At 35.6% G+C, this 114,657-nt stretch overlaps 3 protein-coding genes, 1 long non-coding RNA gene and 1 pseudogene across 14 annotated transcripts; 1 reads left to right on the forward strand and 4 right to left on the reverse strand.

Moving 5' to 3' along the window:
* Positions 1-2,638: 2,638 nt before the first annotated feature.
* On the reverse strand, positions 2,639-21,873 carry LOC116419041 (zinc finger protein 184-like). Of its 5 annotated transcripts, none has more exons than XM_031954326.1 (6): positions 20,896-21,872; positions 19,110-19,424; positions 18,635-18,719; positions 13,376-13,502; positions 12,945-13,040; positions 2,639-5,212 (listed from the first exon to the last, which is right to left on the reverse strand). In XM_031954326.1, exons 3-6 carry the CDS (start codon positions 18,665-18,667, stop codon positions 3,366-3,368), a joined length of 2,103 nt encoding a protein of 700 aa, XP_031810186.1. In that variant the 5' UTR covers positions 18,668-18,719; positions 19,110-19,424; positions 20,896-21,872; the 3' UTR covers positions 2,639-3,365. The 5 variants fall into 5 exon arrangements, with proteins under 5 accessions (XP_031810186.1, XP_031810185.1, XP_031810187.1 ...); XM_031954325.1 differs by having other exon boundaries at positions 19,110-19,446; XM_031954327.1 differs by lacking the exon at positions 20,896-21,872 and adding an exon at positions 20,591-20,883.
* Positions 21,874-24,603: 2,730 nt separating this feature from the next.
* LOC116421744 lies at positions 24,604-34,296 on the reverse strand. The gene is made up of 2 exons (XR_004232247.1): positions 33,738-34,296; positions 24,604-24,656 (listed from the first exon to the last, which is right to left on the reverse strand). It is a non-coding gene; the product is annotated as an uncharacterized LOC116421744 (long non-coding RNA).
* Positions 34,297-40,576: 6,280 nt separating this feature from the next.
* On the reverse strand, positions 40,577-59,298 carry LOC100929697 (zinc finger protein 260-like). Of its 3 annotated transcripts, none has more exons than XM_031954349.1 (6): positions 58,800-59,298; positions 57,871-58,200; positions 56,941-57,029; positions 47,211-47,337; positions 46,759-46,854; positions 40,577-43,472 (listed from the first exon to the last, which is right to left on the reverse strand). In XM_031954349.1, exons 2-6 carry the CDS (start codon positions 57,884-57,886, stop codon positions 41,683-41,685), a joined length of 2,118 nt encoding a protein of 705 aa, XP_031810209.1. In that variant the 5' UTR covers positions 57,887-58,200; positions 58,800-59,298; the 3' UTR covers positions 40,577-41,682. The 3 variants fall into 3 exon arrangements, with proteins under 3 accessions (XP_031810209.1, XP_031810207.1, XP_031810208.1); XM_031954347.1 differs by having other exon boundaries at positions 57,871-58,203; XM_031954348.1 differs by having other exon boundaries at positions 57,871-58,203; positions 58,777-59,298.
* A 7,290-nt stretch (positions 59,299-66,588) lies between these two features.
* LOC105751146 (zinc finger protein 501) lies at positions 66,589-94,488 on the reverse strand. 5 transcript variants are annotated; one of them, XM_031954351.1, is made up of 7 exons: positions 93,795-94,488; positions 92,357-92,646; positions 91,638-91,694; positions 79,495-79,595; positions 71,793-71,919; positions 71,411-71,506; positions 66,589-68,799 (listed from the first exon to the last, which is right to left on the reverse strand). In XM_031954351.1, exons 4-7 carry the CDS (start codon positions 79,507-79,509, stop codon positions 67,571-67,573), a joined length of 1,467 nt encoding a protein of 488 aa, XP_031810211.1. In that variant the 5' UTR covers positions 79,510-79,595; positions 91,638-91,694; positions 92,357-92,646; positions 93,795-94,488; the 3' UTR covers positions 66,589-67,570. The 5 variants fall into 5 exon arrangements, with proteins under 5 accessions (XP_031810211.1, XP_031810210.1, XP_012409191.1 ...); XM_031954350.1 differs by lacking the exon at positions 79,495-79,595 and having other exon boundaries at positions 93,795-94,487; XM_012553737.3 differs by lacking the exon at positions 79,495-79,595 and having other exon boundaries at positions 91,638-91,711; positions 93,795-94,487.
* Positions 94,489-105,772: 11,284 nt separating this feature from the next.
* Positions 105,773-107,972, forward strand: LOC100928161 (annotated as a pseudogene).
* The last annotated feature ends 6,685 nt before the right edge of the window (positions 107,973-114,657 follow it).

Raw genomic sequence — 114,657 nt, forward strand, 5'->3', positions numbered from 1 at the left:
GATAATGCATAAAACATCTAAGTCAACTTGGGAAACATTGCCATTTCTATGTTATCAGATTGACTCAGTCGTGAGTAATTTTATCATTTAAGTCTCTTTGTCTTCATAAATGAATGTTCAGACACTTGGGGTTAAGTAACTTGCCTGGGGTACCACTGAGGCTGGATTTGGACTTGGGAACTCCTGACTCCAGGGCCGGTGCTATACTTTACCATCTAGCTTGTCCCCACTTAAAGAGTTTGATGTAATTATAAAGGCTATTTCTCCATCATTTTCCTTTGATTCATGGAAATGAATCAGAACTTTTTATATCTTGCTATTTTAGGAAAGTCATTTGCTAATTTTTTCTTAAGTTTTAAGGATAATCACATATTCAAATGGAAATATTTTCACTTTATTTCCAATGACAATTTTTCATGTCTTACTATTCTTGCTAAGATTTGTAAAATTGCTAATAGGAAAGCCAAAAATACAAAATCCTATTAGGAATCCTGCTAGAATCTCTTTGTATGTACTAGCTTATTTTTTCAAATACTTTTACAAATCATAATCTAAGCCCTTCTATTCCTTTATTTTCCCCATTAAAATAAGTCTTTAATCAAAAAAGTTTTCTATTCATTTAGTAATATAATCATAATTTTCACCACTTGTTGAGGAAGTGTTTCATAAAGATTTTTTTCTTGGCATCATTCCATCACAAAGTATTTTTAAATCTTATCTCTCCATCTCTGCATGGTATTTATAAATCTTTCATTCTAATAACTGTTTGTATTTCAAATATCTCCTATCTTCTTACATCATTTTGTAAATGTATTTTTCCAATTTTTTATCCTTTGTTCTCCTTGGCTTGTTGATTAAGAATTTTTTCATTTCTTGTAGCACATACATTAGCATTTCTATTGTTGTATTAACTATGAAGAGCTTCTAGCAGTGTTGAATTTGAGGTTTTTCCTTTTGAACTGATCAACTATTATTTTTTGAAAATATACTCGTTATGGGCCAGAACTCTGGTACTTAATCCACAAGAGTCACACCAATGATAATATAATTGTAAGAGAGCATATAACAACCAGTAGGGACTGAGAGCCAGATTCATTCACTTCATCTCACACCACCATGGTGGCTGGCCTCCTGCACTTCCCTTGCTGAGACCAAGGCCAGTCTGAAAGAATCTCCACAAAGATGGCCTGAGCCCCACACAAGGAAACTAGATTGATAAGGAGATAATAAGGATTTGGACTTTAACACGGGGTATTCTCCCAGTGATTACCCAGCTGAAAAGGCTACCCCAGAGACCTCCAGAAAACTAACAAGAACACTACAACCGCTTCCCACCCCCCCCAATAAAAAGTCCACTCAAGCATATTCTTTTTGTAGTTTGTAGATATTTCTAATTCTGTTTCATTGCTTCCTTTCACCAAATAAGGGGAAAATATTTTCACTAGTTCCCTGAAAGTGTCCAAATTCTCTTGTTCTAAATTTCCTTTTGTGTTTAGAATTCTGACTACAACCTTATGATTTATCCTATAATTCTATCACTTAAGTCTGTGTCTTTTCCAACAGTTCGAACAACTCAATGTGCATCTTTTTTGGGGAGAACTTGTATTTCCTGCTGCTCCACAACTATGTGCAATTCTATTTTTCAAAATATTGTGTGCTATTTCTTTGATTTTTGGGTCTTAGATTTTTTTTTTTTTTTTTTGTAATCTTTATTCTTGTTTTTCCATCTCTTCTAATTTTCTTGTGCAATGTATTAATATGATAGATATTACTTAACCTTAACTTTTTAAGCACTGCCATTTTCATCTGGTTGTGTCTTTTAACTGTGGGAATTGAGTGGTTCACACCAATTCCATTTTGCGACTCAATATTGTTATCCAGCAAAATTCCTGTTCTACTCAGTTATGTGTCTAGTCCAATTTCTGCCCTATAAGGGAAATTTATTACACTGTTTAAATCTAGCTCTGTGTATCTGAGAAGCTGGATCATCCCTACCTGTTGCTTAGAGATCTTTAATTATGGACCCTAGGTTATGCTGACCAGAAATCCAGTCAGATCCAAATTGTTGCACTTTTTTCACAATTATACATCTCAAGAAACCCATATGTCTTATTTGAAAACTGATCTTATATTGGTCAACCAGTTAGTGTTGCATTGTTCCTTTGACTGATACTTGTGGGGAGTGGAACACTGGTTTTTTCCTGATTTCAAGGAAATTGTTTACTCTCTTCCCAATTTGGAAAGTCCCTAATCTTTCCTTTAATTAGAAATCATATTAATCTTGTATCTTGGCTTACATTCTGACATTTTCTTCTAATGCACAAAAATCTGTGTCCTCCTATATTTGGGGTCCAATGCTAAGCTGAGGAGGTATAGTCTCATGTTTGATGTCATTGGCATGCATTGCTTAATAAATTCTTGAAAGCTTGAACTTTTGTTTCCTCAGTTATTTCAGACTTCACCTGTTACATATCCAATGAGAGAACAAATCTTTGTCTTTTTTATAACATCCTTTTCCATTTCTCATAGTTTCTGGTATTTTATCTGATTCAACTGACATTAAGTGTTTTCAATTGAATCAACAGTGTTACTTTGTTCATATCAATTTTTGGTTAGTTCCCTCTCCTACCACACTCCCCTCCCCCTTTTTTTTTTTCTTTTTCTATTTCTATGATGTTTCTATGTTCTTTTAGGGCCTAGAGAAAAGTGATGGAGGAAGCTAACTCCATTCAATCTTCTCAACCAAGACATCCAGGTTCAAATCCTAGCACTATCTGTGTGACTTTGGAATATCAAACAACATGGACTGGTTTTCTCATTAGTAAAAAGGAACTGGACAATATGGCTTCTAAGGTTCCTTGACATTTTAAATCTAGAACCCTTGACAAGCACATATCCCATCTCACATTTATTTACCTTCTTAAAAAAAAAATGGTTAACTCACTTAAAGCAAATTAAAGCTAATTATCAACTGCCTAACTAAATTTGTTATTCATGCCTATTAGTGTGGTAATACCAGAAATCATGCAAAAATTTCAGTAGGTGTTGAAAACTGTAAAACTGAGTAATTTTAAAGAATCTATACAACATAAAATCTTATTCATATTATAAGGAAACTGATGTTAGCTGAATTAATTATAAGCCATATCGATTATAAAGTGATATACTTTGAGGAAAATTGATGTGAAATCCCTTGTAGGCACTGAGGTGGATAGTAGAGCAGAAAGAAATATAGAAGGAGAGGAAGCATATTTTTCTCTAAGACATGACAAAATCAATTAGTGAGAAATTTTGACTTAATGACCAAAAATATTTGAGTATGGAATAAATATAACAGCAGTTTTCCATTCACTAAAATCCCATAATTACTCTCCACTATGAAGTCGCTGATGTCTGACTAGAGTTGAACTATGCCTAAAAGCATTTCCACACTGATTACATTTATAGGGTTTCTCTCCTGTATGTATTCTTTGATGCCGAGAGAGGTTTGCATGCAGTCTGAAGGCTTTCCCACATTCATTACATTCGTAAGCTTTCTCACCAGTATGAATACTTTTGTGTTCAGTAAGTTGTGTATGTAGTCTGAAGGTCTTTCCACACTCACTGCATGTGTAGGGTCTTTCTCCAGTATGAATTCTCTGATGTTGAGTACACTGTCTACTCTGACGGAAGGTTTTCCCACATTCATTACATTTGTAGGGCTTCTCTCCAGTATGAAGTGTCTGATGTCGTTTTAATTGTTTACTCTGACTGAAAGTTTCCCCACATTCTTGACATTCATAGGGTTTTTCTCCAGTATGGACTCTTTTATGTTGAGTAAGGTTTGCCCGACGACTAAAGGCTTTTCCACATTCATTACATTTATAGGGTTTCTCTCCAGTATGAACTCTCTGATGTCGCATAAGAAGTGCACCATCCCCAAATGCTTTTCCGCAATCAGTACATTTATATGGTTTTTCTCCAGTATGAATTCTCTTATGTTGAGTAAGTTTTCCACAAAGTCTGAAGGCTTTCCCACATTCATTACATTCATAAGGTTTCTCCCCAGGATGAATGCTCTGGTGTTTAGTAAGGTGTCCATGCAGTCTGAAGGCTTTCCCACATTCATTACATTCATAGGGTTTTTCTCCAGTATGAATTCTCTTGTGTTCTGTGAGACTTGAACTTCGACTGAAGGCTTTCCCACATTCATCACATTTGTAGGGCTTCTCTCCAGTATGGATTCTCTGATGTTGCTTAAGGATTGCACCTGTACTGAAAGCTTTTCCACATTCATTACATTCATAGGGTTTCTCTCCAGTATGAATGCTTTTATGTTGAGTAAGGCTTCCACGAAGTCTGAAGGCTTTCCCACATTCACTACATTCATAGGGTTTCTCCCCAGTATGGACTCCTTGATGTTGCTTAAGGAGGGCACTCATGCTGAAAGTTTTTCCACAATCATCACATTTATAAGGTCTTTCTGCTGTATGGACTCTCTGATGTTGTTTAAGGAGTGCACCTTTACTGAAAGCTTTTCCACATTCATTGCATTCATAGGGTTTTTCTCCAGGATGAATATTGAGGTGTTTAGTAAGGTGTCCATGCAATCTGAAGGCTTTCCCACATTCACTGCATTCATATGGTTTCTCTCCAGTATGAATTCTCATATGTTGAGTAAGATGTGCATGCAATCTGAAGGCTTTCCCACATTCATTACATTCATAGGGTTTCTCTCCAGTGTGAATGCTCTTATGTCCAGTAAGGCTCCCACGCAGGGTGAAAGCTTTTCCACATTCATTACATTTATAGGGTTTCTCTCCAGTATGAACTCTCTGATGCTGCCTTAGAAGTGCACCCTTACTAAAAGCTTTTCCACATTCATGACATTCGTAAGGTTTTTTCCATACACAAATTTTCTGATGTCTAATTAGGTGTGAACTAAATTGAAAAGTTCTTCCATATAGATCATCACATCCTTGGGATTTCTCTCTTACAGAAACTTTCTGTTCTGTAACAAGGACTGAATTCAGACTAATTTCATTACACTTAGGGGCTGTTTTTCCTGTGATAATTTTCTCCTGAGGAACTATCATTTGATCTCCAAACGGGTCAACATGTTTCCAGGTATCTCTTAATTCAGAGTACCAGATAACATTTTTTGGAAATCTTTCCACTGTCACTTGGGATAATTCCTCTTCAGAAGTGTTAATTTCATGCCTGATCATCCCACCTGAAAGAAAAACAAAAAAGAATAATATGACAGATTAAACAGAGAGGACTTGATTATAAACAAATATCAGAATTATGGAGGCAGAATTATGGGATCAGTCTCATTAATCCATGTCCAAATTATTGTTAATAGAGGCCCAACAGTTTCCTGGAATTCCACATCTTATCCTATATTAAGTGATCATGGACAAGATCACCAACAGAATCTTACATAAAAAACAATTTCATGTTTATAAGAACACTACTTCAGTCTTAACTCTTCTACAAAAATCAGAGCTTATTTGTAGTCATAGAAATTCTTGCTCCATCTAAACGACAACACTTCCTATACAAATCTGCTAGATCAGTTGACAAGGGCAATGTGTAACTAATATAAAGGGGCTGGAGGGCCAAATCACTGGTGACACATAAAACTATAATATTTTGTATTACATGAAAAGTACATTAAAAATTTATATATAGCGACAATAGAGAAAGTCTGATGGGGATGATTTGGAATGAAAATTCCTTGTGACAGGAATAATTTCATTCATTATATTTGTATATCTAATGCCTAGCACAAAACTTGGGACTAGATGTTTAATAAATATTTGTTGAATGATTAATGGATGGATGGATGCTACCAACAACAGAAATAAGTGAATGCTTAAAAGCTATTGTGACAATTAGCAATGAGAATAAAATTGAGGTTATGTAACCTAAATTTGCAGGATTAGGATTTGCTGGGTGATATTACAAAATAATAAAACGTTTGCTACATAAAGATATAGAATATACCATTATAAAATGGTGAGAGTTAGTGAGAAAAGTGAGAAAAATAGCAGTATGACATGACTAAGAATATTCCTAACCACAAAAACTGCTCAATAATTTATGTTTTGAGGATATAAATTACTCTAAGCTCAGGTCTAAGAAGGGGATAATAGGTTATATCTTGTTGATTTTTTCCAAGTAAAATTCTTAATTACTATAGAGAATGCCAAATATTAGAGGCTAAAAAGTGGAGAAGTACTAGCCAAACAATAAGTACAATACAAAGTTGTAGGAAACTGTATATTATAAAAAAAAGATTATCAATATTTTTGAACTGCAATAGTGTGTATTGTTAGGGAACAGAGAGAAATAAAGGTGGATAATAAGAGAGTACTTTAAATACTAAACAGAAGAATTAAAATATGATGCAGTAGATCATAAATTATTATATAGGAGCAGCTAGATGGTGCAGTGGATAGAGCACCAGCTCTGAAGTCAGGACGACCTGAGTTCAAATCTGGACTCAGATACTTAACACTTCCTAGCTGTGTGATTCTGGGCAAGTCACTTAACCTTAATTGCCTTAGCAAAACAAAACAAAACAAAACAAGTTATTTTATATATATATATATATATATATATATTTTTTTTTTTTTTTTTAATGCTCAGTAGTAAAAGGATGAATGTAGCATTTTAAGTGGTATTGTTGTTCTGTTATTTTTTTAATTCTGCAATTTTCTTGGCAGAGATACTGAAGTGATTTGCTTCTCCAGTTCATTTTACAGATGAGAAAACAGGCTGTGCCTAATATCTGAGGCCAAATTTGGACTCAGGAAGATAAGCCTTTCTAACTCATTGCCTGGTACTCTAGTACAATACATCATCTAGTTGCCAAGTGTTTTAGATAGTCTGATAATGAAACTAAATAATCGAGGAAGAGAGAATCTGCCAAAAAAGAAGAGGAATTTTATGTTGAAATAAGTAATGATTAATCACCTAAAAATTGTGGTAGTGGTGGAGAGTAAGAGCTGTATTCTATAGATACTTAAAAGAAAAAAAAAAACACACTAAAAACATACTTTAAATGTCTAAGATGTCAAAGAAGGTAAAGTTTAATATGAAAGTAGTTTTTAAAAAGTTCATGAAGGACGGGAACTTGGGTACACATTAATATATAAGTCAGATGCCAGAATTGCAGGAAAATACACAAAATATTTTACTAGTACTGGGAGAAAACAGGTTACAACTTGGTTTTGAGTGAAGTATCAAGAACAGAATTTTAAGGTTGTAAAGTACTTTGAAAACTTTAAAGTACTATATAAACATTAGTTACTTTTTTCAGATTTTCTCTTTTCTCCTCATTTCTTCCTTTTGTCTCTTTCCGAAGACTAATTATCCACATTTTGCTTGTATTTGTGTGTGGAGCCCAGGGTTCTTGGCCCTTTCCCCCACTTTTTCATCAACTCCCATAGATTCAATTTTCATGTCCATGATTCCCAAAACAACTATCTAGTCTTTTTTTTTTTTTTTAATTATAGCTTTTTTATTTACAAGATATATGCATGGGTAATTTTTCAGCATTGACAATTGCAAACCTTTTGTTCCAATTTTTCCTCTCCTTTCCCCCACCCCCGCCCTCAGATGGCAGGTAGACCAATATAGGTTATAATATGTTAAATAAAATATATGTATACATGTCCATAACTATCTAGAATTTAACTCTCTCAGAGCTTTAGTCATGAATTTCATCTAAAAATTGACATAAATAAATGAGAACTTATGTTTTCTTTAAAATTGATTCTTTCTTCTTTAATCTACCTAACTTCTTTCCATCAAGGACACTACCTTTCTTTCAGTTAGTAAGGTTTGCAACCTTATTCCTAATTCTTCTTCAATATCTCAGATGCAATTAGATACCTAACTTGATCAATTCTATCTCTATATCTCCCATCCACTGCTTTCTCTTCACTTGTATCATAACCAACCTACTTGCTGTTCTCATCACCTCTCACTAGAATACCATAATAGGCTCTTCAGAATTTTCTCCAAGAAAATTTCTTCCATAAAGCTGCCCAAGTGATATTCTCTTGCACAGGTGTAACCATTATACTCTCTTGCTCAAGAATCTTTAATGGTTTTCTAATTGCCTCTAGAAAAAAATATAAATCTCTTCGGCATTAAAAGCCTTTTATAATTAGGTTCCAACTCACATTCCCAGATTGATAACACATTACTCCCCTTTTTATATTCTATTCCAAAATGCCTTACTTGCTGTTCCTCATATAAAAAATTCTAGCTATTTCCATACCTTTACCCAGACTTCCCATCATGCCTTGGAATCCCTCAATGCCTTTCTGTAGTTCAACTCTTTATATGAATCCACTACTGATATTTCCAGCTTTTAGTATCCCAGAACTTAAGTGTTTAATCTATACACACACACTATCAAAAAAAGTTGTGTATACCTGTTGCTGCTTCTCTCTTAACCATTTGCAAAGAAACTGCTCTTTCCAAAAGTCCAAAGATCTTTGATTTACCATATTAAATGATAGTATATGATGTCATTTTCAATCTTTATCCTTTTTGACTGAAATTATTGACCATTTTCTTGTGTTTTATCCCACACAATCTTGCCTGGTTTTTCTATCTAATTACTGTGTTTCAGTATTCTTGGATGGTGCTACCATGAGCCCTTTTCTCTCTCTCTCCACATTTTCTTTCTTGGTAACCTCATTAGCTTCCATAGACTTGATTATTAGCTCTACATAAATGCATGCCAGATCTATATACAGTTAGTTTTTATCCAGAATAAATTTGTATTATATAAATTCAAGTTTATATAAAGAAAGCTGCATCCAAAAAAACCACATTTATTATATAGTATTGTGTTTTGTTTCTCTCTATTCTCCTGCCCCTTCATCCCCAAAACAAAACACACATAAAAAACTCCCCAAACTCTTCTAAGGGAAAGCAGAATGATTGACACATTGAAAAATCTCTACTGAGACTTACAGTGCCAAGAGAAAATTTTGTCTCACTCCACCTGTAGGAGTACCCATCTGTCTGTCTTGTCTGTGCATACTTAAAGACATTCCGTACATATACATACACACACACACACACCTGGCCCCGTGTGTCACCTACCCTTTCTTATCTGTATCCATATCTGCCTTTGGCAAGTTGTTTCTGTCTTCCAGGCAGGTGCCATACAGGTAGCCATGACTCTTGCTGTGTTCCTCTTTCTGCTCTCACTTATCTGTATTTGGCCTCTATATGTCTTTGAATCATGTGCCAGCCTCCTCCCACCACATTTGTGTGGTTCCCATCTTACCTTCCCCTTTCCCTCACATCTGTAAAAATAACTTTACACAGAAGTTCTAGAACAGTCCACTTATGTAAAATGAGAACTGTTTGCATACAGTCCCAGTTTTTCTCCTGAATTCTGGTTTCACATAATGAATTGTCTTGTAGATATTTCAAACTCAAGTGGTCCAAAAAAGAACTCATTGTCTTTACCCTTAAATCTAACTTTCTTCCTAAATGACATATTTCAGCCGAAAATACTTAGGAACTCAGCTTCACAGCCTGAGTCATCTTGAACCTTTTACTAACCCAAAACATTCAATCAAATACCAGGTATGGCCAATTCTTCATATCTCATGTACATCCCCTTATAGTTACTTATATTACAACTATCTTAGTTCAGGAACTTATTACCTCTTGCCTAGAGTACTCCAACAGTCTTCTAATTTGTTTTCCCATCTTTGGTGTCTCTCCTCTTCAACCTATCATCCCCTTAGCTGCCAAATTTATATTTCCAAAGCACAGATCAGATGATGACACTCCTTTGATCATAAAATTCTAGTGGCTCTCTATTGCCTCTAGGATAAAATATAAACTACTTTTTCTGGTTGCTTAAAGTCTACCACAATTGGGTTCTAATCTACAAGATTATATTTTATATGAACTGATTTTATATGAATCCCACACCTTGTCATGTTGGATACAATGCTGGACCTGCAGTCAGGAAGATCTGAGTTCAAATTTGGCTTCAGATATATACTAGCTATGTGACCTTGATTAAGTCATTTACCTTCTATTTGGCTCAGTTTCAACTGTAAAATAGAGACAATAGCACCTACTTCCAGAATTAGGGATCAAATGAGATAATATTTATAAAGTGTTTAGCACAGTGCCCGGCATATAATAGATACTGTATAAATGCTTATTTCCTCCTTTTCTCCCTTTTCCTCCCTCTCTCACACAGATCTTACATTCTCATCAACCTGAAACCATTAATAGATTTATTGGCTTCCATACTTGATCAGAAAATCATAGCTGAATATGTGTTTGGAATGAATAAGATATTTGTTCTTCTATACGCTGCCTTTTTTTTTTTTTTTTTTTTTTGCAACAGCTGGTTTGAATATCCTCTTTTGAAAACTAGCTCCTCTTCTGCAATTAGCTTGTTTATTTCATTATCTTTCTCCCACATATAGATATTCTGTGTATAGTCAGCTTCTACATTTTATTGTCTTTTATATATATTTTATTATTCAGTACTAATAAAACCTCTTATTTTATGTGTTTTTTTGGCTGTTGAGCATAAAGAAGTTAAGCTCATTTTTCCTACTAGATTAAAGATTATAGCTAGATAGAGGGCTAATATGGATTTAATAATTATAGATTGGGCTAATATGGATTTAATAGTTATAGACTGGGCAGTTCTTAGAGACTAACCAATCACTACTGCAACATGAACTCTAGAGTAGTTGATGTTGTATTCATGGACACTACAGCTGGACTATAAAAAAGAGGGTGGATATTAAAAGTGGAATACAAACAAATAAATCCTGGCCTTTGTCTTCAAAGGTATAGGGCTTTGCATCCAGTCTGGACAAAAATACTGTTGAGTTGCTCATGGAATTATGAAATCATCCAACCATTCTGGAAAATAATTTGGAATTATGTCTGTTCTTAACGTGTGACTTAGCAACCTCATTACTGAGCACATAGCCAAGAAAACCAAAGACAGAAAACAAAATATAACCTATACAATATACTCACATGCATTCTTTGTGATTGCAATAAAATTAGAGGCAAAGTAGTTGCCCATAAAATTGAAAAATGACTGAGGAAACCATGCATATTAATGTAACAGAATGTACTATAAGAACTGTCTAATAAGGAATTCAAAGAAGCGTGGCAAAATCACATGAAGTGATGTCATAAAGAAAGTAGAACCAAAAGAATAATATAGACAATGACTACAAATGTGTGTGTGTGTAATATATATTTTGTAGAAAAGTCAGAACATGAATATGGAATGCAGTAAACCCTGTCAGACTTGGTCTCTACTGGTTAGCTTTACTGAAATGTTTTACTTTTTCTAAGAAAGGGTTCACAGTTCTAATTGTTTAGTGAACAAGAGAGCCATCTACACCCAGAGAGAGGACTGTGAGAACTGAGTGTGGTTCACAATATAGCATTTTCACTCTTTTTATTGTTGTTTGCTTGCATTTTATTTTCTTTCTCATTTTTTTCTGATTTGATTTGATTTTTCTTGTGCAGCAAGATAATTGTATAAATATATCTGCATATATTGGATTTAACATATATTCTTTATATTTTTTATTAAATTAAATTATTTTTACTTACAAAACATATACATGGTTAATTTTTCAACACTGATGCTTGCAAAACTTTCTGTTCCAAATTATCTCCTTCTTTTCCCCGCCCCTTCCCCTAGATAGCAGGTAGTCTAATACATGTTAAATATGTTAAAATATATGGATTTAACATGTATTTCTACCATGTTTCATATATAATAGACTACTTGCCTTCTAGGGGAAGAAGTGTGTGTGGGGGAATTGGAACACAAGGTTTTGCAAAGGTTAATGTTGAAAAATTATCCATGCTTATGTTTTAAAAAATAAAAAAGTTTTAATAAAAAGAAAGAAAATAAAAAAAAAAAGAAAAGGTTCAGTGGATGTGTGGGAAGTGGTGATAAAATGTAGGGATTAGGAGAGAGGGAAGGAGAATTAGGGGAAACAACTATGACATAAAATAAAAAAGCAAAAGCGTTTATAAGCCTTTGGAATGAATAACAGTAATAATCAAGTCTGTGTAATGCTGAAATAAAATCAAGAATAATATTTGAGAGAATTCATGCTAAATGACCACAGTCTTTTCTACAAGTATAGGGTGCTTAAAGGAGAATCTTAACATCAGAAGTACTATAAAATATCTCTTGATTAAAGACAGCTTATAGCCTTGAAGATTTCCCTTGTATTGCAATAATGGATTAGTGTTGAGTAATAAAATTAGGGAAAAAAGTATACTTCGTTCCCCAAAGGCCAGCTAATCAGGTCTTTTTAAAAGTTGTGTCCATAAAATTAATATTCCCTTTTTGTTAAGTAAATATTACAAAAGCATAACTGAAAATAACGCCTTTTGTTGTTATGAAACATGACCTGGAAGTAGATTTAGAGAAAGTTCTTATCTATCATCTGGAGTATTGCAACAGTCTCCTAATTTGTCTTCCCATCCCTAGTCTCTCTCCTCTTCAATCAATCACTGACCTAGTAGTTAAATTCATATTTCCAAACCATAGGTCTGATCATGTTATTACTTTGATCAAAAAATTCTGGTGGCTCCCTTTGCCTCTAGGATAACATATCAATTCCTTTACTGGGCATTTAACATCTCCTATGATCAGATTACTGGGAATGTACCCAAGAAGTTATAAAAAGAAAACAAGATATAACATACTTCTCTGTTCATAAAAACACTTTATGATGAAAAATAAAAAGGTTGCCCATCAAATTAGTAGGGAAAATTGTTGATCAATCCCTCTACCTGCAACAGATTTTTAAGATAATAAAACATTTTCTAATACATTTTATCTAAATGCAGAGTGAAGCTTATTTTTTCACATCTACTACTTAGATAATGTTCATCTGCTTGGTTTTCTCACTCACCTGGAGAATTACCTCTTAGGATTTCTCTCCCTACCATCCAAGGCTCTTCTCCTTGTTCCAAATGGGAAATCACATCTGGCTTGGAAATATGATACCCTGCTCAAATGGAAAGAAATGACTTAGGTGGTTTTTCCTGAGGACTAAGAACTATCCCTCAAAGTTCCATGCCCTTGTGCCTCTGAACTTCTGAAAGATGAAAAATGCAGTAATCAATACAGCACAAAGAAAGTACCTATTTCTTATTCTACAAAGTATAAACCTTTCATCTGAAAATCAGGAACATCCTATTTCTCTGCCAGAAAGAGATTAGGAATCTGATCATTGAACCCCAAGTTTCTTCATGAATAAACATTTCAGCAACTCCACATCCTTTGAAAAAAAGATACTTTAATGGACAAACTGATTCTAAATCATGAGAAAACTATACTTACCTAATGAAACCAGATTCCTATAATTCTCTAGCATTACATCTCTGTATAGATATTTCTGACCAGGGTCTAGTTGCCCCCACTCCTCCTGGGTAAAGTACACAGCCACATCCTTGAATGTCAATGATTCCTGAAATGTCAAAAAATTCTTATTCAATATAATTCATTGACATGGCTTTGGGGGCAAATAGACAAGATTACCTGTCTTGATAATGTTCAAGGATTTGAATACAGAATCCGGTATCATAGAGTTGTTAAAATAGGTTCTTGTCCTATTTCTGATACTTAGTGACCCTAGGCAAGTTACTAAACCTCTCTAGATTTGTTTCCTCCTTTAAAAAAATGAGAGAAATTTTGATGACCTCTAAGATCTTTTCCATCTATAACCTATGATCCTACAAATGTTCCAAATTAAGTAAATTGTCATAATCCTTACTATGTACTTAGTAGTGATCTTGATCATGTAGGAGATACAACAGAAAAATGAGACTGTCAGTATTCTTAAAGAGTAAACATTATTTCTGCCCTGAAAGTAAAATACACATATGGCACAATTGAACATGTAAAACAATATTGGCTATGAATTGGTCCAACAATTCTGGAAAGCAATTTGAACTACATTAAAAAAAAAAATCACTAAACTGTGCATACCCTTTGATCAAAGAATATCTCTCCCAGCCAAAGATATCAAAGACCAAGGGAAAGGATATATTTAATATATATACATATTTATGTATATGTATGTATACATATACAAATATACACAAAATATTTATGACAGCATTTTTTTTGTTGTAGCAAAGAACTTGAAAAGAACTTATCAACTGTGAAATAGCTCAATAAATTACTGCTGATGAATGTAATAGAACTATACAATAAAAATGATAAAAGAAATACCCAAGAAGAAATACAATGACAATATTGTAAAGGAAAACAGTTTAAAAAGATTTATGAACTCTTATCAATGCAGTTAAGTTGATCACTGCAGAACACTGATGATGAGGCATATAGTCTACCTCTTAGCAAAGAGATGGTAGACTATAATTGCAAAATTAAACAATTTTTCAGACACAACCAAACTGAGAATTTGTTTTGCTTGACCATAATGATTTGTTATCAGGGAGGCTTTTTGTTATGGAATTTGAGGGTGTATGAAAAGAGTTTGAGAATATGGTGATGGTTGGTGATAAAGACTCAAAAAGGGCAAGAATTTGACTTGTGATTTCATGGGTTAGAGAGCTCCTAGGGATGAATTTCCTACACCAAGATAACTTAAGTGACTTGCTAGGCTGAATAGACATTAAATGTCAGAAGAACCCCAGTCTTTTTAGCTCCAAGGCTAGCTTTCTATTCACTATACCTCTCAGTAATGCAAAAAAATTGGCAAAAAAGAAAGTGTTAATGAAATATTTTCAAAATACATAGGAAAGAGATTAGAAGGTTGGAAAAAAAAAAAAAAAACCAAGCAGGGTAGTGTTGGTAGTACTGTGTTAAATTTAATGTAAACATTATAAAAAAGGAAATTGATAAGTTTTTTGTGTATGAGCTTTTCTATTACTCTTAATATATGGAAATGTTTATAATTGTCAAGCTTTTTTTTAAGTTTCCCCAAACAAAGAAAACACTGTAAGTATTATCTGTAATCTGCAAATGAAAATATGTGGTCAGATAACTAACTAGCAGGCTTTTTAAAAATTCAATGTCTTTTAAAATCACAATTAGTCTAATGCATACACTCCTGCTTTCCCAATCTGTTATGCTATCAGGCCTATCACTTGCCTTTTCAGTTACACTGACATAGGCTGGTTCTCCAATTTTGTTTTTTTTTTAATCAGATTGATTTTTTTTTTTTTTACTCAACTTCATTTATGTTGCTTATACAATTCTAAGTCTATTACATCATGATGTTTCAATATATTTGCTATCCAACTTAATTATCCTTTTGTGATTCTACCATTTGTTAATAATTCAGCTTACAGTTCCAAAAGAATTTCTATCCCTTAGATATTTTATGTTAAGAGAATTTCTTTACTGTATTATAATTTTTAAAATAAACTCTTTTTTCTGGAAGGATTAGGAAGGGAGAAAGTACTTGATCTACTAAGAGTGATGAAGGTACAAGCTACACCTGTTGCAGCAGGGTAGTCTCTAGTCAGGCCCAGGCTTTATAATAGAGCCTGGTTCTATAATTGGGTTCTTCCTGTAATTGAATTGGAAGAGCTATTTTTCTCCACTATGAGGAAAAGTATAGAATTCCATACTTTTAGTCCCTGCTAAGAGTATGAATGGGAGGAAGGTAGGTAATGAAGAAGCCATGGGCTAGGTGGACCTGACTACTGGGTTATAAGGGAGTAAGGAGTAAGGAAAGAACTGAGATGTAAAGTATCCCAACTGGTATGGATAGGAATGGAAGATATGAGAAATTTAGTATAAAATCTTAGTTGTTCTCAATAGGGATTCAAATAGATAAGGAATTCTAGGGAATCCCTGAACATAAGGAGTAAAGGCCTTCATGGGCTGTAATGGGACCAGATTCCTCAAGTTAAGGAACTCCCTCTCTGTGCCCTGCCAACTCATGGTAGCTTTAGGCTGAGAAATTTAGGCTTAGATATGGGTAAATAGAGATAGGGCTGCATACTTCAGCAGTGCCTTATTCCAGACATACAGGGGCACTGGAAGTGATACATGGTTCACATTTAGCATGCAAGCATTGGGATACAAGGGCAGGTCATGGACTAGTTCAGGGTTAAGTTCAGAACTAGAGGTGTCAAGTTCAGGGTAAGCTTTGGAACTTCAGAAAGTGAATAAAGTGCTGGACTTAGAGATAGAAAGACCTGAGGTTGAATCCTGTCTCAGTCATTTATTGGCCATGTCAATGGACAAATTGCTTAACATCTTTCAGTTTTAGTTTCCTCATCTGTAAAATAAGGTTAATAATAATATCTACCTCACAGGTTTGTGAGGATCAAATGAGGCAATATCCATAAAGCTCTCAGGAAAAAAAAAAACAATATAAAAGAGCTATATAAATGCTAATTATTATGAATAGAATCCAAATTTTTTTTTGTTTGTTTTTTTCTATGCTCCCCTCACCCTTTTTTCCCCTGGTATGAGAATGGTGTGTGATGCTTTCAAATCAGTGAGGAGATTTGTGAAGATCTACCTTCCCTGCTTCAAATTGCTTGCCACATTATAGGAAGTTTTTGTCTAGATCAGGCAGTGCTAACAAACCAAAATCTCTCAGAAAAATATACTAGACACTGGTTTTTCCACCAACTGCCTCATCTAGATGTGATCAGGCCTTTTAACGGAGATGCCATCTTCTAAGAGAATATTTATGATGGCCAATTAATTTTTTTTTCTGTGCCACCAGATCCTGATGTTAGCTTCACAGAAAAACTGTATTATCTGAAGGAAATGAATTAGGAAGATAGGTCCCTAGTATAGATCATATAATACTAGGGAATCACAATTTATTAACAGTTTGGAGGTTACTACAAGAGAGAAAAGGAGCTAGGCTCCTGCTTGATACATCCACAAATGTGTATATATATATATATATATATATATATATATATATACACATACATACATATATAAAAAACAACCAAGTTATCAAACATTTCCTCTAATGTTGTGCTATAGGCTATATGCACTTTATCCTTGGCATAACTTGCCAAGAAATTTGGTTAAGGAAAAATTAGTTTTATAAAAACTCACTATAGAGGCAGCTAGGTGGTACAGTGTATAGAACACCAACCCTTAAGTAAGGAGGACCTGAGTTCAAATCCAGCCTTAAACATTTAATATTTCCTAGCTGTGTGATCCTGGGCAAGTCACTTGACCCCAATTGCCTCAGCAAAAGTTAATTAATTAATTAAAAAACCTCACTATACAACTCATCTCTGATAGATGCCAAAAAATTAACTAAATTACCTGAAAATTGGAGTTCAGACAATTCATGAGGACTTTTTTAAAAGGAGTAGGGCAGGGGACTAATAGATGACAGAAAAACAAAGACTCTCTGGATCTAAGAAAAGGCCTTATGAAATGAATATAGAGAAGAATACACTTGTCTGAAATAAGCTGGATTACTAGAGAGATGTGAACAATTAAGGACTCTAAAATTGAGTGGCAGAAGCAGAGTCAGGAACTAAGAGCAGAGGCATATCCAGATTTTGTGAAAAAGTGCTGAATTGATCAAGACTGGAAATGAAATTAGTGTTGGTAATAGCTAGGGAAAAACCCAACCCAAACAAACAAAACCTATGCTATAAGAATGTAATGGAATTTTACTGTTTAGTAAGAAATATGAGGAATTTAGAAAAATATGAAAAGATTTATATGAAATAATTCTAAGCAAAATAAGCATAATTAAGAAAGCAAAGTATATGATTATATGCAGATCACTACAAGGAAGATGAAATCAAGAGTAATGGAAAAATCAGTGAGAGTCCTGTGAAAGAGGGAAAGAAAAATACTTCTTCCCTCACAATAAAGAAGTAGTAAACTAATAGAAAAGAATATTGTACACATTGTGACAAGGATTATGTTTCAAATGTTTTTCCTTTGCCACAAAAGTGAATTCAGCCTGGAAGGTGGGAGAGGAAATGACTATGATACAAAGACATAAAACAAAATTTAAAAACAATAAAGTATACCCTCCACTCCAACTAAGCTAAACTTCCAGTACTAGTTTCTACAAAGTACAGAATTATTCCAGGACTAAGCCTTTGCATACAATGTTCTCTCTACCAAGAATATTCTTTGTTATCCTCTATAATCATTTAACTCTCATTTAACAAAGGAAACAGTCTTTCCTCCCTCTGAATTTCTGGTATTTATTTTCTGGCTTATTCTTCTCAATTCTGATGCATACATTTGTATTATATATAAAGTTTTTTATTGTGTTAAAAAGTAATAATTAAAATAATTTTATGTATATGTCTTTTCTACCAGTGAGACTACAACAGTCTTTCAAGACAAGGATTATCTTCCATTTCTTTTGTTTGGGTTATTGGCTAGGACATGTTCACAGAATGTACTAATGCACAGTAGAACTGACATCCTGCTAAATGAGTTTGTGAATATTATAAGAAGAAAGGAATTCTATGAAATGGTGTTACTAAGCTATGAACAATCTTGTGTCTCTTGGGGTCAAAACAGATGAGTCTCAATTCCCAGATAGTACTTTCATGATGAAATAAAATATTTCTGCCTTATGATACCAGTTCTGGATTCTAAGAATAAAACCCAACTCACCTGGGATCTCATTGTTATGCAGCCAGAGTACATTACTTTCTATTCAGTGATCTGCTCAGGGAATGCTGATTCCAAGGAGGTTGAGCTGTGGAAGAGGGAAAAAAAACAACGAAGCTCTTCTTTTCTTGTGGTTCTCAAATTGTGATCAAATTGGAGCTCCTCACAGAAGAGTTTGGTGTGATACCACTTAAACATTTTTTACATCAACTTTATGTTGGAAAGAGGTAATACACATAGGCCTAGACCTCTGCCCTGCCACCAATATAGATGCACAAATTTAAACCAGTATCCAGATATGTGGATTTGGATTTCTGCTCAGATACTGACAGAGACATAGGCCTTTGCCATCACACATATACATACATATACTCTCAGAATTAATCCTTAACTTTAAAGGAAAAGGTCCCATTAAATGATTCAAGGCACAACCTTCTTATTAGGAAATCACATCATCTTCCCATTCTGTAATTCTCACCTCTCCTGAAACATTTGGGTCAGATTTTCTATGGTTACAGTGCTCACTCGTTTCTGGATAATCTGATGCCACTTCAATCCTGTATACTCAGGCAGGATAACAGAAACTGATTCAATATGAGTCTTCTAGGAATTTTCTTTCTTCAAACTCTGACCAAAGGTTCAGGCCAGTTGTGTCTCCCCTGGGATGATTTCCTGCTCTCCAGCACATGGGGAACTAGAGGCAAGATCACTTTAATCTGGGACCTTCACTCTGGGGCTGAGATATTTGTCTTCTCAATCCAGGACTCCTTCTCTGATGCTCCAGGCTTGATACCTATTAACTCAATACAGAACTGCTGTGAGCAGAGAGAAGATGGGATCAGAGAAGAGAACCTAGCTTTTACATCTTACACTCTATGGAAGAGAGAGTCAGCATTACAAATGGACATATGATGAATTTTCTTTATTAAACAAAACTAGAACTCAATTCTACAAATGTTTATTAAGCACCCACTATACGAAAAGCACAGAGCTAGCTCCTACAGATACAGGCTAAAAAACCTCAACAAAAACCCTAGAACAAAAAACAGTCCATACCCTTTAGGAGTTTACATTCTTCAGTGGCTTCCATTGCTATGATACACTACAAACGACTTACATTGAAAACTCCTCACAAAAGGCACCAGTTTGCCTGGCTTACTGTATATTACTACCTTTCTCATATTCTTCCTTGAACTTTGAATTCCATGCCCTGTCCCCGTGCCTTTTCAGAAGCTCTCTCCCATTCCTACAAGGCACTCCCTTTCCCCCTCAGTTTCCCTAGCTCACCTCATAGGTCACCTCCTATGTAATACCCTTATTGATCCCTTTTTTATTAGTGTTCTCCCCCTCCTCATCTTATTTTTATTTACTTCTGCACCCATTATATTCCATCGATAGAGTTTAAACTCCTCGAGGAAAGGAACTGGGTTCCTGCCACCCAATTAATACTTTCCATAAGCCCTTAAACGGTTGTTTAGGGATGGGGATTGCAACCTAAGGCAACCTCTTCATACACATGCGTGCCCCATTCTCTCGTTCCTTCAGCAGACCGTTCCCGGAATAATCTTTATTTAATCCTCTGTATCTCCCTACTTCCAGGTTCTTTCCTGGTTGCCTAATTAAAAGAAAAATAAAACAAAAGCAGAACCTAATTAACTTCCGGGATCTGTTTCCCTTCTCCTGGGCAAGGCCCCTGCTCCTGTTTGCCTCGGTTTCCTCATCTGGAAGATGAGCTGAGAAGGAAATGGCGCACCACTCCCGTGCCTCTGACAAGAAAACTCCACATGGGTATCACGAAGAGTCGGGCACGACCCTAACGATTTAACAAGTGCCTTAGCAGACTTCAGTTGGAGGGTAAGCTACTCGAGGGCACGGATTCGCTCTGGCATATTTCTCCAAGGCTTTAGCCAAGCGCTCGGAACAAGGTAGTCTTAGTAAATATTCATTCATTCACCATACCTGGCAGCCAATTGGTGTCTACTGTTTGCAGACAGAGTGACGAAAGGCGGAAGCAATCTAGGTCTCCAACTCTAGGAGCTTCAGCCGCAGCACTTCCCGCCGCAGACACGTGACACTTCAGTCAAAGCATCAGTGTAAAAGGAGCCACTCGTCCAAGCACTCGGACCTCAGGAAGCTGTTCTGCCCGCCCCGCCCCCCGCATCCTCCCGGCCTGAGACTAACCCGCCCACCTCCGGGCCCTCCCGGAACCGCATTCCCTAAGCAGAACGGGCGGCGGCGAGCAAGGGGGCCCGGCCATTAAATACCTGGAACTGGGTCCCGAGTCTGGACTGACATGATAAAGAGCTGGGTTCGAAGCTTAAGAACAAATTATGGCGTCGAGGCTGCGCGCGCATCCTCAGGGGGGAGTGCGCCTGCGCCGGGGACAAACTGCCGGACTACAATTCCCCAAATGAGGCGGTTTATGCAGTCTCTGCTCCAGCTATACGGACTCCTTTCCCAAAGATATTTTTGTTCTGCCTGATCAAGTTCTCGTTTTCCCTGGTCACTCAAAGACTTTTCTCCCGATGTCAAGTGCAGCTACCCTTGGTTCTATCTTGATAGCCCAGAAAGCACTAGGCTTCGCACCGGTTCCCCTAGCCCCGCCCCTCCTGTCACACACTTGTTGAAAGGCCGGAAACAGCCCTTTCTGGTTTTACAGCAGACTATTGGCTGGAGAGGTGATTTTTAAGGGAACCAAGGCAACCAATCCGTCTTGGGGCAGCCGTTGTATGAGAGGAATTTGAAAAACTGAACGGGGGAGTAGTTGGGAGAGTGAGAGGAGCTTCAGCTCAGATTAGGTTAGGAACTGTTTTGGAAAAAAATTTTTTAAAGTATCTATATGATTAATTTACTCTGTCTTTGAGGAAAGAAAAACTATGGGCAATTTCCATGTTCACACTGAAGTGCCAGTATTTTTGTGGATGTGCTTGCTCGCTTCAAAGATAAGAGATTGCAACCCATTGAAGCCTTCACATTTTGGGATTCTTGACTATATAAAAAAGACTTCCACATGGAGTTCACCCCATGGAGTTCACCCCATGTCCTTTTAGTCCTACTAGATTTTGATGCTCCATATGTAGTAGCGGGAATTTCTCCAGAAAAACCACCTCAGGCTCCTGGTACTGTTTTGTTGTTCGGTCATGTTGGACTCTCCGTGATTCCATTTGGGATTTTCTTGGGAGAGATGCTGGAGTATTTGGCCATTTCCTTCTCCAGATGATTTTACAGATGAGGAACCTCATAGAAGGCAGGGTTAAATGACTTATCTAGGGCCTCACAGATGGTAAGTATGTGAGGTCACATTTTAATTCAGAAAATCTTCTTGATTCCAAGCTCAGTGCTTTATCCAGTGCTGCCACCTGACAATACCAACTCAATATGTATATTTTTATTACCTAGGGGGAACATGAATTTAAAACAAAATTAATAAGCATTAAGTGACTCCTATGTGCTAGGCACTATGCTAAGAGCCTGAAATACAATTAATAAAAAGACAGTTCGGACGCTCAAAGAGATTGTAATCTAATGGGGAGACAACATGCAAACAAATATATACAAAGCAAGTTATATATAGCAGAGCTTCTTAAACTTTTTCCATTTGCAACTCCTTTTCATGTAAGAAATTTTACTCAGGATTTATAGTTATATAAGATAGGTATGCAAATCAAACTTTTACTGATAATTATAAAAAAATTTATGACAATTCTTCGGTATACATGTAATTTTACCACTTGTTAAAGACAAATGACACGCTAATAAGATGCATGTGCTTGTTTATTTTTACTTAAATCTTGGGAGTATATTTGATACTGCAGGACACAGAGCATCTTCAATTTTTTTCAAAGTTGATATTTTGATCTTATAATCAATGCTGAAGACTGCTCTGCATAAATATGTAGTACAAAATGGCAGACGTATGTATGTTATCATTTCAGAAATTGTTGGAAATTCTGTGCTAATCTGATTTAACAGTCTTTTAGGAGACTCAATTTTTAAACCTGTGTCACTTAAAAATTTGGCAAATTTCTGTGACTGGCCACTTTCTTAAAGTGTTAGGGGAGTTTCTATAGCCTAATACCATACCCCTTCTCTATTATTCCTATATGTCCTTTCTTCTCTACACAAAATTAGCTTTTGGGATATTTCTGTGCTATTTGAGGTTACCTGACCCTAAGCACTTTGCTGTCACTTATCCAGGAATCCAAAATTCTATTGCCTCCTTTTTTTTTCTGTGTTCCCTAGTCCCTCCAGTAATGCCCTACTCCCACTAGGTCTATCCAATAAAATTGTTTTGTAACAAGTCAAAAACAAAAAACAAAACTTGGCAAATTCTTCTTGAACTTGTAATGGCAGATGACTAGTGTTTTTGATTTCAACTGAGTATAGTTTGTTAATCCTACTTAGTTTTTTAGAATTAAAATTTGAAGGAAAGTATTCCTGAAACTGTGTCTCTTGGCACTTCAATGATCAATTATAATTCTTACAATTAAATCTTTGGGAAGGTCATTTTCAATTATAAAATCATTTATAGTTGCAATGAAGCATTTTCCACCCTATTCTTCCATATGTTAACTTTTTAAGTAAAACTTTCAATTTTATCTTTTAACATAAATATATTACATTTTCCCCTTGAAGCAGCATGTTTAAATCATTTTTTTCAAAATTATATGAAGAATAAGTTTTGAAAACCATGTCATTATGAAAAAAATTAACAAGATCAGATTTTTGCTCAGTCAAAAATATAACAATTTCATTTTAAAAATTTCAATAGTCTGTTGAAATTTTGTCTTCTTGAGAGCTACTTTACCTCTGCATGTAATAAATTTTTGTAATCAGAGTTCATGTTTTTGAAGAGGTTTGAAAACAAATAACTATTAAAAGCATGACTTTTAATAAAATTAATGATAGTAATTGGTGATATATATTACCATATATATAATGATATAAACTGGTGATTTTTTTTTTTTTTTTAGCTATGAATGCCTCCTGATGGATCATGTAGTGAATAAAAGTGATATATTCGTTGCCAACAGCTTTAATTTTTACTACATATCCAGCATTCTCATTCATTATTGATCTAGCATGGTCTGTACAGACTCCAAAGCAATTTTTCTATTCTTAATCTTTATTTATGAAAATTTTATTGACTTTAATATACATATATCTTCTCTTGTGTGCCCTTCCAAAGGGAGACAAAACAATAATGTATGCTTCCTTCATATGTAAACATATCTTACATAAAGTAATACCTGTGCCATGTTAGAAATATCAGTTGTTTCATCTAACTAAATTGCAAACTTTGGGCTTTTCTTAAGCCTGGTAATAATCTGGTGGAATTGATTGTTATTGATTTCAGAAAATCTTTCGGAAACAGTTATCATCATCCCCATACTTTTTCTCATGAACTATTTCTGACATTTTAATAGTAGCAGGGAACATGAGATCTATTGCATAGAACTTTTTAGTTTTTCTAAATTAAATAAGGAGTTTCAAATAATAAAAGTAAATATTCTTTGTTAACTGTAATAAATTTCTCAAAACATTGTTTCTCTTTGAAGATTTTAAAAGTTGTTCAAAGTATTTCTTTGATTTGTTCAAGCACACTGCTTGCTTGGTATTAAGATGCTATTTTGGTTTGGCTAGTTTCATACAAAACTTCCTTATAAACTAAGCAAAGAGATTTTTCCATGCCATCTTCATCATTAGACATAAACTCATATCGCAAAAATGATTGAACATGCTTTTTTTCCTTCTCAGTTTGGGTGTACTATAGTTGTTGGCAAAGATTCTGCTTCATTGTCATCAGTATTTTTATCTTTTTGTCTAAATTTCACCACTTAACACCAAAAAATATTTTCTTCCCAAGATATAAATGTTGCTAATAATTTCTCAAATAAATACAAGCTTTACTTTATGAAATTACATTTGTTTGTGCTTAATTTAAAAAATTAATATTCACATTTATATATACATACAACCGGGATGGTGGAGGAATATTTCTCTTGCTGCAATTAAACACTTATTTCTGTAAAAGAAGGAGAAAACAGAATGTAAAAAATCAAACATTCTAATATAATACTATCCAAAGATATACTAATTTGATTCTTAAATGATGGTAGGAAAATATTGTTTTTGTTTTCCATAATTACTGTGTTTCTCTAAGAGCAGAAAATTTTGTATGTACAAACAGTAAAAAACCACTAATTCATAACAAAATAGTCTTGAATCTGAGTCAAGATGTTTCTGGAAGCATCCATTGGCAATGTGTGTAATGATGGTATGCGCAGTACAAAGTGTGCATGTTATATGTTCAGAACCAAGGCTACATACAGTGAGGTCATACAATGCAATACAGGCAAGTTCTGCCAAACACCTTGGCTTCATTAAATGTTTGGCTTTGAATTAATTTTTGGTCATTCAGAAACTTTTTAGTATGCCAAATGTTTTATGACCCCCACATTCAGTTACATGGCCCGCAAAATAAACAGAGGGAAGGGACTAGAGGGGTTGGGAACAACTTCTATAAGAGATAGGATTTATTTGGGGTTTTAAGGAAGCCAAATAAGTAAGTAGCAGAGTGGAGGAAGAACAACATTCCAGGCATGGAGGACAGTCAAAGAAAATGTCTTGAGCCCAAAGAAGATTGTTTTATTTGAAGAACAGGAAAAAGGCTAGTATTGTTGGCTGGAAATAGCAGAGAATAAGGTGTAAGAAAATCAAAGGTAGGACTTTGAATAAGTAAAGGACTTTGAATGATAAACAGAACATTTTTTATTTTATCTTAAAGGTCATAGGGAGTCTCTGGAGTTTATTATGTGGTGTGTGTGTGTGTGTGTGTGTGTGTGTGTGTGTATGTGTGTGTATGGTAACTTGGGAACTGATGAGGTTGTGAAGGAAAGTGAAAAGAAGGAAGAGAAAAAGGCTCAGGATAAGGTCCTGTGGAATACCTATAGTTAGGGGGCATGACCCATATGAGGTTCCAGCAAAAGATTAAATTTGATCAAAAAATATAGCCAATAATGTTACCAAAAAATGCCCTCCCACTTGAAAACAAGGGCTTCACCCTTCCATAGGTTACATCACCAGTGAGGAAGAGCACATATGTATAATATACATATAGCACATGCCTAAGAAATACGTACATAAGAATTCAAATGATCTAGGAAGATTGTATTAGGGCACCTATCAGGAACTGATCTGACCAGGGCTCATATATGGATTTAACAAATCAAAAAGAACTCGTGTGGCCAGGGACACATATAGTAGTTATATACAGAGACACATATGGCCAGGGTGGCATGGATGGGGGCAACTCATATTTTCAGTACTACTGAGTTGCCAGTGTGCTCTGAAGATGTACTACTTTGTCTTCTCTATTTTCTGTCTCATAATCTCTTGTGGGTCTCAGTAGTCTTGTGGTCATCAAGTAGTTCTTTGTTATCTGTTGAGTTTAAGTATTTTAGAGCTACGCATTGATCTTTATGTAGTACAGTAATTAGAAATTCCTTGAGAAAGGCAAATAGATACTTTCATTATATAGCTGTAATTGAGTTATCATAATCAACCAGAGATCTATCAAAATCCAGCAGAAGGAAATAGACTTAAAAGTTGTGTTTTGGATATACTAAGTTAGAGGTGCTTTTGGAGCATACAAGTAGAAATGTCTGCTAAGTAGATAATGATGTTGGACTGGAGCCTAGAAGAGAGATGATGGTTGAGATGAGGAAGGAAGGCAGGTTTAAAAATCATTTGTATAGAGTTTTATATAGAGTTTGTTAAATTCCAGAGCAGCTAAATGGTGTACTAGATAGAGCAATTGGCATGGAGTTAGGAAGAATCAACTTCCTGGATTCAAATCTGGCCTCAGATACTTACTAGCTATGTGACTCTGGGCATCATTTAAATCCATTTGTTTCAGTTTCCTAATCTTTAAAATGAGTTGGAGAAGGAAATGGCAAACCATTTTCTTGTGAAATTGGTTTTTTGCCAAGAAATTCAAAATGGAGTCACAAAAAGTCAGACATGACTGAAAATGACTGAACAACTATAAAATACATATGAAGTCATTTTCAGATTGGTTATGATCTGGAAAAAAAGGCAAGAAAAATTAAGAAAGGAAAAAAAATCTCCATAGGTTCCATATCCATAAGTTCCCCTCTCAAGTTCTTTGGAATTCTATTTTCCATCATGGCTGGACATTCACAGATCCAGTCAACAGTGGATTAGTGAACTTGCTTTATTTATTTATTTTTCCCACTCCAACATTTGCTTTTTACCTCTTTTTACTTCTCTAGATTACACTTCAGACTTTTTCTATCATGCTTCAGAAACCTCTTAATCCTAGAAACATCTTCATTCTTCACTGAAGTCCTGGAATTTACACACTTAAAATACCTTCTAATCTGCCGCCTTCCACTCTCCCCCCTCAATAGTAAAGAACTTCCATTTAAGGCACCTGATGTAGTCTCATTTTTTTTTTTTTTTTTGCCAATTAATAACACAAATCTTTTCTATTTAGCTGTGTGAGGTGTGAGGTACAACCTCAAAGTTGGAGTTAATTTGCATTTCTCTATTATAGCATTTTTTATATGAGATTCCCCTATCCATATATCTGAAATGTGATTTTTTTCTTATTCCTCTAATTTGTTTATGATATAACTTTTTATATATAAGCCATATACACCATATATGTATTTGGAGCTTTTCTTAGTATATGATGTAAGATGTTGCTTTAAACCTAATTTCTGCCAAATTTTCATTGAAGTTTTCCAATGGTTTTTGTTAAATAGTGAATCTTTCCCCTGATAACTTCAATATTTGGGTTTGCTAGACACTATATTATTGTGTTTTTTATTCTTCTGTATTTTGTATATTAAATCTGTTCCACTAACTGACCCCTCTCCTTTTCTTAAGCAGTACTCATTTTTTTTTAAACAGTTGCTATTTAGTAGTCATTTTGATATTTGGTATTGATACCTCCTCTCCCCATTCTTTCCCATTCCCCTCCCCCATTTTTTTTCCTTTTAAGATTCTTGATCTCATATTCCTTATAAGAATTACATTTTTTCCTAGCTCTATAAAATACCCTTTTAAGAGTTTGGCAGAACACTGAATAAATATATTAATTTAGTTACTATTGTCAATTCTATTATATTGGCTTGACCTACCAATGAGCATTAATGTTTCTACAATTAGCCGACTTGCTAAGATTTTAAAATTTTGCATCAACATTATATGTACCAATTTATTTTTTTCCTCTGCTTTATCTCTCCCAGATTTAAATGTCAAAAACATCTTTATAAATCTAAGAAAAAGATTGAAAATGCCTTCTTATATTATTGTAAACAATTTCTATACTGCTGGAATAGTTTTTTGAATGTTTGATAGAATTCTTTTGTGAATGCTTATGATCCTAGAGTTTTTTTTCTTTGTAAGTTCATTTATGGATTGTTCAATTTTTTTCTGATATTAGGGTTCTTTAGACATTTTATTTTCTCTTTTGTTAATTTAGGGTTTTTTTATTTTATAGTCATTTATTTCCTCTAAGTTATCAATTTTCCTGGCAAATAGTTGGGCAAAACTACTTCTTATAATTTCTTTTATTTTCTCATCAATTGGTGTCATTTCTCTTTCTTCCATTTTTGATATCAAAAACCAATATGTTGCTCACAAGAAACACTTGAAACACAGATTCACACAGCTAAAATAAGGGGCTATAATAAAATTTATGCTTCAGCTGAATTCAGAAAACAATAGTAGCAATCATGATTTCAGATAAGGTTACTCTAAATATAAAAGAGAAAAAGCTAAAAGCAGCATAGATATATCATTATCAATATGTATATATTCTAGGTATCTAATAACACAGGGATTTGTGTTATTATTTATATATTATTATCTGTGTTATTATCTAATAATAATAAGTATTAGGTGTCTGACAGATTTGAACTCAGGTTCCCTTGGCTTCAGAGCTGATGCTCTATCCACTGCATTATCCAGCTGCCCCTACTCTGTCTTTTAAAAACAGGCTGTTTATCTATTTCTTTAGTTTTTTTTTTTTTTAACCAGCTCCCTAGTTTTATCTATCAATTCAATGATGTTTTTGCTTCATTTTATTAATCACGTCCTTATTTTCCAGGATTTCTACTTTGTTATTTATTTGGAGATTTTTGATTTATTATTTAAAGTTTTTAAGTTGAATTATAAATTTATCAGTTTGTTCTTTTTTTTTATCTTTTGTGGATGAAAACATTTAGAAATATAACTTTCCTTTTGTAGACATGCTTTAGCTGAATCCCCTTAGTTTTGGCATTATTTGCTTTGAGGACATTTTCTATTGATTCTACAATTTTTTTCTTTGACACACAAATTCTCTGGAACTCTTGAATTTCCCATTGCTTTTAAATTCTTATATTAAGTGTTCTTTATTAAACATTATATTTATTTAATTATAATCAGTAATTAATATTTAATATTTCTGATTTTCTATATTGTTTTGGTGAAGTCTTTATGTCACATGGCCATTTTTTGAAGTGCAAAATAGTGAAGAGGTATGCAAAATTCTTTCTGCTCTCATCCTGGAATTGCTAGGCTTAAATTGCCCCTTTTAACTTTTCTAAAGTTCTATTTAAGTTTACTTTTTTCTTCTTTTTAAAAAAATTAATTTGCCTATGTTTGAAAGGGGTATGTTGAGGTCACAATTATAGTTTTCCTATTTTCCCCTCTAATTCAATTAGATTTTCATTTAAATACTTAGATATTATGTTATTAGATGCCTAGAAAACATCCACATTGATAATGATTTAACCATGCTGCTTTTAGCTTCTTATCATGTGTACTTAACATAGACTTATCTAAGATCATGATTGCTATCATTGCTTTTTTGAATTCAGCCAAAGCATAGATTTTATTATAGCCCTTTATTTTAGCTGTGTGAATCTTTGTGTTTCAAGTTTTTCTTGTGAACAACATGTTGTTGGTTTCTGTAATCCATATCCTCTTTTACGGGTGAGTTCATCCCATTCACATTTATGACTTAATTGTGTTATTCCCTTCTTTTCTGTGTTCTTGTGCTTATTTATTACCTCTCTTTACATTCTTTATTCTATAAAGAGGGTGGTAGAAGAGAGGAAGCTTAGCTGACATGCAATGTCATAATGACACAACTTCCTCTTATAGATCGTTTCTCCTTACTCCTTACTCCACTTCTGATCCAAGGTTCTTATTCTGTCTTCCTTTCTTTGTAATCTTCCCTTCACATTCCTCCTTCCAACATTTGAGATTACATTAAGTTATGACTGTCATTTTACCTATTCTATCTCTCCCCACTTGTTAGACCCTTCTATGTCCCTCCCTTGTCCATTTCCTACTTTACTTTTGAGTTTAATCATTTAATGCATTTCTATATCAATCTCTGTGTATGTGTGTGTGTGTGTGTGTGTATTCAATTTTTATCTAATTCAGATAAAATGAGTTCATGGCATACCTGTTCATCCCTGTTCTCTCATCTATATACTTGTAGTGTGTACTAATAATTTCTTTTTGTCCTCCTTTTCTCCTCAGTTCCCTGTCTCTTCTGTTTTTTCTTTTAAGACAAAACCAAAATTATTCTCAGAGCCTCAGTCATTTTAACTTTTACCTCTGATCTTTAAAGATATTAAGCTTCTGTGGCTTAATTTACCAGATCTAAAACTGTTAGAATCCTTACAAAGTGATAAGTCAATTGCCTAATTTAGCATGGTACTTAGCAAATTCTCTAGCTCACTAATGTATTTAAGTACTCATTGGAGTTCACACTTTTGGGAGATTCACAAGTCATTATTTAGTAGGAGATTCACAAGTCAGAAACCCGCAATCCCACTCTCTCAGAGGAGGAGTCAACCTTTGTGTTCACACCTTTAAGAGATCATATATAAGAAGCTCTTGGAGCTTCAGTCAGTTAGTTAGTTCGGAAGATTGACAGAGAGGAGAGCACTCTGGGAGATACAGAAGCCCACTCTAAGAGGCAAAGTCAGATTCATTACATTTTCCACCTTTGTGCTGGCTGGAGGCTGAAGGACAAACCTTTGGATTTGGAGACATTTGGAGGGAGCTCTTAGAACCAAGGACAGAGAGATAGGCCTCTAAGAAAGCTACGTGGGCCCAAGGAAAGAGATAAGACTTGGAAGGAGAAAATAAACGTTTGGATTTTATTAGCTGGCTATATTTGAAGTGATTATTACTTGGAACTGAAACTAAGGCTGCCTCCAGAAAACCTTCCTAAGAAACCTGCTCACAGAGAACCATTATATATTATAAAAAAGAAGAGAACACCACATAAAACTATATTATAAAGTAGTGATCATCAAAACCATTTGGTATAGGCTAAGAAATAGACTAGTTGATCAGTGGTATAGGTAAGGTTCACAGGACAAAATAGTTACTAACTATAGCAATCTAGTGTTTGACAAACTCAAAGACTTCAGCCTTTGGGATAAGAATTCACTATTTGACAAAAACTGCTGGGAAAATTGGAAACTAGTATGGCAGAAACTAGCCATTGGTCCACACTTAACAGTGTATACCAAGATAAGGTCAAAATGGGTTCATGATCTAGGCATAAAGAATGATATTATAAATAAATTAGAGGAACATAGGATAGTATATCTCTCAGACCTGTGGAGAAGGAAGGAATTTGTAAACAAAGAAGAATTGTAGATCGTTATTGATCACAAAATAGATAATTTTGATTTTATTACGTTAAAAAGTTTTTGTACAAACAAAACTAATACAGATAAGATAGAAGGGAAGCAATAAACTGGGAAAACATTTTTACATTCAAAGGTTCTGATAAAGGTCTCATTTCCAAAATATATAGAGAACTAACTCAAATTTATAAGAAATCAAGCCATTCTCCAGTTGATAAATGGTCAAAGGATATGAACAGACAATTCAGACAAAGAAATTGAAACTATTTCTAGTCATATGAAAAGGTGCTCCAAATCACTATTGTTCAGAGAAAAGCGAATTAAGATGACTCTGAGATACCACTACACACCTCTCAGGTTGGTTAAGATGACAGGAAAAGATAATGATGAATATTGGAAGGGATGTGAGAAAACTGGGACGCTGATACATTGTTGGTAGAGTTGTAAATGGAGGTAAGGTTACAAAACAGGCTGCTGGCTTTTCCTTATGATTATGTTTATGGGGTTTCTATTTGATATAAATTATTTTGGCTGTCAATTTTTATAATAATGGAGAGTCCTTGTATTTGTTATATTTGTAACAATATTTTTATACATTTATATATACATATATATTTGTGTATATATAGATATACAAATATAATTTATACAATTATTGTAACAATAATTATCTTCAGTATGAATTCTCTTAAGTTGATCAAGGATCCCTGAGTAGTCTGAAGGCCTTTCCACATTCATTACATTACAGAATTTCTTTTTAATATGGACTATCAATTTTGCTTGAATGCATATTTACTATAAGCCTTCCTACATTAACTGTATTCATAGTGTTTCTTCTCTACACAGACTTTTGGATACCCAATTAAGTTACATATCATATTCATAGCATCTTTTGTTCAAACTTCGTGTTCTGTAATAAGCATTGGGTTCAAACTAAATTCATTTTGCCCAGGCATCTTTTAAGATAATGAAAAACTATTATCAGTCTCAGACATGTTTTTCTTGATATTTTGCTGTCACTCAAACTAGTCATCACATTTTCAGACTAAACTTAGTGTATCAACTATCTCCCTTTTGAATCTTTCCATTATTGCTTTCTGTGATGATTTTTCTTTAGAAATATGTTGCTTCAGATTTAACCTTTTGGTTTTAACACCTGGCCTTCCAATCTGAAAGAAAAAAAACCCCAGGCAACTCTGTCCTGTTGCTTGTGTTACAAATAAGAAAATTACTCAATCTAGAAAAAAAAAAAGTAAAAATGATAATGGGTATAACACCAAGGTGGTTTTGGAAACTTTTAAATATGACCTTGAGATTTAGGAAATGAAAATCTGAGAAATGGAAAGAGAGATAAGGAGCAGTGAGAAGGGAACACAAATAGTTTAATAGAAGCTGATATAATATGCAAAGTAAGCACAGAAATGGAGACAAGCCCATCCAGGAGAATCTGAAAGTGAGAATTGACTGTTGGATAGACAAAAAAGAAATTATGTAACTTAAGGAAAATAACAGGAATGTGAGAAACAGCCTGGGACCAGAATTCAGGGTTTTATCACCTCATGTTTCAATTACTGTAATAGGACTTAACTAATCTCTTGGGTTCTTTGTTTTATTGCTTCCAAGTAATGCTATATACTGATATCAAATGAATTCTTTATAACATTTTTTGTTTCTATAAAAATACCCTACAAATCATAATCAGAGTCTTTCTATAACTACACTGAATCTATCTCTATTATGTTATGTACTCCCTGTATCTCTATTCATATAAGACCAGAATTGTCCATATTCAGTAGAAATTCTAAAGGAACTAGGGGAAAAAATTGGTTTCCCATGATTAATATTTATTACTATGTTCTTGAGCACTGGCATTTCTTTTGTTCTCCTGAAATTACTGGATTGTGGGCACTACAGATTAATTTGTCTATACCCTGATAGGAGACTTTACAATTCTTAGATCTTAAGAAAGTCTCAGATTTTTGCTAAATGTAGAGGCCCCAAACTCTGGTATCCTGGTGTTGCTCTCCCAGTAAAGTCCTGAGCCTCCTCTGATCAATACTGACTCTTTCCACTTATGTCCCCATGTGACAATATTTCCTTACTGAAAATCAGAAGATACTTTCCTACTGCCTACAAAATCCTCTAAAATCTATCCCTGTGATTTTCTTATTCAATATTACTCCATCAACAGGCATGCTCCATGTTAGTGGTTGGTTTCCTAGACTAAAGGAGGGCAGTGAAGAGATGGGAGTTATTGGGCAGGTCATGAATGATGATTCAGCAAAGGAAACTGAGGAACAGGCAGGCAGGAAAAAAACCAATACAGGGTAGTGTCTTAAAACCTGAGAAAAGAGAGATAGTTATCAAAAGATGATCATGTGTCAACTGCTTAAAAAAAAAGTTGTTTTCTTCTTACTCACTTGGACAAGTACCTCTTGGGATTTGTCTTTTTACTATTCAAAACTTTCTTCTTTGTTCCAACTGGGATAACACATCTGGATTGGAAATTAAATATCCTGTTCATATGAAAAGAAAAAGGACTTGGGTTTCTGTGCTGGGGACAAAGACCCATCCTTGAAATCCCCAAATCCTTATTTTTCAGGATCTTAGAAGGAGGAACTACATATTACATCAAAGGTTGGACAAGTCCCAATTTCATTTTTTTACAGAATGCAGAACTTTCATCTATAAACAAGAGCAAAAGAACCTTATTTCTGTGTCCCAAAGGGATTAGGAATATATGAAAATTGAACTTCAAGTTCCTATGCAAAAGAGACACCAGAAGTTCCATAATTTTTAATGACTAAGGAAATGAAACACATTCCAAAAATTGGATGGATGCTAAGCACACAAGAATGCCACACTTACCCAATAAGACCAGATTCCTAGAATTCATCAGGATTATTTTCCTGAGTGGATTTCTTTGACAAAGAGAAGATCTAACTCAGTTTCAATTGATCAACAATGGACACAAGCAGCTACACCCAAAGAAAGAACACTGGGAAATGAATGTAAACTGCTTGCATTTTCGTTTTTCTTCCCGGGTTATTTTTACCTTCTGAATCCAATTCTTCCTGTGCAACAAGAGAACTGTTCAGTTCTGCACACATATATTGTATCTAGGATATACTATGACATATTTAACATGTATGGGACTGCTTGCCATCTGGGGGAGGGGGTGGAGGGAGGGAGGGGAAAAGTCGGAACAGAAGTGAGTGCAAGGGATAATGTTGTAAAAAAATTAGCCGGGCATGGGCTCTGCCAAAAAAAAAAAAAAAAAAAAAAAAAAGCGGCTTATTTTCCTGTACAGGTATATTTCATTTCAAGATACAGCTGGCCCATTCTCTCCTGAGTGAAATCTGTAGCTACAATCTTGAATTTCAGTGATTTCTGAAATGCCAAACATATTCATACTCAACTTTGGACCATCTATTGATATGTCTTTAGTGAAAGTTAGCAGCATCAAAAGGTATATGGTTTGATAATATTCAGGGACCTGGGTGTGTCAAGTAAAGTAAATTTTAATTTTCTATTCTATTCTGTTATGTCATCTCTGTTTCTGATTATATGAGCCAAAAATAAATATGAATCATAGTAAATGTTCTTGAAGGACACACATTTTTGCCTGGAAAACATGCCCCTTAGAGAAACAAGATATTATCTAGTAAAGTGCCACATTGTGTAGTAAGATATTAAGTACACATGAATTTTGGTGGCAGATAAGAACTTGACAAGAATTATAGAACCTTAAAGTTGGAAGGGACTTTGAAGGTAATCTACAGCAATATTTATGTCAAAGAAGGAATATTTTCGATATTTTTCCCTAAGTAATAGTATATCCATTCAACCTCTCCTTAGACATTTCCAGTGAAGTAACTCCTTTATGAAGCAGTCCAAGTCATTTTTATGCCTCTCAAAATGTAAAAAGTTCTATTATTGAGTTGCAATTGTCCTTTCTGTAACTTCCATCCATCATTTCTAGTTTTCTTTTCTGCAATTACAAAGCATAAGTAAAACTCATTTTTTGTAAAACAGCTCTTTAGATATTTGAGAAAAATTTATATATTTTTGCCTAAATCTCCTTTTCCTAGTTTAAACATTCCAATTCTTTCAACCATTTCATGATCTATTTTTCATGACAGTCACCTTCTTATTAGATACATCTTTATGTATCAATTGAAATATGGCAAGCAGAACTGAATGTGACATTCTAGATATAACTTAACCAATGAACAATACACTGGGCCTTCTATCTCTCTTACTCTGGACACAATGGTTAACTATTAATAACACTTGATATTACATTATTGAAATTTATGGTAATCATAATCTGTGTATTGTTCATTGGTTAAGTTATATCTAGACTGTCACGTTCATAATACCTCCTAAGAAACTTGTATTTGAATAACTTATAAAAGATAGGGTAGCCACTCAGGACAACTAATCCTGTTAATATCCACCTTGTTCACAGAAGGTGTGATATTTAGATCACTTATAGTACAAATCTCTCCAGAAACTCATACTAGCAGTACTTGCTTTACTAAGAATCCTTATTGATTAAAATGAATACCAGTAATTTTGAGGTAATCTTCATTTAGGAGTGTCTCTAAGTGATCCCTCTTGTACCCAAGTATGACTACCTTGCTGACTTGCTATCAATGCATTAAAACAAACAGGAATAGTAGGAATTGTAGGAATACAAATAAGACCATTTAAAAGAATTCTTTGTCTAGACCTTGTGGTCTAGATTACCAAGGTCACATTTTTCTTCAGGCCCAAGGCAGCAAGGTTAGCTGTGCTTTGTACTGAGGCTAATTATAGACACTGTTGTTTGCATCTGCTATGAACTTCTGATTTTACCTTTTTGGGGGAGAAAGTTTAGGAATCGAAATCTCTACTAAGTTGGGTTTAGGAGTGAGGTGTATGACAAATTCTATTAAGCCCACAAACAAGCAGAAGACAGCAGTATGTTATGGGAATTTGAGTGCTAAGAAATGCAATTGGCCACACACCAGTATTATTTTACCATTTTAAGAATAAATTACTGGCAACTATATTTGATTCTTTCATAGAAGCTTACTTTGATAATATGATCATCTTTTCTCACTAAAAGCAAGTGAAATGATACAGGAAGTAACTCATTACATAGCACTTGATAGTTGGAAAGCATTTTTCTTACCACAATCTTGTAGTAGGGTTGGTATTGAGTAGTAGTATTTGAATTCTACAAATCAAGAAATAGACTCAGAACTTACATTATTAAGTGGTGGAGGTAATTGTATTATTACTATTTTTTTCATAAATTATAGTTTTTGAGGAACTTTATATCTAATCTACTGCATTTTCCCCCACTGCCCAGTTTTACAAACGAGAGCCAGAGAGGTGAGTTGAATGATTCGAGGGCCCACAAGCATAAATGAGAGAACTGGAATTCAGAACCTTAATTCTTTGATACAAAATTCAATGCTTTTTCCATTGTACCACGTTGCTTACTACAGTTCCATCCTGGGATACATAAACTACCAAATTAATCTAATTGACATCAAGGTAAATCAGGATTGGATCTCACTAGTCAAAGAATATTAGTGATTCATAGGCACTGCTAATTTCTATCTAAGGATATTTCTAACTTACTGGAGAGGCATACCAACCATTGGGCTTTACATAGAAAAGGCCTTTTAAGAGGGCTTTTAAAATTCTATTTGAGACCTCTTTTCACTCAAAAAAATTTTATGTGATTCTGGGTATACAGGTATGAAATAGGCATACAAATCAAACATCTGCTAATAAATCATAATTTTGCAACCTTCATATTCAGTTGAGATCCCAAACGGAATAGGAACTATAGTTTAAGAAGCTGGGTTCTAAGTTGTGAAAAATGAAGTTCCATAGGCTTGAAGTAGAGAAAACCTGGATTGGCATCTGACCTCTGATAAATACTGGCTATGTGGTTCTGAGAAAATTGCTTATACATTCAGTGCTCTAAGAAACTCTCTAAAACCATAAGTTTCAGAGAACATAAAGACCGAATTTGTAAAAGTTTACTTAACAGTATTACTTTATAACAATGAAACCATAAGTTCTATCCCTAATTTTTTTTTTTTTTTTATGATTTGTAGGTTCTCAGTTATAGGTAACTAACATCTACCTAATACTTTTCTCAAAGGTAATTTTACATTTGCTAAGAATATAGCTGAAAATCTCTGTCATAAAATTACATGGGATTACAAAAGATATAAACTATACACACACACACACACACACACACACACAGCATACACTATTGTGCTTTTTCACATATCTCATTAACTAGATAACAATCAGTCTTTTCCTCTGAAGCCAACTCCTTTTCACTTTGGCTTTTGTGGAGCCAAGTTACATCTCTCTCTAAAGAAGAAAATAAAATGAAACTACTTTTGATTTTGTGGCTCCTAAGATACTATCTATGTCATTGTTCTCTTATCTTTTACTCTTGATCCCTTTAAATAAGTGGTCTCCAGCAATTTCTTTCAACAGTTTCTTCTTGATTTGCTGTAATCTGCCCCCAATGTTCAATGCAAACAAATCTCTAGGTCATTGTCTTCTATGGAAAGCTCTTTTTGCAATATTCACTCTCAATACTTTGTGCTATTCTTTTTTTGTTCCTGTGAAACAATTATTCTTTTTTCCATTATTCATTAACCATTTTTCTTCTGCTTATTCCATCTTTTCTTCACCTGTAGTGGTCTTTAAAATTATTTCCAGGGAATAGCACAATTACATCCTTAGATCATAAACAGACTTAGTGATACCTATGCCTAGTCAAGAAGTGATGTTATAATCTTTGGAATGATGAATGTCATATTTGTTCCAATGATACGTCCTATTTTGTGACAAAGCCATCTTCCACATACACTTGTATACATGTATACAGCTTGTGATTATATATATGCATAGTTATACATATTCATGTACATTCTGTTTTATAATTTTTTATTTTTATTTTTGAGAGGTAATTGGGGTTAAATGAATTGCCCTGGATCACACAACTGGAAAGTGTTAAGTGTCTGAGGCCAGATTTGAACACAGGTCCTGACTCTAAAGCCAATGTTCTATCCATTGCACCATCCAGCTGCCCCTATATTTAACTTTTAAGTCTCATTATATTCATAAATAATTTGCAGTTACATGTCGTTTAGGTAGTTGACTTCCATACTTCATTGACACAAATGTATATATTTGCCTGATATTTTTATTCCTCTGCTGTTCAGTATTAATATGACCTATTAACTTATGTATGTGCCTATTTTTCTAAAACACAGAGGGCAGGGGTCCTCAAACTTTTTAAATAGGGGGCCAGTTCATTGTCCCTCAGACTGTTGGAGGGCCAGACTATAGTAAAACAAAAACTTTGTTTTGTGGGCCTTTAAATAAACTTCTTAGCCCTGGGTGAAGGGGGTAAATGTCCTCAGCTGCTGCATCTGGCTTGTGGGCTGTAGTTTGAGAACCCCTGCACAGAGGGAAAGAAGTTTCCTCTTAATGACAAGACTATTAGCATGGGCTTTGCAGTTCAGGCTGGAGGTTTTATGGAGCTTAACCAATTATCCCTGCAACAAATACTAGTTGTCTTATAATGGGTTATGCAACAAATTGGGATGAGGGTAGAGGTGAGATGGCCAGTTTTGCTCGTCAGCCTAAAAGCTGCATCATTCTTTTCCTTCACCATAAGCCCTTCCCCAGTTGGACAGGCATGATATGTGCAGCTTGCTGGAATTTCTTGACACTTGGGTGGCTATGTGGCTTAAGGGAACTCAAATCTCTGTGTATCCTTTCTCTTTCATTTCTGAGAAATGATTCATTCTTTGTAGTGAGTGTGCTAAATAGATCCTTTCCAAAGATCTTGAAAAAAATCTAGTCTCTTGGATCAATACATTATTCATTTCAGTTTATTGACTTCCAGAGAAGGTAGTTACTTTCTACAATTACAAGAGTATCTGTTTCAATCTTCAACTCTAATTACAAGAGTATCTGTTTTAATCTTCAACTCTACCCCAACCCTATCATCACTATCGTAAGAGTTATCAATATCCATGCTGATGACTTCTAAGACCACAGACTTTCAGGTTCTGGACCTTCTCTTATTTTTGCCTGCCTTCCTTTCACTTCACTTCAGTCACCCTCCAACTTGGGCATGACTTAAACTTCATCATCAGAAATATCACATCTCTAACATGATTACTTCTGAAATTTCCTTTAGGTCTCCTAAAATCTCTTTTATAAAATACCTCTCTTTATCATGATCTCTAGTTCTTGTACCTATTCTTCAAGTTCATTGATCTGTCATATATACCCATAAGAAATTAGAGGTAAGCATAACTAATGCAAGTAATTATAGCAAACACAGAACTTTAATGTGGACTTCCCTGATTTTGGTGCCTATTGTTTATAGGCAATGACTCTGAACAAAATGAATATCTCTATGCACTGAAATGATACATGGGAAGGACAGCCAGGACAAATCATTGAAGGAATTCCAGCTATCCCACTGTTCCACCTCAAACTTCTCAGTCTAATGTCCTGGACTCATTTCATTGGCTCTTACTACCAAATATGTGATCCAAAATAAAGTAGTCCTTTTCCCTTTAATGTATAATTACAAGAGTGTCCTAAAAGCTTAATTCAAGCTAATCTTAATTTTGGGAAGGAGGGTGGAACAATACTTCTGGCATAGCAAGAGTAAAGAGGTATATAGATCAGTTATTGCTTAACAGCAATGCTTTTCTGTCCAATATCCTCTGTACTTCCTTTCATGTATTCTTGGGGGCTGAATGATACTCTAATCATTCTGAATTCTGTTCAGAGTTTTGTCAACAAGGATAATTTGCCAGCCTTGTTCTCTCTTGGGTTTCTAAACCCCAGGACAAAGTTTAAATTCAATGATTTTTCTCCCAGGAATTTTTTTTCTTCAATGGGCAGGGTCTCTTGGTTATACCTGTCATCAGTTAAGAGGATTTTAGTCAACTCCACCCCATTATAAGCTTTCCATTAGGTCATGGCACCTTATTATTCCTATTATTATGTAGCCTTAAACTAGGGCTCTGCTGCTATAGAAACATAATGGAAGGAGGTTCAGACCTACTTTATTGAATCCAATGTGGGGGAGGTGCATGGCTTTGGTCTTCTATTGAAATGTGTATGTGTACATGATATAGTAGTACTAATCTAGAAAATATTGCTGTGAAAGGTCCAATATATTTGTATTCTGGGGAGCCGAGTTCTCCTGATTAGCTCCCACTACTTTAGTTTCCATTGCCTTCTGCCTTTTCAAATATTCCCTTTTTTTATTCATACCCAGATTTAGCTGTATTATGGGTCAAACCTGGGCTCCTCATCTAAAGCACAGATCATGGATATCTGGTATCGCCAACTTTGGTAATTCAATTAAATTCAACAAATATTTATTAAGCACCTACTATCTGCAAGGTACTGTGCTGAGTTTTGAGAATATAAAGGAGCTCTCAAGAAGCTTACAATATATAACAGAGGGAAAAATAACAAAGAAATATGATACCAGGTAAAATGTAATAAAAGTATAAATGTGATTCCTGAAAAAAGGTGTCTGAAAATTTTGAAGATTGAGGGGCAACTTTGTAGAGATTGGAGAAGAAAGGCTTTGAGGAAAACTTTTCTTATAAAAGTGGCTTCAGAGTTGAAGATTTAAAAGAAAAGTGGGGTTTCGAAAAGTAGAGATGAGGTGGGAATATATTTGCGGTATGAAGGATGGAATGCATAAATGTAAAGAGGTGGAAGAGTACAACTAATAGTTTGGAAATGATGTGGTCAGAACACATTATTTGGCCTCTATGATCAGACCAATGGATTAGAAATATTATTTTCACAGTTATATCTTATAGAAGAGAGAAACAGGTAGGGAGACCACAGAATTTTGATGTTGAAAGGAGAACTTTCAGGTCAGCTGGGTCAATCCAGATTTGATAGTGACCTCTATCACTCCCATTACCAAATGGCCATAAAGCCTTCACTAGAAGATTTTTACTGAACAATTTCTAATGAGCTCTGCTAAGCTAGCTAATTATGCTTTTAGATAGCTTTAATTATTTGGAAATGTTTCCTTACTGCCAGCAAAAATTCTGCTTCTGTAACTTTCAACCACTTCTCTTAGTCTTGCTTTCAGGAGCGAAGTATAACAAGCCAATTCCTCTTCCACATGAAATACAATGAGTGAACAATGTAAAAGGAAGCATGTCTCAAGAAAACAAACCAAACAAAATTATAGCTGCTGACAATAGTAACTTGATGGCCATAGGGTATCTTAATAAAAAACATCAAACAAAAGCTTTCCCTTCACTCACTAAATTTCTAGTACTACTCTACACTGTGAAGTCTCTGATGTCTTATTAGAGTTGAACTGTGCCTGAAGACATTCCCACAGTGATCACATTTATAAGGTTTTTCCCCAGTGTGAATTCTCTGATGTCGAATAAGGTTTGCATGAAGGCTAAAGGCTTTCCCACATGTACTACATTCATAAGGTTTCTCTCCAGTATGAGTAATACAATGTTGAATAAAGGATGAACTCTGAATGAAGGCTTTTCCACATTCATTACATTCATAGGGTTTTTCTCCAGTATGAATTTTCTGATGTTTAGTAAAAGATGACCTATCCCAAAATGCTTTCCCACATTCATTACATGCATAAGGTCTTTCTCCTGTATGAATTCTCTGATGTTGAGTACAGTCTGTACTTAATCGGAAGGTTTTCCCACATTCATTACATTTGTAGGGTTTCTCTCCAGTATGAATGGTTTTATGCTGAGTTAGGTGTGTACTCAGACGAAAAGTTTTCCCACATTCATTACATTTGTAGGGTTTTTCTCCAGTATGAATGCTCCTGTGTCTAGTAAGATGTACACGAAGTCGAAAGGCTTTTCCACATTCATTACAATTGTAAGGTTTCTCTCCAGTATGAACTCTCTGATGTTGCCTAAGGAATTCACCATTACTAAATGATTTACCACAATCATCACATTTATATGGTTTCTCTCCTGTATGAATTCTCTGATGTCGATTTAAATGTCTGTTCTGACTGAAAGCTTTCCCACATTGATTACATTCATAAGGTTTTTCTCCTGTATGGATGGTCTTATGTTGAGTAAGGCATACATTCTGGCTGAAGGCTTTTCCACATTCATTACATTCATAAGGTTTCTCTCCAGTATGAATTCTTTTATGTTGAGTAAGGCTAGCACGTGAACTGAAGGCTTTCCCACATTCATTACATTTATGGGGTTCCTCTCCAGTATGGACTCTCTGATGACTCACTAGGAGAGACCCCTTACTGAAAGTCTTATCACAATCACTACATTTATAGGGTTTCTTTCCAGGATGGATGCTCTTATGTTTAGTAAGATGTCCTTGCAGTCTAAAAGTTTTCCCACATTCATTACATTCATAAGGCTTCTCTCCAGTATGAATTCTTTTATGCTGAGTAAGGTGTGCATATAATCTGAAGGCTTTCCCACATTCAGTACATTCATAGGGTTTCTCCCCAGTATGAATTCTTTTATGTTGATTAAGGTTTCCACGAAGCCTGAAAGCTTTCCCACATTCAGTACATTCATAGGGCTTCTCTCCTGTATGAACTCTATTATGTCGAGTAAGGTTTCCACGAAGTCTGAAGGCTTTTTCACATTCATTACACTTATAGGGTTTTTCACCTGTGTGGATTCTCTGGTGGTTTTTAAGGATTGTACTCTTAGTAAATGCTTTCCCACATTCATTACACTCAAAGATCTTTTTCTCTATACAGATTTTTTGATGTTCAAATAATTGAGAATTATAATAGATTTTCCTATATATATCATACTTATGAGCAATTTCTTTTGAAGGAACAATTTGTTCTGCAATCAGATTATATTCATTATACTTATGATTTGTTTCTCTAGGGATTATCTTTGTTTGGGAAACTGTAATTTGTCTCAGCTCTGCCTCTTTGATATTCTGCTCTAATCTAAATTGGGAAGCAATTTCTTCTAGCTCAGAATACCAGATACCATCCCTTGTGAATTTTTCCAATGTTATTTTCTGGGATGATTCTGCCTCAGAAACATCTTGTTTTGGAGTTGATTCCTTGGTTTTGTTCTTGGTCTCCCAGTCTGAAAAAAAGAAAGAAAAAATGCAACTGTGCCCTGTTGCCTATTCTGGGATCAAAGAAATTACTGAAATGAGAAGAGTAAAAGTGATAATAATAATAATAATAATAATAATGAGAATAATATATAAATAGCTTTGGAAACATTTAAATATTAAATTCAGTATTTGTAATTTAAAGATAAAATAATAAATATGTCAAGGTGTAATGATATGAGAACAAAATTGGTTGGAAAAAAATTAATCCAATAAATACGTATGCAATTGAATTCAATGATTCTGATCTACTGATGAAGAGTTAAGAGATAAGAAAGATAAGTGTTGGAATAGAAAAAAAAAAGAGATGCTATGGCTAAAAGCAGATAACAAGATTATGAGAAGCACCTGAATCTAGGACTTCATTAACCTATGTTCTGTATTTTATTGTAATAAAATTTTATTGTTATTGTAATAGAGTCCTAACTAATCTCTTAGGTTTTATCCTCTTCAATCAGTTTTATACATTGATATCAAAGAAATCTTTTATAAAAGATAATTTCTATAATAATACTTTTACAACTCCTTTAACCATACTTAGGGTCTTTTTTGTAGTGATAGTGATCCTGTTTCTGTTCAATTATACTCTTTTCATGCATACAACCTTTGAGATTAAGGCTATTTATATTCAGCAGAAACTTAGGATGTAAAGGGAAAACTAATGGCTCCTTTTGATCATTATCCCTATTATACTCTAAACATAGGTATTTTTTTTTTTGGTTGTTGTTTTCTTGAAATTTGTCCTGACTACAAAATTCACTTTATCCATGGAGCGCAGCCTTCTCTATTCTTCTTTGAACTCCTAAATTTTGTACCCATGGCCATCCTAAGATTATTGCTTACATGAAGCTTGGCTTCCTGGAATTGCAGCCCTACTCAATTTCCTTGTTGTTTTGACCAATCTCACCACTATGAACTGTTGCCACCAATGCCCTCACATGCTAATGTTGCTTTCTTAATAAAAATCCTAAAATACCTCCCTACTGCTTATAACATGAAGATCACCCTCAGTCTGGAAGTCTAAGTCCTTCACAAACTAGTCTCATATTACCTATTCACTCTAATTTCTCAATCAGAGGTATTAGCAGTTGTTGTGGAAAGAAAAAGACAGTATAATAATATACAAGTTACTTAACCTCACTGAACCTCAATTTTCTCATTTGTAAAATGGAAATAATATCTACAGGATCTATTTGACATATGAAACCCAATTATTATAATTTATGCTAGTAATACTATTCATCAAGCACTCTTAATTATCTGTCACATGCTATAGCCTAAACTATTACAATGACCTTCAAATGATATTCCTGCCTCAAGTCCCTTCCCATTAAATACATCCTCAATATAACTGCCAATTAAGCATGAATGTGCTCATGTTACTTTCCTACTCAATAAAATCTACTAGATTTCTATTGTCTCTAAGATAAATTATCAACTGCTCTGTTTTGCTTTTACTCTTTGGCCCCAATCTCATCATAAATCATTCCCTCTCCCAGATTCTACAATATAGCCAAACTGGCCTCCTCTCTGATTTTCCTATAAAGCACTCCCTTCTGTCTTTATGACTTTGATCTGACCATTCTCCATGCCTGGAATATACTTCCTTGTCACCTCTGTCTCATAGAATTCTTAGCTTCATTTAAGATGTAATTTAAGTACAAAGTCTTTGCTGATTCTCTCCTCCTGTGCCCAATCTCTGATGTCCTTTCTTTTTAATTAACTCTTATTTTATATTTATGCCATATTTTCTTATACATTTACATACTAAGTAGATAGGTGGCACAGTAGTTAAAATGCTGAACTTGGAGTCAGGAAGACTTGAGTTAAAAAAAATCTAACAGCAGACACTAATTAAGTGACCTTAGGCAAATCACTTAACCTCAGTTTGCCTCAGTTTCTGTAATTGTAAAATGGGGAACATAATAGCACCTACTGTGAAAATCAAATAACATAATATTTGTAAAGTGCTTAGACACAGTTCCTGACATATTAGTAGGTGCTAAAAAAGTGCTAATGATGATATAGCTTTTTTGTCCATGTCAAGTCAACAACTTTTAAAGAAAAAAAAAGAACAATCCCTTATCTTAAGGAGCTCTTAGTCTAATGGGAAGGCAATATATATACAATATATATGGGAGAGATAAGCTCAGAGGGAAGACACTAAGATTAGGGAGGCCTAGAAAGTCTTCTTGTAGAAGGTATTCCAAGCACTTAAACAAACTGTCTAGACATAGTAGTGACTAAATAAATGCCTGTTGATTGATATTAAACTAATTTCTTACTCTGAATTTTTATTCATTCTGTTATCTTTATGGAATATATCTACTCTTTCCAAAAAACAAAAGAACAAAATTTTTTAAGGGAATACAAGGTTCAGTTTTTTTTTTTTAAAGGGTTCTCTGACTTCTGGCTTTGATCTTTCTCTCAATAAGATTTACATCTTTTATTATAGTTACATGAAAAGTGGCTTACTATACAGGTTAGAGGGCTGGCCTTGGAATTAAATTATGGGCTCAAGCCCTGACTCTAACACACAACAGTGGCATGAAGTTAGGTTTAAGTAAGACTATGCCTTATAACTAAATTGTCTGTATTGGGAGATATCACCATGAGATGGAAAGAGGACCAAAGAGAAGATATTCTACTTTGCTTCAGAGACTGAATTAGGGTCTGTAAATAAGAAGCAGCTACCAGAAGGCAAATTTCAGATTAATATTAAGAACCTAATAATTACAATTGCTTTAAAATGAATAGGTCACCTTACAAAGTAATGACCTCCTTATCCCTAAAATGATGAAACAAAGGCTGGACAACTATTATTTTAAAGAAGTTCCATAATCTCCTTTTCCCATATATCTGAGTCTGAAATAGAATTATACTTCAGACAAAAAACCTAGATATTATTTCTATTTTACAAATGAGAAAATTGAGGTTCAGTGAGGTTAAGTAACTTGTATATTATTATACTGTCTTTTTCTTTCCACAACAACTGCTAATACCTCTGATTGAGAAATTAGAGTGAATAGTTGTAAGTCTCTTACACTCTTTATTGCTTCCAACTTGTCTCCTGCCTCAGTGCAGATTTTCTCTTTGTCTTGATTTCTTTAGCTTTAGGTATTCTTGTATTTGGTGGTTCTAAAACCACCTATAAGATACCATTCAATAATAAAATTATAAAAATCTATAATTTACCATATTTCATCTACCATAACTGTTATGTATGTATAAATATTATTTTGTTTCCTTACCTACCTCGGCAAGAATATGTGAAGATTTCTCTTTCTATTGGCCAAGGCTCTTTTCCTTGCTCCAACTGGGAAATGACATCTGGTTTGGAAATCTGATGCCCTGTCCATATGGAAAGACAAAGTTATTTGAGCATTTTTGTTAGAAAAATAACTATTCCAGAAAAAAATCCCCCAAACTCTTTCCTCAAGATCTGTGAAATATAAGAAAGATACAACTTATAGACAGCACATCAAAAGTCCTTTTTCTTACTGTACAAAATATAGATCTTTCACCTGGAAAGGGGAAGAAGGTGTACTCTGTTTTGTGCTTCAAAGGCATTAAGAATATATGATCACTGAGTTTCAGGTTCTGATACAGATCTCAGAGGCATTATAACTTCTGGTAACTGAGGGAAAAAAAAAATTGGTACTCAGTGGAAATGTTCATGCTTAATTACACAGGAAAGCCTTCCTTACCTAAAAAGACTAGGTTCTTATAGTTCTCAAGCATTACATCTCTATATAAGTATCTCTGATCAGGGTTCAGTTGTTGCCATTCCTCATAGGTGAAGTCCACAGCCACATCCTTGAATGTCAGTGATTCCTGAAATGACAAACACATCCTTGTTTAATTTAGGAAATGACACTGGAGAGAATTGGCAGCATCAAAAGCAGAAAACAGTATTATTAAATTTTGATGGTAATCCAGAATCTGATTATTCTGAGTTAAGTAAATTATTTAGTTTCCTATTATTTAAATTACCTTCTAGTACCTATGAGTGAGATGAAAGTTAAGGTTAAGAAACTCTACCTATCAAGCCATTCTCCAATTGATAAATGGTCAAAGGATATGAACAGACAATTTTCAGATGATGAAATTGAAATCATTACCACTCATATGAAAGAGTGTTCCAAATCATTATTAATCAGAGAAATGCAAATTAAGACAACTCTGAGATACCATTACACACCTGTCAGATTGGCTAAGATGACAGGAAAAAATAATGATGAGTGTTGGAGGGGATGGGAAAACTGGGACACTGATACTTTGTTGGTGGAGCTGTGAACGAATCCAACCATTCTGGAGAGCAATCTGGAATTATGCCCAAAAAGTTATCAAACTGTGCATACCCTTTGATCCAGCAGTGCTTCTACTGGGCTTATACCCCAAGGAGATACTAAAGAAGGGAAAGGGACCAGTATGTGCCAAAATGTTTGTGGCAGCCCTGTTTGTAGTGGCTAGAAGCTGGAAACTGAGTGGATGCCCATCAATTGGAGAATGGTTGGGTAAATTGTGGTATATGAATGTTATGGAATATTATTGTTCTGTAAGAAATGACCAGCAAGATGAATACAGAGAAGCTTGGAGAGAATTACATGAACTGATGCTAAGTGAAATGAGCAGAACCAAGAGATCATTATATACGTCAACAACGATACTGCATGAAGATGTAATCTGATGGAAGTGGATTTCTTTGACAAAGAGACCTAATTCAGTTTCAATTGATCAATGATGGACAGAAACAGCTACACCCAAAGAAAAAACACTGGGAAATGAATGTAAACTGTTTGCATTTTTGTTTTTCTTCCTGGGTTATTTCTACCTTTTGAATCCAATTCTCCCTGTGCAACAAGAAAACTGTTTGGATCTGCACACATACATTGTATCTAGGATATACTAGGACATATTCAACATATATAGGACTGCTTGCCATCTAGGGGAGGGGGTGGAGGGTGGGAGGGAAAAATCGGAACAGAAGTGAGTGCAAGGGATAATGTTGTAAAAAAAATTATCTGGCATGGATTCTGTCAATAAAAAGTTACTATAATAAAATTAAAAAAAAAAAAAAAAAGAAAGAAACTCTGCCTATAACATCTACCTTCACTCAAATATCTTTTTTAATTATGCTTGAACTTTTCATTGAGGTCATTGTCTCATAAGGTAGTCCAATCCATTTTTGTAATTGTCTAAAGGTGAAATATTTCTTTCTTTCTTTGAATTGCAATATGCTTTCCTGGAATATCCATTATTATCCATTATTCCTAGTTGTCTCCTTTGGAAGAACAAAGAATAAATCAAATTGATCTTCTATGTGTCAACTTCTCAAATAACTGAAGGCAACTATTACAGCTTGGCTAAATCTTTTCAAGGCTAAAAAACATTCTAGTTCCTTTAACAATTTCTCACATGACTTTTTTCATACTGGTCACCCACTTCTAGATGTGTTCTAGTGCTGACACTAGATCTAGTGTCAATGCTATCTTTAAAATGTGGCATGAAGAGCAGAGCATGATATTATATATCTGTATTACATGATATTACAGTCCAATCAAAAATAAATAGGGAAGGTTTATCTTTTCCCTTCCTTATTCCAGAGCCCCAGGGAAGAGAAAAGGGAATAAGAATTTATGTAGCACCTAATATGTGTCTGTACTAAGCACTGTACTAAGCATTTTTTGCTAATATTCCCTTATTTGATCCTTACTACAATCCTATGAGGGAAGTACCATTATTATCCCCACTTTGTAATTGAGGAAACTAAACAAAGGTTAACAGTAACTTGCCATGTTTCTCATGGTGTCTGAGGCACGATTTGAACTAAAGTCTTCTTGATTCCAAGCCTAGAGCACTATCCATCCACTGCACCACTTATCTGCCTCACTATAAACACATTAATGAAGTATAAGACTTAACTATTTTTTTAGCAGCCATATTACATTATCTCAAAATAAGGCTATATAGCATGACAAATTGGGAGATCATTCAGGCCAGATAATCCTGGGAGAAAGGGAAGATGAATACAGTATGAATTGTGTTCAAGCTACAATAGCTGCATATCACAAATCCTTCTGCATTCATGCAATGATGTACCTTCCCTGAAAAGGCTTTCAAGGCCCTCTAAGAACCAAGTTTAGCAGTAGTTGCCTATCGGATAATATCTGAAGAATACTAGGTCTTGAAAAAGATTTTTTTCATTAGGAAATGGGCTGTTCTCCTGGGATACAAAAATGATCATCTTTCTGAACTTCTGCCATTTGTGCAGTAGATGAATGAAGGTGGAAGATACTGAGAGAATATAATCAAGGCCATTTATGAAAGGGCTTTATCTGGGCCCTGTCACCATATAGCATTCTACTCTTTTACTGACCCATGAAAGTACTTCTATATTGATGATGAGGACTTCCTGAAATCATTGTTTTGACTGTAATCCACCTTTGATTACTGGGGAAAGTCTATGGTGCCCAGATCTTTACAAATATGGGTTTGGGGGCAGGAAGCCAAAATTTTATATTAGGGCCACACATAAATGTGTCTACTATACCTTACAGGAATTTAAAGTACTATGTCTAGACATTTGATTTTTGGGTTGGGATATAAGGCTGCAATGTTTGAGCATATTGAGAATGACATTTTGGCAAACCTCCAGGACATTTTAACAGTAGGTTGTTAATAATAGTCTCTTCTTTTTAAATTAAGAGCATAATATATGATACAGTTATTAATAGGAAATACAAAGCACTTTTCTTCTTATGTCACTGGTTTTATTTAGTCAAAGTTTTATTATTTCATCCTTCCAGGAAAATGAGGCTGTGAAATCACAACAAATAAGTGCTAGAAATATTAATTTTTCTACAATAAGTTGTATACAAATACCAGAAATATGCTTTTCACTGGGTCTCATTTCTGTTGGGGAAACCATCCTGTTTTGGTTAAGGAGGAGAACCAGGACTGAAAACACAGTTTAGAAGAGAGTATTATTATGGCTGGTAAAGGATGCAGTTACAAATTCTACTTTTCATAAGGGTACCATATATGTAGCTGAAAACTGGTTATACCACTTTCTATTCCCCACACAATGTTCTCCAGAGATTTATATGTTGTAGTGTTCTCTTCTTTAAAATATAATGGTTCTCTCTGGGAGCAGGTTTCTTGGGGAGGTTTTCTGGAGGCAGCCTTAGTTTCAGTTAAAAGTAATAACCACTCCAACTACAGCCAGCTGATAAAATCCAGATGTTTATTTCTTATCTCTTTCCTTGGGCCCAGTTAGCTTTCTTAGAGGCCTATCTCTCTGCTTGGTTCCAAGAGCTCTTGCAGCTTGTCCTTTGCCTCTGCTTTCTTCAGTCTCCAGCCAGCACAAAGGTGGAAGATGGAATGAATCTGACTTCGCCTCCGAGAGTAGGCTTGTGGGCTTCTGTATCTCCCAGAGTGCCCTTTGGCCCTGAGAGCTTCTTGCTTATATGCTATTCACCGAATACACACCAATCATTATATCACTGGGAAACCATTAATTGTTGTATGACTAAATCAATGCTAAACTAGATTTAAACATTGTCTCCTCAATTCCACTTAGTACCTTGTTTCAAGTTCTGGCCCATAACATCTCCTCATAGGATCAGATCAATCATACTGAACCATGCTAAATTAGATAATTATTGTCTCTATCAACTCTAATGAGTTAACGCTTTTTAAGGATTCCAATAATATGTAACTTTTCTAAAATTCTATTCATCCCCTTTATTTTTTTAGGTTTATTATTGAGTTAGATTTATCCAGGTCTGAGAGATTGATAGTTTTACTATGTCAAGACTTCTAATTGTGGTATTTTTCTCCATTCTATTCTTTTAGAGCTTTCCTTCTTTTTTCCTGCCCCCTCCTTGAGTTTGTTTATGACTAATCCCTTTCCAAACCTAACTTTTCCCTTAAACATTTTTCTTCCTGTTTTTCTTTTGCGTGAGATGCATTTCTATACCTAATTATGCATCTGTTTATTCTTCCCTCCTTAGATCTGTTCAGATCAGAGTGAAGTTCAAGTGTTGTCTGGTCCCCCTACTCCCACCTTCTTGTATTGACTTCCCTTTGCTTTTCCCTGTTCTTCTTCTCCCTTCCCTCCTCTGTATATTTCTCCTCTTCCCCATTTTTTTCATTCCTTATTAAAAAATAAATTGAAACATAACAGAATAACTCCAAGGAACTCTAATCTAATGATTACTGACTTCTGAGGAGATGCATGTATCATTTCCCTATATAATAAAAATTTTAGTCCCTTATGATTGCGTGTGTTTTTTTTTTTTTAATTTCTCATGACTTCTATGTTTGCATGTCAAATTTTCTACTCAGTTTTGGTCTTTATATCAGGAAGGTTTAGAAGTCCTTTATTTCATTAAAGATCAGTTTTCTCCCATGAAGTATTATACTCAGGTTCTCTGGGTAAGTTGTTCTTAGTTGTACGCCTAGATATTTTGCCTTTTGTAAATATCATGTTCCAAGTTTTTTGCTTCTTTATTCTGGTGACTGCTTGTGTGGTCCCACTATGGCTCTTCAGTAATTTTTTAATTCCTCCTTCCTGGCAGCTTGCAGTATTTTTCCTTTGATGTGAGAACTCTGGTTTCTGGCTACAATAATTCTGGTAGTATTCCTTGCACTGTTTTTTTTTCAGGAGATGATCTGTAGATTTTCTTTCTTTGTTTCTTTCTTTCCTTCCTTCCTTTCTTTTCTTTTTTTTCCTCCTCTCTGTCTTTGTGTCTTTCTCTTTCTCTCTCTTAAAATGTTTTTTAGAGTGGAGCCAAGATGGCAGAGAATAGACAGGACTTTGCCTGAGTTTGTCCTGGCTTCCCTCAGAATTAACTCTACATAAAGCCTCTGAATGGATTTTGGAGTGATAGAATTTACAAATATTAGGAATGTAATAATTTTCCAGCATAAGATATCCTGGAAGGACTTCAGGAAAGGTCTGTTTGAATTGGGCAGAGAGAAATGGAGTTCATCCCAGGCTTGGTACAGGAAGGCCCAGGGGAGAGAGTTCCAGATTAAGGAATCTAATGGGAGGCTCTTAGCCAAAAATACAGGAACCTTATCTACTCTATCCTGATTCAGAAAAAGACCAGCTGTGAGACCTCTGGTGAAACTATAGATGGCAAATAGTGAGCCCATGAATCCCAGCATAACAAGTAGGACTTGGTCAAGACCACCCAGTGTAGTGGGGAAACCTGCAGCATCAGCCACCCCAAAGTAGTCAGTTAAAGAGCTCTGTCACTTTGTAGAAGAAGCTCTGGATAATCTCCCCTGTACCCTAGGAACAGACCTTAACCTTTCAAAATGAGAAAGAAAACAAAAAGAACTCTGACTATAAGAAATCTACTATGGACACAAGGAAGATCAGAACACAAGCCCAGAAGAGAACACCAAAGACAAAATGACTCCAGATGAATTCTCAAAGAGGGATATGAACTGGTCTCAAAGTCAAAAAGCTTTTCTGGAAGAATTTAAAAGGTATCTTAAAAGACAGTTGGAAGAAAAATGGGGAGAGAAAAGAAATGAGAGCTTTCCAGAAGATTCTGGAAAAGGAAACACAGACATTGACTGAAATATATTTGGTGGAATGGAAAAAAAATATATATATACTGGAGAAAAAAACTTCTTAAAAAATAGGATTTCTCAGAACAGAAAAAGAAAATTCCTTAAAAAACAATTAGTGAAAGGGAAAAAAAGAACCTCTTTAAAAAAAAAAAGAGGAGAGAGAGAGAAAAAGAAAGAGAGAGAGAAGACAATGTAAAATACCTCAATGGAAAAACAACTGATGAAAAAGAGATCCAAAAAAGACAATCTAAGAATTATTAGACTACCTGAAAATCACAATGAAAAAAAGGACCTTGACAACATCTGTCAAGAAATCATCAAGAAAAACTTTCCTAATATCCTAGAACCAAAGGGTAAAAGAGTCATTAAAGAATTACTGATCACCTCCTAAAAGAGACCCCAAAATTAAAACTCCAAGGAATATTGTAGCTAAAGTTCCAGAATCAGGGAGAAAATACTGCAAACAGCCAGAAGGAAACAATTCAATATCGAAGAGCCACAATCAGGATTACTCAGGACCTAGCAGCTTCTATTTTAAAGGATATGGAATATGACATTCTGGAAGCTAGTAGCTTCCAGGTAAATGAAAAGAGAGCTTGAAATTGAGTATTCCAAAAGGCAAAAGACACAGGCTTACAACAAAGAATATTTGAGTATAAGCATCAGGGGAAAAAAACAAACAAACAACAGACCTTTAAGAGTCTATTCCATTTCTGATATAAAAGTCTGTAATGTTCTCTGGTTCGGTTTCCTTGGGGTTTCTAAGGGTCTCGGGAGCAGCCTTCATTTCAGTTCAGTAATCACCACAAGAGTAGCCGGGGTTAAAGTCCAAATCCTTTATTATCTCTTTGCCTGATGATGGGTAGCTTTCTGAAGAACCTTTCAGTCTGGCCTTGGTCTTAGTGGGGTAAGTGCAGAAGGCCAGGCCAGCCACCAGGAAGATCAAAGATTGAATGAATGTCTGTTCTTGGTTCTGAGAGCTTGAGCTCTTCTCTGGCTTCTGAATCTCCCCGAATGAATCCTGGCTGAGGCTCCTAGTTTATATCCTCTACATTGAATATAAACCAATCATTATATCACTAAGAAACCATTATTGTAAGATTAAATCAATCATACGGAACCATGTTAAACTAGATAACCATTGTATCCTCAATTCCACTTAGTACCTTGTAACCATCCTTTGTTTCAAGTTCAGAGTTCTGGCCCATAACAAAAGTCCAGAACTGAATAGCAACTTTGAAATACATATAATCAGAAAAACCTAAAAACATAACTTTATTTGAGAAACTGGAAGGATTCTAGTGTAGTAAGGAGGAAATGGGGGCAGAGTGTAAAACTTATAAGTAATAAGTGGAATATATGAGAAGAATACACAAATATGAAGGAAGAAAGACAAAAGAGGGTTGCACACATACTATTTAATGTAGAAATATGTTACACTCAATGGTAAAATGAATGGGAAGGAACAGGGTTAAAATAGAAAATAATAGGAAAGGAAAAGTCACAAGCAAAATAAACTTACTATTCCTAAAGGTGGGATTAAAGCAGGAAATGGAAAGTGAAGAATTAGAATTTAAAAGAGTGACTTAGATTGTCTCTTAGATAACTGAGGAATAGCCGGACAAATTATGATATATGAATGTAATGAAGTATCACTGTACTATAAAAAAATGAAAAAGATTTTAGAAAAACCTGGGTAATATAAACTAATTTTAAACTAAATAAACAAAAGAATGAAATGAGAAAAAAATTAAAAGCAAAATTTAAAAACTTATATTAAAAATGTAAGAATTCTGATCAACGAAATGACCAACCATAACTTCAGAAGACTTGTGATGAAGAATATTATCCATCTATTGACAGAGAAATAATGAACTCAAGGTACAGAAAGAGGCATAAATTTTTAATACAAGGTCATTATATGGATTCCTTTTGATTGAAAATATTTGTTATACACACACATATGCACACACAAACACACACACATTCAGGTTGGAAAAGAGGATATAGTGATATCCAAATATGAAACATTATTACATAGTGTGTTTAGTCATCATGTATTGCTATTAAAAATAAATATTTTATTAGATTGTAAGCTTCTTGAAGACAGAGACTATTTTTTGCCTCTTTTTATATTCCCAGTTCTAAGTGCCTAGCTATAGTAGGCACTGACAACAAAAATGAAAATATTACAATTTGTTTCCTCCTTTCTGTAGATTGTTCATTGTAGTTGGGTTATGTTTAGGGGAAATAAAATAAGTTAGCAACAGTGATACACACAAAAAATAGAGTCAAAACATTTTAAAAAAATGTCCAGAAGGAATAAAAAGATGGTCAGAAATAAACACAAATGAGACAGCTTTGCAAATGATTTTGAAATTGGTATTTACTTTTTAAAAAAGGGATATGAAATGCAGATTTGTGGTTTCATACATTCCCCTTTTGGGATGTTATGTATAATGCTTTTTTGTTAAATTCAAAGTAAAAAAATTCATATAGGAAGTATATTAACAATTATTTACTTACCATGAGACCTGGTCTTAAATAGTCATAGTCACTTTACTATCTAGATCATTTTGCTAGTTGCTGAAGGTAGAAACTCAAATACAATTGTCATCATACTTCTTTTCTGTGTCTGTGCTCTACTCTGTACTTCAAATAATTAAATATTCTCATCTCCCTCTAAGATGACCAAAAAATACTCATGATGGTATTCAAGACATCAAACAATATGGCTCTCCTCTCTAGAGCCAACCTATTTCATTGTTGAGTTGTTTCAGTTTTGTCTGATTCATGATCCCATTTGGGGTTTTTTCAGCACAGATAGTGAAGTGGTTGGCCATTTCCTTTTACAACTCATTTTATATAAGATGAGGAAATTGAGGCAAATAGTTAGTGACTTGCCCAGTCACACCACTAGTATGAGTTTAAGGCCAGATTTGAACTTAATAAGATGAAATTTTCTTGACTCTAGGGATGGCACTCTATCCCCTGTGCCACCCAGCTGACCAAACTGTTGCCTACTATTTTCTAAAATGTGTCATCTTCTTGAGGTACACTTCACTGGTACTACTTTGTTACAACTTGCCTGAATATTCCTCTCCCCCCTCTCTTTTAATTTCTCTTTTATGTGAGGTCTTCCCTCTTCAGAATATAAGTTCCTTGAGGGCAGGGGCTGTCTTCCTTTTTGCTTGTTTTTGTACACTTAAAAATGAGAATAATGTCTCTCTCTATATTAAGTACTTAATGTCTATCTGGCTCCTACAAAGGACTCTTTAGAGTTACAAGCCTTTTAACTTGGACTATTTTCTATCTGAAGTCTCTGAGGCAAGAAGTACTCTCTGAAATGCTATTCTCTTAATCCTAGCTTTTTAAGAAGGCTTTCCCTGCTTATTGCTTGACCATACTTCTTCCTCCCTCCTCTGAATCTTTATATTTATTCTTTGCACTATTTAATTTGTTCCTGAGTCATGTATCTTGTTGAATTAACTTTTATCTATGCTATATAGTTATTATGACTTGTCTCTTGAACATTTTTATTTTCCCCATAAAAGTACAAGGCTCTTGAGGACAAAGACTATGTCTCTTGTTTCTTTACTTTGGTTCACAGGTCCACAGTATTGGGCATATAATGGGAGTGAAGAACCTTATACATAGATTCTAGGTGAGGAAGAGAGGGCCACTGGTACTATGTAAGATAGACACATTTCCAGTCTCCTAAAACAAAACAACAGGGACTCCTTTTTGTATAAGTGCAGGAAGGAAATGTTCTACCCTCAGCCAGGAGATGCCATTTGAGAAAGAGAATTAAAAGGAGAAAAAGACAGAAACTAACAATTCTCAACTTACCTGGAACCTGGCTGTAAAGAATTCAGAGGTTTTTCTTGGCTCCTCAGAGTTTCTGTCTTGGATAAGTGCATATTCCTGAGAAGAGAGAACTGTGGAAGAAGAAAAAATCATGAGAGATTCTCCTGCCTTGTGGTTCCACTCAAATTTCAAGACTAGAAATTTTCATTGAGCAATTAGTACACCCTGTGGGGGAAAAGAAAAGTCAAATAGACCCCACTAGTAGTACTTTCTGCTAGTTGGGAGATCAGAAATGATTTCTTATATTATCAGTCAGTCATTAATCCTTTATTAAAGAGATAAAGTCCTTGCCCTCAAGAATTGTACCATCTAATGGGGGAGACATCAGCAAATAAACATGTACAAACTAATGTGGGTGACTAATGTAAGCTTGGGCTATATATTCCATGCCTATGGTTCTAAAAGGTTCTAGGTTATTACCTAGAATTACAATTTATTACAGTCATAGTCTTGGTCAGGGATCACTTCCAAGGTCAACCAGATCTGCTAAAGCTCAGTTTGTAAATATGTGAAAACATTTTTATATAACATATGGGATATATAGCATACTTATAAATATGTTATCTACTACCTTGCAAGGAATCTACTAAAGTCAAAGTGTTTGGCTAAATGCTTTTGTTTCAGGATTCTCAATCTCAGAAATTTCCATTCTTGTTTGTTTTGTGACAATATGTTATATTTGACCCCTTCCCAAAACCATCACTTGGTAAATGATGAGTAAAAGTGCAATGTTGGGTAAATTTTATTCCCATAATATAATACCCCAATCCAGGAAGTATATTACCTATTGAACAAACTTTCTAAAAATGAAGGTAATTCCAGATAAAAGAATGTTACTTTTCAATAAGGACAAAGTTCTAGCAACTGGTCTATCACCTTTTCTTAATTTCTCTGTTACTTTAAGACTCTCACCTTTCTCCCCAAGCATTTGGGTCAGATCCTTTAAGTCACACTTCCTATTCTAGATATTCTTAAATCACTCCAGTCCTCTTTAGCCAGGCAAGATGGTTATAAATTGATTAACCACTCAAGGATCAGCTCCTTCTTGAACTTTTTTGCCAAAGGTCTAAGGCCAAATGGATCTGTTTTTGAGCCGATTCCGATTTATTTACAGAGGGTCTAAGGGCCTCAAAGGTAAAGTCACATTATCTGAGATTTTCATTCAGGGGCTGGCATCTTTGTCTCTTCAACAGGAACCCTTCCTTTGACGCACCAAGCTAGATAACTAGATTATGTGCAGGACTGCTGTGGACAACAGAGAGAAGATAAAATTAGATCAGAAATATCAGCCTACATAACACTGAAAAGATAGCCACAAAATCAGGCTATCCCCATAGAATGGGCACAAGATGAATTATATACTTTCACAAAAGATCTAATTCCACAAATAGTTAATACCCACTTACTACACATGCAAGGCATTAGGGATACGGCTAGGAAAAGCGAGACAGTCCTGATCTCATGGAAATCACATTCTCTGGGGGAGGGTTGGGGGGGGTGTAACACGGACAGACAAGTTAATACGAGAGCTTGATCTAAAGGGCACCAGCTATGTTTAAAACTCCGTGCTAGTTGCTCTGCAGACCTATTGGTAGAAGAAATCAAGGTCTGGCCTCCTGCACGGGTGGAATCCTGGTGCTGTTAAAGCACATGATCCTGGAGTCTGACAACCCAGGAGGCTTCTGGAGGGGACTCGGACGTCAGTTTGTCAAGACACAGCAGTTTCTCCGTCTTGAGACAAACCTCCCTCCCTCCGGCCCGGATCCGCCCAGTTCTGACTCAGGGCGAGGTCAAGGCTCGGCCCGGGTCATTAAGTACCTGGCACTGGGACCCGGACTGACCTCAGATAAGGAACTGATTCGGGGAGAACCACCAATCATGGCGACGGGCACGCGCACGCATCCTCAGACCCGTGTCGAGAGAGCGCCTGCGCTCAGAGACCCAAAGGACTACAACTTCCAGAATGACGTGAGCTCTTTTGCTTCGTTGCCATAACGACTTCCAGCCGATTCTTGTGGTTGATGGCCAGCTCCTATCCCTTCCTAGCACGTGAAACACTTTAGTCTTTCTACGAGGGCGTAGCTAAGAGTAAAGCTTAGCACTATCCCTTACATCAAGAGGAAGGGCGGGGAAGCGAACGATCACTGCCTCAAACAGAGCAGTCTCAGTTCTCGCTTCACCTTTTAAGGTCCTGGGTCTGTCTCCTTGGCAACCAAATGGCTTTTTCCTTTTTCTGAACGGAAACGGAAATGGAAGTATGACCTCGAGGAGATAGTGTCCAGGTGGGAACGGGCTGAGGAAACATAGGCAAAGGATGGAATTGGCTTTGGGAGATGAGGACAAAAAGGAATTTTTGTTTTTTCTTTTTTCCTATTTTTTTTTTATTATAGCTTTTTATTTACAAGTTATATGCATGGGTAATTTTTCAGCATTGACAACTGCAAAACCTCTTGTTCCAACTTTTCCCCTCCTTCTCTCCACCCCTTCTCCCAGATGGCAGGTTGACCTATACATATTAAATATGTTAAAGTATAAGTTAAATACAACAATTGTATACATGTCCATGCAGTTATTTTGCTGTACAAAAAGAATCGGACTTTGAAATAAAAAGGAATTTCAATAAGAAATTTAGGACCTGAGGAAACAAAATCTGATTCCGAGAGAGGTAATGCTGTTATTTACAAAGAAAAATAATGCCTAATCTGTGAGAGATAACGAGAAACAAGCCAAACTCAAACCGATTTTCCAATTTTTCAGTAGGGCACACCTCCCCAGAGGGCAGTCCCGAAGAGTTTCCCAATACCAGTCATTTGTTATTTCCTGCCACTATCCATCCATACGACCAGGTGCCAAGGCTTGATCATCTCTGCCTCTATGACATCTCACTTTAATCAATTTTTCTTTACTCTCTGGCCCTCCTTCCTGTTTCATTCAGGCCTTCATCACTTCTGCCCTAGACTCACCTTCCTAACTGATCTGCCTCCCCACTTCCAGACTTTCCTGCCCCCAATCCATCCTGCCACATAGCCACTAAATTGGTATTCCTAAAGCACAGCTTCTCAACTAAAACATCCTTCATTAGCGCCTTTTCTTGTGTAGATGCTTCAGTGGTATCTTGATTCCTTTTGGGTTTTTCTTGGCAAAGATACTGGAATGGTTTTCCACTTCCTTTTTCAAGCTCATTCAGATGAGGAAACTGAGGCAAATTGGTTAGGTGACTTGCCCAGAGTCACCCAGCTAGTATGTGTGTGGGGCTACATTTGAACTCAGGAAAATGAGCCTTCCTGATTCTAAGCCTAGCACTACGTCTACTCAGCCACCTAACTGCTCCCATTAGTGTCTTAACACTAAAATAAAAGCTGCTCCTCAGCCTGGTACCATCCCCTACAAAGTTTTTCCAGATCTCCCTTAATGCTAGTGCCTTCCCTTTATTATCTCCATTTTATTCTGTACATGTCAGCTGTACATAGCAATTGCGTGTTTTCTCCATTAGAGTGTAAACTTCAGAGCAAGGTACTGTTTGGTTTGGTTGGTTTTTGATCTCTGTATATTTAATATTTAGCACAATGCCTGGCACATAATAGGTCCTTGAAAGAAGGAATAAGCATTTGTATAGCACCTACTATGTACCAGACACTGTTAAAGCTTTACAAATATTCTCATTTGATTCTTACAACAACCTTGCAATATAGGTGCTCTTATATCCATTTTGCAGTTGAGGAAACTGAAGCAAACAGAGGTTAAATAACATTCCTGAGATCATACAGCTGGTAATTCTCTAAGGCACTATTTGAACTTGAGTCTTTCTGACTCTAGGCCCAGTGTCCTGGAGATAGAGATTAATGTATACCTTATAGTCTCCATTGTTTTCTTTCTCCTCAAGAAGAAATAAAAAATAACCATTTTGATTCTTTTATCAAAAAATATTTATAGGATATGTTAGTATAGTAACTTGGTACAATTTATGGCTACAATGAGTCTTTATTATTGGATTTATTATCTCATTTGATTCTCATGGTAGCACTGTAATAGTGAAATTTTAATAGATAAAAAAAATATTGCTTATTATTGTTCTATAAGAAACAATCAGGAAGATAGTTTAAGACAATCAGGAAGATAGTTTTAGAGAGTCCTGGAGAGACTTACATGAACGAAATGAGAAGAATCAGGAGATCATTGTACACAGCAACATCAATATTATACGACAATCAATTCTGAGGGATGTGACTCCTTCCAACAATGAGATGATTCAGACCAGTTCCAGTGATCTTGTGATGAAGAGAGAGCCAGAGCAGAGGACTCTGGAAACTAAATGTGGATCACAACATAAAATTTTTACTCTATTTGATGTTGTTTGCTTGCATTTTCTTACTCATTCTCTTTCCTTTTTGATCTGATTTTTCTTGTGCAGCAAGAGAATTATATAAATATTTATACATATTGGATTTAGCATGTATTTTAACATGTATGGATGCTTGCCATCCAAGGAAGGGGATGGGAGAAGAATGGGAAAATCTGAAACACAAGGCTATGCAAGAGTCAATGTTGAAAAATTATCCATGCATATGTTTTGAAAATAAAAAGCTTAAAAAAATTATTCTTTTTATATAGCAAGAAACTAAGACTGAGGAATCCACCCATCTTTGCTGTGATAGGAAAACTTGAACCCAGATCTTTTGAGTCTGAATGCAACTAAATCACACCTATGCTAACTTAGTGGAAAATACAATGCTGAATAAGATAAGATCTCCACCAATAATAACAGCTAGCATTTATGTAGTGCTTTAAGGGTTGCAAAGCACTTAAAATGGAGATTAAGCCTTTACCTAGTGTCTTCTATGTGCCAGTAGTGTGCTATTACAAATATTAAATTCTTACACTAATCCTGTGAGGTAGGTGCTAAAAATATAAGTTTTACAGTTGAGGAAACTGAGGTACTCAGGGTCACACACAACTTGTATCTAAAGCTGGAGTTGAATTGGGGCTTCCTAACTCTAAACCTATGGGCCACTTAGCTTTGTTAAAATGAACATTTATTGAAATATTTTTGTTGTCATTTCAGTTGTGTCTGACTTTGTTACCCCAATTGGAGTTTTCTTGGCAAAAAGATATTGCATGGTTTGCCATTTTCTTCCTCAGATTATTTTACAGATGAGAAACTGAGGCAAACAGGATTAAGTTGAAAATATTAAGCAACTGTAAGTATACAATGCTGAGGTTCTAGTTAATAGTGGTACCTATATGAGCCCTTTCAGCAATTTCTATGATAGTTATTGTGGATAAGGCCAAATGGAAAATTTTTGAACTGTCCAAGCCATTTCAGGTACTTAAATATCAAATGATACTATATCCCAGGTAGAAGTGAAGCAATTTCAAGTTAGGAAAAGATAATCTAGTACAGGGTTTCTTAAATTTTTTCCATTCACAATCTTTTAGCCTAAGAAATTTTTGTGACCCCTGAAAACCATTACTTGCCAAGAATATTCACATACACCCTATTTTGATGAGATGTTAGTTGGGTCAGATAAATCCACAGTGGCAAGAGGTCCTAGTTAGGTGGCTTATATGTAGGATTCCCCTCCTCCAGTGCTGCCTATAGTGGTAGAAGATCAAATATAAGAAAAGTCACAGTCCAGCCTGCTATTGAATGATTGGGAACACAGTGGATAAGAACCTAGATTATTCTGGACACAATCTAGAAAATACCTAGGGGGAGAATGTTTTTGAAAATTCATTTGGCCCTTCACCTGTCCTAAACTGGTAAATTGGCCTTTTCCCATCTCAGGGTAAGACGTTTTGCTACTATTAAGAGCTTGGTCATCACACTCCTGACTACCAAGAGTTGAGTGTCCATTTCCCAGAAGCCATAGTCATAATGAATCAATGCCACAGTAGAAGGAAAGGTTCTTTTGTTTAGCAGTTTCTTTGATCTAGCTTCCAGGACTTATTCTGATCAGAATATTTTTGGTCATAGTTTTGTTTGACCTCTCTGGCCCTTTTTTATTCTGTCCCTTGTAGTTGTCCAAGTCTTAACACCCTTGCTTTTTCTCTCAGGTAGCTCCATAAATCTTGTGAAATGGATTAGGTACCCCTCAAATGATAGGGCTTCTTGTCTACAACTCCTCCCAGAAAGTTTGGGGAGAAAGGTGTGGTATTGTTGGAAAGTGCTAGGGTTCCCAATAGATTGGAGCTGGTGAAATTGTCTCTGTACAATAATGAATTACTTGGAAGGGAAGCCCTGAAACAACTTAATGCTAACCCTTAATTCTTCAATGAAGGTGAAGGGGATTATTCAGTTCCCTCCAAAGAAGTGAGCAGCCCCTTAGCAGAAGTCTCTAAAGGGTAAAAATTTTGGTATTACCATCCCAATGAAGCTTCCTAGAAAGAAGAGATTCTGACAGCTCAAGAGAGTCTTCAATCATCTAGTCTTGTTCCCTAAGCTTCTAGTATGGGAAAAGTCTTGGAATCAATGCTTGTGTCTGTTCAGACTACATATAAAAGTGTAATGACCTCATAGCTACTTTATTACAGATGATTCTGATGTGTGATAATTGGTGACTGGGCTAGAATTATCATCTATACTATGGCCTGATGTCTCTGATGCTGTTCCTGCATCATCAGAGAAAACTACTATGGACTAATCTGGGACTTGATTCTCCCAAAGGATGAAAAGCAAAGTCTTTTCCTCTTATCTTTCTGATTTAGTTCCCCCTCCTTCCCTCTGCTGTCTATACTAGCCTTTTCTCATTTTAGAGATTAAGGTTGTCCAGTAACAGTTCTATATCCTAAGAGACAAGAGGTACTGTAGAACAGGGCTTCATAAACTTTTTCCACTTGCAACCTTTTTTCCTCGAGAAAATTTTATGTGATCCTGAGTACATAGGTATATATAATAGGTATATAAATCAAACATTTACTAATGATAAATCATAATTTTGTCACCTACACACACCATATGGGGTCATGAACAACAGTTTAAGAAGTTGAGCTGTAGAAGACATTTAGTTCCTTGTCATAAAAGGTATAGTAGGAGCAATATCTACCAGTGATTGCCATAAAGGATAAACAAATCCTGAAAGGTATTTGACCCAGGAGGGCAAAGGTTATTGTGGCTTCCTGATCACCTTTAGTTTAGAGTGGATTGTTGAGAGCTAAAAAGGAGTGCAGAGAAAGGGCAGCATGATTTGTTCTGTGCTCATCTATCTCTTGAATAAGCTTTCTACTGATCTCTCTTTCCCTGACTTGCATTCCAGGAGATAATCACAAGCCTTGGGCAATCTAGATTCTTTGATGGAAACACAGAATAAAAACATGGGTGTGAGGCAAAAGCATTGTGTAAGCAAAATAATGTAATGTTGGATATACATTCCATGTTATAGCTATTAACCTCTTTCTGTGTACTGCTTTTTGTTCTCCAAGTGTCTCATTTCATTTCAAACTTGAACCCAAAGTACCAAACTCTTCTGTCAATCTTGACATACTACATAGTATGAGAGATTGCTTTCAGTCTCTACCCACTTCCATGTTATCTCTAAGTGGTTGTTATCAACCAACTCAATTTCATTTTCTTCAGCTGGTAAGTAGGAGGGGATAAAAGGACTAAGGTTAATATATCTTTGTGTAACTTGTTAGTCATAGGAACTTCAACCTATGGTTGGTTATTAGTCAATAGTACATAGCTATGGGAAAATTTTGCTGCTTTGATTTCTGATGAAGATTTGCTTACCAAATCCCCAAATCATCATCTTAGGTTTTCACATTTTGTGCTTTGAACACCCCTTGGTTGAAGAGCTAAACATTTAGATGCCCCAGAAAGTTTGTCATTCCATTCTATAGCCTCTATTCTTGTGTAGTGTAAATGAAACAATCCATTTAGCAGAATCTTCCTAGTTATAGAAATCTGGAAGGCTTAGACTACCATGCTTGTCTAGGCCTGGATTCTAATGCTCAAAGCATCAGCTCTTAGACTCTGTAGAGTATTCTTGTGGCTCTGCAAGCCTCTCATTATTACACTGCATTACAGAAATAGCAAAAAAAAAAAAAAATCTCACTTTTCCAATAGTCAGAAAAAAATAAATTTTATACAAATTACAGTTTCAAATATAAATACAAACACAAATACATGAAACATACAGCAAATATACCAACATATACTTCTCTCCCCAAGTAACTGGGTAGTGTCTTACAATCCACCATACTTTATATGGAATCCTCAAAAATTCCTGGAAACAAGGAAAAACAGAGGTTCTAATTGCAGTTCACTATTCCAAGACAACATGCAGGATTATGGATTAGATTATGGAAACTGAGGAAGATATACTTATGTGGGAAAGTGAAAGAATCATAGATTAGAGCTGAAAGGGGACTCAGAGATCATTTATTTTTAACCCCTTTATTTTAAGCATGAGGAAGACAATGCTAAACATATAACTTGTTCAAGATCACACAAGTAGTAAGTAGCAGATCAAGAATTTGAACTTCAATTCTATTATTCTGCCAAATGCCTTATGCTTTGTGTGTGTGTGTGTGTGTGTGTATTAAGAATCATGATGGTGGTCTTTGTATTTCAACACAACATCAAAACTTTGGGTTTTTTTTTTTTTTTAATAAATCTACAACATGCTAAGACATCAAAGGATGAAAAATTCAGTTCCAGCAAGGGCTGGTTCATTGATCTGAAGAGCAGGTGTGTCCCACCTGACATTAATTGTGGTATGGAGTGAAGTTGTTCATAATGATGAAGTGGTAGATCCAAAAGAGCAGCAGAAAGCTCAACACAGATCGTTTGTTGTTTCCTTTATGGGATAATTCATAGTAAGAAGATAAAAATAAAAACATACCTCAACCAGTCTTTTAGAAAGCAATTTAATGGTCCTACATCTTTCACAAACTTTTTTTTTTTTTTTTTTAACCATAAGTACCTATTAAGAAATCTTGTTAAAGAAAATCTGAATTTTGTGAATGGAGGTTTTTATTCATTTTCTTATTTCTTATTTGCCACAATTCAAAGTAAGACAGAAATTATGAAGCCAGATATGAATTTGGTATAACATGTTCTCATTTATCATTAAATATAATTTTAGCTATGTTATTGAATTGCTCTGTGGAATCAATTTATATCCTTTATAAAACTTGCTATCATTTACTTATACCAATAAAATTTGGTGACATATAGTTTCCTCATATCTATAAAAAAATTGATCACCAGGATATCGATAGGAATCTAACATAGGATATTGATAGGAATGTGACACCCTTTTGTTCCTACATGAAAAGCTGATTTGACTTCTGTTAAACTTAGAATATTTTCTCTCATAACAACCATCCATAATCAGGAGTATTGCCTTTATATATACAATTTTTTTGCACTCAGAGGTTATTTGTAGAGGGAGGGAAAAGAGAGGAGAGAAAACAATCAGGGTTCAGTGACTTTTCTAGGGTCACATAGCTATAATATTTCTGAGTCTGAATCTGAACATTGCTCTTTCTGAGTTTAGGGCTGGTGTTCTATTCCACTGCGCCAATCAGCTGCCCCCAAAGGCTATTTTCTTTCTTTCTTTCTTTCTTTTTTTTTTTTTTTTGCTGAGACAATTGGGTTTAAGTGACTTGCCCAGGGTCACACAGCTAGAAAGTATTAAGTGTCTGAGATCAGATTTGAACTCAGGTCCTCCTGACTTCAGGGCTGGTGATCTATCCATAAAGGCTATTTTCTTAAAAGCACTAACACTATTTAGAAGGCCTGGGATCAAAAGACCTGAGGTCTTATCTATGTGACCTTGGGAAATCACTTGTCCTTCTGGGCTTGATGCCTCCTATATAAAACAAGAAGAAGAAGAGGTGACCTTTGAAGTCCTTTTCAGCTCTGTGATTTCATAACTGTGGTAAAACCATAAAACTGTGGTTTTAAAATTGTATGTTTTTAGTTAACTGTGGGTACACACAGGTACTGTGTGTACCTGGCTGTACATTCAAAGGAGTTTGATAAACTCCTTTTATCAAAATACATAACCAACTTTCCATGCTTCAACAGATTGCTTCATGAAGTGTACTTGTCTAAAGATGAGTTTATTTTGAAAATAAATTTCTTTCTATATCTTTAAATGAAACTTGGAAATAAATCCACTCCTTACACCAATACAATTCTAGTGCTAAGGAAAACAAGCCAATTCACATAAAGGCAATACATCTAATGATCAACTAACTTCCTTAACCCTATGGGACTCACATATTACTTTTGGTGTTTCATCACCAAAAAAACAATATAAAAATGTTCTGGAGTCCCAAACCAAAAAATTAGTTAAAAACAAAAGAACAAACAAAAAAACTACCCAGCAATGTAAAATGCTTCATAACCTTAGTCAAATTCCTGTTAAATGAAATCCTTAAAAAAACTGGTTTTGAGAGGAACCATTATTGGATGAGAATGCCCTGTAAAAAGTAGGAAATATATTATGGGAGAAAGATATCTAGTGGGGAAAGAGATGGTGAAGAAGTAGCATATTTCTCATTTAAGTACATCAAATAAAATCATAGCTGGTGCTATTATGATCGTAGGGTATTTGAATATGAATTAAGTCCAAAAGAAACTACTTCATTTACTAAATTCCAAGGATTATTCTCCACTATGAAGTCTCAGATGTCTGACCAGAGCTGAACTGTGCCTGAAAGCATTCCCACATTGAATGCACTTGTAAGGTTTCTCTCCTGTATGGATTCTCTGATGTCGAGTAAGATGTACATGCAGGCTAAAGACTTTTCCACACTCATTACATTCATAAGGTTTCTCACCAGTATGAGTTCTGTAATGTTGGGTAAGGTCTGAACTTCTAATGAAGGCTTTCCCACATTCGCTACATTCATAGGGCTTTTCTCCAGTATGAATCCTCTGGTGTTTATTAAGAGATGACCTATCACAAAATGCTTTTCTGCATTCACTACATTCGTAGGGTTTCTCTCCAGTATGAATTCTCTGATGCTGAGTTAGATGTGTACTACATCTAAATGCTTTCCCACATTCAATACATTTATAGGGTTTCTCTCCAGTATGAATTCTTTCATGTTGAGTACGGTCTGTACTCTGACTAAAAGTTTTCTCACATTCACTACATTTATAGGGTTTCTCTCCAGTATGGATTCTCTGATGTTGGGTAAGGTGTCCACGCAATCTAAAGGCTCTCCCACATTCATTGCACTCATATGGTTTTTCCCCAGTGTGAATTCTTTTATGTCGAGTAAGACATATACTTTGGCTGAAAGCTTTTCCACATTCATTACATTTATAAGGTTTCTCTCCAGTATGGATTCTCTGATGTTGTATAAGGAGAGTAGCCTTACTGAAAGCTTTTTCACAGTCATTACATTTATAGGGTTTCTCCCCAGTATGGACCCTCCAATGTTGCGTAAGGAGTGCACTTTTACTAAAAATTTTCCTGCATTCTGTACATTCATAAGACCTCGGTACACAGATTTTCTGATGACTGATTAGGTCTGAATCATATTCAAAAGTTTTTCCATATAGATCATATTCATGGTATTTCTCTCTTGTGGGAATACTCTGCTCCATAATAAGGACTGGGTCTAGATTAAACTGATTACATTCAGGAGCTTTCTTCTCAGGTAAGATTTTAGTCTGGGAAACTATTGTTTGTTTTAAATATCTCTCTTGTATTTCTTGTGGGGCCCCAACCCCAAGATGGTCTTCAAATCTCCTTGTTTCACCTGGCTTAGAGTACCATATGCTATCCCTTGGGAATCTTTCCACTGTTACCTTCTGGAATGATCTCTCTTCAAAAATGTCTTTCTTTATAGTTGACTTCTTGGTTTCTTGTCTGATTTCCCAGTCTGAAAGAAAGAAAAATATAACTCTATACTGTAGCTTAGGCAATGAAAAAGGAATCACTAAAGTGAGAAAAGGAGAAAATAGTAGTAATAATACTATAATAATAATACAGAGTACAATACTCTGACATTTTCAAATATGGCCTTGGAGTTTGGGGAAAGAATGGAAAAAGAGAGAAAGGGTACATAGTAATAAGGGGATAACTTTTCTTCCTCTGAGGTTCATTCAATCTATTTATTATCCAATGAAGATTCTAGTAACTATTATCTACCAACCTCTAGGAATTCTCCTTACTTTTTCAATGACTTCAGTGTCTGGCTCACCAACTGTCATCCATAATTCTTATCCAAATACTAGGGGACTTCAATATATATTGATATTCCCTCAGGGGCTATAACTTCCCAGTTCTTAAATTTACTAAATTTTCATGATGATCTTTACTTCAACTCAATTACACATAGATGATCATACTTTTGATCTTGCTAATACCCCAAAGTGTTCTACTTCCATGTACTCTAAAACTCCTTTATCTGATCATAATATTTTATCATTACATCTTTCCCTCTGCCTCATGATCCCTAATCTTTCATCTTCACTCTGACTTCTAATCCCTCTATCCCTCATGTTCTTTCCCAAGCCATCATCTGGGAAACCTCTGCACAGGTTACATTCTTTTCCCTTTCTCATCTTGACCCTTTGGTAAACTAGTTCAACTGTACACTACTCTAATTTTTTCTTGAGTCCTTTATTCTCATATCAATCTTTTCCTGCCAAATCCCAGACTTGGATTACTCCCATTATCCTTGCCTTTGTTCCTATTCATATGCTACTAAATAAAACTAGAGAAAAATAAGAAATTGTGCTTGACTAGGTTCAATACAAACTTGTTTTTTATTAATTAATTTGGGCCCTCACCTCTTACTGCAGCAAGACAAGTCTTTTATATGTTCTTAAATCAACTCACTTCCATTCACTCTTCTTAACTCTGCAGTCTGGCTTCTGACCACACCATACAATTGAAAATGGACTCTTATCAATCCTCAGCCTTCTTGATATACTAGTTTGGTTTTTACCACCTGGACATTTCTTCTCCAGCTTTTTTTAATACCTTACTCCTTGCCACACACTCTGTGATCTGGTGACAATCTATATCTCAAATATGTGCATTTTCATTGAAGGTCCCACATGCCTGGTACTCTCTTTCCTTTCTATGCCTCCTGGATTCTTTGGCTTCCTTCAAGGCTCAACAAGAAACTTTTCCCTATACCGCCCCCCCCCCCTTAAGTAAGTGCCATCCTTTGAGATTATCTCCAGATTATTCTGTATATATCATATCATTACATAGTTGTTTGTATGTTTTCTCCCCCATTTAGACTGTGAGGTCTTTGAAGACAAATACTGTTTTTGCCCTTTTTTTGTGTCCCCAGTGCTTTAGTACAGAGTCTGGAACACTGGAGATACTTAAATATGCTTACTGACTATGAACATATGGATAATTAAAACACATTTTTTGAGGGAAGTGTTGCACCTATGCCACTGGCTTTGTCCCATGGAAACCTGTGAAGCCTTTTTAACCAGAGCATTTTTTGCCTGATATGTGGCAATCCCTTTTATAAATGATCACCTATAAACTGTTATTCCAAGATATACGTTAGTATCTTATGCACCACTATCTTCATGGGATCTTGGGAAAACTGGTAATTTTGAACATCTTTTCTGAAGCATTTTGCTCCTTGTCTTCCTGGAACCCAAAATGCTAGAACACAGACATCTGCAGTCCTGATTAATCAATCAAGGAACCTCTGAATATTTTAAAAAAGAGATCTCATGGAGGCACAAAGTCCCAAATATTAAAGCTCTCAATTTTATTCAGAATGCTTCCAGCTTTTGATATTAGTGATGTCTGTTTTCTTTCTTCTTCCTCAGATTAAAGGGCACCACATAATCCTGGTTTTTCTTTTACATCGTTAATCATTTCTCTATCTTGTTGGTGTGCACATTCCACTCTTTGGCCCTCTTCTCTTCCTATAATCTTTCCCTTGGCAGTCTAATCTATTACTATCACTTTAACTCCTCTTTATACCTTCATATCTCTATCTCTAGTTCTGATTTTCCTTTGAGCTCAAGAGCCACATTTCCAATGCCCAAAGGACACTTCCATCTGTAAATCCCATCAGAACCTCAAACAGAACATTCCAAAAACTGAACTCATTATCTCCTTTTCAAACCCCTAATTTGATCACTTCTGATCTTTCCAAGTGCTAACTCTCTTCTCCATAATTACTGTGGATTAATTTTGTGTTTATTTTGTATAACTATATTCAAATATACTGCCTTTCTCAACAGAATATAAATGCCTTGAAGGTAAAGATTGTATAATTTTCTCTTTTTTGTATTCCCAGAGTTTGAACTTGTCTTTTAAGATCTCTTTCAACTCTAAGATTACCTCAACATATTAAAGAATCAAATAAGCTTAAGGTATTTGAGATATTATGCCAAATAACCTCATTCTTATATACATACCTAGATGGCTTCAAAGAAAATTATAAAAACTAGACTATAATCCCTTTTGTTACTTACAGTGATTCTTTTGCTTGGGTCTTTCTAACTTACCTGGGAAGACACCTCTTGGAATTTCTCTATCTATAATCCAAGGCTCTTCTCCTTGCTCCAATTGGGATATCAAATTTGGCTTATAAACTTGATGTCCTGCTCAAAAAACAAACAAACAAAAAAAAAAACCCCAAAGAACTTAGATATTTGGACCAGACGTAAAAGTCATTCCTGCATTAGCTTTTATCTCCTTGCTTCTTGGAGTTTTTGAAGGAAAGAGGGAAGAGGAACAACTTGTTTTTCTGCCCAAAGTGAACTGAGAATTTCTAATCATTCAGGTCCAAGTCCCTAAACAGATAAATGTTTTAGGGGAGAAGCTTTATACCATCTAATCACTGAGGAAACAAAATAACTCTGAGTCACACAGAAATACCACACTTACCAACTGAGACCAGGTTTCTATAGTTTTCCAGCATTACATCCTTATACAGGTATCTCTGATCAGGGTCCAGTTGCCCCCATTCTTCCTGGGTGAAATCCACAGCCACATCCTTGAAGGACAATGATTCCTGAAAAGCCAAACACACTTCTGCTCAACCTGGTACCATTTATTGACATGGCCTTGGAGAGAGTTGCTAGTATCAGAAAAAGTGAATAGGAAGCAGATTCTGATAATTTCTCAAGATAACTATATTCTAAGTAAATTATTAATCCATTTCATACCATGTGGACAGCACCAATTCTGACTAAATAAGAGGCTCAAAAAAGGCCTTGGTCAGTGTTCTTGATAAGGACATACTTTTGCTAGATCCAATTTGTCACAACTGGAATACGGCAGTGTTAAGTTATGAAGGTACAGAAAAAAGTGCATGTGATTCAGAGTAAAAGGGGATCCACCCAGGTTAGAGAAGCAAGTGAAGACCTCACTAGGGTGATAGAATCTTGAAATCTGAAATCTCCCATCCAGTGGATGACTACTTATGCTTTACAATCTCTCTGATATACTGACCATTTAATCTATTGATCATTTAATCTCAGAACACCTTAAATGAGTAATTCCATCATAAAGTTGCCCAATTCATCTTCGTACCCAAGTGTTTAGGTTTTCTTGCTTTTATTGAGCTGCAACCTGTCTCCTTATAATTCCTACCTCCTGTTCCTAGTTCTTCCATCTGAAACAAAAAGAATCAATCATAATCACAGTTTATATGATAGTCTTTCTAACTATTTTAAGGTAATTGTTGTGTCTTTTCTAAATCTTTTTTTCTCCTGGCTAAACACCTCTAGTTTTTGCTTTTCTTTAAATGTCTTTGGTCTGTCAATGGCCTCATCATAATGTCGCACATAAAATACAACCCTCCACTGTAAATATAGTCTGGTCAATTCATAATAAAGCAGGTTTTTTGTTTCCCTTGTTTTATAATGAAGTCTGATGCTGCAATTGGTATTTGGAGGAGGGTGACAATATCACATTACCTCAAAAAAAAGCTTAATACAGTCAGTTAAGAAAGCCATTTAAGCAATATGATATTGCAAATAATACCCATGAAATGAGGCAAGTATGTATTTTTAGACTGCAGTGGCTAAAGTAGCACAAAATCCTGCTTTGTACCATAAGACTATGTATCTTTTGAGATCAAGTTTTCAAGATCTTCAAAGAATCTACATTAGTAGCAGTTGTCTTGCTCAAAGAATTTCTGGAGTAGAGCTCAACAAATACTAGCAAGTAAAATTGTCCCACCAATCTTTTGCCATCTAAACATTAAATGAACAGAAATGGTGGAGTAGAAATAAGTGCTCTTATTCATGGAAGTACTTTATCTGAAACAGTATGTAATACACACACACACACACACACACACACACACATATAACATACCATCTGAGATCCTATTTTCTTCATGTTCAAGAGGACAAATGTATCCTTTTACTTATTGAGAACTATTACCTACAGTTATTATTCACTGCAAGTGATTTTTGGACATTTTTGGAAAAGGTTCAGGGCCAGTCTACACAAAGTTGGACTTCTGTGGGGAAGATAGGTATATATTTTAACTGGATTAGAGCTCCACACAAGTAGAAGCCAGTTACACACACACACACACACACACACACACACACACACACGTACACCCATGTCTCTCTCTCTATAGGCATATATACATGTGTATATGTATATATGGATGTGTATATATACATACATACATACATGAATTAAGGGCATTTTGCATGCCATATAATGCCACCTAGTTTGACAAATGCAACAAGGATATTTTAGCATTTAAAGAATGACATGCTGGCATACCTCCTGGCCTCACTCATAGCAACCATGTTAGATAAGTAAAACTACAGCCCTACAATATAGACAACATTTATCATAAATATTTCTATTGCTGTCATAGGGATGGATATCAGTGGTAGAAGACCAAAAAGCCCTTGTGAAGACCCTGAAACTCTTGGCAGACTCGTGACTCTAGTATCACCAAGGGCTAGACTTCAAATGGATTTACTACTATTTCGGTCAAATTGGTGATGATCACACTGAGTTTGTGGTGGTTATTTCTAGTGTGCCACAAGAAACTGTTTGAATTTTCCATCCACTGTATAGAAAACCTACATTTTTTTAAAAGTATATGGTACAGAATACCAATGCAAATAATATAAAACCAAAAGCCATGATTCATAGATAAATTTAGGAGATGGGGGCAGCTAGGTGGCACAGTGGATAGAGCACCAGCCCTGAAGTCAGGAGGACCCGAGTTCAAATCTGATCTCAGACACTTAACAAGTCCTAGCTGTGTGACCCTGGGCAAGTCACTCAACCCCAATTGCCTCAGCAAAAAATAAATAAATGAATTTAAGAGATGATTATAGAAGAAGGCAAGGGTACAATTCTTACTTATGTTAATATATTGTCTATAAGTTGATAGGTGGAAAGAGAATATCAGGACTTGCAGAAATTGCTGCAATGTTGTATTCTACACAACTTCAGGACACATTCTTAACTCTAGGTAGAGTATAAAAAAATAACATGCTTTCTGATGCAGGTGACTAGGGCAGAACCAAGTCAGTCTGGCTGAAACACATATATATTCTGATTCATTCTTTCTCCTTTTGGAGGAAGGAGACAACCATATCATGCCCAGGACAGGGCTAAGTGACAAATGTTTACAGAGGTCCTCTATGCTTATTGGGTTCTCATAGAATATTGAGCAGATGCTGCTCTGCTATTCTCGGCTGCACCAATTTTATCCATCAAGGTTTTAATTTAGCTTTTTCTCTTCAGGACAAAGCATTATTTGTAACTATCTCCAATTCCTCCCGCCCTACTCTAAAAACACTCTGTCAAAGTCACTTTTTTTTTTTTTGCTTCTAGATCACTACTTGTCTTTTGAAGTTCAAGACATCTGTTTGCCACTTTCTCTCTCGACCATTTCAAATTATTTACTATCATTTTAGCTAGTTTCTAGCCTTCTTCAATGCCTAACTCAATCTTCTTCTCTACTCCATTCTCTACTATCATAGTTTCTAATGACCTCAGCAGCTTTATTGATGACCTTCCTATGATTTAAAACACTTAATTCCATCACTCAACTTAATTTTGATGACCCAAATTTGGTTATACCTTAAACCTTATTCCTCAGAAGTACCTACACATTTGTAAACTGGTCTCACCATTTTAGAAAAAAAATTCTAAAATGCATAAGATAATTTACAAAATTTCATTCTTTTTGACTTAAGGAATCCACCACAGGGTTTATAGCCCCAAAGAACTTAATGGTCAGCAGAAAAATGCATACCTACTTAAAAAACCCTCAATTACTTATAAAAGCAATATTTGAAATAGCAAAAGGTTGAAAACAATATGCCTTATAACTGGGGCATGACTAAACAAACTAAGGTATAGGAATATAATTGAATATTATTATGTTATCACGAACTATAAAAGAAAAGGAGCTCAAAAGAGACATAAGAATCTATGAGAGTGTATGTCCGTGTGTGAGTGTATATATATGTGTAAGATTGCAGAAAAGATTCTGCAATGACTACAACTAAGTAAAGACAATGTTAGACAACAAAAACTTTAATAAGTTTTTGTTTTAATCATAATGGTACAAAATCATATGTAGTATTGGAAAGTTTTCCTGTTTGAGAAATGTACTTTATGGCTAGATTGTGTTTTTTTGGGTGTATCTTCTCAATTTAAAAAAAAAAAGGAGAGAGAAAATTATCTTATTTCTTTACTTCCAGGATCTTGAAATCTATAATTTCCTTCCACATCTGTAAACTTTCTCTCATTGAATCTACTCTATTTGCAAAATGACTTCTGGTTTATCTACATTTTCTGAATTTCTCAGTACATTACTTTTCATCAAGCATAGGAAATTGGGAGTAGGCTGAGCTAATAAAATTCAAGTAGTTGTGCAGAACTAAGGTGAATATTACAACTTTCATCTTTATTTATGTCCTCAGTTCTGGTGCATGTTGTGTGTAGACTCTGGAATAGTACAAGCTATGTACTACAATAGGACCTGGCAAACATGGCTCACGGGCCAAATCTGGCTGTTGACTGCTTTTGTATGGCCTGTGAGCTAAGAAGGAATTTTAATTTACCTAAAAATATTTTTACCTTTTTTATTTTTTTGGCTGAGGCAATTGGGGTTAAGTGATTTGCCCAGGGTCACACAGTTAGGAAGTGTTAAGTATCTGAGATCAAATTTGAACTCAGGTTCTGACTTCAGGGGGTTGGTGCTCTATCTACTGCACCATCTAGCTGCCCCAATATTTTTACTTTTTAAAAATAAATTTTTTATTTTGAAATATATATTCTTAGCTCAGGCTATAATAAAAATAAGTGGTCCAGATTTGGCTGGTAGGTCATAGTTTTTTGATCCCTGAAAGCCTGCACAAGGGTGGGGTGAGGGAAAGTCTGGAATAAAACACTGAAGCCATACCATCTTTTTACCTCCATTTGCCACAATTGGTTTTATTCTCTCTAATGACTCTTATCATATGATCTTTCACCACCATATATTGACTATGTTGAATCAAGGTAGACCATTTCCCTTCCCTTCCCTTCCTTTTGGTTTCCTTAAATACCTTAAAAGTAATCATGGCTCAGTTACTGGTTACATCATTTAGCTGTTTGTCAAAGGCTAAGCACTGTTGGGAGTGGTACCTGGGCTGTTTTGTGTCTGTACTCTTGAATGTCTTTCCCTGCTATATTGACAATATGTCTACTCTAAGACCTATTCTTCTTCCTTCTGAGAGGAAGGGAACAATCACAATTTCTGGCAGGCTGAAGCTAGAAGTGAGAAATGATTAATAATTACATAGAACCCCCATGCTTAGAATACAAGGCAGTTATTGATCTGTGATTTCTTGAGAAACCTAAGCAGTGGGTCTACATAGGAAAAGTGATCCATGCCTTATTTCTGTGCTTTCCTGTTTAACATTCTTTCAACAGTCTTCCTTGTTCCCTTGGAGGCTTGGGATGTGCTAAATTTACTCCAATTCCTCTATCTTTGTATTAATCAATCAACAAAGAATTAAATGCCACAATGTGTCAAGCACTGGGATAGAAAGACAAAAACTAAACAGTCCCTGTCCTCAAGGAGCTTTAAATTTTACTGAGGGAAACAAATATATACATATAGAAGATATAATATATATAAAATATATAATTTTGGCAGAAAAGGAAGTCATGCTCAGTTTTGCCTAAAAGAGTGTTTTTTTTTTGGCTCCTCTATCTTCTTTTCTTTGATCTCTTTGCTTTTAGCCGGACAATGTGGGTCAGCTCTATTTCATCTTGTAATCTACTATAAGTCATGGTATCTTACATCCCTTATTCCCAGGTTAGTAAATTGGGTTTACTCTCTGCTTTTCCCACTCAGATCTGTTTCTCACCTCCTAGACTTTAAGTTCTTTTTAACTAACTTTCATATTGTCTAGTGCAGTTCCTAGTCCATTACATACTTCCCAAACATTCCCAAGCCATGCTACTAACCATGTCACTGTTCTCTCATCTCTCTTTTCACATTTACTTCCCCTTTGCGATATCTTTCCTAATTAGAACATAGCTTCCTTGTTTTGATATACTTAGCATTTAAGACAGTGCCTGGAACATTGGATGTTTTTTCATTCATTCATTTACTCATGCTGCTATGGTAGAATCATGGGAGTGGTAATAGATTTATCTTTACTCCAATCTAGGTTTGTAATTTAAAAAATAAAAGTGAAGGCAAAACTACCACATAGAAAACATGAACCCAAATGTATGCAGTACAACTGCATATACCAGAACTGATGTGGGTTTATCCACATCAGTAACCTAGTCTCCATTCTTTCCTGATTTTTCAGGTCCTGTCTTTTCTTATTTGGAACCCAGAATTTATCATACAACTAGACCAGATTATCAGGGTTCTATATCAAAATCATAGCTAATTCAACTGAAACAATATGTGTTAATCATCTATAGTGTACAAGAATTTTACTAGATGCTGGGGCTACAAAGATGAAAAATGGGCCTTACAATGAGGAGCTTACAAGCTAATAAGGGTGGTGCTGTGACAGATATACAAAATAAGCAGAAGTCATTTAGCCTCCCTGGACCTCAGTTTCCTCCTGTGTGAAACGAGGGAGTTAGATTTTATGGCTTCTGAGGTCTCTTCCAGCTCTAAATCTATCATCTTATAAGACATAACATGTTGGGGCATTCAAAAAGAATCAGACAATGATCTCTATAAAAAAAAAAAACTTTGGGAAAGATCATTTTGTTCTGAGAATATCAAGGAAGGTTTTACAGAAGAAATGGCATCTGAGGTTCAACTCGAAGAGAAGGATTTCAACAAGTAGAGATTAGGTGGGATGGATATTCAAGGTATACTGAATGATCTCCATGCATACTAAGAGGTGGAAGAGTAAAGAATGAGATCAGAAAATACCTAGTCAGAGATGAAAAATAACAGTCAGTTCTAAGATTAATAAGATTATTTCTACAACTGCATGAAGGATAGATTGTCTACAGAATAATCTGGGGCCATTTAGTCCAATCTGTACCCAAATAAGTATCTCTTATACATTATAAAGCTTCATCTAGCTTTATTTGAGGAATTCAAGCAAGAGGAAAAACATTGCCTTTCAAGGAAGTTAATCCCACTTTTGGAGAACATCATCATCAAACATAGGACTGGAACTTGGCTGAGCCTGAACACTGGAGATGAGTATAGGGACCCAGACCTAGCAGGTGTCACTGTTAGTATAAAGTCCAATACATGCAAAAGCTTTGTTGAGGTGTAAAGAGTAAGTAACTTGGGCAACAAATGTGTGAGATAAAATAAAAATCACTCATGTTCTAAATGTGAGGAATGAAATCATTTGCTTCAGTATTATAGACAGTGCTTAAGAATTAATTTATATAATAAACATTCATGAATTACTACTATGTTCTTCTAGCACAGAGTACACTGGGGATAAGAAGACCAAAACAAAACAGACTTAAACCTTAAGAATTTATATTCTAATGAAGGGTGGTGGAACACACACACACACACACACACACACACACACACACATACACACACACACAGAGAATATGCAGAAACAGAAATAGAGTTTAGTTGAGACAAAGGAACAGTACTTGATTGTTTTGGTAGCACAGGAATAGGACTTTTAATTGTCTCTGTGATAAAAGAAAGACTGTGATCAGAAAGAAACTCTGGTTCAGAGTTCTTGCCACTACTGTGATAAAGAAGAGGACACTGCCTCCAGCACACCGACTACACAATAAATCTTGGAACATAAAATTCAAGCTCTAGAAGTTCATTGTCCTACCTGATGCAATGAACCCTTTGGATAATTTTTATATAAGTACCTAGAAGTAACAGTATTTGCAACATCACAAAACTTGTTTCAATCATGATAGCAGATCTCACTGCTTGGAAATCAGCATGCAGTTGGGATTCCTTTGCTAGAAAACCAAATTAGGTCTGGTTAGACTATATTTACTTATCAGTTCAAAAACCTTGCTAGGTCCTTGGTGAGAATCAAAGCTAGTTATGACTGTGGATGACTGAATTAAGTAACATATGAAAAAAGAGTTACTGTAATTTTGGAAATGTCACTCTGTATTCCACATCTCTTACCTTAAACCTGCACATCCTCTAGAATTGCCACAATAGCAGGAGCGACCAGCCTCCATTCATGTTGGGTCACAGGAAGAATCTGAGTTAAGGGAGATCCTAGACTAAAAATGACAGAGAGGATACTGGTATTATCTGACAGTGTGGAAAGGTTACAGTCTCAAGGACCAGACATGGCAGTAGATTGAGGATTTACATGTTTTGGTAGTCAAGCACTTCCACTAAGAGAACGCAGAAAGGTCATAACCTCATTTCTCTATGAGTAGGGAAGAGGTTGTTAGAGCAGGGAATAAATTAACAAGAAGCTTGAGGTACAAAAGCTCAATTGGGGCTATGTACCAGAGATGGGCATCATTGGGAAAGTACTGAGCACAAAGCAGTGGAGCTTAATAAGTATCATGGACAATACCAACATCCAAGAGGTTTTTCAGCCATTTTTACATTGTTGTCAGAGTTGACATACACTGGTAGGCTAACACCCTTGTGAGGGTTTCAGTGTAGAGCCTGTGAGATCTGCTTAGAAACCAAGACAAAGAATATAATCCAGAGGGGATATGAGTAGAGAAGATATGTTGGGCATATTTTTCTTGAAAGTTGTGTATCTTTCATAATTGAAATAGAATTTCTAACACTTGGGGAAGGCTGTAAAGCAGCAGGCATTTTCATGACAGAGCAAACATAAAATTTGACTTTCGTTATGGTCAAAGTTGGGCCCACCAGTTTTTTTTAACTTGACCTGATAAAACCCTGATACATGACTAGGAGAAAGGAGAGAGAATATGTGCTTCTGCATCTTGTATCTGGCCTACTTGTTCCCCCCCAAATTCTGGTAAAGCTTCCCTGGGGGCCAATATGCCACAATGGTTAATTCAATTCAATTATGTTCCAAATGCTAGGCACTGGGGATATGAAGACAAAAACAGTACCTGCCCTCGAAAGCCTATATTCTTTTATGGGAATATATGACATCCATGAAGAGAAGTAAAATAAAAGATAATCTAAAGAGACAGAAAGCACTAGAAACAATTAGAATTTAGAGAAGACCTCATAGAGAAGCTATCAGCTGAGCTCAGTCCTGTAGAAAGATAAGAGATGGAGAAAAGGAAGGAAAAATTAATTCTAGGAGTGGGTGGTGGTGGTAGCAGCTTTTAATGAGTTAGGCTATGTAATGTTGAGTTTAGGGAATAGAATGGAGCAGATTGGTTAAAATCCAGAGTACCTGAAATTGAAATAACTTTGCTAAGGCAGTTTGGATGCAGACTGTGAAAGGCTAGACTGAGAAACTCTTATCAAATCTTAGAGGGGAAAGGGAGTTTTCAAATGATTTTAAACAGGAGAATGATATGGTCAGAACTTTGCTTTAGAAAGGTTAGTTAGCATCTGTATAGAGGATGATTCAGAGAGGGGAGAGACTGAAAGGATGGAAATTAATTAGGAGGCCATCAGCTCACTGCAAATGCCCATGAAAGAGATTATATAGACTTGAATTTGAATGTTCCCTATATATAAATGGAGAGAAGAATGCAAGGGATTTTATAGAGAATCAACAAGACTTGGGAATTGACTAGATATGGTGGATAAAGGTAAAAAAAACATGGTAGGCTACATAGTTGACAGTAGGGTCACCTGGAAACAAGAGTTTCCTCAAAAGAAATAGAGGTTTGGAGGAGTGGTGGATTCAAGGGGTAAGATAATGAGTTTTATTTTAGACATACTGGATTTGAAATTCCTATAGAAATAGCTAGGAAAACACAGACAGTTATTGGTAGAAGAGAATTCAGGTTAGTGATATAGATTTGGAAATCATCTCTGTACAAGATGGAACCCATGGGAGTAAGAAAGATTTCCAAAAGAGTGCATATATAGAGAAAAAGTCCAGGGCAGAGTCCTAAAAAGCATTACACTGAGGAGGCAGGAAATGATTAATGATCTGACAAAGGAGACTAAAAAGAAGGAGTTACACAGGCAGACCAGGAGATAATGGTATCCCAGAAAGTTCAAAAAAAAATGTTTATGGAGAAAAGGTCACTAGATTTAGCAGTTAAGTGATTTGGGGGACAGGCCACTGAGAAAAGAGGTACCAAGAATTCTTGGAAGTCAGAAACTCTCTAAGTGCTTATAGTAGCAAATTCTGTGGCAGATATTTTGGGTAGGTCAGATAGAAAGCATCTGGAATTTCCAGAGTCATCTTGTGTAATTAATCTCAAACAATCCCAGATTCTAAAAGAGGTAAAAGCAATTTCCTTAAGTTATAGGAATGAAAGAAGCTGGAATATTTCACTAAGCCAGCTGCCCTTACAATAAACCCATGTGGACAGCAAGGAGAGTGAATGGTACCTGATAACTTATAGGGGAATATAGGAAGCTGAACAAAACTGTTACAATAATCACTGAGGCCATTTCTGACTTTTTCAGAAATTATAGCCAAGTCCCATAGGAATAGAATGAGATAGTCAAATTTACTGCCCTTTTTCTATTTTTGTGGCTACCCAGTCCAGAACAGGTTTTTTACTTAGTATATTTATTATAGAAGTATATTTACTATATAAGAATCTCTATATAAGAACTTACCTAGGAAGAACTCCAATCTACCTGCATAATTGTTCCCCACTGCTCCTACTTGAACTCTTTCTCTGAATGTCAGTGTTAGAGAGACCAGAAAGAGGCACCACTTCCTGAGGACAATGATATCCACTATTACATCCATGACATAATATTGGCCAGACAAGATAAGTCCATGGTGACAGAATCCATAGACTGGATGGCCCAAAAAGGAATGAGTTGTAGGAGACCAACATTATGAAAATCCAAGGTCTACTCTGCTTAGTCAAGTTTTGGGAAAATGTGGGGGGAGAGGTAAGAGGAGCCTGGATGCAGTACAGAACAAGCTACTGACATTCACTAAGACCACAGATATTGGCAAGGGGTATCACTAGTAGCACAGATTTTACCAGGATAAGCAGCATCACAGGCACTGAAGGCAGAGAGACTCAAGCAACAGGAATAGTTTCAAAGTAGTTTCAAAGTTCCAGCATTAACAGCAGCAGTACAGAGCAGCAGTTCAGGGCAGCAGAGCAGGAAGAATCACAAAAACTAGGAGTTGATAGTGTTACAATGTTCACAAATAGGTAGCAACTCCACTAGAAGCTGAGGCTTCTCTAGTCTTAGCCTTGACATTCTCCCTCTTCTATTAGCTCATCCTGCCTAGTGAGCCTGACTCCTACAGATCTCTGTTATTCCTTATTCACCAAAAGATACAGTAGGAGGCATGTACAAATGGCCCTCAGCAACTACCAATCAGTCCAGTAACATATGATACTTTGAGAGGCAGAGGTCTTGTCAAGTTCTCCCAGTAAGCTGAGATAAGGCAAAGCATGGCTAGCATGTAATAAAGTCTTTAGGAACAGCACAGATAAGGCACTGAGCTGTACTGATTTCTGGAGAGTGACTGTGGGTGTGAAGCCTGGAGGAAACTGATCTGGTTAATTAATAAAAGTTTTGGAAAAATTCTGCCAACATCTTCCATATATGAGTTAATTGTAAGGTATGGTCAGTACCTTACAGTCATCAAATGCCCTCTGTTGAAATGAACAATCAGGCCAAGAACATCAAACAAAAGAATGGCACAGGTCAAGAAGTCCATTATCAATCTAAACATGGGAGCAAACTGAAGGTGAATGTGGGATTATATGATCATTCTAAAGAAAAGGCATTGATGGTTGTTTAATCATCATGACCCTAATTACTGAAATCAAATCCATGACAAATTGGCACTCTTAGGAAGGGAGATGGCTTCCTTCAGAGATTTCTTAGATTTGGCTTCTAAAAAGACTTACCTGATAAAAATGGGCTGCTTTTGGACCTAATTCTGGTTCACAATGAACCTTCCTTATTCCATCCCTGGAACATAGTAGCAAGGATCTCAAGGCCCCTTCTCCCCTACTGCGCAAGGGGCTTCATACATTCAGGAGAAATGGTTCAGGTCACTGCATTTAACAGCTTTCTTTTCTACTGTGATTTTTGGACAACTCTCAGAAAGACTCATTCCCAGGCAATTGATGGCACAGTGAATAAAGCATTGATCCTAGAGTCAGGAAGACCTGAAATTAAATCTGACCTTGATGCTTACTAGTGTCTAACTCTGGGCAAGTCACTTAATGTCTCCTTGTCTCAGGTTCCTTAAATGTAAAAAGGGAACAAAAAAAAGCACCTTCCTCACAGAATTGTTGTGAGAATCAAATGAGACAATACTTGTAAAGTGCTTAGCATAGTATCAAGCATGTGAGAGGTGCTTAATAAGTGCTTATTCCTCTTCCTTCTTCTCTTAAAAAATCAGAATTCTTGGGAGGTGCCTTGTTTTTTTTTTAATGAGATGGGAAAGGAAAAGCTATTTCCACATACTTATAATGAATGTGGAATATTTATAATGAACCTGGAAGAAAAGAAAATTAATTAACTCATGACTCTGAATCCCTGTATGAAGGTGATCAAGAGTCCTTGATCAGCTCCCAGGATAGAAAGGGAAGCCCCTTAGAAAAGGTTTTTAGAGTGGTAAAATTTCAATGTCACCCCTCTCCTACAGATGTGGAGGTCCTGTTTAGTTGGCTTGAGAACAATGAATGCATGGTGTTACAAGGAAAGTCTTGATGCTGACTCTAATACCAGGACAGGCTGCAAGCTAAGAGATTAATGACTTCTTAGTTACTTCCCTACATGGCCCTGAACCATGATGAAGATTAATGATTGTGCTGGGAGTGCCATCATCTGTGCTGTGATCCTGATGTTCTTAGTGATATTCTTGCTCATATTTACTACTTTACGCACTCTGAACTGTAATCATTCATCATATAGATCACACCATGAAGATCCTTCTGAAAGGGGTAGATAGAGATTCAGTTTTCTGATCCTTGTTTTTCCTCCATATTTAGTCACTCCTGATGACGGGGAGGGGAGGTATTGTATTGTTCATATTTTATGTCTTTGTTTATATTTTGCCTACATTTATCTCCAATGATGTCTTCACCAAGCCTCTTATAACTCAGTGCTATGCAGTAATGGCCCTAGTGTCAATTAAATATATATTTATAATATATATAATTATATGTATATAATATAATATATAAAACATATAATTATATAAATATATATTATAATATGTAATATATAATAGAATATATAAATATATATTTCACTAATATAGTGAAAGCTCTAGAGGACCTTTAGAATCTTACCACAAAGGGATAGTGAATGGTCAGAATAATATCAATAAGGGTATCTGCCACACAGGTTGGTCTAGTTGTTACCCTAAAGGCAGTGAAGTCATCTTTCAGGACTGGCTGGTCCAGATGTTGACTCAGCTTCTAGTCACTTCTGCTTGATCCAGAAATGATGTCTCTCAGACTTAATAGACATCTCACTACTGTGTGAATCAACACACTCCTCTGACTAGATATGTTTTCCACATGGAGATGAAAGGGGCTGCAAATACTTGAAACAGTGCTGTATCTTTGCTGAATATGCCTTCCATGCTGTCCTTTCTGTAAAATGTTAGATAGTTTACAAGAATCTCATTTTATTTCAATCCTCAGCCTGAACCACTGGACCATGCAAATCAGACCTAGCCTGAGAAGGGAAATTTATTAATGACAATAAAAGTTCTAAATAACAAAAAGAGGACAGAGGAGAAAAGGGAGTAAAACCAGGGAATAGTAGGATTGCGTTGAATAAGGAATATTGGGAAAGAATATTAGGAAAGCAGGAAAATGCTCATCCTGGAAAATCATTCTGAATCACTGGGAATGGGGAAGCTGAAAGTATAAATTTGCCATTGATAAGTACCTTGTAATTAGAGCCACTACTTTTCTGGATCCTATGATAATGGCAGATTGTGCTAATAAGATATTACTAGAAACTAGGTTGAAGTAGAAGAAACAAAACAGCATGCAGAAGCAATTAGACTGAAATAGAAGCAATTAATGGTGGAATAAATTACCACCTAACAAAAGATGAGTTCATCATCATATATGATAAGTTTGAGAAATGTTATAAGCCTAGCAGAAAGGTATGATATAATAGTAATGGAGGTCTGCATAATTGCTAGAATTCTCTATTTTCTCAAAGGAAATCAGCTAATATATTTATTTCATGTTAGGATTTATGACAGAGAAGAAGAAGAGAATTGGTTAAAGTCTACCATGCACTTTAAGACTGAGTAAAATAAATTTCAAAGTGACCAGAGAAATGACAGGATCACATAGATTAAAATTCTACTGTAGAATTCAACAAATAATTACAGGAATATTATAAAATTCTGAAGACATAAACAATAACAATTCTGATAAGGATGGAGAGATTTTTTTCCATGTAAATGCAAGAGAACCCATCAATTCAAACTTTAAAAAGAAATGTACAAAGGATAGAAGAAAAGGCATAAAACTGAAAAAAAAATACAAAAATGTGCATTGTTTTGTAAGAACTGTGTTAGGAATACTAGAATTCAAAATAAAGTGAAATTCTTCAGGAACTTTAAGGACAATAAAAAGGGTTTCTCATTTATCTGGGTAAAAATAGTGTGTTCAAAGAAGGTATCTGACCACTGCTTCAGGTGGATGGCATGACAATAATGGACAGAAAGTAGAATTACTCAGCTTATTTTTTTGCTTCTGTTTTCTCTGCCAAGAACACTCTTTGGAGTGGAAAGGACAGTACAAAAATAACTAAAGGCAGTTGAAATCAACACAAAAAGGGAACTAGTAAGAGACCACTTAATTGTCATGGATGAAGTCAGGTCACTAAGTCTAGATAAACAACATTCCCAGATTTTAAAGGAAATGACAGATGGGATATTGAGAGATAATTAGTGAACTTTGCCAAAAGAGTAGATAGGCAAAAAAGTTGGCTTTTCAAAAAAGGGAAAAAAGTGTAATCTGTAGTCTCAGGTCAGAGAGTTTAAATTTAATTCCTGACAAAATTCTAGTCCATTATTAAGGGATAATTGTAAAAATTTAGGAGAAACAACTAGTGACTATAAAAGGCAGTATGATATAATTTAATCAAGAATAAGTCATTAAAAAAAAAGAGAATAAGTCATTCCAAACTAACCAGATTTCCTTTTATGACTGAGTTTCTATATTGGTAGCTTAAGGGAAATGCTAGATTTAGTTTCCCTAGATTTCAACAAAACATTTGATAAATTCTAGTTATGTGGACAAGACAGGGAGATAAGAATAAGTTACATAGTGGCATAGTTAGGTGGACTCAGAAGGGCTTGAATAGATGGGTGGAAATTCATTAATGGATTCACTTTAACTTGGAAAGTTTCTACAAAGTATCCCAAGGATTTATCATTAATCCTGTTTTTGTATCAGTGACTTATAAGGAGTCAAAGAATGTTGTTGTTTAATCATTTTCATTCCTGTCTGACTTTTTATGACCTCTTTTGGAGTTTTCTTGGTAAGGATACTGAAGTGATTTTTACCATTTTCTTCTCTGGCTCATTTTACAGATTAAGAAACTAAGGTAAATAAAGTTGAGTGACTTGGGTAACCCAAGCCCAGGGTAATACAAATATTAACTATCTGAGCTCCAAATTGAATTCAAGTTTTCCTGACTCCAGATCCAGCATCCTATCTACTAGGTCCTATAACATGCTTACTAAATTTGCATATGACACAAAGCCTAGATAATAGACTCCAAAATCAAGATCTAAAAAATATCTTAATAAATGAACATTAGGCAAAATCAAATGTGATAAAATTTAACAGGGATGAGTGTTGAATCTGATACTTGTGTTTAAAAAATCACCTTCATAATTACAAGATATGAGAGGTATGGCATGTTGTTTGAAAAATATCTTTTAAGTTTAATGTATTATAAGCTCAATATGAATCAACAGTGTGACATAGTAACAAAAAAGGTAATGCCATCTTATGTTGCATTGAAATGTGTCGTATCTAACACTAGGCAAAAGACAGACCTGTTGTCCTCTGCTCTGGCCAGAATACATCTGGAATACTTTATTCAATTCTGGATAACACATATGAGGAAGGTCCACTATTAGACTGAAGACTGTTTAGAGAAGAATAAACAACATGGTGGAGAAACTCAGTATTTTGCTATACAGATAGTTCTTGCTTTATTATTTCTATTTACTATTAGACTATTCTTCAGACTATTCTACATAAATTGATTTTTTTGGAAATGTGAAATTTCCTATAGATTTGTGGGAAGGATCAAGGCAGGAAGGACATGAGTTCATGGAGATAAAAATGGCACATGGTACAAGGACACATGGGAGTAAAGATAGAGAAGGCAAAGTAGGAGGAGGAATATGGTGCAAACCTGGGTAAAATTAAGTAGAACATGTAGGGAGCAGATACATGGCCTGGACCTAGACATTGAAAAAGACAGAGGAAGGCAGATGACATCTGATGTCTGAGAACATACATGTGGTACCCAAGCACAGATGGATGGCAGATAAACACTTAGGTTTGAACAAGTGGGTGTAGTGAGGCAAAGGTCTCCTCTTTCAGGGTGCAGGTTCGAAGGTCCAATTCATAGTAGTGGTTTCCTTGAAAGTTGTTCTGCTTTTATTTGGAGAATTTTTTATTTAGGGGGTGAGGGTAGGACGGATGAGAGGCTGTGGAGCCCAAGACACTGGAACAGGATCAGAGGGAGAGAGTGCAGTATTATATAGTAAAGTTGAAGAAAGTGTTTTTTTTTTTTTTAAGAATGTAGATTTCTTTTAGACTTCTTTGTATAAAAGTAAAATTTGTGTAAAACAAATTTACATAAAGCAAGAACTGTCTGAATAAGGATCAGTGGATTTTTTCACTTGAAAATTAGAGGATTTTATTGAGGCATAATAACTGCTTTCATCTATTCAGAGTTGTCATGTATAAAAGACTTATTTTTCTTGTTTCTAGAGGTCATTATCAGGAATAAGAGGTGGAAATTGGGGAGGGAAGGACTTTACTAAGAATTAAAAAGTTCCAGAATGGAATGTGAGGGGATAAAAGGATCCCTTTAACTAATAGTCTTTCAGGAAAGCCTGGTTGACCACTTTTTGGAGATTTGTAAAGGAGGTTCTTGTTAGATTACATGACTATATGAAGTCCACTCAAAAATCTATCTTCTTAAAAGTTCAGGCCTAAATCACCAAGTAGTTGCCTAGACATTTTCACCTGGATTTCCACTAAGTATCAACCTCAATCTACCTTTCCTTCCTCCTAATTTCTCAATTACTGTCAAAGGTACCACTATTCTTGTAAACACCCAAATTCAAAACCTTAGTATAATCTTCACTTTTCCTTACCTCCCCATATCCAAAAAGTTATATAATTCCACAAGTCCTTTTCTTCCTTTCTTCCTCTCCCCTAACCACACTTTTTATAAATGTCACATATATATGCAAAATCAAATTTAGATGTCTAACATTCTGGAGATTTCACTCTCCATTCAAGAATGTTCAGTGGCTCCCTAACTACTAGGATAAACTAGAAAATTCTTTGACCTTTAAAGCCTTCTAAAATCTGACTCCAGCCCATCTTTTCAGGTTTATTTAACATTATTTTCCTTCAGAAGGTCTATATTCCAGTCAGACTGGTCTATTCACTGTTTCCCCAATACTATATTATTTTTCACTTCTACGCCTTTCCAAATTCCCCCATTCCTTCAAAGTTTTTCTATTGCTCCTCGTGGAATCCTAAACTCCTTTAAAGGCTAAGCTCATATACCACCTTCTATGTAAGACCCTTTCCTCAATCATTCTCACTTCCCTTAATTGTTTGTATTCTTCCTTACCACCAAATAACTTATTTACTTTGTACATAAATATAAATTTTTAGCTATACTTAGTTATGTATATATTTCTCTCCTTTTCTCTCCTCCTTAAGACTATATAGTGCTGAGGTTCCATTTTGTCTTTGCATTTCTAGGACCTAGCACAAGGCCTTTATATTGGAAATGCTTAATAAATTTATACTAAATTAAACTGAACTATGACAGATGGTGCATGGGACCATTATTATGACCTCTGCCTTGGCTTCCTCTTCCCTTCCCTGACCCCTTCATCTAGGCAGTTGATAGTGGCTCCCCCTCCAAAGTTACCTTATCTTTTTAATATACATATCTCCCATAATGGAAAGTAAATCGTTGAAGGCAGTCTATTTTTGTCTTTGTATATCCATATCTAGCATTTAATAAATTCTTATTGACTAACTGTATATATTCTAGAAATAATTTTTAATAATTGCCTCTTTTGAACATAGGATCACAGAGTTAGAACTGGAAGAGGCTTTAGTGGTCATCAAGGCCAACTTTCACATTTTACAAATGTGAAAACTGATGCCCAGATAGGTTAAATAACTTAGCAAAGGTCACAAGGTGGTAAGTAGGCTAACTCAAATCTTCTGATGCAAATTTAATTCTAGTTCTACTGCATAATTTTTAAATGTAACAAAATCTTGTTATTCTAATATTTATTGCTGAATGCCTACTGGTCAGTGTTTCCAAAACTAATTCAGACATGCAACATATTTATGTTTGAAAGATAATATTAATGGTAAGTACTGATCTAGAGTTTGGTGAATATGTAATTTTACTAGAACAAAAGAAAGGAAAGAAAATTAAGATTGTTTTTTATGGAACAAGATTACTTCCATATAATTTTATTATTCTATGTTCAAGATATATGACTATAAGAATCTATTAATTTTTTGGTTTTGTTTTAAATTTGTTGTGAAAAGATTTTCATTCACTGTCTAAATCCTGAATACAATTTTCATGAGGTATTCACTTATATAATAGAAATTATTAAGCAGAATATATTACAATGAGATTCACTGAGCTGTTTTGGAAAATATAATGAATTGTGAACCTTGCTTTCTCCTAAAGACTTAAGAAACTAGCTTCTCCTTGTGATATGTGATTATCAAACAATGGCACAAAAATGTGAAAGCTGTCTTTTGAAAGTTAATCCTATTGGGTAAGTACCATGGTATTTGATTTACTGTGGACAAAAAAGCCATAAAAGATTTTATTGTATAATTAGCTTCCTCAGGAAGAAATTACCCCACTTTTTTTTTTTTTTTTTTTTGCCATTTGTTGTTGTTGTTGTTGTTAAGAAAAGCATAAACGAGCAGTTTCAAAGGAAATAACAATGAATTCTAAACTCATGTTTAAGGAATTGGTGCCTCTAGTAGGCCTAGCCATACTAGAAGAGTCCCAAGACTACAGAGTCCCAAGAAGCACAGCACATCAATTAATTTGTGTGTGTGTGTGTGTGTGTGTGTGAAAACCTTCTCACATGTGCCATGTTTAGATTACTATTTATGTATAGTGATGCCGATTTTAAACACCCATGTCCAACTTTACTACTGAGATCATCATTCTGCCAGTTGTCCAATGTAAAGAGCATGGAGAAAACTCTAGCTCCCATTTTTAATTTTTTCTGCTGAACCAATTATTCTTTTTTCTTCACATGTGTCAAAAGTTTCCCTAATGCACTGCTTGTCTATATCAAGACCAATTCTAAACTCTTCAAGCAGACATTTAAGATCCTCCATAAAATGATCCCCACTATACTGCCAATCTACTCACTATTTCCATAATATGCCTTTTATTGCAATCTCCTCTGTGGTTTGTTGAGATGATAATTCAGCTCTAATCCTCTGCTTATAATACCCTCTGCCATTCTCTATAACTATACAAATCTTCATCAAGATTAATTCTAATCTTACTTCTTTCAGAAAGTCTTTTCATTTTACTTTTCCTTTAGCTTTGAGTTGTAGAACTCTATATATTTCTTACATTTTTTTTTACCTATGTTAAAAATAAAAATGTCGTTTGATGTTTATATCTTTCCAATGAGCCTTTAAGAAGAAAGATTATGCTAATTCTTTTGGTTTGTTCACAGGTTCAAGTTCAATTCTAAGAACACAGTATGAATGAATAATCTGCTAATAGTTTGATGATAGGCTGAGGAAGAGAAAGTCAATGATGAATGGCATCAGACAAATTGGGAACACTTCTAATTTGCTGGAATAAAACAACTGGGGCTCAAGTCCCTTTATGAGATCTGGGGACAGATCTCCCCATTCTTTGAGACTAGAAATATAGTATTTTAGGAGAGAGAAAGTCCAACTTACCTGGGATTTTGCTGTCAGAAGTGCAGAGTTCATCTTCCCCTGCTCAGTACTCTCTTGCTGGGGAAAGACAAAGTCTGGGAATGAGAAAGAAGCCATGAGAGACCTCCTATCTTGTAGATCTCTTATCAGGGTAGAAATTCTCACAGAAAATGATGTAATGCTACACCCTCACTCCCCAAACACTTTGTGAAAAGCAGGAAAGTGAAATTAAGTCCAGGAAAAATTCTATCTCTATTCTGGATCAAAAAGAAGTCCCACTGACCTGGGTCCTCTTATCTTTTTGGTGCTATTAGCTTCTAGATATTTCATCTATTATTTATGGTCCCAATTAAAGATCAGTCTTAAAGATAATCCGACCACTCAAGGTGCAGTTCTCAAAACTTTTATTAAACTGAGAGCTACTCTATGAATGGTATCAATGAAAGCCAAAGCATTCTGTTACATAACTTCCTATGGTATCACAATCTTAAAATCCTCATTCTTTCCTGAACTGCTTTAGGGGAGGGATTAAGTTAAGATTCAGTAGAATATCTCACTTCCTTCCCAGAAACATTCCTTTGAGAAATCAGAGTGAGAGAGCAGTGCAATTTTCTAAGGGGAAAAGCAGTTACATGAGAGAAAAAAAATTTTTTTTTCCTTCTACATGGCAATCAGTTCTAGATGCAATTTCTTTCCTGGACCATTCATATCTTCTTCTTTGTAATGCTCAAAATACTTACCTTTCTCCTCAAGATCAATCCTTCAAATCACCCACTACTCAATGGATTCTTAATGTTGCAGTCAGTGTCCCTTTAGGAATTGTTCTGGCAACAGCCCCCAAAGACATACACTTTCTTTTTTCTAGATTTGCTTGGATACTTTGGGCAAAAGTTTCTCCACTTGGGATGGATTCCAGGTTTCTAGGTCATGAGAATTCAGAAGAAAGGACACTTTACTTTGGCGGTGAAATGCAGTAGAGAACCCTTCTTCTGGTGCCCAGAGCTGTATACTTTATAGAATCTCTGGAGGACTGAACAAAGAAAAGATGGAGTCAGCAAAAGGAACCTAGCAGCTCTGCTACTGGGTTAAGAACTAAAGTAGAAAAAGTAGCAAGAGTTATACAAAAGGTATATGTTGAATCATAATTTTGTTCATTTAGCAAACTGGTAAAGATACCTACTGTGATCAAATCTTTATGCAAGTTGCTATAGGGCATACAAAAATGAATAAAACAAGGTCTCTGACCTTCAAGAACTGAAGACCTAGTATATTGAAGAGTCAATGTCAAGAGTTCCTCAAATTAATTCTCATTGTCACTTAGATAGACACTGCACAAAAATAAACACTTTAACTCTGATATTAGAAGCCCTGTACAAACTAGCTTCATTAAAACTTTTTAGCTGTAATTCATAAAACACCAGCATGGGAATGGCCTATTCTACGATCTAACAGTCCTGGATTATCCCTCACTCCTTTTCTTAGATCACCTTTTCCTACCCGGAGCATTTGTTAATACTATAACCAAAACCTAGAATGAGACTGGGCTTCTGTCCCCCAAATCCACCTCCTGAAGCCCTTCTTTTCCTTCAAGGCTCTGCGGGGTGCCATCCTAGATTTACCCACACATCCAGTTGGAAGCAATCTCTCTCTCTGCTTACATTTAACAGGCATTTATCCAGGACCTCTCCATTGTACTTATCAAGTAAAGCTTCGTGGATACATACGTGTCTTTTATTCCTCATGAAATTATAGGACAGAGGAAGGAGAGAGGTCTATATTTTATTGGGGATCTTTATATGTCCGATGTCTATCACAATGGCTTACACAGAATAGATGATTAATAGTTATTGGCGATAGGAAACCAAGGGAATCTTAACTCCTTTACACAAATGAAACCCATACAAAAGAGGCTCTTGTTTTTCTATGTGTAACACACACAAACACTCACACACACCCCTCTCCCCATCCCCATCCCCATCCCCATCCCCATCCCCATCCCCATCCCCAACCCAAACTCCCGGGCCTTCTCAGCAGTTAAACCCGCCCCTTGTCCCGCCCCTCTCTAGGGAAGGAACGGCCCCGATCGCATGCTCGGCGCCAGGCCCCTAAGTCTCCTCCTGGACCCGCCCAGTTCGGGTTCAGGGTGCGGCGAGGAATTGGGCCCGGGTCACTAAATACCTGGAATTGGGTGCGGGGCCTGGCCTGACCTCAGATAAAGAACTGGTTCGAGGCCAAAGAACCAATCATGGCGTCGAGGCTGCGCGCGCATTCTCATGTCGCCTCGGAAGGGAGGGGGGAAGGAGAGCTTGTACCCTAGTAGCGTCGGGACTACCAAGTCCACAATGCATCGCTTCCCTCTTCTGGCGGGTTCCTGGGCGAAAGGTCTCGCGGCTTCGCCCCGCTAAGTCCGTTCCTTCTCTGGTCTCCGGGATAACGGTCTGATCTCTTTACTGAGAGCGCGTGGACGCCCCAAAAACTAAACCCTGCAGGTAGTGATCGATTTTTCGACAGTCACAGGTCGTGGTCATTGAAAGTTCCTCTCTCGTTCCCACCCCGTGGTTGGTTTATCACGAAATGTTCCTTTGATTGTAGCTAAAGCCCGCCCTTCCGGTTCTGTTTCTGGGTCTGTAGAGTCCAAGAATGGTCTGTTTTCGTAGCGTGGAGTTATAAGGGGCTAGAGGTGAAAAGAGGGAAGTGGTTCTAACACTTTGAAATAGTGGTAGAAAAGCACTCCATTTGCAGTCGCTGGATGAGATAGAAGGATTTCATCCACTTTTTACCAGGCAGAAACATCTCTGGAGAGTTAAGGTTAGATGCGGAACGAATGGGGCCTGGAACCCGGAAGATCTAGGTTCAAATATAAGCTCAAAAAGAGCTTATAAAAAGAAAAAAGAAGAGCTTAAAATATAAGCTTGTTTGCCTCCGTTTCCTATCCGGAAAGTGAGCCGGAGAAGGAAACAGCGAACCATTGCGGTACCTGCCAAGAAAAGTTCCGAAAGAGAACACAGAAGTTCAGACACGACTGAAAAAACTACGGAGTGATGCCACCAGTCGGAGAGTCCTCACCCTCTAGAAACTGAGCTGCGAAGGGGCCCTCCACTTTTTGTGGAACTTGGGGGACCCATACCTGGAGGCGGGACAAGAGGAGGGCGGGGCCAACATTATTAAAAAGGAGGATTGGACCGACTATGAAAGCTGGATGTGTCGGAACTAATAGAATCCTAATTAGGAGAAATTGATTAATCTGAAGGCCTTTTAGGAATATGGAAAGACTCATGAAACAGACCACAATTTAGACTTTTAAGAGGATTTTAACCACTAGGACCCTAAGCTCTTTTTTTTTTTTTTTTTTTTTGTAAAGGCAGGAAGTCACTAATATTAGGAGAAGATAACTTTATTTTTTGTCTTCTAAAGAGTTGAGATAAATACAGAAAACAAAAAGTTGGAATCCATAGAGGCTTTTTTGAGTAGCAAAGTGGAAATAGAAGGGACGAAGGCAGCGTCTAAGGCAGAGACTTGGAAATTTAATATTTTTATAAATGATTTGAATGAGGAAGTACATAAGTAAAATTTTCAAGCCTTCAGCAGAGATGCCAAGTCCATGGGAAACAAATTTCAAAAGACTCTAGCTTCTTGAAGTACCTTAAGGCATCCATCCCAGTTCTGCAACTCACATGTGGATCTACCCAGACAAGCTACCTTAGGTTCAAGGTAGTCTGTGAGTCTGTATTTTTTCAACCCCATAGCTCCTAGGTCTTTATAGATATGCCCATTTTACTGACAAATCCCCTGTGTTAGTACAGGCAGTACTTTCTAATACTTCTGGTTTCTAACTCAACCTTTGAATCTTGGAAAGAAGAGGATGAAAACTGGGGGCAGAGCATACAAAGTCATCTGCCTCACACTCTTCTCCAGACTCATCAGAATCCAGTTTGTACCAGGAAGGCAGAATTGGTTCCACATAAGGAAAACCACATACAGAACCAATTTAATAACAAGTAATAATCATGATTTTTTTCCCAATAGATGAAATGATAGTTTCATCAAAACTATTGTTTTGATGAAATCCAACTGATTTATGAATAATTAAATCGTAGGAATAAATATACCTTTATTTAATATAGCAAATATTATTTATCTGAAGGAAAGAGCAATTATATGTAATAGAGAAAAATTAGGGACTTTGGAAATGTATCTTCTAAGGTTATCAGGGAATATAAGAATTTAATTATAACATGCTTTTCAGGTATAATTAATTACAGAGCTAAATAATTGGAGGACTAGCTGCTCATGATTATGTTGATTTGACATGAGCATTGTTGTCTAAATTTAGAGCTTTGAGGTAAAAAAAATACTGCAAGTCAAAAAGAGAAAGTTCAACGATAATGAAGATTTACATAAGACTTCCAAGGTGCCTCCTTAAGGAAAAAGAGAGCTCAGAATTAAATATTTCAAAAGGCAAAAAATAAAGGCTTACAATAAAGCATAATCTATCTGGAAAACTGAAGGTAATCTTGTAGGGGAAAAATGGACTTTTAATGAAACAAGATTTATTTTTCCTTGATGAAAAGATCAGAATGAAAACACAGGAAATCAGAAATATAAATTTGGTTAATTGAAAGGAACTATATAAGAATGAATTGTTTACATACAAACAGAAGAAACAAATGCATTTCACAAATCCTGTGGTTTTAAGGTTTTTAAAGATTATAGAGAAAAGGAGGATGAAGAGAAAGGGATCTTAATAACTGAGGAAATTTGGGTCTTTTTTTTCATGAATTTCCTCTTTCCAATTCTTTGTTTCATTCTTCTTCCCTCCAGTTTGTGAAAAACTGTTTGCTCCTTTGTTATACTTTACTCCTTTCTTTGTGAGATTCATTCTTTCCACTTGTTGCTATCCTATTCCCTCCAGTTTCTCTAGATGCTTTTTCTACTCCTTGATCTTCAGTCTTTTTATCCACTGGATCCTTCTCTGCTTACAAACATAAATAGATCTTTCTCAACATTAAAAAACCTTGGTTTGGCCCTGTTTCAATCTATTCCCCTATATTTCTCTTCAGAGCCAAACTCAAAAAAACAAAAACAAAAACCTCTCTTTCATTGTCTCTTCCTCTTTGCAATATGGCTTCGGAAGTCAGCCATTTGAAAGAAACTTTTCTCTAAATATCTCTTAATCTCAATGGCTAATCTTGAATTTCTCAGACCTCAAAATTCTTGCTTGATCTGAAGCCTATGATATTGTTAACCACTGTTGGCTTTCTCTTTTTTCACCTGCTCTCTCTTGGCACTCCTCCTTCTGGTTTATCTCCTCTTCAATTCCCTTTGATATATCATCATATTCCATGCTTTCTTTCTTCCCTTGTGTATAAGAGTATAGTATTTAGATATGCTGCTATTTCTCACTTGTACACTTTATTTGTAATTTAGTCAGCTTTCATGAATTCAATGATGAGATCAGTTCAGATGATTACAAATTTCTCATTGTTTCTATTCCTCTTTGTCTTTTTATCTCTTCCTCTGGCTCTTTATATCTTCATATGGTATGTCTTTATGTAGCTCCTGGATCATGTCACTAACACTGGTTGGAAATGTCTACCTGGATATCCTACAGGAATCTCAAAGTCAATATGTCCAAAACAAAACTTGAGTTTGAGATTCCCTTTGAAATTCCCTTTATCTGTTTCCAAATTAAAAAAAAAAATTCTTTTGAAATTTCCACCATACTTCTTGTCACTAAATTTCACAAACTTCTGAGTCATTCGTGATTCATTACTCTCCCTTGCCCATTAACTTGCCAAATATTATTTTTTTATTTTTGTAGCCTTTCATATCTTTTTTCCCATTTCATAACTTTTTCCCCATTCACACAACTACCATGCTAATTTAGTTCCTCATAATCTTTTGCCTAGATTATTTGTGTCTTTGTAAATCTCTTAAAATACAAGGGTTTCTTCTTTCCATAGGTACACCATGTAAGCATGGGTACTAAAAACTGATGCAGGTAGGTAAAGGGCAGGCAAAGTCTGTATGTCAGCATATTATGGAATTGTAAGAGCATCAAAGAATTTTCACTACAAAAGCTACTAGGCAACAATTTAAGCTAAAACTGCTGCGGATCCCTATGTAGGTATAGTTGTCCTTGGTGTAAGAGCCTTGTGTAAGTTGGAGCAGACTAGCCTGGGTTCTTTGAGGTGCTCAAGAATCCTCATGCCTTCCCAAGTTCTTTGTCTTAAGTTTGAAAATCATAACCCATTTGGTTTGTTTCTATTTCCATTAAGATGACCCTTTCAATGTCAAATGATCAAAAATATTCTTCACTTACATTATAGTTTAGAGTATGTTTACTGAATGTAATTGAAATAAGAAGCCCTCTTTCAACTTCTCATAAGATGAGCAAGAAGAGGAGGAAAACCTGTCAGTACCAAAAAGGGACTAGGGTATATATGTGTCCATTCTGTGCCCAAGGACTAGGTTATTAAGAAAATTATCATAAATTAAGGAACTTGCAGCTAGCAATTAAGAACAGCTCTTTTATTCCTACATATACCACAAACTGAATGTGAAAGTACATTATTGGGGCAACTAGATGGAGCAGTGGATAGAACACCAGCCCTGAAATCAGGAGAACCTGAGTTCAAATGTGGCCTCAGCCACTTAACACTTCCTACATATCTGACTCAAAGCAAGTCACTTAACCCAATTGCCTCATCAAAAAAATAAATAAAAAGAAAGTACATTATTGTGAATTACACAATCTACAGCAAAATATTAAGGAAATGATCCAGTGAAACATGAAAAGATTAGATATCTCTTCCCTCCTCCCCTTCTCTCTACACTGCCCCATTTCCAGTGCCAGACCATCCAGTGCTGCCTCTATACCTCTAAAAGCCTATTGAGAAAGCTGTTTGACCATCAGATTGATTTAGAAGAAAATTGAATAGTTAGTCTAACTTGGTTAGTTGGCTGTTGTCCCCTTTTTTTTGGCAGGGGTGGTGGTGGTGGAGAGAGGAACAAAATGATATCACTATGTTGAAGTCAAGGTGTGGTGTTTCCAAAAATGATCAGTCAGACCAACACTAACATGGAATGCTTTATTATGTTGAAATCATCCATATGAACATTTATCATGGAAATTTGAGCACCTTATGTTTTTAACGAACCACTGTAATTTTGCTTCAGCTGAAGTGAAAAAAGCAGAAGTAGCAATCATGATCTCAGATAAAGTAAAAACAAAACCAGACCTAAATAAAAGGGATAAGGAAAAAACTACATCTTGCTAAAAGGTACCATAGACATTGAAGGAGTAGATTGGAATTAAACTCATACACCAAATTATAGCATCCAAATCCTTATTTTTTAAAAAAAAATCTAAATGAGTTATAGGAGAAAATAGGCAGCAATACTATCTTAATGGATGACCTGAACTTCCCCTCTCAGAACTAGATAAATTTAACCGCAAAATATGAAAGAAGTTAAGAAAGTGAAGAGAATTTAAGACATTTAGAATTTTAGATATGATAGTCCTCTGAAAAAAAATTAAAAGAGGATAGAAAAAATGTATCTTTTTTCCTCAGTGGTATATGGCACCTTCAAAAACATTGACCATATATTTGGACATAAAAACCTTACAATCAAATGTTGAATGATAGAAATAGTAAGTGCATTATATTCAAATAAAATGCAACAAAAATTACATGTAATAAAAATTCAACAAAGGGCAATGGAAAGATAGGTTAAAAATTAATTGGAAACTAAATAATCTAATTCTAAAGAATAAGTGAGTCAAAAATCATAAAAACAATTTCATTAAAGAAAATAACTATAAGACAACATTACAAAATTTATGAGATGCAGCCAAAGTATTACTTATGGAAAAAAATTATCCCTCTAAACTCTCACATTAATGAAATAAGAGAAAAAAATAGATCAATGAGTTGGTAATGCCACTTAAAAACTAGAAGATTTAAAAATTCTTTTTTTCCCCCGATTATAGCTTTTTATTTGCAAAATGTGTGCATAGGTAATTTTTCAACGCTGACTCTTGCAAAACCTTCTGTTCCAAATTTTCCCCTCCTCCCACCCCCTCCTCTAGATGGCAAATATTCCAATACATGTTAAAATATATGTTAAATCCAATGTATGTATACATATTCATACAGTTATCTTGATGCACAAGAAATATCAGATCTAGAAAAAAAAAAAAAAACCTGAGAAGGAAAACAAAAATGCAAGCAGAAAACTGTTAGGATTCTTACAAGGTGCTAAGTTGGTTGTCTAATTTTAGCATGGTGCTTAGCAGTTATCTGGTTCACTAACATGCTTAGTACTTGTTAGAGTTCTGCAAGAGTTCACACCTTTCACACCTTTTAAGAGTTCATACCTCTAAAAGAGCATATAAAAGGACAAGCCCACCAGAAGCTCCAGGAGATTCAGGACCAGGATTCAGTGTGAGATTCACAAGTCCAGGAGATTCACAAGTCACAAGGACAAGCCCACTAAAGGACAAGCCCACTAGAGGAGGAGCCCACTCTCAGAGGCAAGACAGATTCATTCCAGCTTCCACCATTGTGCTGGCTGGAGGCTTTGGATTTGGAGGGAGCTAGAGACTGAAACTGGAAGAGGCAAAGGACTAGTAGCAAGAGCTCTTGGAACCAAGGAGAGAGATAGGCCATTAAAAAAACCTAACCGGGCTATTTTGGAAAAAACAATAAAGGACTGGACTTTAACACCTGGCTGCATTTGAGGTGATCGTTACACTGAACAAAGGCTGCCTCCGGAAGCCCCCCCCCCCCCAAGAAATCTGCTTTCAGAGAACATTATACTTAAGAAAAAAACATTATCGAAAACAACAGAAAGAGTGAAAATGCTATGATGTGGTCCACACTCAATTCCCGCAGTCCTCTCCCTGGGTGTAGTTAACTCTCCTCATTACTGAACAATTGGAATTGGCCTGAATCAATTCATTGTTGAAGAGAGCCACATTCATCAGAATTGATCATCATGTACTATTATTGTTGCTGTGTACAATGATCTCCTGGTTCTGTTCATTTCACTTAGCATCAGTTCATGTAGGTTTCTTCAGGCCTCTCTGAAATCATCCTGTTGGTCATTTCTTACAGAACAATAATATTCCATAGCATTCCTATACCATAATTTATTCAGCCATTCTCCATCTGATGTGCATCCACTCAGCTTCTAGTTTCTTGCCACTATGAAAAGGGTTGCCACGAACATTTTTGCACATGTGGATTCCTTTCCCTCTTTTAAGATCTCTTTGGGATATAAGCCTAGTAATAGCACTGCTGGACCAAAGTGTATGCACAGTTTGATAACTTTTTGAGCATAGTTCCAAATTGCTCTCCAGAATGATTGGATGAATTCCCACTTCCACCAATAATGTATCAGTGTCCCAGTTTCCCCACATCCCCTCCAACATTCATCATTATTTTTTCCTGTCATCTTAGCCAATCTGACAGGTATGTAGTGGAATCTCAGAGTTGTCTTAATTTGCATTTCTCTGATCAATAGTGATTTGGAGCACCTTTTCATATGACTAGAAAAAGTTTCAATTTTTTCATCTGAAAATTGTCTGTTCATATCCTTTGACCATTTATCAACTGGAGAATGGCTTGAATTCTTATAAATTTGAGTCAATTCTCTATGTATTTTAGAATTGAAACCTTTATCAGAACCTTTGAATATAAAAATGTTTTATCAGTTTATTGCTTTCCTTCTAATCTTTTATATGACCCCTTTTCAAGCACATGGTTGACTGAAAGATGCAGAGATCCCAACATTTATCAATTATGTGACATTATAAATGCCTGTGAAGTGTTAATAAATTTATATGAAATCAAATATCAAAGGTATGCTATTAAAAAGACAAAATTTTATACTTATCCCAATTTAATTTTATTGTGTTAGAGAAGGCCTATTTTTTAGTTATAAAATTGATATGGGAGGGATGGAATAATGAGACTGAATGGGAGTAGGGATTCTAAAATCTATTTTATATGAGTAGAATCGAATACAGGTAGTTTATATAGCAGAGAAAATGGAACAAAGTGAGTGTAAATAAAACATGAAGAAATTGGGAGATTGAGCAGATAAAATAGGAAAGATTGAATAAAAAAACAATTTGGCGGCCACCAAAACCATTTGGTATTGGCTAAGAAATAGACTAGCTTATCAGTGGAATAGGTTAGGTTCATGGGACAAAATAATAACTAGTGTTTGACAAACCTAAAGACCCCAGTTTTTGGGTTTTTTAATTTTTTGTTATAGCATTTTATATAGAAAACATATGCATGGGTAATTTTTCTTTTTCTAAAATTATAACTTTTTATTGACAGTACATATCCATGGGTAATTTTTTACAACATTATCCCTTACACTCACTTCTGTTCCAACTTTTCCCTTCCCTCCCTCCATCCCCTCCCCTAAATGCAAGGTAGTCTTATACATGTTAAATATGTTATAGTATATCTTAGACACAATATATGTGTGTAGAACTGAATAGTTCTCTTTTTGCACAGGAAGAATTGGACTCAGAAGGTAAAAATAACCTGGGAAGAAAAACAAGAATGCCATCAGTTCACACTCATTTTCCAGTGTTCCTTTTCTGGGAGTAGCTGATTCTGTCCATCATTGATCAAATGGAACTGAATTAGATCTTCTCTTTGTCAAGATATCCACTTCCAGCAGAATACATCCTCATATAGTATTGTTGTTGAAGTATATAATGATGATGTGGTTCTGCTCATTTCACTCAGCATCAGTTCATGTAAGGCTTTCCAAGCCTCTCTGTATTTATCTTGCTGGTCATTTCTTACAGAACAATAATAATTCATAACATTCATATACCACGGGGGCAGAGCCAAGATGGCAGAGAAGGCACATGTGGCTTTCTAAGCTCTCTCATACCCTCATGACCAATTATTAAATTCAGCCTCAAAAATAGCGCTTGACTGGTAAAACCTATGAAGGTTAGAAATATGACAACTCACCAGATGAAGATAATCTGGAATTTCATCAGAAAAGGTTTGTCCTGACAAACTGGAGCAGATCAGCGTGGGCAGGGACAGAACTAGAGACTAGCATATTGTGCAGATTGGTCAGGGGTGATCTCTGTGGTTAGAAAAATCACAGAGATGACTCTGGCCTAGACTGATTGCTCTGCTTTGCTTGCAAAACAGCAGATCAGCAGAGAATTCAAAGCCACTCTAAAAAAAAAACCTGCCAGAACCTAACAGGATCTGGCTATACCCACCCAAAACCACAAGTGACTCAGCACAGATCACAGCACAACTGTGCAGCCACTATCCGCAGTACAGGGCTTTTCTTTGGGGAAGTTACGAACCTGCAAGGGGACACAGCCCAGGGCAGCCTCTAATCTGCACAGTGGGGGGCTTGGCCTGGGGTAATAGAACTTTTGCAGCAAGACTGTGCTTCCAGGGCAGAGACACTTCTGGTCTGTACCAGGCTATTTGATGGTCAGCTGCTAATATCCACAGCCCCAAGGTGGGCTTTGGCCTGGGGTAGTGACACTTTCACTGCTCAATCTCTAGCCTCAGGGCAGTCACTAATCTGCACAGCAGGGGTTCTTCACTGGGCACTTCTGCAGCTCAGCTTGTGCTAACCAGATCTGAATCACTTCCAGTTGGGGAACTTTTTCCCAGAGCACTCTCATATCTCACTGCTCTCTACAGCCTATTTGTACCTTTCCCTGCTTTGCAGAGGAATCTGGTAACCACCTTGCCCTGAAGGCAGACCCTAAAGGCTTTAAAAAATGAGTAAAAAAAATCAAAAGAACTATCAATAGCTTCTATATAGAAAAAGAGTAGATTTGCAACCCCGAGGAGACTAATAGCAAACAGTCTCCAGACAATACCCCAAAGGGGAATGTTACCTGACCCCTATCACATAACGCTATCCTAGAAGAGACCATTAAAAGTCTCAAAAGAGAGCTAGAAGAAAAATGGGGAAAGGAAAGAGAAGCTATGCAAGAAAGTAACAACTTCCTGAAATGTGAATTGGAAAAGGTAAAGAATTCGCAGGAAGTGCAGGGAAACAGAATTTGTGAACTGGAAAAGGTAAAAAAAAAATCCCAGGAAAGTAGGATTTGGGAATTGAAAAAGATAAAGAATTCCCAAGAAAGTAGGATTTGTGAATTGGAAAAGATAAAGAATTCCCAAGAAAGTAGGATTTGTGAATTGGAAAAAGAAAATAACTCACTAAAAAAAAATTAGTGAAATGGAAAAAAATTCCATAGAACAAAACAATTCATTCAAAAACTCAATTGGACATATACAAAAAGAAGTAAAAAAAGCTAATGAAGAAAATAACATTAAAAATCAGAGCTGAACAACTAGAAATGAATGATTCTTTGAGACATCAAGGATCAGTCAAACAAAACCAAAAAAAAAAAGAAAAATTAGAAGCATCAAATATCTACTTGGAAAAACAACAGACCTGGAAAATAGATCTAGGAGAGATAATCTGAGGATTATTAGACTTTCCAAAAAATATGATGGAAAAAAGAGCCTAGATACTTTTACAGGAAATCATCAAAGAGAACTGTCCAGATGTAATAGAATCAGAAGGTAAAATAGGCATTGAAAGAATTCATCAAACACCTTCTGAAAAAGAAGAAAAACTCCAAGCAATATTATGGCCAAATTTCAGAACTATCAGATTAAGGAAAAAATATTACAAGCAGCCAGAAAATAACAATTCAAATACCAAGGTGCCATGATAAGGATCACCCAAAATCTGGCCGCCTCTACATTAAAGGATCGAAGGGCCTGGAATCTGATATTCTGAAAGGCAAAAGAACTTGGAATGCAGCCAAGTATAAACTACCCAGCCAAGCTGAGCATTTTCTTCCAAGGAAGAAGATGGACATTTAATGAAACAGATTAATTCCATTTGTTTCTAAGGAAAAAAAAACAGAAGTAAACAAAAAATTTTATCTCCAACCATAGGACTCAAGAGAAGCAGAAAAAAGGTAAAAGGAACTTTTGAGAATTGTATTTCTGTTGTGAATATACAAAAAGACTACATGTATAATTTGATTTTAATGATATAACATAAAAAAGGGAAGTAGAAATGGAAAGGAGATAGTGTCAGAAAAGGGGGATAAAAAGAGGGAAACTACATCCCATGAAGAGTCAAAGGAAACCTATCATATCTGAAGGAATTTAGAGAGGGGGAGAAACATTGTGTGAATCTTACTCTCATCAGAGTTGGCTCAAAGAGAAAATAATTGACATATTTGTTTTACAGAGAATTTTCTCTCACCTCATTAAAAAGAGGGAGAGGAAAAGGGAAAAAGAAAAGAGTAATAAGGGAAGGGCACAAGAAAGGGGAAGAGATTCAAAGGGGAGAGGGAGGGATCCTAAAGAGGGTGAGTGGTGTGATACAAATGGGGCCCATAAGTTTAAAACTGGGGAAGAGGGTTGGGGGGGGGCAAGGAAAAGAAAAGCATAATCTGGGAATATAAAATGGCGGGAAATACAGAATTAGTAATTTTAACTGTAAATGTGAATGGGATGAACTCTCCCATTAAGCGAAGGTAGATAGCAGCCTAGATCAAAAGTCAGAACCCTACAAAATGTTGTTTACAGGAAACACATTTAAAGCAGGGAGATACATACAGAGTAAAGATAAAAGGTTGGAGCAGAATCTTTTATGCTTCAGGTGAAGTAAAAAAAGCAGGGGTAGTCATCTTTATCTCAGATCAAGCAAAAGCAAAAATTGATCTAATTAAAAGGAATCTAGCTATATCTTGCTAAAGGATAGCATAGACAATGAAGCAATATCAATACTAAACATATATGTACCAAGTGGTATAGCATCTAACTTCTGAAAGGAAAAGTTAAGAGAGTTGCAAGAAGAAATAGACAGCAAAACTGTAATAGTGGGAGATCTCAACCTTGCACTCTCAGAATTAGATAAATCAAACCTCAAAACAAATAAGAAAGAAATTAAAGAGGTAAATAGAATATTAGAAAAATTAGGTATGATAGATCTTTGGAGAAAATTGAATGGAGACAGAAAAGAATATACTTTCTTCTCAGCAGTTCATGGAACCTATACAAAAATTGACCATATATTAGGACATAAAGACCTCAAAATTAAATGCAGAAAGGCAGAAATAGTAAATGCTTTGTTTTTAGATCACAATGCAATAAAAACTACATTCAACTTTGCTCTACTTCTCATAACTGAGGTCCGTTTGGGTTTTGGCACTACTTGTGTCATGGCCTCGGTTCAACTGGTGTTTCAGCACTTAGCGAGTGACGGGGGCCTAGAGCCTTGTTAGTCTAAGGTTTCTGTCCATGGTGGAGTCTTGGGCTGTGGATGGCCACTTTCCTCTTCCCTTTCTTCCATCCCACCCCCTCCTCAGGAGACCTTGCTGTCTGGAGATCCTCTGCATGAGAACTGCTTGGGATTCTTTGCTAGTTCAATACTAGTTGCAGAATGTTCCCTTTTGACATCTTTGTCTTATCTGCATAACTTCCATAGACCTCACTGTCGAATCATCTGGATATCTATTTAGAGAAACATCTGGATCACAGTCTTTCATGGAATCATCCAGAGAGCCACATGTGCCTGCTATCAAGCACAGTACAGGTGGGCTTCTAGGCAAGATGTCTTTGCCAATTGGAATGCATTGTCAGGCATTCAGTTATGATGATGTCCTGGAGGATCCCACACCAATAACTTCATCTGACATGCGCAGTAAAGTTCTGCAGAAAAAGCTGGTCATCCCAGATCGGAGGTATTAACAGTTTTCCAATGTTGAGGAAGGAGAAAATAGTTTCTCCATAACCCCCTCAGCTTTCAATGATCACATGTACAAGGTCCCAGTAATGAAGGCCAAGGCTACACATGTCATCATGAATTCTCTAATTACAAAACAGACACAAGAGAGTATCCAGCTCTTTGAGTAGCAGGCAGGGTTGAGAGAGGTAGGATATACTCCACATAAAGGCCTCACCACAGAAGAAGTCAAGTACCACTGTGTGGCAGAGGCAGTCCATAAACTGAAGTTACAAAATGGAGAAATACCAAAAGAAGATAGACTGACTGCTCCAGCCCAGTCCACTCCAAGTAGTACACCCCATTCTTCTCCAAGGCAAAAGCCCAGAGGCTGGTTTACTCATGGGTGTTCTACTTCCTTACTGGGCGTAGATGTCAGCAGCATGGACTCTGGAAATGGAGATAGAGACAAACCCTCACCCGAAAAATGGAGCCTTTTTGGAACAAGAACGTTTCAGAAATCCGACTTGGTTTCAGTGTCCAATCCTTCAGAGGTACTCAGAAGCTATCCCCAATGGAGCTCATTTGAGTTCAGGCAACTAGAATTGCAGAAGACCCAGCAATCTTTAAGCCACCTAAGATGGACCTCCCAGTGATGGAAGGAAAGAAACAACCTACACGAACCCATAACCTTAAGCCAAGGGATATGAATATGTTAACTCCTACAGGGTTCTAAAGCTCCCTTTTCATATGAGTAAAGTTGTTTTCCCTGGTGAACAACTTATGTAGAGAGAGTATCTTAGAATTTTTTCTTCCCATCCACCTTGCACTTGATATAGGCAAGATGTCATTCATCCACATCCATTCATGATATTATTTCTGGGGAGATGTGATTGTTTCTTAAAACATTTGTAGCAAAGCTTGAATCTTTCTAATGCAGGCAGACTTATTCTTTAATGTCCCCAAATTGGTCCGAATAACTTCTCAAAGTACACAACCACAGGCGATTTCTGATCTATAGATGGCAGAGGGAAAGGGAAATAATTAAAATCTAGTAGACTTTGTTCTACATATTTATTCAAGATAAATGTTTGTGGTACTTTTCTTTGATAAACAACATTTCTGTTTTCCATCTTGGGTGCTATAGCTAATAGCTTCTTCTATAGAATACTTATGTTAGAATCAAGGCACTGGTTCAGGAACCTTGCTTCCTGGTTCCTAGAGAAGCACTAGCTTAACAGGAGATGTCTATTGGAAGTGGATACTGCTGTTGACAGTCTCCTGTGACATTTATGTAAAAAAATAAGGGTTGTGATTTGTCATGGATGGTGAAATCATTGTCTCCAATAGATGAATAAGTAAGTGATCTCCATTCATTTTAGCGATAGCAAACTAAGCTTAGAGACTAATTACTGATTTTGTTAAATTCTTAAGGAAGGTTCTGTGCAATGTTTTGTGCTGTAGAGGAATAGCTGAAATAACATTTTAAAAAAACTTTTAAATTCTGAGATAAATCATCCTGTGAATTCATTCAGAAGAATTTTGAATCCTTTTCTTATTAGAAAAGGATGAGCTGCTAGGAGAAATAAAAACTTTTCTCTCTGAGAAGTTAAAAAAAAACCCTAAATCATCCCTTTGTTCTTTCCCTTCTTCCCAAAAAAGATGATTGAAGTGATGATTTTAATATCTTTTTACATTTCTTTGCTCTCTTGAAAGTCTTTTTCATCATTTATCTCCCGTTTTCTGGTTTTGTTTTGTTGAGTGCTCCCTAAAATGCTGTTTGAGGGAGAAACACCATTATCTAATGTGCCCCTTGTATTTCATGTGTGTGTACTATTCCTTTTTAATATGATGAATGATCTTGATTTGAGAATAAAATACTCTGCATTATAAAAAAAAAACTACATTCAACAAAGTTAGGAGTAAATAGACCAAAAAGTAATTGGAAACTAAATAATCTCATCTTAAAGAATGATTGGGTGAAACAGCAAATTATAGACAATTAATAATTTCACTCAAAATACTGACAATGATGAGACATCATACCAAAATTTGTGGGATGCAGCCAAAGTGGTAATAAGGGGAAATTTTATATCCTTAGAGGCTTACTTGAATAAAATAGAGAAAGAGAAGATCAATGAATTGGGCTTGCAACTTAAAAAGCTAGAAAAAGACCAAATTAAAAACCCCCAATCAAGTACTAAACTTGAAATTCTAAAATTAAAAGGAGAAATTAATATTGAAAGTAAAAAAAAACTATTAAACTAATAAATAAAACTAAGTTGGTTTTCTGAAAAAAACCAATAAAATAGATAAGCCTTTGGTAAATCTGATTAGAAAAAGGAGAGAGGAAAATCAAATTAGTAGACTTAGAAATAAAAAGGGAGAACTTTCCACTAATGAAGAGGAAATTAGAGAAATAATGAGTTACTTTGTCTAACTTTATGCCAATAAATTTGATAACCTAAGTGAAATGGATGACTACCTCCAAAAATATAGGCTTCCCAGATTAACAGAGGAGGAAGTAGTTTAAATAGTCCCATTTCAGAAAAAGAAATAGAACAAGCTATTAATCAACTCCCTAAGAAAAAATCCCCAGGACCAGATGGGTTTACATGTGAATTCTACTAAAACATTTAAAGAACAATTAGGCCCAATGATATATAAACTATTTGAAAAAATAGGGAATGAAGGAGTACTACCAAATTCCTTTTATGACACAGACATGGTACTGATACCTAAACCAGGTAGGTTGAAAACAGAGAAAGAAAATTAGAGACCAATCTCCCTAATGAATATTGATGCTTTTCATAGGGTTAGAAATAGTTTCAATTTCTTCATCTGAGAATTGTCTGTTTATATCCTTTGAGCATTTATCAATTGGAGAATGGCTTGATTTCTTATAAATTAGAGTCAATACTCTATATATTTTGGAAATGAGGTCTTTATCAGAACCTTTGACTGTAAAAATGTTTTCCCAGTTTATTTCTTCCCTTCTAATATTGTCTGCATTAGTTTTGTTTGTACAAAAACTTTTCAATTTGATATAATCAAAATTTTCTATTTTGTGATTAATGATCTCTAGTTCTTCTTTGGTCAAAAATTCCTTCCTCTTCCACAGGATTGAGAGGTAAACTATTCTGTGTCCTCTTAATTTATTTATATGCCCAGGTCATGAACCCATTTTGACCTTATCTTGGTGTATGGTGTTAAGTGTGGGTCAGTGCCTAGTTTCTGCCATACTAGTTTCCAATTTTCCCAGCAATTTTTGTCAAACAGTAAGTTCTTATCCCCAAAGCTGGGGTCTTTGGGTTTGTCAAACACTAGAGTATTAAAGGTATTGACTGTTTTGTCCTTTGAACTTAATCCATTCCACTGATCAACTAGTCTATTTCTTAGCCAATATCAAATGGTTTTGGTAACTGCTGCTTTATAATATAATTTTAGATCTGGTACAGCTCAGATCTTCATTTGATTTTTTTTTAATTAATTCCCTTGAAATTCTTGACCTTTTGGTTTTCACTCTTTGCTGATGATATGATGGTATACTTAGAGACATTATAAATAAATCAGAAGAACACAGGATAGTTTAAGGATATGAACAGACAATTTTCAGTGAAGAAATTGAAACTATTTCTAGTCATATGAAAAGATGCTCCAAATCATTATTGATCAGAGAAATGCAAATTAAGATAACTCTGAGATACTACTATCCACCTCTCAGATTGCCTAAGATGACAGGAAAAGATAACAAATATTGGAGGGGATGTGGGAAAACTGGGACACTGATGTATTGTTGGTGCAATTGTGAACTAATCCAGCCATTCTGGAGAGTAATTTGGAACCATGCTCAACATTTAAAGAACAATTAGCCCCAAATGATATTTAAACTATTTGAAAAAATAGGGAATGAAGGAGTCCTATCAAATTCCTTTTATGACACAGACATGGTACTGATACCTAAACCAGGTAGGTTGAAAACAGAGAAAGAAAATTAGAGACCAATCTCCCTAATGAATATTGATGCTAAAATCTTAAATAAGACATTAGCAAAAAGACTACAGAAAATCAGCCCCAGGATAATACACTATGATCAAGTAAGATTTATACCAAGAATGCAGGGCTGGTTCAATAGTAGGAAAACTTATCAGTATAATTGACCATGTTAATAACCAAATTAACAAAAACCATATGATCATCTCAGTAGATGCAGAAAAAACACTTGATAAAATCCAACATCCATTCCTATTAAAAACACTTGGGAGTATAGGAATATATGGACTTTTCCTTAAAATAATCAGCACTATCTATTTAAAACCATCAGTAAACATCATATGTAACGGGGACAATCTGCAACCATTCCCAGTAAGATCAGGAGTAAAACAAGGTTGCCCACTATCACCGTAACTATTCAATATTGTATTAGAAATGCTAGCTTTGGCAATGAGAGTTGAGAAAGAGATTAAAGGAATTAAAGTAGACAATGAGGAAACCAAATTATCACTCTTTGCTGATGATATGATGGTATACTTAAAGAACCCCAGACATTCTACTAAAAAGTTATTAGAAACAATCCACACCTTTAGCAAAGTTGCAGGATACAAAATAAATGCACATAAATCATCAGCATTCTTATATATTACTAACAAAATCCCACATTCAGAATTACAAAGAGAAATTCCATTTAAAGTAACTACTGATAGTATAAAATACTTAGGAATCTATCTGCCAAGGGAAAATCAGAAACTTTATGAGCAAAAGTACACAACACTTTCCTATGAAAAGATGCTCCAAGTCATTATTAATCAGAGAAATGCAAATTAAGACAACTTTGAGATACCAGTACACACCTGTCAGATTGGCTAGAATGACAGGGAAAGAATGGGGAATGTTGGAGGGAATGTGGGAAAATAGGGACACTAATACATTGTTGGTGGAATTGTGAATACATCCAGCCATTCTGGAAAGCAATTTGGAACTATGCTCAAAAAGTTATAAAACTGTGCATACCCTTTGATCCAGCAGCGTTATTGCTGGGCTTATATTCCAAAGAGATCTTAAAGAGGGACCTGTCTGTGCAAGAATGTTTGTGGCAGCCCTCTTTGTAGAGGCCAGAAACTGGGAACTGAATGGATGTCCATCAATTGGAGAATGGCTGAATAAATTATGGTATATGAATATTATGGAATATTATTGTTCAGTAAGAAATGACCAACAGGATGATTTCAGAAAGGCCTGGAAAGACTTACATGAACTGATGCCAGGTGAAATGAGCAGGACCAGGACATCATTGTATACTTCAACAACAATACTATGTGATGATCAGTTCTGATGGACCTGGCCCTCTTCAGCAATGAGACGAACCAAATCAGTTCCAATAGAGCAGTAATGAATTGAACCAGCTACACCCAGCAAAAGAACTCTGGGAGATGATGAAGAACCATTACATAGAATTCCCAATCTCTATATTTTTGTCCGCCTGCATTTTTTATTTCCTTCACAGGCTAATTGTACACTATTTCAAAGTCTGATTCTTTTTGTATAGCAAAACTGTTTGGACATGTATACTTATTTTGTATTTAATTTATACTTTAGCATATTTAACATGTATTGGTCAACCTGCCATCTAGGGGAGGGGTTGGGGAGAAGGAGAAGAAAAATTGAAACAAAAGGTTTGGCAATTGTCAATGCTGTAAAATTACCCATACATATAACTTGTAAATAAAAAGCTATTTAAAAAAAACATTCATATACCACAATTTATACTAACCATTCTCCAACTGATGGACATCCAATCATTTTCCAGTTTCTAGCCACTACAAAAAGGTCTGCCACATACATTTTGGCACAGACAGGTCCCTTTCCCTTCTTTAAGATCTCTTCGGGATATAAGCCCAGTAATAACGCTGCTGGATCAAAGAGTATGCACAGTTTGATCTTTAGTATCTCTTTGGGGTATAAGCCCAGTAGTAGCACTGCTGGATCAAATTGCACAGTTTGATAACTTTTTGGGCATAATTCCAGATTGTTCTCCAGAATGGTTGAATTTGTTCACAACTCCACCAACAATGCATCGGTGTCCCAGTTTTCCCACATCCCTTCCAACATTCATCATTATTTTTTCTTTTTTCTTTTTTTATTTAATAGCCTTTTATTTACAGGTTATATGAATGGGTAACTTTACAGCATTAACAATTGCCAAACCTCTTGTTCCAATTTTTTACCTCTTACCCCCAACCTCTCCCCCAGATGGCAGGATGACCAGTAGATGTTAAATATATTAAAATATAAATTAGATACACAATAAGTATACATGACCAAACCGTTATTTTGCTGTACAAAAAGAATCAGACTCTGAAATATTGTACAATTAGCTTGTGAAGGAAATAAAAAATGCAGGTGGGCATAAATATAGGGATTGGGAATTCAATGTAATGGTTTTTAGTCATCTCCCAGAGTTCTTTCTCTGGGCGTAGCTGGTTCAGTTCATTACTGCTCCATTGGAAATGATTTAGTTGATCTCATTGCTGAGGATGGCCAGATCCATCAGAACTTGTCATCATATAGTATTGTTGTTGAAGTATATAATGATCTCCTGGTCCTGCTCATTTCACTCAGCATCATTTCGTGTAAGTCTCTCCAGGCCTTTCTGAAATCATGCTGTTGGTCATTTCTTACAGAACAATAATATTCCATAATATTCATATACCACAATTTATTCAGCCATTCTCCAACTGATGGGCATCCACTCAGTTTCCAATTTCTAGCCACTACATCATTATTTTTTCCTGTCATGTTTGCCAATCTGACAGTTGTGTAGTGGTAGCTCAGAGTTGTCTTAATTTGCATTTCTCTGATCAATAGTGATTTGGAACACTCATATGAGTGGAAATAGTTTCAACTTCATCATCTGAAAATTGTCTGTTCATATCCTTTGACCATTTATCAATTAGAGAATGGCTTGATTTCTTATAAATTACAGTCAGTTCTCTATATATTTTGGAAATGAGGCCTTTATCAGAACGTTTAACTGTAAAAATGTTTTCCCAGTTTGTTGCTTCCCTTCTAATCTTGTTTGCATTTGTTTTGTTTGTACAACGGCTTTTTAATTTGATATAATCAAAATTTTCTATTTTGTGATCAATAATGATCTCTAGTTCTTTGGTCACAAATTCCTTCCTCCTCCACAAGTCTGAGAAGTAAACTGTCCTATGGTCCTTTAATTTATTTATAATTTGGTTCTTTATGCCTAAATCATGGACCCATTTTGATCTTATCTTGGTGTACGGTGTTAAGTGTGGGAATGCCTAATTTCTGCCACATTAATTTCCAGTTTTCCCAGTAGTTTTTGTCAAATAGTGAATTATTATCCCCAAAGTTGGGATCTTTGGGTTTGTTAAATACTAGATTGCTATAGTTATTGACTATTTTGTCCTGTGCTTGTAACCTATTCCACTGATCAACTAATCTATTTCTTAGCTAATACTAAATGGTTTTGGTGACCGCTGCTTTATAATATAGTTTTAGATCAGGTACCACCTGATTTAGGCCACCTAAATTTGATTTTTTTTTTCATTAATTCCCTTGAAATTCTTGACCTTTTATTCTTCCATATGAATTTTGTTGTTATTTTTTCTAGGTCATTAAAATAGTTTCTTGGGAGTCTGATTGGTATAGCACTAAATAAATAGATTAGTTTAGGGAGTATTATCATATTTATTATATTTACTTGGCCTATCCAAGAGCACTTAATAATTTTTTTCTAATTATTTATATCTGACTTTATTTGTGTGGAAAGTGTTTTGTAATTTTGCTCATATAATTCCTGAGTTTCTTTTGGTAGATAGATTACCAAATATTTTATGTCATTGACAGTTATTTTGAATGGAATTTCTCTTTGTATCTCTTGCTGTTGAATTTTGTTGGTGCATGAGTAATTTTTCAACACTGATCCTTGCAAAAACTTCTGTTTCAACTTTTCCCCTCCTTCCCTCCACCTCCTCCCCTAGATGACAGGTAGTCCCATATGTTAAATATGTTAAAGTATATGTTAAATACAATATATGTATACATATTTATATAGTTGTTGCATAAGGAAGATTGGATCTTCTCAAGTAAAAATAACTTGAGAAGAAAAAACAAAAATGCAAGCAAACAATAACAGAAAGAATGGGAATGCTGTGTTGTGGTTCACACTCATTTCCCAGTGTTCTTTCTCTGGGTGTAGCTGGTTCAGTTCATTACAAATCAATTGGAACTGATTTGGATCTTCTCATTG

Source organism: Sarcophilus harrisii, chromosome 2 (genome assembly GCF_902635505.1).
Source record: "Sarcophilus harrisii chromosome 2, mSarHar1.11, whole genome shotgun sequence".
In the NCBI taxonomy this organism is placed as follows: Eukaryota; Metazoa; Chordata; class Mammalia; order Dasyuromorphia; family Dasyuridae; genus Sarcophilus; species Sarcophilus harrisii.

Excerpts from the sequence above, each read along its gene's own strand:
- LOC116419041 (XM_031954328.1), bottom strand. The coding sequence starts at position 18,667 with ATGTACTCTGGCTGCATAACAATGAGATCCCAG. Across the intron at positions 13,503-18,634 it reads GCATAACAATGAGATCCCAG|GAATCATTGACATTCAAGGA; the intron begins GTGAGTTGGGTT and ends TTGACATTTCAG. Across the intron at positions 5,213-12,944 it reads CCTAAGAGGTAATTCTCCAG|GTGGGATGATCAGGCATGAA; the intron begins GTGAGTGAGAAA and ends TTTTTCTTTCAG.
- LOC100929697 (XM_031954349.1), bottom strand. Across the intron at positions 46,855-47,210 it reads TAAGAACCTAGTCTTTTTAG|GGCATCAGATTTCCAAACCA; the intron begins GTAAGGAAGGCT and ends CCATATGGACAG. Across the intron at positions 43,473-46,758 it reads CTTCACATATTCTTGCCGAG|ACTGGGAGACCAAGAACAAA; the intron begins GTAGGTAAGGAA and ends TCTTTTTTTCAG.
- LOC105751146 (XM_031954350.1), bottom strand. The coding sequence starts at position 91,670 with ATGAACTCTGCACTTCTGACAGCAAAATCCCAG. Across the intron at positions 71,507-71,792 it reads TAGAAACCTGGTCTCAGTTG|GACATCAAGTTTATAAGCCA; the intron begins GTAAGTGTGGTA and ends TTTTTTGAGCAG. Across the intron at positions 68,800-71,410 it reads TCCAAGAGGTGTCTTCCCAG|ACTGGGAAATCAGACAAGAA; the intron begins GTAAGTTAGAAA and ends TCTTTCTTTCAG.